The sequence below is a fragment of the Cryptomeria japonica genome, chromosome 11 (assembly GCF_030272615.1).
Source record: "Cryptomeria japonica chromosome 11, Sugi_1.0, whole genome shotgun sequence".
Taxonomy (NCBI): Eukaryota; Viridiplantae; Streptophyta; class Pinopsida; order Cupressales; family Cupressaceae; genus Cryptomeria; species Cryptomeria japonica.
In genome coordinates this window covers 81147012-81291190 of record NC_081415.1, presented here as the reverse complement: position 1 = coordinate 81291190, position 144179 = coordinate 81147012, and the positions used below count along the sequence as shown (strand labels likewise).

The 144179-nt window shown below is 37.5% G+C and overlaps 1 protein-coding gene across 3 annotated transcripts; it reads left to right on the top strand.

Moving 5' to 3' along the window:
- Positions 1–28244: 28244 nt before the first annotated feature.
- Positions 28245–115668, top strand: LOC131079339 (uncharacterized). 3 transcript variants are annotated; one of them, XM_058017251.2, is made up of 12 exons: positions 28247–28611; positions 31326–32211; positions 48197–48381; positions 48481–48561; positions 48684–48725; positions 49786–49872; positions 49965–50091; positions 83246–83329; positions 83705–83830; positions 115056–115120; positions 115230–115335; positions 115471–115668. In XM_058017251.2, exons 1-12 carry the CDS (start codon positions 28582–28584, stop codon positions 115575–115577), a joined length of 1926 nt encoding a protein of 641 aa, XP_057873234.2. In that variant the 5' UTR covers positions 28247–28581; the 3' UTR covers positions 115578–115668. The 3 variants fall into 3 exon arrangements, with proteins under 3 accessions (XP_057873236.2, XP_057873235.2, XP_057873234.2); XM_058017252.2 differs by lacking the exon at positions 83246–83329 and having other exon boundaries at positions 28246–28611; XM_058017253.2 differs by lacking the exons at positions 115056–115120; positions 115230–115335 and having other exon boundaries at positions 28245–28611.
- The last annotated feature ends 28511 nt before the right edge of the window (positions 115669–144179 follow it).

The window sequence follows — 144179 nt, the reverse complement described above, 5'->3', positions numbered from 1 at the left end:
ACATGACACCAATATTTGTACGTGGAAACCCTGTAATGGAAAAAGCACGGTGGGAAACCTTACCCACAATCAGATGATACTACTGTAGATAGTAAGTGTACAAGAGGGGTCTGCACATGCAGAAAGCCCAACAGCCTAGAGCTCACTGCTCAATCACAAATGGGAGTCACACTGACTACAGTTGGATGGTTAAATCCAATAAGAATGTAGTACACAAAACTGCATCTTCATATGTTGATTTCAGTACCGGTGTAATGTTGATATGCTTCTACAAAAACCTAACTTCACCTTCAAATGATGTATTCGTGTATGCCTCTGCTTTATCTTGCATATGCTTTCACTTGAATCTTTTTCGCATTCCACACTTGATCTTACAAATAAGATCTTACATTTATACCATACCCTAAGACCAATTTTAGTAGGTCGGCTCTACAAGATATTACAATAAAAACATTTTACAAACAATACAATATTCGATGCAATAACCAATTGAACATGTCAACTTAATTCATTTACAACAATAATAAATCATCTCCATAGCGTGCCATGCTGATCTGGAAAAGATAAACCTACCGGTGTAACCCTAGATAACTTGGACCTATTTACCGATAAAAGCAAATATGCAAATAAGAATATACCAATGATTATTCCTTCAAAATAAAGTGTCCACATGATGTCTTCGACATTACCAAGTATCTTCCATGTCATTCCAGGTACCGGTGAACATTATATCCTGTCGGTTAATCATATACCGGTAACTGTTGCATAGTTTACTGTTTGCCGATGAATGTTGTTGGATCTCCAAAGTAGGTGTATTTAGTAGGTGTTGACATCAATGACAAAACCATACCAAAATACCAACATTTTATTATTTCTTATTCTTTTCACTATCATTTACCGGCAGTGGAACATTTTATGTATGTACCGGTGGCTCTTCAGAGCTCTTGACTTCTTCATATTTCTTCTCTTCATGTCCCTATTGTTGTTTAGACATTTGCACATCATCAACCTGCACATTTACATTATCAGCTGCATCAACATCATTAATATTGGTGTCATCATCAATAATGACAACTGTCTTTGTTTGTGTATTGATTGGTTGATCATCTACCGGTTGGTCTCCCATTACAATTTCATCAGGTTGAAAGTCACTGATATCAACATTGTCTAGAACATCTCATGTCTTAAACTTCTCTGGTTGCTCTTCCTCCTCAAGAATCAAACCTAGTAACTTCTTCAATATCAACTCAATTTCCATGTGAATTGATTGGGTCTCACCAATTAACATTCTTACCAACCTTTCCTTAGATCTAAAAGATGATTTTACCTTTGCAAGAATTCCATCTATCTCCTCCCTTGTAGCTTCAAGTTGCAGATTTTTAAGAATGTATTCAATAGATTCCCTGTCTTGTTTCAAAGTTGCTTGCCATCTTGCACCAATCTTATTATATAAAGAATTTGAAATTATCCCTTGCAATTCAATTAGGGCTTTGCTGAATTTATTCATCATGAAAAAAAATGTGTCCTCTATCTATATTTGTTCATCCTTACCAAAACTATCGTAAAGTTTCTTCGCAGTAGTTAATAAACCATACTCCTTAACATGCATAATTAACTTTTCAAAAGATGTAAGTTTTGTTACTGGTTTCTTTACCGTCTTAATAGTGGAAGTTCCAACATCCTTTGATCTCTTACCACTAGCTCTTAAGGCTTTCTTTTCACCTTCTAATTCGGTTTCTTCTTCATCAACAACTACCGGTTTCTTTTCTTGTTCCTTTTCCCTTTTCCCTCTAGTTACTGATGCTTTAGGTGCAGGGGGCTCAACGATTTTGCCTTTTCTCTAGAATTGTATCTTGGAAGGTTTCTCCTTCTTAGCTTCAGCAAGTTCCTCTTTCTTAATATTTCCATCTTCACTTATTGTTTTCATATTGATGGAGGTACTAGTTGGGGCACTTGATGCACCTTCTTGTGTTTCATGTCTTGCTCTTGCTTCTACAATGGGTTCCTTTGTAAAACCTTGTTGTTCAACAAATGCCTCCACTTCCTTTTTTCCTTTCCTAGCAATTATTGGTTTATTTAGTTTAGATTGTACCTATAGAGATTTCTCCTTGTAGGTGCCAAATCTTTCTACAGCTGTATCTACTGGTTGAGTTAACAAGTGATCTACATATGCCACCAAAAGATTTGCCTCAACTTCATAACCCATAGGCATTACCCAAGTTGTCCTCGGATCAACTGCCTCCATCATACAGGTATCTGTATCAACCATGAAACAAATTGTATTCTAATATCTCTGGACAATACTCTCTGGTAACCTTTCTCTTGCATGCATCTTCTTTTGAAAATGTTTAAAATATCCCCATGCAATCTTATCAAAACAATTACCCAACAATGTAATGCTATTCTTCATTTGTAATAGTGCTGGTGTGTCCTTAGACCACTGAACATCATCGATACTAGGAAAATGGCTCTGAAAGTGGAAAAATAAACCAATGATCAACTGTCCAAATTTAAACTTCAATCTCTTATCCTTCTTGATGGAATCAAGATTCTATATCAGTTTACTTCGCAATGCCTTAGACAAATCATAATCAACATCTTCCTTTATCATCTGGTATGTGGTATGAATGGTTGCAGCAGGGATGTTGTTCATCCTGCTAGAATGATATATTTGGTAACCAATAACCATTAAAGCATATTTAACTACCGAATCATTAATATCATTCACTATCATTTCTCTTCCATCCCATCTTGAATTAGTCAGCTTTTCAACATCATTCTTAGGAATGGATCTCAATATTGGAACCTCACTGGTGGCACAAAGTATGGTGACTGCATGAATAGATTCTTTTGTAATCTTATGTGGTCTGTCGAGCCATATAAATTGGTCGTGAATCCTGCTAAGAACATATCTGACATTTTCACCATCAAAATCATCAATGGAGTTTAGTGCATGGTGAAAACCTTTCACGGTAACCTTCTTAAATTGTTCCTTTATCACTTTGTTCTTATCACACAACAATTTATATTGGTCAAAGATTGCAAAAATAAAAAGATCCTCAAATTTACAATGATAAAAAGATCTAACATCTTCTATATATAACACTCCATAGGGAACTCCGGATAGGGCTCCGACGGGATCAATTTCAACAGACTTAAACGGGTGCCTTTTAAATTCAGGATGAGGTCTATCTGTAACATCTACTAGATGTGGGGTATCCATTCTCAAAGATTCAAACTTTAGATACAGAAAATAGGTTTTGTCAGATAAATACCTTTTACCGCTTCCACAACTAGGTTTTCGACACCGACAATGTTCTCTCATTGATTGTCGATCGTGGATCACCTCAAATCTCCTCAAATCTTTGTCAATCCAATTAGATGCTGCAAACACAAACTTTTCTTTGCTCTTTTCACTCACCAAGTTCTCACAAGAATCAAAAGTGATAAATGACATACACAAAGTTCCTTTTATTTTCCCATTATTTATCGCATTAAATGCTATTATCGGTTGTAGAAACAAATAAACCCTAAAACACCAATAAGCATACTACTGGTTCTCATATCATATCAAACCTACCGGTTTGATCATAAAATCACTTCTTCATATCATAATGCATCAAAGTATGTAGATTTAACATACCTCATGGTCCTTCAGGGGGTTCTGAAATAGATCTAACATTAAGCTCCTCCTAAGATTTTTAACAACTTAGTTTGCCGGTGAAGGGTTCTCCACACTAGGTGGAGAAATTGGATCTTCAGATGGATTGTCTTTAATTTTCTCATCTTCCTTCTTTCTCCAGATTTTGTTCATTTTAGCTCTGGTCTCCTCCATATCAATTTTCATCTTCCCTTTCCGGTCAGCAGGTTGATTTACTGATTGATTCATTTTAGCTCTGCAAAACTTTGCAATATGTCTCAATTTATCACAATGATAACAAGCCATACCAGATGCTCTCCAAGGTACAACATTACCCCTACCAGCCTTTCTTCTGCAGTTAATAGCTACACGACCATAGTTTTAACAGAATGTGCAAACCACATTCATCCTCTTTCCCATCTCATAGGGGCTAGACCGGTTAGCATAGGGTCTCTACCAGTTAGGACTTCTCCGGTCATTAAAGGTTCTTTGCCAACCACCACCAGACCTCTGACTCATGTGAGGTGTTGGATTATTTGCTCCATACCTGCACTCAACAACTCTATGTCCATGCATGTTGCAAGTGTAACAATATCCTTTAAAGGTTCTAGGCTTATATCCTTGATATGTATTAGGTCTATAACCATTAGTAGCATTAGATTTGCTTTTACAAACATTAGCCGCATGTCCTAACTTGTGACAATTGAAACATATAGGTTTATAAGGTTTCTTACCAGTGGATTTCTAAATTTTGCGTGCAGATTTACCTTCTTCCATGTTGTCCTTTGTACCAGAAGGATCACCTTTATCAAATGTAGTATAACCTAATCCAGTTGTTTCACCTTTCATCAATTGTGATTGAATTTGTTCATCGAGCATGTTAGAACTTTTGTTAAACTTAGCAAGTTCTTGTGTAAAGTCTTCATTCCTTTTCATAAGAGTCTCTCTAAGAGACATTGCCATATCCAGATATTCTTTTATTTCTGCTTTTTCTTCTTTTTCCTCATGCCAATGAGCATACAGGGTACCGACTTCTTGATTCAACTTAAAGATCTCACAATCTTTCTCTTTGATCTTGTCTTCTGTTGTTCTTCTTCTTGACTCATTCTGATGGTTAGGGCTTCTAGCTCTCTCTCCTCAAGTTAGCCTTCTCATCATTTAGTTTCTCCACTTCATCAACCAATGCATCTATGTTTGCTTCATCAGACGAAATGCTCTTAGAAACCTCCAACAGTTATTCAGTTAGCTCTCTTCTCTTAGCAAGTGAGGCTTTATACTTGCCTCTCAATGTTTCTAGGGCTTCCTTAGTTTCTACAAGTTTATTAGACATCTCTCTATAACTCATATCCCCCATGTCTGACTTAAGGATCCTTCCCAAGCGGTTAAGCCTCAAGGAAGTTTGGCTCTGATACCAATTGATAAAATTATAAGGCACCGAGTGGGGAGGTTGAATCAGTGCAAGCAAAAACTTTAAGAATCTAATTACAATTTTTAATAGACATCAACTTAGTCGGCTAACAACCTTGTAACAATTTACTAGGTTCAATGAATCTTGCAATACATGCTTTACTTATGTTAGCCATCGACATAACAACTTAAAAATAAAACATAAACTATACTGATTTACCAATCTTAGTGACTTTATCACTACTAGTTAAGTGTTCTTCCAGACAGCCTGCTCTGTACATCAAATCTCGATCATCATGTTGAATCTGCTAATGCGGTCATGATCATAGCACCAAATACCTGTCTTCATCACTCTTGTAAAACTGCATCATCCAACTCTTCATCAATCGCATGTACCGGTTGCTTGAATGTAACTCTATTCCTGTTTATCGGTTGAGGACCTATTCATCAGTTCACTGTTGAATTGTCTTCTCTACCGGTTAAGCTTTACCAATTTTCCTAATAGACTTAGATGACTATAAAAACATAGTTTCCATCAATGAAAACATAAAACAAGTCACCAAACAACTCTTTACAACAAAACATCAACATCAAGAAAACAACTTCAACATTCCTACATAAATGAACAACCTCCCTACTACAAGGCAAGTCATTTCACATATATTGTTGGATCAAAGACCTTAGTTGTCCTGATAGAATGAAGAATATTTATGTATGACTATGTGATGACATGGTTGGTAGAGATCACTCAAGGATGATAATTGGGCTCTCTCAGAGAGTATGGTATTTATGAGGCAAGGTGGATGTTCAAGTGAAGCAGCTTAAAATTCCCCTCATCTATCATTCCTTTAACTCACTCTTGAAGATCTCAGTTGTGTGGTTTGGGATTATTGTATTGAGTAGGGTGGTGTGAGTTAGGCAATGACATTACATGGATAACCCCATTAGGCTTAAGAGAAAGAAACATCATATTGCCTTCATGGGTTTAGTTTTAGACCTTATGATAAAATGCATAAGGAAATGACATTGCATTCTACTCATTCATAAATTGAAGGTGGAGGCCATAAAAATGTTGTTGGGAAGCAATTTTCTAGTTGACCAAAATTGTTACAAAGTTAACTCTAACATCTCCTCATGATTTTTGGCTTCGCTTCTAGACCTAGGTAGTAGAAAGGTTGGCATACTATTGCTATTGTAGGAGGTTTTTAGCGTTGACATTTTGGTCAATGATCTTGACAATGTTGTATTGGTAGAGATTAGTATTAGGATTACATGGGCTAACGACATCTGCAAGTTATATGAAGGGAAGGGGCTGACAATATGACAATCCTTCATTATAGGTCTAAACGATAAAGCCCTTGGGTGTCACCAACATTAGGCTACTATCGATAGAGATTTCCTCTACAAGATGAAGGAACTTGATGTAATGGACAACTTCAAATGGCTCTTTCATTTTGTAGATCTTGTGAGGGACGACGTCTTCTTCACTAGAGAGTAATTATCTCCATCTTTCTACTATGGGTTTTTGGGCTCTTCTCAAGTCTACCACTATGATCATTAAACCTTTTGAAGGCATTTTGAGTGTATGGGCTCCATTTTGGTTTCTTTTGGGATTTGGGTGTAGTCTCGGTCTCTTATATTTTGAGTCATACGAGTGGCAATGGTTGTATCTCCTCTACTTAGTTTTGCCCTAGAAATTTTGTGATTCTTTGCTTGGGGATCACTCTGTTTTGACTGCAATAGCTTGCAAATAATGTAAACACTATGTAAATTTTGTGTATTTTTTCAAATAATCTACCCACTATGTAGTTTACAAAGCAAATAAAAAAAGAAAAAGAAAACAACCACAATCTTTGAGCTTTTGTGCAGTCACACTATTGAACAAAGTACAATTATGAGAGGCAAATCCATAAAACGCAAAAGTGAGAAGGATAATGGAGGCTACATGTAGGGATGCTATTTAAATTTTCTTTTCATGTTGATTTCATTTGAATTCCTTCATTGATGCAATTAGTTTTGTTTGTGATAGAATATGGGTTTTGTGGTTTCTCTTACACTCAATTCACAAAATTGCTAGTTGTGCAGATACCACTTCTAAATATCAAGTTTCTCCTTCCCCACCTATAGAGACAATTGTTGTACCTTCATTTATTGATACTCATATTCCTATTACGTATTCTAATTCATCTCTTATTGTTGATTCATTGAGTACTACTAGCACAAGTCATTAAAATGGGTATCTATTTATCTTCCTAATTGGGATTTTTTATTTGACAAAAATTGCTTCACTATTTCTGGCATATCACATTTTAGATTTGGAGGAAACATTTGAGGGTTTAACTCTACTATTAAATAATAGTCATGCCACAACTATTGTTACATCATGTTTATCTTTAGAGATTGTTAAAAATCAATTTATATCAGTTCCTTGTTTGTAACCTTCTATTGTGATTGGGCATGTACCCGGTTGGTTTGTGGCATCTTCACTATCAAAGGACTTGGCAACACGAGCATTTTTTAATGACATCATCATACATTCAGATTTCACTTCCTACCAATTCCTATCCATAGTGGGAAGAATTAATGCATTTATACTTGGTTTATATATTCCCAAGGGGAGAAATGTTGTTTGCAACCATTGGACTATGTTTCTTCTTCAAGCACTCACAATTTATGTAGGACAATATACATTATGGGTGTAAAAAATTTGGCTTCATGGTTAGATATATAAGTTGTGTTTTCATTCATACCAAACTTGGTGGTCCGGTTGGAGCCCGATCTGCAAATGATCTTGTACTATTGCAGGTTTGTTTAATTGGTGTTGCTATTGAGTTTGATGCATGTTTCTCTGTATGGTGTTATTATTGAATTTGTGATGGTGGAGTTGATTTGAAAAGTTATACTTATGGCTAGTTCAATATGTAGGAAACAATATTTAATCTCCTAGTGAAAGAATGCTTTACATTCCTCCAGATGATGAAGATTATATTTTATGTTCCTAGATATATTGTATGTGTTCTGAGAATGTTGTAGCATCTGATTTTTTGGTTCACGGATTGCAAAAGTGTATTGTTGTTATTTTCTAATCGTAAGGGCGTCTGTTAGATTGGTCCAAAAATTGTTTGATGGCCTTTGGATTTGTAGAATCTTGTGTTACAGTTTGGTGGACATGTTTATTTGGTTTGTGTAGTATTTTAGTTCAATTCTCTGGTGGTGTTTCTATTTCGCAAGTTATGTTGGTTTGTACTTGGTATATTTAACTATAATCCATTTTTCAGTATTTCAATTGGATTATATTGATTTGATCATACTTTTTTATCAGAATATGCATTGGAGATTGAGTTATAACATTGTTATGGGTCTCATCCTAGTATGTGGAGATTTGCATTAGGTAATTTCTATTGGAAGAAGCTTTTTTTTGTCGATTGGTTGTTGTGTTTTATTACTTATCTACACATTACATTTAGTATAGACTTTAAAGGATGTACGAGTGTGTGAAATTAATTGGATTCAACTTGGAAGGATATATTGTGATGGATTTGGGTCCCCTATTTCTCCCAGAGTGGATTGCTTTGGGTATTTTTGGTCTGGGTGGCTAATTTTTTGCAATATTGTTTACTCGGTCTATGGTCGATCTTCAACTAAGTTTTTGATGATATAACTTGTATTTAAGAAGTAGGGATGTTTGATTTATATATGGGATAGAATGTGAATTGATGTGAAGTAAATGAAAATGATGTGCAAGTAGATTCGATATTGCAGATGTGTGAAAGTGAGTTTGTAAAGAGCTTTGAAGATGATATATTCAATGTGATAGTATTTTGAGGTAAGGGTAGATGTTAGATGTGTTTGAAATGATATTGGTTGCTTGACATAGAGGTTCAAGAACAATCTCATGATCAGGAGATTCTTTTCATATCGATTTTGCTATTATTTTTGTTGCTGAAAGATAATGGGTCTCTAGGCAATCCTTTGTATCTTGCCCTGAAGTAGTATACCTCAATTATGCAATTCCGTGTATCTTACACTAAGGTAGTGCACCTTATTTTTTCAAGTTCATCAAGTGCATGAAACCCCTTAGCAATGAGCCTAATATTTTTTAATCAATTCTATTTATATTGTGAGCATAATTCTCACTGTGGGTTTTCCTTGTTGGGTTTTCCATGTAAATCTAGTGTTCATGTGTTAATGGTTGATGTTTAAATATTGCTTATAATTTTATTGATTAGTTTTAAAGTGATTTGGGCTAATTCACCCCCGCTAGGCTCTTAGTCTTGTCATAGGTTAAATAATTGGTATCAGAGAAAGGTTCCTCTTAAAAGAGCTTAATTGCTTGAGGTAGATCTGCAATGGCATAAGAACTTAATTTCAAAGCATCTAGGTTTGATGACACAAATATTTCTTACTAGAAGAAAGGATGGAATCTTATTTGGAAACTTTTCCAAGTGGAATCTGGGAAATTGTCAAAATTGGTTATACGCCTTCATCGAACAAAACTCGGACTTTGGATGAACTTAAGAATCGTGAGAATAATGCAAAGACTAGAACAATAATTCTTAGTTACTTAAGTGATGTAGTATTTGGTACGATAAGAGGATTAAAATAAACAAAAGAAGTCTAGAACAAGTTAAGTCAAGCATATGAAGGAGATCCTAAGATAAAGCAAGTTAAGCTAATGAATCTAAAACAAAAATATGAATATCTAAACATGGTTGATGATGAAGATGCTGAAAATTACATACATAGAGTAAATAAGATTGTGAATGCTATCAAAGGTGTTGGTGGAAAGATAAAATAAGGTGATGTTGTGAGAAAGATCTTTCTTATTCTGTCTAAACCTTACAAGCCTAAGAAGTGTGTTTTTGAAGAATGTCATGATTTAGATAAGTATACATTTGATTAACTCCTTGGAACATTATCTACATACGAAATATCAGAGATGGAAGATATCAAAAGGGAAAGAAAATAAGTTGCATTCAATTTTTCAAAGGTAGCTGAAGATGAACTGGAAGCAAGTAAAAATATGGATGAGATCGAAGCAAACTTTGTGAGAAGACTGAAGAGAGGAAGTAGAAAATAAAAAGGTAAGTTACCTTTGAAATGTTTGTGGAATAATTGGTCATCATGCTTCTAAATGTATGCATAAGGAAGACTACAAAAGATATAATGATGATGATAAGAAGAGTAGATACAAAAGATATGACTCAAAGAAAAGGACAAATGATAAAGATAAAGGAAAAATGAGATTGTGCTCTATGGAGACACATTCATCTGAAGATGAAGATGGTGATGAGTCGAATGAAGAATATTTGTTTCCAACTATAGAAGAAAAGAAGCAAATGTTTAGGAGACTAGAAGGAGTAAAGAACAACAAAAACTCAGTAAGTGAAAAGACTACATTGCATGCCAAAGTAGAACTAAAAATTTGGATCATTGACTCTAGATGCTCAAATTATATGATTGGTGATAAAGAGAAGTTCATTAATATTGAGAAGTATGATGGAAAGTTCATTAATCTTGAGAAGTATGATGGAAAATTATTGAAATTTGTTGGAGAGGAAGATGCACCCATTTATGGGATAGAAAATATTACAATTGAGGATAAGCATAAAATTGATGATGTTTATTGTGTTGAAGGTTTGAGATATAAGATATTGAGTGTTAGTCAGACATGCAATAAAGGTTATCAAGTCTTATTTAGTAAGTTTGTCTGTGTAATTATAAAATTAAAGTTTGGAAGATTGGTTGCACAAGGTATTAGAATAAATGGAAATGTCTACTATATAAAGGATAAGAGTGGGAGCAAATGTTTGTTGGAATAGAGTAGTGAATATTGGTTGTGGCATAAAAGGATGGGACATGTTAATTTTGATAACATTATAAATATTAGTAACACTAAATAAATGAGATATTTACCAAGAATTATCAAGCCTACTAATGTTGTGTGCAGGGAATGTCAACTAGGAAAACAAACGAAGAGGAGATCCCAAAACAAGGAATATTCTACTACTAAACCTTTGGAGCTAATTCACACAAATATTTGTAGACCTATAAGGATAAAAAGACTCAACAAAGAAAGGTACTTTATGTTACTTATTGATGATTACTCTAGGATGACATGAGTTACATTCTTGAAAGAAAAATTTGAAGCTTTTGAAAAGTTTAAAGTGTTCAAGTCAATGGTTGAAAATCAAGTGTTTAAGATCTGATAGAGTGGTGCAGGGGCACAGTTGGGTCCATGGGACCTATTCAGAATGTTGTTTTTGGTTTCATGTTATGTTGTTCATTTTGGATGTAATAAGGTCTCTAGGACCATCTTCAAACCTTTGGAGTCCTTTTGTCTCATTTTGTAATGTCTTGGTGCCAATTTGTTGAATGTACTCAAATAGGGATATCTTGGTCAAACTCGATCATAACTCCCAAAGTGTGGTATGGAGGTATCTCTGATGCAATTGGTGTCTATACACCATATTTGAGGTGTCTTAAAAGTTCTTATTGGTCATTAGTGTCAAAAATGCAAATTGTGCAATTTTTTGTAAAAGTTGCTTGACAACTTTTCAAAGTTGTCAAGACACTTAGCACTCAAAAGGTGGTTGTATGGCTAACCAATTCAAATGGTGGTTATAGAAATTAATTATAGAGTATTTATAGACCCCTCATATGTTTGTAAGGGGTTGGTTGATGATTTTGTGCGGAGAACTCCAAGTTTGAAGGCAATTCACGAACATTTTCTTTGCAATTTCCATAAAACACTGCACTTTGTCTCATAACTCTAAATTTAGGATGAATTAGAACTCAAGATTGGAATTGTTGGAAATTTATCTGAGTTACCTTTCATTTGGCACCAGTTTTGATTAATTTCATTGGTTTTTGTGCATTCTACAAGTGATTTTGTCCAGACTTGTCTAAAACCCTAGGTTTGGAGGGTTTTATCAAGAATTATGCATATCCACTCATTCCACTAATAGATTGACTCAATATTTGGTGGAATGATAGGTATGAGGGTGATACAAGTGGGTTTTGAACCATTTTTTAAGAGGAGTTCGAGTTGTGTTTTGAGCAATTGAAGGCCTAATATCTCCATGTATTAGGTCGATTTGACAAGGTTGAGTGACTTGTTGTTGGTTTGGGTATCAAAACAGCCAAGGATACCTTGGAAAATATGAAATAAATTCATTTTTCACATTCCCTTACCTTCCAAATTGGTTGTGCAGGGTAGTGTAGAGTCTAAGAGGTGGTTCTAGTGTTGTTGGAGGCCTAATTAGGCTTTTGTAGGACTGTAACAATCTGATTTTGAGCACCTTGGTCCAAAGTACCCCACCTTGTTTTTCATATATGTTGAAAAAATTCCAAAAGGGTATCTAAAAATGTTTCCATTTCATCCCTTGTGTCATTGAAACAAAACATATGATGGAATTTGTCTTGGAACACGACTATTAGAGTCTAGGCCCATAGGGTGCATTTGGTGTTGGATGGTCTAGCAAGGATTCATACCAAGGGTGAGATTCATGTTTTTGATTCCAAATAGGTCAAAGGACATTTTGGAACTCCTTCCCCAACTCTTGCTTGTGCCCTATGCTATGATATCTCATTAGGCCTATGTGAAGTGTTGTCTAGGCTATAGTCCTAGTCGAGCACTCAATGATCAAATTGAAGTGGGGTTTAAAATCTAATCCCTAATTGTTGTAAGACCTCTTAGAACCTCTGCATCATAGAGGAAGAGAGTTTACTTCAAATGAATTTGATAGTGTTTGTGAAAAGCATGTAATCATAAGGCATTTTTTTGCGCCAAGAACCCCTCAGTAGAATGGTGTTGTAGAAAGAAAGAATAGGATAGTTATTGAGATGGCTAGAACTATGTTGAAAAATGTTAACTTGGCTAATGTGTATTGGAAATAAGTTGTGCATACTACTATCTATATTCTTAATAGGGTATAAATAAGAGTAAATCATACTAAGACACCCAATGAACTTTGGAATGGAAGACAGTCTATTGTAAAATATTTTAAAATTTTTGTAAGTAAGTGCTACATTAAGATAGATGAAGATGATCTAGGAAAGTTTGATGCTAGATCAGATGAAAGGATATTTTTGGGATATGCTACAAATAGTAAGGCCTATCGATATTACAATAAGGGACTAAACAAGATAGTAGAAAGTAGAAATATAAAAAAAATTGAAGAATGGGGTCAGATTGCCTCTGAACCTAGACTAGAGACTAAATTTGAGATTATTCCAGTTGCTTCTAAAGAGAAGATTGATCCAAAAGACAACAGTGGAAAAGAGACAAATGAAGAAGAAGAAAAAGAATTTGAGCAAGTGTCCAAGGCTCTAGCAAAATATGTGCAAATGAACCATTTAGAAGATTAGATTATTGGAGATAAAAATAAAGTTGTTCAGACAAGAAGAAAAGTTGTGGAGGCTAATGAGAAAGCCAATTATTATTATTTTTCACTAAAATCTTATGAGAACACTAGTAGAGAAGAAAGTTGGGTAAAGGAAATGAAAGAAGAACTAAATCATATTCAAAAAAATTAAACATGGGAACTAGTACCCAAACCAGATGAAAAGAATATGATAGGAACTAAGTGAGTGTCAGAACAAGTCACAAGGAACAAGGAAAGATTGGTATGTAAAGGCTATTCATGGGTTGAAGGTATTTATTTTGAGGAAACTTTGGATCCAGTAGCTAGGATGGAAGCTATTAGAATGTTTCTTCATTTTTATCCTTATAAGAACTTTAAGGTATATCAAATGGATGTTAAGTCAACTTTTCAAAACAAAGAAATTGAAGAAGAGGTATATATTGAACAACTGGATGGATTCAAATTGTTAGAAGATTCATATATGGTTTGCAGATTGAAGAAGACTTTATATGGACTCAAACAAGCACCTATGGCTTGGTATGTTAGATTAGATAGATATCTATAGTGTCCTAAAATTGCACCCCTTGTAGTTTTGACTGCATTTGGGGCCTTCACTTTAGTGTTCTCATCCCCATGCTTAATTGGGACCCATTTATGCTTGCACCATGCAAAATTGGCATCAATATCATATTCCACCTTGTATTGCACCTTAACCCTGGCCCGAATATGGGGTAGGACTAGGGCATAGAGTCCTGGTCCTCACTAGGACCATGGCAACATGCCACGATCCTCCCTAATTGGGGCCCAATTCAAACCATTTTCCCCATCTCAAATTTGGGTACAAATTCCCTCTTTGTGTCGAACTATGTCAAAAAATTAATATGTTTGATGATTGACATGTATATAAGGAGGTCTTCCCCTCTCATTTTGATATACATTCATGATAGGTGAAAATTGGGAGCACAAACATTCAAGCAATCAAGAATTCAAGCATTGAAGTATTCATCATCAAGCATTTCTTGAGGTCTTCAAGGTTGCATATTCTTCATTTACCCATTGTGGAGCAACATTACATCATTCATTTGCAAGCATGTATGTGATTAGGGTTTTGTCATGTTCATGCCATTTTCATACAACACACATGACTACATTTAAGAAGCAAAGCATCATTATCAATAATTACAGATTTGAGGTATACCTTTCTATTATTTTATTTCAAGTATTTTCAAGGTTGAATCCAAATTGGGGTTTGAATTAGGCAAACCCCTATTCCCAACCTTTTTCCCCTTCTTTCTGTGTGCAGGAAGCAAGTACATAGCTATACTCTTTAGAATAATCTTTATCCACAAAGACAAATCATCCCCCTTTAGCATGCAAAAAATTTGGAGGACCGTTGTGATGCGCCATGGTCCCAACTTTTTAGGAGCTTTTTTGAGGGTCAGATTCGACTCGTCTTATACTGCTCAAATCCAGGTGCACACAAAAATCCTGCATTTGTAACTCAAAGTTTTCTCAATTTTATCTTCATTTTTTAGCACTTTACCCTTTTTAGCATTTCAAATTACAAAAGAGTAGATCAAAATCGATTCAATCCACTTAGTATTCAGTTCTTATATAATTTGTGACTGAATCTAGTGGATTCTCTTCCCTCTTTTGAATGTAAAGGTTTTAAGCGAAATTGATTTGGTGATTTCTCCCTTCTACATTGCAAATTGCTAAATCAAATTACATTTTGGTGAATCCGACTCCTTACACCTTTCATTTTGATTTATGTTTTTCAGATCTGAGTGTTTATGCAATTTAAAATTCAAATTTTCATTTACAAGTTTGATTTCCTTGCAAATTTAAAAAATTCAGAGGTTAATTTCACTAGATCCCTGATTTTTTAAATTCAAAATTGAGCTTGTGAATTGCATAATTTGGATTAATTATTTCAGATCTGGGTATTATTCAATTTCAAAATTCAAATTTTCATCTACAAATCAATTTTTACTATTAAATTTTAAGACTAAGTGGTTAATTTCAAAAACCCTAAGTTAAAAAAAAAATTAAAAAAAACATTGTTCTTGGGGGTAGTTTAAATTTTCAATTTATCATTTTGGAGCTCCCTCAAATTCAAAATTGCAATATTGGATCAAATTTCAATTTTAAATTTTAAAATTAAGTGGTTAATTAAAAAGACCATAATTTTTAAATTTAAATTAACCTTGTGCATTTCCCAATTTTGCATTAATTATTTCAATTTCCAAATTTTAACCTAAGATCTAAATTTTAATTTTAAAATTAAGAGGTTCTTTTTGCAAGGCTGTAATTTTAAATTTAAATTTCTTGTGGATAAATTTAAATTTAAATTTTAAAATGAAGAGGTTCTTTTCACAAGGGCCTAGTTTTTTTAATTTAAATTTATTTGTGGGTTGCATAATTTTTCACAATTATTTTCTAATTTTTCAAATAAATTTGCTTGATTAATTGAATATTCATTTTTCTAAAATTGGCATTATTCAATTATTTTGCAAGTTCCAAATTTCAAATTCTCATTTCCAAAACAAAAATCAATCAAATTTATGAATCTTATCAATTCTCATAAATTAAGAGGTTTTATTTATAAAATACTAATTTATTTTCATTAATTTGTTTAGATTTAAATTCAAATATTCATCATGACAATTAATGGATTTGATTTATTTTCTATTTCACATATTATTACATTGCTTTTTACATACATTTAGCCGGATAATGGTTTCTTTCACTTCATGTTACTTATTTTCATTCATAGCACTTGGACATAATGTGTTTTAAAGATTTCCAAGTTGCTTCCTTTTCATCAATTAGATCTCAAAGCTTTAATCTCTCATCTATGTTGTTTCATGGTGATGTTTTTAGGAAAGTGCATTTTATATATAGATTGCCTCAAAGCTTTTGTAGATCCCAATCCTAAAGATGTTAATGGAAAACCTAACATTTGTACCTCTCTTAGGGTATCTAATGTGAATGAAGAAAGAGATAATATTCCTATCAATGATCTCTCTAATGAAGAGCAAGCATTGAAGAGAATCATGGCCCCATCCTCTTCTCACACACATACCCTTGTGCAAGGGGGTCAAAATCAAAATATTGGTGTTTCCATCTCTCTAGGCCCTCATTATTCTCCTAGTGCCTATCTCAAACATCAAAACATTTGTAGAGAAGATGATATTATGCATTTCATTCATGATATCTCTCCTCACATAATATTAAGTAAAGATGAGGCCTTAGATGATAAGGATCTTCCTTACCAATCTACCAAAGAGGATATGCATGATGAAAGCAAGGAAAATACTCCCCCACAAGATATTCCTTCTTCATCTACTAACCCCTTCATTCCTTCCAAACATCCTTACATTACAAAATTCAAAGAAATTTATTACAATTTTTCTCTACCTTATCAATTAAAGGATTCTTACAGGAGTGACTTTAACATAATATCAAAACAAGGTTTTAGAAGACACGGACTTGGAAAATTTGAACAAGGAATTCGAGTCCCTATAAATCCTCCTACACAAATTACAACAGGAGGCCTAGGAAATGATAATAAATCTCCTATGGATGACCTCCTTAGGGTTAAAGATTTCAAAGATCATCTTGCAAGACAACGAGCCATTCATTCTCGTAAAAGTGTTTCTTCTTCAAAAACTCCTTTTTGCTCATTTCATCAAACTCATGACCATCATGCTAATGATTGTCCTGATTTTCAAAATGAAATTAAATAACTTATTGATAGTGGAAAAGTTAAAATCATTAATGGAAATCCTCCTTCTTCTAAAAAATAACTTTTGTTGTCGATCTCAAAAGAATAACCCTACAACTATTGATGATCAAGAAAAACTGGCTACTAGAATCTTTTAGAAATTGAAGTATGACAAGAATGTTGTTTTTTCCTTTTGTGAACTTTAGAACTAAGAATAAAGAAGGAAGTGAATATTACCTTTTTTATCATGGTGGTTCTCATTCTCTTAGAAAATGTAAAGCATTTAAGGATTTTTTTCGAGAACAATATGATCGTGCTCGTATATGTCTTTCAATAGATCTTGCTCTCTTTCTAAGTGAAAAGGTAGTGCCTCAACACTCCTTTCCCCCTCATGTTGCTCCTCACCCTATGACACAATTAGTTAACTTAACTGGGGGATCTTTGTCATTAGAGGCAGTGCTTTTTCAATTTCAAACATCTTGGGGTAGCAACATGATTCCCCTCCATCCTATCTCTTATATTTAGAGTCTCACCATTTCCTCTATGGATTGCATTGTTCATAACTTGATGTCCTTTATTGTACTGAATTATCCTTCATGTGAATACATATGTGTCCCTTGTTAGGACATATTCTTTGTTTGAAACTGCATGTCTCTTATGAATAATCTCTCCTAAGGAAATGTGTGATTCTTCCCCCAAATTTATCTTTGTCTTCTTGATTGGGGGACAAGGATAGCTTCTTCCCTTTCTCTCTTTCTATCTAAAATATCATAATTCCCTCTAGGTGCTTGCATTATTTATAATTTGATGTCCTTTCTTGCATGGAATTATCCTTCATGTGAGCACATGTTTTTTCCTTGGTTAGGATCTATTCTTTGTTTGAAACGGTTCTTCTCTTATGAATAATCTCTCCTTAGAGGGGTTTGTGATCCTTCTTCTCTCTCTTTCTATTTTAATATTGCATCTTCTTTTGATTTGCATTTTTTATAACATGATTTCCTTTCTTCCAAAGAATTATCCTTCATGCGAGTACATGTACATCCCTTGTTAGGACCTATTCTTTATTTGAAATGGTACGTCTATTATGAATAATCTCTCTTTGGAATTTGTGTAATTATTCTCATTATCCTTACACTTGGGGGGCAATGATTTCTTTCTCTCCCTCTTTCCCTTCTAAGGATCTACTTTTCCTTTGTCGAGTGGTGTTTGTTCATGATTTGATGTCATTCCTTGTGTGAAGTTGTTGTTTGCTTAAGGAATCTCTCTTATGCAAGAGGTGTAAATCCTTGGCTAAAACCTCTTTTTTCACTTGGTGATGTACACCTATCATAAATTTACCCCCTCACATTGGTTCAAAAGTGTGTCATCCTTCATCAAGAATCTCTTTCACCTCACAATAGGGGTAATATATGCATTCTTGTTCTTCTTCCCTTCTTTTGATAGAATATGTTATTTTTGTTTAAGAAACTCCTCTTGGAGGTAGATGTCTTTTGAGAAAAGATCTATTCTCCTCCAAGGATCTCATTTACACTTATGGCAAGATATATTTTTCAACTATCTTATCCTTGCTTGAAGAGTATTCCATCTCTATCTTGGATTTATGACATTATTGCCTAAAGGATACCTCCTTGGTGTTGAAGGTTGGTATCTTTGTTTCTAGCTTCCTTAAGACATAAACATAGGGCTATGTTGACATCTTAAGGGGGGCACCCATTTTACTCCCTTTGTACCATATTGTACTATATTTTTACATATCACTTTTTGCATGTCTTAGACAAGGTATTCATTCACGAAACCAAAGGAAACAAACTCTTACACTAGATGCTTCACACTCGAAACTAGATGCAACATTTTATATATGTCTTAGATAGGGTAACACATCACCGAAACTAGAGCAAAAATCTTACATGGGATGTCCTCGAAACCAAACATGTATCCATTTCAATCAAGATTACACATTATCCAAACTAGAGAAAAACTCTTAAATGAGATATTCCTGAAGTTGCACATTCACCCCTTGGCATTCACACAGTCACCCCTTGGCATTTGCATTTACATTACATGTCTTAAAAAAGTCAAAGCACACTCAAAACTAGAGGAAACAAACTCTTATATGGGATGTTATACACTTGAAACTAGACATCACTTGCACACATGCACATGGATGAGTGGAACTAGTAAAATAGAGCTAGGCCATTCCTACTCTCCTCCCCAACATGGATCACCTAGATGCAAACATCCAGGGGTGAGGTATCTATGTCCCCTTTCTCTCTCTCATCATTATTCTCATGGGTCACTTGGATAAACACATCTAGGGTGTATTCATGCTCTCTTTATCCTTCTTCTCATGAACTCGTAGCTTTCTTATTCATAGTTCATGGATGATGCTTTCTTTTCTCTTTTATGTGATCGCTTGTGTTCATGAGATGGCATTTTTCAAGAATGATACTGGTTGTTGAGCATTTTATTATTGAGGTCTCTTCAACTAGTTGACTTGATTTCTTGTTTTGGTCTTTATCTTTTGTTGTGTATATTTTTGTGTCTTTTGTCTTTTTTTCTTTTTTGTCTTGTTCTTTGTGTGCCCTTGCATATGTTTGAGTGAGTTAAGATCCTAAGATTGGGGGCTTTGTTCCTCGAGATTAGTGATGTCTTATTGTAATCTTGCTCTACATTCCTCTCTTTGTCATTCCTCTTTCTTCTACTTTATCATGAGTATTTACGTAAGCTCATACTCTCGCTAAAGTGGGGACTAAATGTAGCATCCTAAAATTGCACCCCTTGCAATTTTGACCACATTTGGGGCCTTCACCTTAGTGTTATTATCCTCATGCTTAACCAGAACCCATTTATGCTTGTACCATGCAAAATTGGCACCAATATCATATTCCACCTTGCATTTCACCTTAACCCTAGCCCAGATATGGGGTAGGACTAGGGTGTAGCGCCTTGGTCCTCATTAAGACCATGGCACCACGCCATGGTCCTCCCTAGTTGGGGCCCAATTCAAACCCTTTTCCCCATATCAAATTTGGGTAGGAATCCCCTCTCCATGTCAACCTATGTCAAAAATTTAATATGTTTGATGATGGTCATGCATATAAGGAGGTTTTCCCCTCATACTTTCATGATAGGTGAAAATTGGGAGCACAAACATTCAAGCATTGGACTATTCATCATCAAGCATTTCTTGAGGTCTTCAGGATTGCATATTATTCATCCATCCATTGTGGAGCAACATTACATCATTAATTTTAAATCATGTGTGTGTGATTAGGGTTTTGTCATGTTCATGACATTTTCATACAACATAGGTGACTACAATCAAGAAGTAAAGCATCGTTATCAATAATTGCAAATCTGAGGTATATCTTTCCATCATTTTATTTCAATTATTTGTAATATCTCATTAAAATTTGATTCCAAACCAGAGTTTGAATTAGGCTAACACCTATTCCCAACCTTTTTCCCCTTTCTTTCTATGTGTAGGAAACATGTACAAAGTTGTACTCTTCAGAATAAGCTTTATTCACAGAGACGAACCATCCTCATTTAGTGTGTGAAAAGTTCAAAGGACCATAGTGATGCGCCATGGTTCCAACTTTTTAGGAGATTTTTCGAGTGTAAAATCCGACTCGACTTATACTACTCAAATCCAAGTGCACACAAAAATCTCGCATTTGTAGCTCACTATTTTCTTAGTTTTATCCTCATTTTTCAGCACTTTACCTTTTTTAATCTTTCAACTTATAAAAGAGGAGATAAAAATAAATTCAATCCACTTAATATTTGGTCCTTATTTGATTTGTGACTAAATCTAGTGGATTCCCTTCCCTCTTTTGAATGTAAAGGTTTTAAGCAAAATTGATTTGGTAATTTCTCCTTTCTATGTTGCAAATTGCTAAATCAAAATTTTCACTTTACAATATCTATTAAAACAAAAATTTAGAAATGGTACGACTAACACCAATATTTACTTTAAAGTTGAAGGTAACAAGCTGTTGATTGTTGTTGTTTATGTTGATGATATTACATTTGGAGGAAATGATGATTTATGCAAAGAGTTTGCAAAAGAGATGCACGAGGAATTTCAAATGTCAATGATTGGTGAGTTGTCATTCTTTCTTGGTTTACAAGTTATATAGTTAGAAGATGTAATTTTTATTTCTCAAGCCAAATATGTCAAAGAGATGCTAAAGAAGTTTGAAATGGAGAATTGTAAATTGGTTGCAACCCCTTTGGTCGTTGGTTGTAAGTTAAGAAAAGATGATAAATCTCTAGAAGTTGATTAGAAAAATTACAAATCCATGATAGAAGGACTATGATATTTAACCGCCTCTAAACCAAATATTATGGAGGCCATTTATTTAGTTGCAATATTTTGGGCTAATTCAAAGCAATCATGTGATCAAGCAGTGAAGAGGATTTTTTCAGGTACTTAAAAGGAACCACAAATTTTGATCTTTGGTATAAGAAGAATGGAGATTTCATGCTAAAAGAATACACATATGTTGATTGGGTTAGAAGTATTGATGATAGGGAAAGCACAAGTGAAGGTGCATTTTTCTTGGGAGACAAGTTGATTTCTTGATTAAGAAGCAAGATTTAGTATCTCTATCTACTGCAGAAGGAAAATACATTGTTGTAGCATCTTGTTGCACTCAAGTTATGTGGATGAAACAAACACTTAAGGATATCATAATAATTTATGATGAAGCTATTCCCATAAACAAACACTTAAGGATATCATAATAATTTATGATGAAGCTATTCCCATCAAGTGTGATAATAAAAGTTCTATAAACATTTCAAATAATTTGGTAATGCATCCAAGAACTAAACATATCTCAATTTGGTATCATTTCTTAAGAGAGAAGGTTGTAGAAAAGGAAGTTAGATTGGAGCATATTTGTACAGAAGCATAGGTGACAAACATTTTTATTAAATCTTTGGTAAAGGATACCTTTGATTATCTTAAGTTGAAATTAGGGGTCATTTCCCCCCCTTTCTCTAACTAGAAGCATAAATGAGGTGCATCTTTTTCAAAGGGAAATTCAGAGCTTATTCTTTATCTCCTTGATTGATGTTGTTGTTGCTATTAGGGGGACCAATGGAGTATGTAATTTATTTTGTTGGAGAGTAGTGTTAGATGGATTGATGTAGAGATCAATATGTCATGTTGTTACCTTTGTCTTTGATGTCCAAAGGGGAGAGAAATCTTGATGTTTGGGAGAGAATTTTTGGTGTTTTTATGCTTGTTTCTTAAGTATTTCCATCAACGAGAAAGGGGGAGATTGATGGAAATTTGAGTGAATAGTTAGATATTTGATTTGTATTGTCATTAATGCTAAACTTGGTGGTCCAAATGAAGTATGGTCCACATATGATATTGTACTATTATAGGTTTCTTTAATTGGTGTTGTTGTTGAGTTTGATGCATGTTTCTTTGTTTAGTGTTGCTATTGAATTTGTGTTGGTAGAGTTTATTTGGAAAGTTACAGTTGTGGCTAGTTCAATATGTAGGAAAAAATATTTAATGCCCTAGTGGAAAAATTCTTTGCATTCCTCCAGATGATGAAGATTATGTTTTATGTTCCTAGATAAATTGTGTGTTTTAAGGTTGTTGTATCATCTAGTTTTCTAGTTCATGGATTGTAGGAGTGTATTGTTGTTATTTTTTGTTAGTAAGGGTGTTTGTTGGATTGGTCCTAAAAATGCTTGATGGCCTCCACAGGTGTAAAATATTGTGTTGGAGTTTGGTGGACATGTTTATTTGGTTTGTGCAATACTTTAGTTTAATTCTTTTGTGGTGTTTTTGTTCCACAAGTGAGTTATGTTAGTTTGTACTTGGTATATGTAGCTGTGATCTATTTCCAGTGTGTCGATTGGATTATATTGATTGGATCATACATTTTGGCCCAGATAATGCATTGGAGATTTAGTTAGAACATTTTTATGGGTTTCATTGTAGTACATGGAGATTCAAGTTAAGTAATTAGCATTGGAAGATGTTTTTTTTAGCTGACTGGTTGCTGAGTTTTATTGCTTATCTACACCTTACATTTGGCACTGAATTTGGAGGATGTGTTAGCATGTGTGGTTCATTGGATTCAACTTGGAAGGATGTATTGTGATGGGTTTGGGTCCCCTCTTTCTTTTGAAGTGGATCTATTTGGGTATTTTTGGTCCGAGTGGCTAATTTTGTGCATATTGTGTATTTTGTCTGTGGCCAACCCTCGACTAGGTTTTTGATGATCTAACTTGTATTTAAGAAGTGAAGATGTATGAGTTACATATGGGATATAATATGAATTAATGTGACGTGAATTAAAATGACGTGCAAGTAGATTTGATACTACAAATGTGTGAAAGTGAGTTTGTAAAGAGCTTTGAAGGTGAAAATTTCAATGCGACAATATTATGAGACAACGGTGGATCTCAGATGTGTTTGCCATGATATTTTTTGCTTGACATAGAGGTTCAAAAACCATCTCATGATTGGGAGATTCTTTTTATATCACTTCTACTATTCTTTCTATTGCTGAAAGATAATGGGTCTCTAGGCAATCCTTTAAATCTTGCTATGAAGCAGTGTGCCTCAGTTGTAGAATTCCATGTATCTTGCTCTAAGTTAGTGTGCCTTAGTTTTGAAAGTCCATCAGGTGCATGATGCCCCTTGGTAGTGAGCCTAAAACAATGTAATCAATCTATTTATATTGTGAGCATGATTCTCCCCATGCTTTTTCCTTGTTGGGTTTTCCATGTAAATTTGGTGTTCATGTGTTGATTGTTGATGGTTTTTTAGTATCATTATAGAATGTTTATTTCTTAAATTTTGATTGATCAGTTTTAAAGTGTTCCATATTGATTCACCCCTCCCCTCTTAGTCCTATCACGGGTTAAAAAATGGGGGGCTATGTAGTCTCTCTATTTCCTTCTTATATGGGAATACCTAATTGTATATACATGATGCATGTATTCCTTTAGGGGTATTATTGATTCCTCCATGCATCATCATTTCTTTCTTATTTTCTTTCTTTTGGAGCTCAGAGTTTTCTCCCATTGGGGTTTTCTCCTTTTCTCTATTTGGGAGAGTTGAATTGGTTTGTACATGGGTACCTAATTAGGCCTTTGTTGCCATGACCCATTCATGCCTTGAATCATGCATTCATCATTATATCTTCATCTTATCCCTAAGTTAACATTAAAGGGTGTGTTGGAGTAATAAGGACACTTTATCTAATTATTTAATTAATCAGGTCCTCTAATTACTTTATTCACTTAAGCTAAACGTAGGTGATTTTTTCTTTTATTAAATCAGGCTTATAATAACATAAATTATCTCATTCATTATGATTGTGACACTTGGTGCTAGGTAATTTAATCTACCATTAGAGTTTTTCATATAGGATTTCATTCATCCTTTTATAAGGATTAAATCATTCATTGTAAGATATAATCTTTTGTGCAATCAATACCAAAGTTTTAGGTTGTGTTGAGAAAACTATTCTTAATGCTTGATTTCTCTATGTGACAAGTGGTGTGCTTGCAGATTACTCTTGGCTTATGAGGTTAAATCATCAGCTTCTACAACATATTTCTAATAAAGGGATCACCTTGTCTTTGGAGTGCCTTAATGGGCATGATCAAAATATTTCTATATAGTTCATAAGTTCCTAGAAAAATTGCTAGGTGAGGATGGGAGAAATTTCCTTTGCAGTTTGTTGAAGAGGTTATTTCTCATGCCACATGGATGTTGTGTAAGGGATGGAAGCTAAAGAAACACCACAAGGTCCTTGATAATGGAAGTATGACTCTTTTATTCAAAGATGGTGAGGCTCATATGAATGTTCAGGGTGGGTTTGATAGAGAGGCTTCAAAAGCCTGACATAAGGGGTGAGTTCTACTAATGCAATACTTTATGCTAGAGATAAAATTTAAATATTTCTACTTATATCACTTCCACTTGTTAAACCATTTTAGACATAAAAACTACCATTACTTTCCCTTTATCCCTTCTCTACTCTTTGGTGTCCTTGGTCAAGGAAGCCAACAATTTGATTGCTATGAACCTAGAGAAGCCCCCATTTTGCTTCACCAATGACTCATTCACTACCATTACCATTTCCACCTTGCTCTCTCTGCTCCCCCAAACCCATTATGGCTTGCCTAATTGAGGACTCCTCACCATCTAATACTCCTACTCCTCTTGTGGCAGATTTTGCTTGCAAAAATGAGGGATGTGATATAAACCTTGGAAAGGAAAAACTTACCTCCCCATAAGTTACTCAAGTCCTCTTTGACCACTAAAGAAAAGAAAAAAATTACCACCCCACATGATACCCCTAAGTTTTCTCTTGATGCTACTACCAACCCTAGTCGCCCCTTGGTTTTGTGATGACAAAGTCCCCTAAAATCCCTTACTCCTCTTTCTAAAAAATAATTGCTAAAAGACTTTCCAACCTGAAGAACAATCCTTTAAGGACCCTTGTTACTTGCAAGTGGGGCCATTCAAGGAAAACCAAAAATCGCAAAGCCAAAAAGCTTAAAAGATCCTTCGTCTAGTTTTATGTCAAGGAAGCTAATTTTGAAGGGGAGGCAAAGTCTGTTAAGTCTTCGAATGATAGGGATGAGGTGGATAAAATTATCACTATTTTTGACACTGTGAATGAAACTGAGAATTCTAGGCCATAATGATCCAATAGGCTTGTTAATCATTTGATCCCCAACCTTAGCATCATTGACACTTTTGTTGACTCAAGGGCTACAAAAAATAAAGATAATGAAGGAAAAAATAAGAGTACTGAGGATGATGATGAATATTTTGATAAGGAAGGTCCTAGCCTTTTTTTAGAGATGAATGCTCCCCCCACAAACTTGGAGAGCTCTTGCACTGCCCCCATTATTCAATCTACTTAAAACAAATATTATAAGTGTGACCAAATTGTTGTAGAGGTTGCTTCCCTCAAGGAAAAAGTTGATGATCTCAAAGGAAAATTGGGAACCCTCTCTAAGTTTAGTTTGAAATTCATGCATATGTTTGCGACTACTCTTTGTTTGTTGTAGGAGATGCAACTCAAAAAACATGGAGGAGATATGAGAGCTAGCTTGAGTAACCATGAGGGACTTTTCAAATTCCTTACTAAGGATTGGGGGTAGTTATTTGGTTAACTTTGTGTTTTTCTATTTTTCTTATGTTTTTGATAAAAACTCTTCTAAAAAAATTGATACTTATGTGTTGTTAGTGTTCTATTAATGGCCTATCAGGTGTTCTATGTGCCCTCGGGGCCTTTTGTGTTTAAAGGATAATCACTCTAGTTTGTTGCTCAATATTATGAAAAACATATTTTGGGATCATGAAGTGGATCAAAACATATTCAAACATATTAAAATATTAACGTCCTTTCTCCTTTCCCACAAAGCATTCCCACATCAAGCTAGAAAATGTTCAATCCATTTGTTATAAGTTACCTTGTGGAACCTTGATGGACATAACCTTGATGGACATTTGGATTCTTGTCTCATTGAGTGGAATCCTAACCTCTTTAGAGTTCCTATAAATCCCTTTGGGATCTTGGTATAACTATCTTTGTAGAGTTTCAATCTCAAAATTGACTATTTTTTTTGCCATCCATATATGGTTCTAGTTTTCAACCCCTTAAAAGATACCTTCACTTGTAACCTTCATAGTTTGCGAACTTTTGATCTAGAGGTAGAGCTTTTGCCTTGTGCTTGATATCCTTAAGTCGTTGATATCCCCACAATCATCAAGAGAGAATGAAATTGATGAAACATTGCCAGTGAATTTTATGAAGAGGTTTTACTTGTGGGATTTCAATTAGGATGTGACATTAAGTCATCCATTGTCATGTCCAAACCTCTCAATCTCTTGGTTTTCCCTAAAAGTTTGAGTGGGGAAAAATCCTTAAAATTATCAAGTTTCAAAGTTTTGGAGTTTCTCATTTTGGCATGCCTTTCTTTTACCCCTCGATTCTCATTACTTAATCATTTTCTACCATTATTTGAGTACTTTGGGATAAATTCTCTAGTTTTCTTCATCCTTGACTCTTGAGGCCTCTCTTCATATTATCCTTCATCATCCTTCAAAGTTAAGAGTTTTAGGCTTATCCTTATTATTTGTCTTGTAATATGACTTTCTTGGTATCCATGATCCCCTATTCTTGATTCTTTTCATTGATGTCCTCCAAAATTGGAGATGTGGGAATACCTTAAATGTGACACCTTTTGGGATGAAATATGTAGTACTCTTGATCCCCAAATCCTAACCTTTTGCCATATATATTCTTTTGGAGTTGGACTTACACAATTTGCTTTGCCACCTTCCTTTTAGTAATTGTTAAGAGTTCTTTCCAGCCCTCAACTCTTGATCCTTTTCCTTATCACCTTTTGGAGTTGAAGTTTCACATGATTACATTATAAATATGACAAAAACCTTTAAAAATACACATTAATAATAGCTACATGAGTAACTTGTAACAACTAACACACCTATCCAACAATTAATCACCATCTTTACACAATACATTAATATTAAATATTCTTTTATAACATCAACATATGAGTATAGAATAACATCAAACAATACAAAATGTAACTTTTGGACCAAGGAGATCACAAAAATTGACATATATGATTGCATTTGTCAATTTGAAATATTAATGACGCGATAACAACTTATTTTATAGAAGAGTTCACTTTAAAATATAAAAAAATTAAATTAATTTCTTTGCTAGACTAGACCTCGTTATTAAAAACCTTTCACGATATACATTGTAATCTCAAATACTAAAAAATTGTAAAATATATTGTTATGAAGATTAATTATTATTATTTTAATATATACATTAATATTTTTTTAAATGATATTGTAGACATTATTCATTAAAAAAATTAAAGTGAATTGTCGTGAAATACTAGACAGTTTTTTTTTTGGTTGCAAAGTAATATTATTTAATATATTGTAAACTCTCACAAAGTTTAGTATGGTCCTCGGCCACATTTTATTGGGCAGCCGACGTTTCGCTTCAGTTTTTTAAATCAATCGAAATCCCGCTTTCAAAAATAAGAAAAAACAAAACATATTCAAAACGTTCGTCGATGGAAGAAAAGCGGGCGTACAACTTTCATCAGGCTGTCTTCTGCTGTTCGACCGTTACCTATTTTGTATTGAGCCCGAATATTTTTGGGCATATCTCATTCTTCGTATTAACAAGGCCAAAAACAAGACGGGAAAATGGTTCTGTTCATAAGAGAACAGGAAAATAATATTTTCTTTCTTTCTATCGGATGAAACAAGGCAGGGCGTCGAAAATGACGATGATCCACAGTGGTTTAAATGGGATTCGTATTCCTCTCACTATTCCCACCATTTTCCTTCGTTTCTTGCTGCTGAGATTGGTGGGTTTTTTTAGCATCTGTCCAGGATGAATAAGATTTTCAGCTCGAAGTCGAAGGTATTTCTGCAATTAAATTCTTCAGTAAATGTTTGCATCGGTATTTCTCCAATCAATTTCTTTAATATATGTTCGAATTGACTATGGAATTCGCTATGAATTCATCATTCTTTATAAATTTTTGCTTCAATTATGAAATTTGCTATTAATTCATTCGTTTAATGGTCTATCTAGGGTGATAGCATGAAAGTATAAAAAAAGACTCCAACAATCAGACAAGGGCAATCTTCACTGAATTTTTATGAACTGGTTTACATGTATAAATATCATTAGGCTGATAGCAGCATAAGGACGCGAGGGCATGCTTAGCCTGATAGCCTGATAGCGTTAGCATTGTTCAAATGCTTGGGCTTACCAACTTTTTATGGCCCAGGCGGTTTGTTATTTTCCATGAACCTGCCCACCAAGCTTCTATGTGACTGGGCTTTTCGGGAGGCTGCTTACGGAGGCGTGGCTTATTTTTCCAGCAAACCTCCATGAGACATACTTTGGTGGTCTGTCTTTCTGATACTGCGCTATTTTACATGGACTTGCTAAGACTTAAACCTAGGACCTCCCATGTACATGCCGAGTTGCTATATAATTGATCTATCGCCCACTTTGTAGCTCACTATCTCCAATATCCGCTTTCGAGTGGAGCCTACCGAACAGATTTCGTCACAAAGAGAGCCAGTAGTTCAGTTGGCACTGTTCGATAACAACACTTAATCATCTTTTTAAATAATAATTGGGCCCAAATTACAAATTATTTCCTTTATCATGCCCCCTAACTTAGGAGAAATAGAGATAGGTTATGGGTCTTCAATCAATGTCTTCAATCTTGAGAAGGGGACATGGCAGTCCACCCTACCCAAAATTGATCATCCTCAAGTAGTTGCGAATTTGGATGCTTAAGTATTCACACACCTTCCCATGTAGTGTTTTTCCATTGTGCTAAGTAGTTGATGATGATCTTGTTCACAACTTCTTTTCTAGGATGCCAATGATGGCTTCAGAAATCAAGACTAACTTTCCCTCATCATCCAAGGGAGGCAACTCTGCTAAAGGGCCGATGTGCTGTCCAAGTGCCCTTTAGAGGCATGCAACATGGAAAATATTTCGCTTTTTCCCTCCAAGTGAAATTAACAAAATATGAATTTAAATAAATAAATTCATATGCCTGATAATGTTGGACAGTCTTTAATAACTACACTTAAGTCCACCTTTTAAAATAATAATTAGGCCCAAATTATAATTATTTCCTTTATAGGTTATGAGCCTTTACCAATTTCTTCAATATTGAGAAGGGGACATGACAGTTCACCCTCCCCAAAATTGATTGTCCTCATGTGGTTGCGGATTTGGATGCATAAGTATTCCCACACCTTCCCATGTAGTGTTTTCTATAGGAAGATTCTTCCATTGTGCTAAGTAGTTGATGATGATCTTGTTTTCATCTTCTTCTTTAGGATGTCAATGATGGCTTCTGAATCAAGACTAACTTTCACTTATCATCCAAGGAGGCAACTTTGCGAAAGGGCTGATGTGCTGTCCAAGTGCCCTTTAGAGGCATGCAACATGGAAAGCATTGTGAACTCTGATGTCTCTAGTAGTGCTAACTTGTAAGTGACCTCTCCAACTCTCCTCACATTCAAGTATGGTCTATAGAATTGGGCTTGAGTTTCTTAGACCCCTTCTTCTTGATGGAAGGTTGCTTGTATGATTGCAACCTTAGCAACACCAATTCTCCGACTTGAATGTCCTCTCTTCGTGATTGTGATTGGCATAGCGCTTCTACATGTTTTGCGCTTGTTGAAGATGCTTCTTGAGTGACCTTAATATGTCTTGACTATGCTTGATCAAGTCATTAGCAGCCGGTACCCTGCTATCTGCAAACACCAAATCCACAAAAAAATAGGGCCTCATATCCATGAAGTGCAATAAATGGAGACATACTTGTTGACATGTGGTAGGATGTGTTGTAGCAATATTCTCCGAAGTGCAACCATTCTACCCATGCTTTTTGTTGATCTGAAATGTAGTTCCTCAAATATCCTTTGATCCATTTGTTCATAGTCTCTGTTTGTCCATTGGTTTAAGTGTGGTAGCTTGTGCTTGGAGCAAGTTTTGTACTTGTCAATTGAAAATAATTTTGCCACAAAACACTAAGAAATCTACTATCCCTGTCACTCAATGTTTTTAGGAAATATGTACAATCTAAACGCTTAATAAAAAAATAGGTTTGACATTTGGTGAGCCATAAACTCCAAATGAATAGCAAAGGAATGCCCATATATGGTTAGTCTATCACAACAACATAAATACAATCTTTGTCTTGTACCTTAGGAAGACTATGATGAAATCTAGGGATGTTTTTTTCACATTTTTGATTTGGGATAGTGTCATGCCCAGTTAAGGCTAGGGTTATGTAAATACAAACCGCAGCACTAAAAGCATGAGCAACCAAAGTTTATAATGTGTGTCATTTGAATTTTTTTTGTTGCAGGTTTAGTCCCCTTTGATTTCATCCCCCTTGTTAGCAAGGCTTATTCATTAGTCATGGTATCTAGAAAGCCACATATGGCATGCGGTATTAGTCATATATGCAGGTTTTTGTGTGGGGATAATAAAGAAGTGCTTCAATGGCAATGCCAGATGATCTACAATGTTTTTGGAATTAGGCGTTTTATTACTGTTCTATCCTAATAGGCGAACTATTGTCTTTGTTTTTTCAGGGCTCTAGGAGACCAGACTTTTCCTGTTATGGTGGTATTGTAAGTAAGCCATCAAGAGCTTTCAGTCAAAATTCAAAAAATAGCAGTGTGCAGAGTAATAGTACCGTTTCTAAAAGTCAGACTAATGGTACCTTTTCTAAAAGTCAATTATCTCCTTATTCAAGTGAGAATCAAGAATTCTACCTCAATAACAGTGTTGTACCAACTACCAGGCATGGATATATGGGAGCGAAAAATTCTCTTGTTGACCCTGAATTGTCATCTGTTAGTGGAACAAGAGGAGAAAATTCATTAAGAGAAAGATTTGATCAGGAAAAATCAGGTTTTAAAGGAAGCAATACTTCAAATTCAGCTGCTTCATGTGCTGTATCAGAAATCTGTGAAAGCCATTTATCCTTAGCAGATTCAGGATCACCTGTGTTACTGCCCGTTATAAATGATGCTTCATCCTTAACGGCTGAAAATCATTTGACACTTCAAAGCAATAGTTTAGATACAAAAGCAGCTTCTGATCCTTTTTATGTACATGAAACCTTTGAGGCTGTAACAGATTCTGACAAATTCCAGGAGGATGAAATAGAAGAAAATGATGTAACTGAAGATACATATCTAATCAACATAAATGAAGGATTGATAGGAACTTCTGTATTAACAAGAAAGGCCCATTCAACTAGCGTTCAGGCTACATATAAGAGAGGGCTGCATAATATATTACTTGCACACTCTGCTGCCTTTTTTTATAAGCCAGAATCACTTCAGTCAGGAGACAGTATGATTTGTGACAGTATTATACAACTTAACAAGTATTTACGAGATAGCAAAACTGAAGTTGAAGCTGGAGTCCCTGGAAAATTTCTCAGCATTGTCATTGGAAAGGAATTGCCAGGTATACAGTAAACTATATCTGATCTAATTTTCTAACTTATGTAGAAGTTATTTTTGCTTCTATTGCTTTCCAGTCCTTGACCTAATCTACTCTCTTCTTTTTAAATTTTTTTAAATTTTATGCTGTTTTCTTATTTATTAGTAGAATTAGGCCCTTACTTGGGCTTATGTTGTACTTGGATCTTTCTACAATCCCATTGACCCATTTCAAGTCATTTAAAGACATTATTATAATTTGATTTCTTGTAATTTAGGTTATTTCTTGCAACTTTCGTTTGCGTAATGAAATAGTATCAATCATTATCTCCTATCATAGCAAGATTGTGATAGACTAGTTGTTGTTGTGTTAGTGAGATCCTTTATGCTTGTCGAGCCAAAATGAGTTCATACTTCCCAAAAGCTTATGTCATCCGTAACATCGATTGAATCCCTTAGAAGTTATCTTGGAAGAATATATGTGAATGACCTCACTTAAAACCCTAGCAGCTATAACTGGGGACATTAGCATTGAAGACTTAAATTATCAGTGTGTATATTATTGTGTCACACAGGTCATTTATGGAAGCTCAATTTCTCATATTCATTTAAATTCAATAGCTATAGTTCATCATGAAATTCAATCAACTATTAACATGAGTCAAATCGATAAACAGTCAACATACCGAGAGCAGAGTTTTCGGTCAACACAAGTATAGCAATCAAACTGTAAGTATAATAAATTGCAGCAGTCAAATCTGTCAACATAGTAAAGTACAGCAGTTAAACTGGTCAACATTGTAGATTGCTATGGCAAACACGACAGAATCGAGTCAAACTGCAGTTGATCTTGCAAATGCAGAAAAAACTGAATCAAAGAAAGTTCAATGAGGTCATAACTTCCTTGGAAATGGTTTAGTTTTTGTTGATATCATTATTAATATCAATCCTACAATATACCTCCTTCAGGAGGCTAGTGTAGGTCAAAGGTGAAAGGAAATTACTTAATTGCATTTAATGCGCTAGGTGAAAATATTTTTAAGATTTCCAATCAATAGTTGATGCTGACTTGGTTACCAAGTTGACCTGACCAACAATGTCTCTTCAACAATGAAATTCAATGCCAGGTGTGCTCTATAGTCAGGGATAATTAATACAATAATTAACAATTTCCTTTAGTTAATTAATAAAATAGTGAACAATTGTCATGTTTAGGGTTTTACTGGATATAGACATGCATTATATATTGCAATGCATGCTTTCACATGGAATAGTTTGATTCTTGATTTTTTAATGGGATTTTAGTTATATAAAGTGTCTACTTTCATATTGTACATATGTGATGCTGCAATGGTATGGATGTTTTCTTTACAAAACCCTTTATGATGTTAGTGTAGGTTTTCAATCGATATTTGTTCTCAATTGTCTAAATTATTTTCTGAGTTTGAGACACTCAATGTGGTGTAGGCCTAACTAGGACGATAATAGAATGCCTTTGAGATGTGTTACTCTTTATGAGTTTGCTTTTAGAATTTTCAATTTTGTGAAGGCTGAAGTTGTCTATCATTTGTAATTTAATTTGGTCCTTTTCCTATAAAGGTTTAATGTTTTCTCAATATTCAAATACATCTTCTAGAGGCTTCTTATGTACTTGGGGCCCCTATTACTGACAAAACAATTTTGCCACCAAGTGCCTTCCTCTTGCCTAAAACTTAGGTCATAGAGGCAAACAACACATGTTAATATTTTTTCTCTACCACTATAGGTTTAACAACCTTGGGTATGATGAGATGTTCTTGGGGAGTGTTGACGTGTTTTTTAGGACAGCGTCTAACATAGAATAAAGTCACCAACGGTCACCTTATCCTCTCTTGATCAAGATTAGTCCATATGCTAGGATTGCTTAAAGTTCAAATGGCTAATTCCAAGGTTCTTTCAGTGCGTGGACATGACTCAGATGTTTGATGGGTTTGCTGATAACCCAAGGGGCCTTACGTGTGTTCAATTGGAGAGGACTCATGCAAGCTCAAAGATTTTTGCACGAATGATTTGCAATAAAAGTTCTGGTTTTGGATCTTTTAGATTTTTGAATTATGCAGAAAGTAAATAGGAGCAGGGTAGAGAAGATTATGCTAAAGCTAAATTAATCCTAAGAACAGGAGACAGGATCACTCATGCAAAATCAAACCACGCTTCGTTTCGCCAGCAGAGCACAACTACACGAAGGCAGTGCAATTTTCAAAGGGTGCGTAAAGGTTTTTCAGATCATCAGCATGGACCATCGGATTGAACAATCTCTACTGTTGATCGAAGTTAAGCATGTACAGATCAAAAGGGCTCAGACTAACTTTGCACGGTGTACAACAATCAGCTGCACACCAAAAGTATGAGCTCAGATTCTGCAACAAGCACTCATATCAAATCCAGTTCTTCTAACAACATATAAGCAAATTTGATTTAATTGAAGAGAGCAAGACCATGCAGATTGCCAAAGTAGAACAAGAATACACCATCAAAATTGAACAATGTATTAAGTTGGCTACTTCACAATCTTGATGCAACAATCTTAGACAATAATCTCTCCTTCCTTTACAAATGAGGGGGGTCACCCCTTTATATAGGCCTCAGGGCATGCAAACCCTAATTAGGGTTTCACCCCATAAGATTCTCCACTCAAGGTGGGAATCAGTAATTAATAACCCATTATGCCCATATACAATTAATTCAAAGAGCCTAAAATAGCACCCGCTAGCACATTAAATGTGCCTCATGATGTTGATTATGCTCAGAATATAGCAAACACCTTCATAAATGCCCATCATTCTCTTGTCGACAGCGACATGCACTTAGAATCTATCATAAAATCATAATGAGAAGGTGGCATGCAAGAAGATTCCTTATCTGATGATGACATGCATTGACTGGACCCACGCCTAGTCAAAATACCTTCAGCAATAAGTACGCCACTACTATTCAGGCAAAAGACTTTCGTCCAAAAATGGACGACCATCATCCCGCTCATTAATGGCGTATGCAATGAATCTGTAGACGACAGCTTCCAGCTCTCCGATGGAAACACTTGGCACATTTTCAATGTCAAATTCCATCAAGGCAATTTCTTCCTCGCTCTTGGAAAAGAAGCTCTCCCACTCCATCATGACTTCCTGTGTCTTCTTCATTATACGGGAGAATGAAGAAACATTTGCAAAATGTTCCTTAGGGAATGAACCTACAAAGAAGAAATCGTGCAAGTGAGATTTCAGGGAGTTCACCATTATTCCTCCATCATTGAGTTTCTTCGCAAACAATGCTTCTATTGCACTAATGATTTCCTCCTGTATCCCTCTGATGGAATCCTTCAAGGTAAAAGAGTAAACGCTGAATTTGTCAAAAGTGTTCTTTCCTAAGCAGATGGCGTAGAACCATCGGGGAAAGTCATAAGCTTCATTTTCTTGAATCACTTTCTCGTCAACCAGAATATTCCGAGGAACCTTCGTCAGAGTCCTGAGTCAAAGAATGATTAAGTCCTGGTAAATGTGCACATCCTCCCATAGTCCTTCTGTTGTCTCTAGTCTGTTCAGGAGGGTCACGAACTTTGAATGAAGCAGAGCTAGGTCTTCAATGAATTTTCCTGCTTCGGTATAAACATCCTCTATCCATTCCCTGGAATTTTGTGCCATCGCTCTAATAACCTTTGCATCATCAACCACTTCCTTAGGAAGGGAGGAAGGAGGAGTGAATGAAGGACCTGCTTCCCTGAGGGTCTTTTGAAACTCCTGATGTAGTCGCATAGGACTCTATTTTCTTCCCTTAGCCGCTTACATTTCGCCTTTGATTTCAGCAGTTTCTCCTTCATGGCCAAGGAAGATTCTTCGAAGTCTCCCATTACTTGACCTGTGGAAGCATGGCCAAGATCAATTTGTTTGATGACATAAACCTCCTGCCTGATTTCATTTCTATCTTCATCGATTGCAGGCTCAGCAATGTGCAAGGTCCAGGATCCAGTTTCTTCCCTGACAACCTTGGAAATTTTTCGGGGAGCCTTTCTTTCCGTTGGCCGATCCATCCTCTTCAACAATTCTTCCAACTCTTGAGCAGGATCGGTTTCCCTTTTTGCTTCCCTCCTCAGTCGGCCTATCAACCAGTCTGGAGCGGGGATGGAGTGGCTATGATCCTCTATGTGCTCCTGTTCCTAAGATTCTTCCTCCATTTCACCAAGGATGGCTTCCACGAAGCTATCCTGGCGAGCTTCTTCCTGGTGTGCGGGACTTTCTTGCCTTTGACTTCTTGGTCGATGATGTCCTTATGAAGCATTGATGCTGAGTATATCGGGTGTTGGAACGCTCCCTGGAAGTGGACCTGTGGTATGTGGAAACATCTCTACTTTTTGCACACTCGAGGAACTTACTGGTGAATGCTCCCTTTCTGTCCTTGCTCTCTTTTGTGGAGGTTCCTCTTGCTAGACTTCCTGTTGAACCTCTTGTGGGATTTCCTGTTGGATATCCTTCTTCTTTGTTGTCCTTGGTCTCTTTGGGGCATTTTTTCCTTTATCCATTCGAGCTTCCCTTCCTGCCTGGACCTGCGAAGAGCTTTCAGTTGCCTCGCTGTGGGAATCCAGATTTCCCATTAGCAGATATGTTAGATGAACATTTTCTTCCACCAACTTCCTTATCTGCCTGTCAATCCAGTTCTTAGTGAATTTCAACACTGGTCTAGCTAAGATACTCAAATCATCCATCTCGGGCTCTGATCAATCTGGCAACTGAATAGGCTGATCCTTTACTTTTTCGAATTTAGGCTGTGTCAAATCTGCATCTTCCTTCACCTGATCTAGCTCTAATAAATTTCACTTATCCTGATAGTGTTGAGGGGCAATCTTGAATGCATTCTCTTCCGGACCTCAAGGTCATCCTCGGCACTTGCCCAGTAATCCTCTAAGTAAAACTTGTGTATGAATTTGACGCCAACAACCTTTTTGATTTGGCTGTAAGGATCATATTGGGCCTTGGTGTATAAAATGGCAGGCGATAGAATGCCAATTCCCCTGCTGCACTTTCAGCGGCTTCCAAGCATGGGCATATTTCCATGAAGTCATCCAAGACAACTGGAAATTCAATTGATTGCTTCTTCTTCTTTTGTAGCTGATCATAGGCAGTTAACTGTCTCATGAGCTCCAACAATACAAGCTTGTCTGATGGATATTTGGGCAACTTGTATGATTGGAATGAGAATCCTTGCGTCTTGATGTAGGTGAATTTAGGAAATTGTAAGAACGCAACTCCATATTTCTGGATCAAGGCACTTGCTTGCGATGACACCCTTACGTGCAACTTCTTCTACATAAGCCGTGTCAAGTACATGGTGAAGGTGTCATTCACCAACCTGTAAGAATTAACATTGTGGAGATGCGGTTGGGGATAACATTCATGTACTTTTAACTGAGTTGGTCCGCAACCCATGATTCCTCTTGCTGACAGCGCATCGAATCCTCCTCTTCGCGCAAGCATATAGAACAGGTAGGAGCTCATGAAAAAGGATTGGGACCTTTTTTCTTTTAAGTTCTTCAATTGCTCATGCAAGTAGTGACTAATCAATCTAGCCTAGTCTATTAGCCAATTTGAGTTCATGATTTCGCCTATGTAGAAGAACATCCAGGTCTCGAAGTTCACAGAATGTGAACACCCCATTACTCTGCTCAACATTTTTATTAGGTCCACATACTCCTGCTTGAACTCAAAGATGGTGAGAGTTTTTGGCATCTTGGAAGCGTGCACTCTGGGCTTCAACAACCACTGTTTATCAATCAAATCAGCACACCTGGTAGGACCCGCTTCATATACTGCCTGAGCTCTGCTGCTGGTCCTAGACGTCATGGAATAGTGTGAAGGAATTCCGAAAACCTCACCAATTGACTTCGGAGTCAATGTTGCCAGCAGCTTGCCATCTGGCATTGAGATTGTCTTTCGCTCCAGATTGTAATGTGTTGCACATTCCAAGACCAGGTCTGGGCACTGAATAGCAGGAGGAAAACCAGCTGCTGCAACAATTCCACTTTTCACAATTCTGACAGCTGTCGGATATGGATTGTGCCTTGCTGTTCCTAACATTTGGATCTTGAATGCAGCCAAGTTGAATGTGCCCAGATTAGTATTGCTGATTTCATCCCATCTTGAATTCAACCGGGAATGAGGAAGAAAACTTTTCATTTCTGCCTTTATCAATGCCTGCCTAGAGAGAGTAGCTGCCTTGCTTGATTCCACCATCCTGGAAACACCTTGGAAATGATAAAAATAGAGACTAAGTATGACTACTCTTCACTTCTCCACTTATTCTTTCTTGAATTATGCACGTGAGAAATGAAATGCCTTTCCAAACTTATATAGAATTCTTAAGAGACATTAAATTAGCAATTGCATTCATGACTCGTCATACTTTCCTTAATAACTACGCCATGCAAAAGCAATTTCCCATGCGAATGAGTTTGAATTTAGAAATTTCCTTAAATGCTCCAAGTCATGCATCATACTTGGAAGGTTCTTTTCGCCAACTTGTTGATTTTCACTCTTTCCAATTTTGGAGGGAATTTGAAGGATTATCTCAGGAATTGCTTGATTCCATTTTAACTTGTCATCTTCTACTTTCGAAGGAATTTCCATGTCTCTTTTCAACATCCCTATTTTTTAGGGATCCTCCTAAAATTTAGGAGCCAGGTTCATTGGATGGAGAATTTCACCCCGATTTCGAATGTATAAAATTTTCCACACTCTGTCGAGATTTGGTGTCTAAAAATAGCAAATTCAAAAATTCGCTCGAGGGGAATTTTACTTTTTGTTCCTCCTTGACCTCTTGGATTCCATGCCTTAGGCAAAATTTCAATTTTTTTAGCTTGGGCGTTAAATTCACTGTGTCTTGGAATTTTTTTATTTTCCACGCCTTCCATGGAATGTCTATTTTGGCGCTACATCACTTCCTTGGGCGTGATTTGGACTAAGGCAAGGAATTCTCCACTCTTCATGTTTTCCATGTTGACCTCCATATGGCACCTTTCTTCTCCATTGGGCGCTAAAACCCACTAGGCAAGGAATTTCAACATTTTCATGTTGTCCATGCACCCACCACTTTGGCGCCTTCCATCAAGCTAGGGTGCATTTCACCCTTGGAGAGGGAATTCCTTAAATTGCTTCTTGTCCATGGGTATACCATTTTGGCACCCTCTTCAATGCCTAGGCAAAATTCTGCATAAGTCATGGAATTCATTGATTTCCATGCCATCCATGACCTCCTCTGTTTAGCGCCCAACTCCTTTTTAGGGTAGAATTTTGACTAGGAGAAGGATTCTTGCAATTTTCCTCTACATGCACTCTCCATTTTGGCGCCCTCCACAAGTTTGGGGGGGAAATTTACCTAGGAGAGGGAATTCCTTGATTTGTGAAATATCCATGGGAATCCTAGTTTGGCGCCCTACGCAAGGTTGGGGTGGCATTTTGCTTTGGTCATGGAATTCATTGATTTCCATGCCATCCATGACCTCCTCTGTTTAGCGCCCAACTCCTTTCTAGGGCGGAATTTTGACTAGGGGAAGGATTCTTCACCTTTTCCACCTCTCCTTGCTTTCCCCATTCTGGTGCCCATCCTTGGTCTAGGGCGGAATTTTCACCGTGTGAAGGAATTCACAACTTTTTGTGAATCCTTGAGACCCTCTTTTTAGTGCCCAAGTCCATAGCTGGGCAGAATTTCACCATTGTGAAGGATTCATGAATTTCTAAAACATTTCCTGCCTTGTCTCATCTAGCGCTTAATCATTTCCTTGGGTGGATTTTTCATTTTGGCATGGATTTTTTTTTTCATTCAATCTTCCAGACTTAGAACATTTTGACCTCCTTGTGATTTTGAACTGTGTTCCTGAACCTGGGTGAATTTATGAGTTTTCCATTCCTGAACAGATTCCCATACTTAGCCAAATTTTGACCATTGTCTGTTTGATTTCAACTTTCCAGATTTAGAAGTGATTGTGCATGTTGATTCTTCGTGGTCGGCTAGCCTGATCCTGCCACAAATAGACTTTCCCGAAATAGAAACTTTCCAAAATGTTAGAGTTAGAGCCCAAAATAAGACGCAGGATGACTTACTAAAAATAGAAATTACTAAAAATAGTAAGTTTGATTTTTGGCAAAATGACGACATTCCGAAACTCGGAAAAATCCCTAAAAAATAGGAACTTTCTAAAAATAGAAAGTTGCTCCATTTTGGCTCAAATTTTACTGGGAGGTTCCTTGAAGGGTCCTGATTCCAGTTGTATGTTCAGTTTTCCAAAAACCCTAACAAAAAACCCCTAAAATCTAGGACAGAAGGCAGAAACCCTAAAAAAAGGGGACAAAACAAGCCCTAGACTTCATAGAACTCGCTTGACAGAGAAGCAGATCAACTCTAACTGACCCCCAAACATCCGCAAAGCGGAGAGATTGACAAGATTGCCACCAAAACACACAAAAAAAACCAAGACCAAACGACCGAAAGGGCCTAAAAGTTAAGGGGGTCCCTATCTGAGATGGGGTGATGTGTGATTAGGTCACAACAGGGAGGAGCTAACTTCCTCGTAGGATTGGCCAGCCAATTCTTATAGCTACAAGCCCCTTTAGTTATATAATACTTTCTAATTGTAGGTGTTTTGCAATCTCGAATCATGTAGACCTCCTTAAGGTCTACCGTTACCCTTTGTCCTAGGAATAGATGTTCTAGATCTTCAAATTTCATTCTCAAAGAAGTCTTATTTACATGGCTTAACATATAGTGCATGATATCTAACATTTTTTAGATTAGTTCTAGGTTCTTCTTGTACATTTTGTTTCAAAAAATAAATACATCAGTCAAGAATATGGCAATTTGGTATCTTTGTCGAGCTAGAACCTCCCTTGCAACTGTAGGTTTATGTCGATGGTTGTGGTTTGTTGAATAGGACTTGTTGGCACCTCAAATTCTTGTGTCTATGCCTTTGCTTGTGGTCCATCAGTGATAACCTATCGGAGAAATCTTATATGGCTCACATGTCCTCCATACCTTGGTTAAGTTTCACCTATTGCAAAAATCCTAAAATTTGGCTAAGTATGGTACTTTTGGTGCATTGGGTTGTTGCTTCATTCCTCCCTTCATTCTTTCCTTTCCATCCTTGATCCCCAATGGGCGTAGTGTTTTCAAGAGGGTTTTGATGTTGTCCTCTTTGACATGATAGAATGTCTAGCCTCAAAACCTCGTTGGTTTGTCGATGGTGCATTTTTTGTCTTGACGATTACCAATAATGCTTATCTACTTCCCCAACCGACTGATTGTGATTCCTCAGGGTAGTGAAAGGAATTTAAATGTTGTTAGAACTCCCCATGAGGAAAGTTGAGCCCATTCTACATTTATTGATTGCAGGCACCTTTCTGTCTGATTTATTCCCCATGTCGCTGATTTTGCAAGTGATTTCCTCTTGCAGTGTACTCAAACTCAGGAAACATCAATGCTAGATGTGATTGGTTTGTAGAGGCATCTCTTCATGCCTTTTGTGATTGACCAAATTTGATTTTGTTGGTCCAATAGTCTTCATGTGAATTGTGATGACATAGGCTAGGGCTCCTTGATGTTTGACATGTCCTAATTCCTCCTGATGCCAATCACAAAGATAAAAGATAGAATAGTAAACTGTATTGTATGGGTGGATGAAAAAAAGAGAGACTAAAGAAAAAAGTTGAATTGCCAATAGAGGAAGAGTATTCACCTGCGGCCTTAGGGTTTTGGTTTCTTGTTTTGGGTAAATGTATTATGAAATTGTAATGATCTGGGTGTTACCCAAAATTTGTAATAAGCACTTGTAACCATTGTAGTTTGTTTAATTAAGGGAAGAATCAACCATAGTTGAATGCCTCCTTGAATGTTCAGTTGCAATTTTGATGATTGTTGTTTAGTTTCTTAGCTAGATGTTTGTAAAATCCCTATAATGATATTTTAATGGCATCTTTTCAATGTAATAAGGAATTGTAGTTGAATATTCGAGGATTACTAAATAGATTCACTTAATATTTGCAAATATCCATTATTTTTTTGAATGTTTATGTAGAGCCTAGCTTGCTTATGCATTTTGCTGTGGTATCTTGATTAAGGTATTATCGTGGTTCTGGTTATTGTATGTTTTGTGTAAATCCATAGAATCTGTTGTCGAATTGGATATAGGCACCAATCTATTACATGTTTTCTTTCTTTCATAGTCCTCAGCATACTCAAAATCAATCAAAACATCTTTCTAGTTTTATCAGTTCAATGTGTTTGCTGTCATTTCTTGAGTTTGCATAACATCATAAGGGGTTATCAAAATGCATTCTTAGATGCTTAAATGGCAGACTATCTATTTGTAAGATGCTTACCCTTACATGTCCAAACGAGCACATAGGTATATTGTGACACCAGTATTGGCACACACTGTGCTCTAGGTATAGTTTGCATTAAGGGAGTCTTTAATCTGTTTATCATTAACCTAGCATCTTAGGGAGAGCGCCCCCCCCCCCCCCCCCTTGGTCTTGCAGAGCTAGATGTGAAGGTCTTACCCACCTTAATCATTGGTCCTTAGCTGCCTAGCTTGAAGACAGGTTTGTGGTGATCTTCTAAGGTTTGACACCCATAGCACCTGAGAGATCACTAGGCCTTAGGGATTTTGGACATACAGTTTAGATAACCAACAAATTGGTGTCGTTGCTGAGGATACGAATTTGTAAGTTTGTTTTGAGAACCTTGGTGGCTTACAAAAGTTTGTAGCTGTGTATTTTGTTTGGGTAAGTTTGGCACACTATCAACTTATGCCAACAAATTGGTGCCATTGCTGAGGATAACAATATTCTTGTTTGGTATATGATGCATTTGCTGTTGTAAAGTATCATTGTCTTTTCCAAGTGAAAAGTGGCGACTCAATTTCAATCAACCCAAAAATCAGTTAATAAATCAATAGACTATGTGATGGAGAGAAGGAGGCAGCCCACGTATTGGCAAGAAGAATATGAAGCTTCCACAAGTGCACGAAGATATCCATCAGAAATAGCTCAAAATAATTAAGTCATTCAGACCTATCTATTCAATCTCAGAAGTTAGTTCTACAAATAGAAATGATCCATGTATGGATGTTAGAGATCAGAACTTGTACACTTCTAATGATTCATGTAGCAACATAATAAAAAAATATAGACAAATTTATAGGTCTGATTATGAAGAAAGGAACAATATGACTATTGGTAGAAGGGATAGTGATACATATTGCAATGCATATTATGATTACAAGTTCTCTCCTTCCAGCATTTCATATGATGGTAATGATGAACTAGATATATAGATAGGTAGATTGTTAGGTAGATAAATAGATAGAGAAGGTAGACAAATAGGTAGATAGATAGATAGATAGATAGAGACGTATGTATTGTTGTGGTTGTCGAAAGAGAACTCTACAAGAGATAGCATCCAATGCATCCCTAGAACCACATCATTGTCCCCAATGTTAACCGCATAGAACTTATCCTTCAACCCATAATCCTCCAACTGTATGCTCAGATTATAAATCTTACAAGTACAAGAAAGTTTGTTCCCATTAGCTACCATGACCTTAAATCCATAATGGTTTTCTGTTTGTAAGTCTCAGCTACAAATCCCCCATCAATGAAGTTATGAGTGGCACATGTATCAACAAGAGTTATGATTTGCTGCCCATGTAGCACACCTCTCACTTTAAAAGTAACTGCCTTCTAGATGCTAGAGAGTTGGGCAATGGTACCTGTTGACATGTTTTTTATGACTACGTCTAACACAGAATAAAGTTACCAACGGTCACCTTACTCTCTCTTGAACAAAGTTAAACCGTATGCTAAGATTTCAATAAGATCAAATGGCTAACTCCAAGGTTCCTTCAATGCATGGATATGACTCAGTTGGCGGATGTGTTGTCATGTCCCCTTTCTTATATGTGCTTTGTACCCTACATATATTTGTGTATTGTTTCATGTCTTACTTGTCTTCTGTGCATACCTTGTGCCTCAGTATATTGGTATATTACTTTATATTTTACATGAATACTGCATCTATGCTCCATGCCTTATTTATATTACTTCATGTTTACATGTGTGCTATTTCATACTTCGTATTCTATCCTCTCTCGAACAAAATCCTCTTGAATGTTGAATGAACTATGTGATCATATGAGGTGACTCCAAGGTTCTGATAGTCAGGTCTTGACTTAATACGTGGATAGACTTAGTGTGTTTGATGTGATATTGCTGGAATCACAAGAGGGACTTACGTTGAACATGACCGTTGCTGGAACATGAAGACTTACTTAACTTGGAAAACAAATAGCAAAAGGAATTAGGGTTCAAAAAGCTAATCTAATCCTCAGAATGTAGGAATTAATTGTTGATTAGGTGTGACCAAACCAAGTTTTGTTTTGCCATCAAAGAACAACTACACAAAACTGGTGCAATCTCCTAATGATAAACGAATGATTTTCATATCACCAATGCACATCAACCATATGAACAATGAGCATGAAATAATGGAAGTTAAGCTTTCATACAAGTTCAGTCAACTATGCATTGCCATTTGCAATCAACAAATTACAAGTAATATGAACATTGGGTACACCATTCATCTAACCAATTTTAAAGCAAATGAGAAGTAGACCTTTTGGGAATTAGTGTTCACACAGGAGCTTAGGTTAGCTATAAAGTTGTTAACAAACAACTTTATATTATTGTTAGGAGATATGATATTATTTATTAATTTTGTTTTATAGGTTATTGTGTTAGTGGTACGTATGTGTTGAGTTGTTAAAACAACTCAAATATATTTAGGATAAAACGTCAACAAGGAGAGAATGAAATGATTACATCATGATGGACACATGTCCATTTTTATTTCTAACCAATGAGAAAATAGGTTAGGTATGTGAATTAATATTTGGCAAATTGCCATGTGTCACTTGCTGCTTTCTTGGATGAATCAGGTTCAACGAACTTGGACAAGTTGACGTGGCATTTACTGATAGGTTGATGATGACTAGGATGCCACCTCAGCTTGCCTTGTAGACTTAATCAACTTGCCTTGCTCCACTGAATCTTTCACCTTGAAGTCGTTGAGTTTCACTCTCGTGTTTGGGAATCTTAAACTAAATCTCTCCTTGGTGATGTTTGATCTTGGAATTTCCTTATCTTGGACTTGGAGCACTTCAACTATTCCCTTGGACCCTCTTCATAATACTTGGAATTCCACCCGATCCTTTGGATTTCATCTCCATCTTAAGGAATATTGTTTGGAATTCCTTATAATTCTTTGCATTTATCTTGGACATCCTGACTCCTTCCTCTTGGTAGACCTTGATTCCTTGATTTCCTTGGGTAGAGCAATCTCCTTGTCATAGAGTCCTTGTGTTGAACATGGGATATCTTGATGTTGTCTTGAAATGTGAATGCTTCTCTTGAATTTGATCTTCTTGACTTCTCCATGTGATTGGTCCTTTGTGCTTCCTTGAATGCTCATCTTTCCCAGCCCCCCATTTTTGTACCAAAACTGAAAGACAAAGAAAACACTTCGATAAAAAACATGAACAAAAACCTTAGGTTAAGGAAATGCTAGATGATTCACAAAATTCACTTCATGAAACCCTTCAACATCTGTAAATGACACTCAGGAGTTCTGGACATGATAATTCAAATCTGGAAATGCACTTTGCTGTGTGGAAACTCACTCAATTCGAGGTGATTCACCTTTAATCTCCTTCATTTCGTAATTGAATTATTTTCCTGACATCTGAACTGTGTTTAGGGCTTCTTGAATCTGATCGTTATGTTTCTGTTTTTCAAAATCTGCTCCTGATAAGAATTTGTTTACAAACTTCATCTTGAAATCTGATTCAAATTCCCCTCTTTACTGGGAATCAGACCTAACCTGCTACAGTTCACATATTCTCTGATCTCAATTTGCCTTGAACCTGCTTTAATTTCCCTCTTATTCACTTTTTCACCAAGCTTTATATGAAAAATGAACCTTTGTTTTTTAGGGGTCTGAAACTATCTTGAATTCTCTGGAAATAACACTTTCAGACCTGCATGACATCATTTCTGGACCTGCACAAAAATTAGTGAGGAAAACACCCAGATTTGAATATGAACTTGTTTGTCCTCACAAATTGCTTCCTTTCTGCTCTGATTTGGTTGGAATTGAATGGAACTATGGGTGTAAATTAGCTTTCTTTATTTCTGATTTGAATCGAATTCACCTGGAATTGTGTGCCATTGTCCAATATTCTAATGTGATCACTTTGACAAAAGAAATCTAATCACTGCTGCGATCCACAACCAAAATTTGAAAAAATGTGCAGTAATTGGTTAAGGGTCAAAATATTAGGGTTATATGGAACCTATTATGTTGTGAATTGCGATTGCTTTGTCAAGACAAATCTGCCTATTGCCTCGTGCGAAGAAAATGAACAAAAGAAACTTAAATTTTCCCTCAATCTAAGCTGGATATTTGGACCCTAGGTTTTCCCTTTTCAGCTATTGTAAACCTGCACATTGTAGTGGTTTCCTAATTGAATTGTAAAAGATCTAGGAAAGACAGTTTTTTTTTTGGCAAGAATTATTTATTCTGAGATTATTTTGATTTTTGCTTGCCTTTGTAGTTACCCTGTAAGAAAAATTGCTTCCCAAATCTTAGTTTTGACAGCACATCTAATGGAATTTCTTCAATTTATGAATGGAATAATAAAATAGTAAAGAGAAGAATATAACATACCTGCACAATAAGTGAAATGAATGACAATATGCTAAATATCGACTTTGAAAACATAAACAGTTTGAGGCAGCTACCTGTCAAAACAATTGAAGGTGAATATAATTCCCAAGTATGATGCCAATTAATAAACCACTACTTCCTATTTTTTCCAATTTTGTTAGGCTGACACCTATATTGTCAAATAGGTCGACTATAACTACAACTTACAAATCTAGAAATTGTCAAATGGCCCAGTCAAAGGTTCTGTGCACCTCAAGTTTGCCACTCAATAGCTCAATCCAAATAATGGACTAAGTTGTGACAAGATCAAATTGATGCATTTACAACAATGTTATGTTAAGTTTGGGAGGAGAGTTTATATGATATTTTTGTTCAATAATCAAAGAGTTTTCTTCAGGGTTTTATTGTTGGTTTTCCATAATTATCCTGCATTTATTCTACATGAAATTATTCTGTGAAAAGTAAATCAGTTGATTAGAACTATTAATTCAAGAAGATAGGAAGAAATCAATCCAGCTTCAATTACCTAATTTCACAAAATTTGGACTGCCACAAGCAAAACAACCCAACCTTAAGCACACACAAACAGATATCAGTTTTCAAATGGATGACCTTTTAGGCGGGCTGTCGTGTTAATGATGGATATCTCTTTAGGTTTGTATATCCCAACTTGTTTAAATAAATATTAAATAGATAACCTATGCTTTTTGGAAACTGGTTTCTGTTTCATTTATGTATCCTATCAAAGTAAAACTTAGTTGCGCACACCCCATAATTTGTATTTTGTTCCTAGGGATCTCTGTTATGACTTTATTTTAAAATATTGAATATTTACTTGACAAAATATTATCTATTATTTGATATGTTTAGACTTAAAGATGATGTCGTACTTCGCTCACAGTATGAAATTTGTTGATACATAGGCAAGTGAATTGTACATTCATTTTATTAAAGCAGCAAAATAAATATCTATTCAGTAATGATTTATTTGACTTGATAAATAACTTAAACCATATTCTTTTGTATTGTTAATTTTTGTTTCCCAGGTGTATCCTCGTCTCCAAATAGACTGACAGTCTGAGTAATAGAAGGAATATGTAATAAAAATGCTAAGTGCCATTAAAGAAAGAATATCATATTTGACTAATTATGACATTAGTATTCTGACTTATATTTCCAGTAAGTAAAACATGCTTTCTTGTTTACAGATCTGGGATCCATTGTTTCAGTGATCACATATGCTTATTATTTAAAAACGATGACTAAGTGCAATCAGATGTGCCCGGTTCCAATCATCAACATGAAACGAGGTGACCTACCATTGTTTCCAGAGGTTAAATGGTTGTTTGAGTCATGTTGCATTGAACAAGCCTCTTTGATATTCATTGATGAGGTATTGCTCTTGAATAATATGTAATTAAAGTGCAATTAATATTTTAGTTTTACATTGCAATTCTCTTAGAATGATCAAACTGATAAAATCATGCTTCAGATCAATCTTTCTTACTATAATCAGTTTGGAAGCCTAAAAATGGTGCTGGTCAACACTCAGACAGTGTCACTCACTCAGGAGGTAATCTGCCAGTTGCATTACTTATAAGTCAGCCGACAAATAACTGGGAATTTTCCCTAAAAAGCTGGCTTTTTCATGATGCTACCTCATTAATAAGTGAGACCGTAATTGTAACATTGCAGATGTTTAAGGATGCTATTGTTGAAGTTCTCAACTGCAAGCAGGTTCTATATTCTATAACTACTGTTACTTTTTATATTACATGGACCTTTTGAATAAAGTTATTTAAAACGAAATAGACAAAACTGTTAATCCTGTGAAGAAAAACATGAAACTTATAGATGCCAGGAGATGCGCTTCTGATCCCCTGGGATACGTTTCCGGTGGCAGAGACATCCCCGGAGATGCACCCAAATGCAGGAATCTTGGCAAAAAGAATCCAGAAATCTCCTCCCATCTCCCACGGAAAATGAGATGCCTCCCTCTGGAAAAAGAAAAAATGACAATTTATTTTAGCAAAAATGTGGCAGTTAAAACCCCAAAACGGTCAATTGTTGTCGTTTTGATGCAAAAAAAGACCAATTTTTATCTAGAGTGGGATGCATGTTAATTTTTTCCTGAGCATTTTATTTTCCTTGCCATCATGTGGTCTCCTTTTGTAGGCGTGGGAAGTCTTTTAGTACAGATCGATTGGATTTATTAAATTATATTGAAAAAAATAGCGTCTCTAAGTGCCCCCGTCTCCTATTTTGAAAAATAGCCGTACCAGTACTGGTACCAGTCTCCCATATCAGTACCAGTACTGGGTGTCTCCTGGCAACTATGATGAAACCTTTTAATGAAAATGAGTATTCATACATATTATGATTTATAAATCAGGATGCTTATATGTCTTTGGTAGATCTATTGTATCTATCCTTGGGTAAGCATTATTAACATTGAATAGGTACAAACACTATGCTGAAAATGTTTTGTTGTAAAATTTTATTATTATTTGGCAAGAAGTATTTTGATGGATAACATTTCCTCATTTTTTCTAAAGCATAAAAAACGAAGCCTTTTCTATTTTCTTTTATTGTTGTATACCAAGAAGTAATAACAATAATGAAAAATTATACCTACTGTTAATTCACGTGCAATGCTGCTGTGAAATTATAAGTTTACAAACCATGCAAAAGGCAAGTTCAAGATATGTTTCAATTTTGTTTCTCTCTCATACCATTGATCAGGTACAGAATTGTTTTCCAGTTAATGATTGCAAGTAACAGTGCTTTATTCTAACAGATGGCTTCATGCTGTACATTTCTAGCCGAAAATTTTGTGTTGTCTTCACCAACTACTTTGGCTGGGCATGGCCTTAGTCGACTTCTGGTATTTATTTATCCTACTTGTATCAAATAATTCTTTGTTCACTACTCTGGTGTACAGAAGTTCATATTGATTGAATCAAGTGACCTCTGCAGCTGGGAGGAATACTGCTGGATACAGCAAATTTGACTAGTCCTCAATGTACAGATAAGGACAAATGCATGGCAACATTATTGATCAAAGGAGCTCGCCAAACTGGTTGCAATGGGTTTTTCCTACTATGTGTGTATGGCAACTCTACGTTTGTTAACATTAGGAATTAACATAGAATGGGATCCTGAAAAGTGTTTTGTATTTATATTTATCTTATTATTCATTAATCATTAAAATTGGTAGTTGGTTAATAAAATAGTACGTAGTATGGTATATTATTATATACTATATAGATATACTACATATTATCTGGAGACGTTGTTTTACCATGTCTTACACAGTTGCACTCTTTCCATTGGTCTAATCTAGTTGCAGTCTGAACAAATGAATGCACCAACTTGTTTAGTCAAGAATTTTAGTACTAAATGATACAGATATATCCAATGTTTTGCCAAAATTAGTGTTGCAACAACTTGGAGATCATAGAAGTTAAAATCTCATGCATAATGAGAATAAAGCATGTTGTCTCTGACATTTATATTGTTGTTGGGGATAGGGAGGGTTGGATTCTTTAATTAAAAGTTTTATTTTTATTTTTATTTTTTCGGTAATTGGCCAAAGCCTGAATAGCTTTTGACTAGAGCTATAAACCAGTGGGGACACAGTAGGGGGCCCCATCCCCATTACATATCTTGAATTATTATTATTATTATGCTTGATTAGATTGACCTCAAGACCTTCCCCTCCTATGGAAGGCCAAGAGTCATAACTTAGAGTTCCATTAGATTGACCCCAAGACCTTCCCCATCCTATGGAAGGCCAAGAGTCACAGCTTAGATTTCCACTTCAGATGTCCCTATTGGGAGTTGAACTTGGGTCTCCACAGTGAGAACCAAGTGTTTTAGCCAGTTAAGCTCAACCCCTTGGACAATTAAAAGTTTTATTTGAAGCAAATCAACTTGAGCAATTATTTCTCTTTCAAGTTTTAAATAGCAGTCGATAATCTAGTAGGAATTTATGTGTTGAGATAATGAATAACTGTTAGATACATAAGTTCTCTGATTAACCTTTCCCTTCTATCACTAATTGGGAGATTCCATACTGTGCTAAACAACTAAGAATTTATTTTTGTCTTATTAGGTCCAGGGATAGGTAGCCACTATTTTTTTAGTCACGCTTGTGCAACATGGTTCTTTTTGTGTTGTTAAGAGTTTTCCTTCTAAACTTGTTGGAAAGAGATCCAAAATTGTCTTGGATATTCCAATATGCAATTCATTGGCACATTTTAATAACATATGACTGAAATTAAGCAAACTATGCTTTTATTCTAAGTTATATGCTTCAGAAATCAGATTTTTTATGGAGTTGTGATTAATTACCATCGTGTTAGAAATGAAATTAAACATGTAGGATGACCAAGAAAAAAATGAAAGGAAATAATTATAGTAAACAATTATTATAATACCAGAAGTTAATCTAGGGAAACCTCTTGTGAATAGAAATTCCAGCAAAAGATGTGCTGTTCCTCTCTTCAAATCTAATCGCAAATTTACAGTAAAACGAGTCAACCATGGAGCAGCATGGTACCATTGTAGAAAAAGAATTCTTAGGCTATACGATGATCACCTTTTTGCTCTGCAAAACTTACTTTTCAGATTGAGAAATTTGATGCACGCTTTTTATGATGATTGTTAAAACTTTTGATGCCATCTACATACACAAATTTCTGCTTACATTTCCATAGAAAGTCATTAATACCACACTTTGGGAAGACAAGAATTCAACAGCTAGGCTAATGAACTGATCAGCTTTCCATCTGGCAGGTTTTTTTTTTAGTTTGGTGTGAATTTGTCATCTGCTGATATGACTAGCTTGGAGAATCCAAGTAGACAAGGAATCTTCCTTAGCTGCAACATGATTTTTTTTCTTTATTCAAATAATTTTTGCAAGTCGTGAATACATATTTGGAATGTTCTGAATATGTCACTTTTTTTAATGAACAATGTGATAAAATTGTCAGAGGTCAAATTCATCTAATACACCCAACTTACCCTCCATGGGGTTTGTACTGATGTTGATATTTCCCAAATGCTTTTTAATAGTCCAACTCATCTTCTATGTATGGCTATTGCAAACTTGTAACTGCTTTGTCTTGTTGTGTTGGTTTTAAAATGAATCTGTCAGTTTTGAGAGGTATCTATAATTTATCATAGTTTGGTTGCACGCTCGAGTAAATATACAAACAATTTTCCTTGCTAAATTTCTATTTGATATACATCTGTCTAATGTTTTGTATATTGCTCATAGTAGTGTTATCCATAGTTGGACTACTCGCGACTCAGCTCGACTCGCCAAGCCCCTGGGAAAAAAACTCGGCAACTTAAAAACACGCTTAAATTTAAATAAAAATGCATTTTTTTTGCAAAATTTAATGAGAAGTTGCATCCAATGAGTCAATAAATGATAACACAAAAGAAACAAGCTGATTCTAGATATATTTAAATGCAAAGTGACTGCAAAATCGCATCCTCATGAGGAATGCTGATGGCTGAAGCCTGAAAGCAATATAGTAAATAGTTTTTGTAAAACCAAAAGTAAATACATCATTACAAATTACAATTACAACTTCCTCTTCCTAGCTCTAGCAAAAATTCGGGGAGAGGTAGAATTAGAGGGTCTAGTCGTATGAGTCTGCTGTGGGCGTGACTGTGCCTCCTCGCTCAGTATGGCTGGCTCATCCTCCATCCTGGATGAAGCTATGTCTCCACCTGCTTCTAGCACTAGCAATGAATCCTCATCCTCATCCTCTTCCTCCTCAACGGTATCCAGCGTGAAACCAAATCCACCCCCTCCTCCTCCATAGCCTGCCTCTCCAAATCAATGATGTCAGTGTCAGAAAACAATGGAGGCTGCTCCCGTGATGTCCAATCACTGTAAGGATCTATATCATCCAAGTCAATTGAACCACCTTCCTTACGCGCAATTGAAGATTATATTGCACGTAGACAAGGTCATTGAGTCGTTTCTGCGCTAACTTGCTCCTCTTCTTCATGTGGATTGCTTCAAACAAGCTCCAATTGTGCTCACAATTGGATGAACTGCAAGGCTGACATAAGACTCTGTGGGCAAATTTTTTGAGATGTGGGGTGTTTCCACCCCAATTTTGCCACCAAGCATCTGCAAAATAAATAAAATGGAAAAGTTAGAAAGCAAAGAGAAAAGAGAAAACATAATTTATCAATCATTTTAGATCCCAAAATCCAAATGGCAAATGTTATACCTGGGGTTTGAGTGGTTCTTCCTCTCCTAGCTAGCTCTGAAGAGAATAGCTTACCCCTTCCTCCCTCATAATTTTGGAGCTCACTCACAATGAGGTCTCTCTCCTCAACATTGGGTACCATCCTCTCAATGCATGTACTGAGGCCCTCCATGACCTCTCCATTTGGATCTGAGTAAGAACCCCCGAACCTAAAACGAGGGTTGAGGAAGTACCCTGCTGCATGAATGGGTTGGTGGAGCTGATTGTTCCACCTCCTATCAACAATCTCCCAAATGGGATCAAATTTGAGTCTATCCCCCTTGTAGTAATTTTTGATAGACTCCTTGGCCCTATCCATGGCCTTATAAAGATATCCCATTGGGGTTTTATCCCCATCCACCAAGCGAAGAACTCGAACCAAGGGCTTTGACACCTACAATTGAAAAATACAAATTACAAAAAGATTAAATAATGAAGTTACAAATTAGTAATGAGAGACTTGAATCAAGAATAATTAAAATTTAAAAATTAAAGTTTTGAAGTAGCAACCTTCACAATCTCTGCAACCCTTTGTGCAAATTGGCTATCGAAGACTATGCATGCGACAACCTCTCCTTCAGAATTCTTTGAATAAGGTGAGTTAGGCCATTCTCCACTCACAAACATTTGTTTCAAAGAAGCCAATGCAGCAAGAAGGCTTTGCAATGTCAAGAAAATCGTTGCAAACCTTGTGACACCAGCTCTCACCAAATCTTTCCCTTAGGTGTGCTTGTTGTGAAATATGGATCGAAGAATAATGACAGCGATTCTGGAAGACTGATTGCCGTGAGTTATTGATCGTCTCCATCATTGAATCCGGTTTAAATACAAGAGGAAAGGTTGCCTACGTAGGGACATGCCCATACGTGGTAGTTGCCACGTATGGACATGTCCCTACGGAGGCAACTGTTCATAACAATTAGTTTGTTTATGTTTAATTTCCAAACTGTATGCTCTGTTAATATATCACTCTCCAGATAATAACCGATTTACCATTAGTTAGATTCATGAGGGCTATATCTTAACACTCCCTCTTAGCAGGAGTGGATCTAAGTAATTTTCTTGGGAGGAATATCTCTTATTTTGTCATGACTTCCAACACAATTCGGGACAACATTTAATATAGTCTTGTCATGACAATAAACTCAATATCATGATATCCGGCTCAGTCCGAGACAATCACTTAAGAAGTCCATCATGAGATGATCACATACTTTAGGATCAAGATATCCGGCATAGTCCGGGACAACAACTTAATGTAGTCAATCTTGACACTTGGTCAACTATTGTCAAGATCGTCACCTTGAAATAGTAACCTTAAACAGAAGAAGATCATCATCTTCTTGAACACAGTTAGAATATTGCAATATACATTTTATTTATTTATTCATGAACAAATTACACATGGTAGGAATTTCATCCTAATAATCTCAATTATAATCTAGTCATACCAAGTTTACTTCTGAAGTATTCTATCTTCAATCTTGCAAGTGGCTTGGTGAAGATATCAGCATTTTGTTCTTCAGTACTGATGTACACTAGTTTTATGACGTTTCGATCTAGTTTTATTTCCAGTTTGATTGCTCCAGCTCAGCATAGCTATCCTAGATCATTACGAATGATGAAACCAACTCTAGAGGCACCCGAGTTACAATGCCTAGGAGCCTTTTAATTGCTCATAGAACTAATTCAATCTTTTATCTCATCAATAGAAATATCTTTTTACAGAACAACATTCGTGCTATCAAGTTTACAGTGGATAACGTTAGCAACAATGTCTCTAGCTTTGAATGTATCCTACCTAGATTTGTAGAAGAGGAAGGATTATTATAGATTGGTTGAAAAGCTCTCTTGATCTTAGGTTCCTCTTCCACTAACATCCCTCCAATATCAAATAGCTGATATTTTTTTTCTCTACCATGCTTTGCCTTTAAAAAAATAAAGAAGATTGTAGTACTATTATCCTCCAACTGTAGCCAATTCATTCTTTATTTCAATTTAGCATCACTGACTTTATAGAATTGGCCACATCTAAGCTTATGTTTTACCACCTGTTGTGACCTTTCTTTTTTTTTTTTCGCACATCACCCTATTGAGAATGGGGACCCTCTCCTTTCCTGCTTTCTAGGGTTTTTGGTAGTGCCCTGTGGCCTTCTGCTTCAATTCTGCTTGGTTCTGTCAAGTTTTGAACGATTTGAGTCTTAAGGATTGAAAGTCAGTTTTTGAAAGCCAAGTGATAACAGAGTCTAGATACCGTCAGAGTGCCTAGAAAGGCCAAAGGACGAAGAACGCAATTGATTTGAACAAATTCGAACAACTTTCTATTTTTAGAAAGTTTTCTTTTTGCTTTTTCCTATTTTTTAGGAAGTTTCGTTTCTGGCATTTTTAGCCTGATCCCCGGCATGGCTATTTATCAAAAAGTTTTCCCTATTTTTTAGGGATGTTTGCTTTTTGCTTTTTCGGAGTGGGGACCTAGGGTTTACACTGGTACCATCGACCTGCATGGATTGCGATCAATTTTTTTTTCCAAGTTTTGACCCAAAAAGCTAAGTTCCTACATTGTAGGGGTCATGACGCTTCAGATGGGTTACTTGAGTATGGAATTCAAATACCATTCTAAACTGGCGAAAATTGATGAAGTTATCAAATTTTGAAGTTTTTCAAGTATTTGTTAGACACAACGTACCACTGAGAGGGGGGTGAATTAGTGGTTCTCAATCTTTTCCCTTTTACTATCTTATGAGAGTATACCGGTTCACAGATCTACCTCAATGCAGTCATACAGGTTAGTGGGGAGACTAACACAAATGCAATCACACACAAAGGGACTTCTCATAACACCAGCATGTACGAGGAAAACCCAAGATGGGAAAAATCTCGGTGAGCAATGCTGCTGTAGTCTACTGCTCCAATCCAACCTCACAATGAAATCTATTACAAAGTTTAGGGCACCAACCCAAGGAGCTACAACCCTTGATTTAGGGCACTGTTGACGTGTATTTTATACACCATCATACACAGAATAAAATACCAATAGGCATCTTATCCTCTCTTGAGAAAAAGCCTCTAACTGCTGAAGATTCGCATAAAGGATCAGTTAGGAAGACTCCAAGGTTCTGTTAGTAGGGTCTCTACGTGTGGACAAGCTTCCAGCGGTATGATGTGATTTGCTGTTTCCTTCAAGGGGTCTTGCGCATTCCGAAAGTTCAAGATTTTACTAAACTAAAGAAACTTTCAAAAAAAAAACAACAAAAGAGTAGGGTTTTAAGAGATCTAATCTAGTCTAACCCTAAGAATGACTTAGTATGGACGAGACTTGGCAAGATTCAACCAACTTCAATTTTGCCATAAGATAACAACTCGATTGAAATTGATGCGATCTTCTAAGGTAATAAAATGATCTTCAATGCATCAAAGATCAAAGACACTACCACGAAGGTACATATCCAAGATACAGTAATGATTGAAGATTAAGGGATTCAAAGTATTCTCCAGTCGACCACGCAAGGCGTTCCTACAATCAGCAAGAAGCTAGTGGTTTGGATTATGAATCCTACCAAAGATCAAGTCTCACACTATGTCCTTCAAACTAATACACTACTTTGATTGAGCATGATTCAAGTAGATTAAACAACCATGAAGACAACTTAAGAAAGTTGCAACAAAACACCATAACTTCAATATTTCATTGATTTCCAAGTTATCAAGTACAACAATTGCTTGAATTCCTCTCTTCAAACTCAATCTTGCTACAAAGTAAAATTGCTTCTAACTCTAAAATCTCTAATCTCTTCACTCTCTGAAATCTAACTATTACAAATGAAATGAAAAATGAGGGTATATATAGCATCCTCAATTACAATGAAAGGTCCAGATTGAAAATAGATCAACGGTCAAGATCATGACACCTAAACCCTAATTAGGGTTTGTTACAAATGGCCTCCTTTTTACTGAACAATATTAAATACATAGCCAAATATTAAATTTGGCACAAAAACCTAGGAGACATAAACCAATGACAAATAAGATGCCATTTCATCTATAACAACCTATCATCTAGAATCTTATTCCCTTTCCAATGTTCCTTTTTGGCATATGCAATGAATCTTGAAACGATTCCTTCGATTTCTGCAATTGGAATCTCGGGAAGATTCTTCATACTCTCTTCCAAGTGGATGACTTGATCGAATGCATCTAGAAGAGCTGCGTCCCATGAAGCTTCAAGTTCCTTCGTTCTTTCAATCAGGAGCATGGTGGCAAACATCTGATCATATTGCTCATCTGTAACATGTGCGTCCTTACAAAAGATGATCTTGATTCTATCCTCGAATTCTTTCATATCCACATCTGTCTCGACCTCGATCCTTCTGCCAAGAATGGTACGAAGTACCTCAAATACTCTGTCCTGGATCAGATTGATCACCTCCTCAACTTGGCCACATCTAGTACTGATGTCCTCAAAGAAAACACTCTTCATATGGAGTAAGGTTGACCAATGAAGCAAACTGTGAGGTCCTCCATCCATGATCTTTTCTTGCGCTAAGACCCCCCTTGATGTATGTCTAATTACTTTCAAGACAGGAATGATAACATCTTTGGTATGAGCAAATGCGGCTACTGTTATCATCAAATTGTGGATTATCTCAAGAACCTGGATAGCTCGATGAATAGTCTTCATCATCCTTGTTACAAACTCTATGGCCACTGTATGAGATCTATCCATCCAATTACTTGTACGTTGGACCATGTTCCTGAATCTTTCTGCCTCATTAATTGATTGTAGCGGAAGTGCTTGCACTGGTGATCTAACTGGATCCTGACGTCCCAAAGGTTCATTGATATGACTGAAATATGTCCTCCATGCACCTCTCTCTCTCTCAAGCTTTCTATTCTTCTCCATTTCTTTTCTAAGCTTGTCTTTCAATGCTTCAAATGAATCGGTGGCATCATCTAGTGTCTGCTCTGCTGTGGATGGTCCTAACTCAAAAGTTTGTATATCGTATTCCTCTGCTAGGATCTCACCTTCATATTTGTCTACTGCCGGTGTAGCTATCTGCAGTTTTCTGGATCCAGTCTCATCTCGAACCATCTTGGACATTTTGGTAGCCTTCCTTTTCTCTGCTACTTCGTGTGAGCGTCCAACAAGGCTCTCTAAATCAATTGCATTGTCCTCGTCCTCTACTACGATCACCTTGGTTAATCTTTCCTTCAACCAATCTGGGATAGCTGATCTTGTCTCTTGACTTGAATTTCTTTATGTACTACTTCTTCTTCTCTGGGAGGAGATGTCATTTCGTTGTCTTCTTCTAACTCATAATCCTGGAGAGATCCATCTGGTGACCCTTGCTGTGCTTGTCCTTCTTCCTGCCTGTCGTTCTGTACCATAGACTCCATAGATTCTTCCACTTGAAGTGTCCTTGTCTCTGGCCTAGAAGAAGTACCGGATGATCGATCTCTGTTAGCCCCTTGCTTCTTCTTGGAAGATTCCTTCTTTTCTGACCTTTCTTTCCTCTTCGAACCTCTTGGATGGAGATTGCCCTCACTGGCACATCGAAGGTTACCTTCACCTGAACTTCTAGGATTAGGATTGCCTTCACTCACACTAGCTCCACCTTCGGCTGGTTTCTCTTCCAAAGTGAAAGTCATAGCAATGCCTTGTTCTCTCAATTTCTGATGCTGTATGTCAACCCATCTGCGAGTACAAGACAAGACTGGTGCCATCAAAGTATCTAAATCCACAACCTCTGGCTCATTCCAATCCAACCTTATTGATTTGCTTTCTCGATCATAGGATGACTGGATGTGTCTGCCACTGTCCTGAGCTTGGTCGGCCACTCTGTAAATCCTGCATTTCCTAATGAAATCCAAAGGCAATCTAGAATGCATCTTTCGTTTCACTTCAAGATCATCTAATAGATTCATCATAAAATCTTCAATTTGGTACTCATGCTTAAACCTTCTACCGACCGTCTCCTCTAAATGTCCATGTGGATCAAAGCTTTCTCTCAAAGCAAAAGATGAAAAAGAATACAAGGCCAACTCCTTCTCTGCGTCATCCATAGCTAAAGCATTAGGACATACCTCAACTGAATTGCCCAAAATAATAGGTACTGGAACTCCATTCTGATGTCTGTGTCTGAATGCCTTCGCATATGCTGCCAACTGTCTTGTTACTTCAAGTAACACAATTCTGTCTGTCGGATATCTCGGCAACATGTATGGAGGTAAAGGACATCCATGCACTCTAATATAAGTGAACTTGGGAAACTGAATGAACCAAGCACCGTACCTCTTGACTAATTCCTGGGCATCCTGAGATAATCTGTTGTGAATTCCACCTTGCAACGTCCTTGTGATGTTCATCGTGAAAGTATCATTAACTAACTTGTAGTTACTTCCTGGCGGATGATGCAAGTAGGCATAGGAATCACAAGCTCTAACCTCGCCGGGTCCTCTTCCAATCACTCCTCTGTGAGGTAGTCCTGTGTACTCAACACTCCTAATCAAAGCATAGATGACGTATGAACTCATATGGAAGGACTTGGTAGCCTTGAGTCTCCTCAACTGTACGTCTAAGCAATGGCTAATCATCCTAGCCCAATGTATCGTACCTTTTCCTTGAACGATCACCTGGATGAAGTAAAACATCCACTTCTCAAAATAGAAGGCATGAGGGGCTCCTGTAACTCGGTTGAGCATGGTAATCAAATCTCTGTACTCCTCCTGGAAATCAATCCTGTGCGGTGTGTTCGGGATCTTGCTCAGACGGGGACGGCTCTTGAGTAGCCAGTTCTTGTTGATAATGCTTAGACAAGCATCTGGATCATCATCGTACATTGATCTGGCTCCTTCTATGCTCTTGTATATCATGTCCCTGTGCTCTGGAAGATGGAAAGCTTCACTTATAGCTTCCTCTGAAAGGTACGCCAAAGTGTTTCCCTCATTGGACACGATCGTTCTGGACTGTGGATCATAGTGACGAGCACACTCGATCATCAACTCATGGCACTGAACAGCTGGAGGAAAGCCGGCCGCCTTAATGATGCCACTCTCGATTATTCTCCGAGCGACAGGTGATGGCTTGCCAATGTAAGGGACCTCTTGAAACTTCTTTGTGCTGAAGTTGCCTAAGTTTGTATCTCCAATGTTACTCCACTTTGATACGATCTTCGTCTCCACCTCTTCAGTCTTCTGATCTTCTTTCATGAGAGCTGAACGACTGGTGGATGCTCCCGCCTTCGGGGTCGCCATACCTACACAACATTTCATAATGAGAAACTAAATTTTGCAATAAATAACATAGATTAGAGAGCAAATTTTAGGAAACATCATGATAAGTCATTAAGTTATCATTTCCTAAAATGAACGAGCTAGGAATTCAAAATTCAAAATTTCAAAATCTAAGCTATGACAATCTACGATTGAAAATTAAAACCATAAAGCAATATCGTCATACCTCAATGGAGAGCTAACTCTAGAATGCAAAATGAATAAAATCGCCTAGGCAAAATTGAAATTCGATAGTCTTGATGTGATCTTCAAAAGAACGTTCCTCTTATCAACTTCGCCACCCTTCAAGTCTTGGACGTGATCTCTAATGCCTTGGCAAATTCGCTCAAATGGAAACTTTAAGTTTGCACCACCTTGCTTTGAAATAAAATTCGCTCCTTTGAATACAACTTCGCACTTCTCCCTTTGATCGCATTTGAATGATAAAATGGTGATGTAAAAATGAAATCTTTCACCCTCCTGTTGTGACCATTTCACACATCGCCCCATCGCAAATGGGGACCCCCTCTTTTTGCTCGTTTTTCCCTTGCCTTTTGCTTTCGTTTTTAGGATTTTGTTAGTCGGTTAGTCGTCTGGATTTAGGGTCAAGCCTTAGGGTTTTAAATTTTGTCTTTTCAGGCCAAAATCCAGTCGTTTTTGAGAGCTTTTGAGCTTCCTTTTCTAGGATGCAAATTTTGAATGCAATGAATTCGCCAAAATGGTCTAATTTCCAATTGGAATGTTAGTGCAGAGCTTAAATTTGTCTAAGTATTGAAAGTGAAATGTGAATTTTTGTCCGATTGAATATTTTGACCAAATTTTGACTTTTTTGATTTTGATCCTGGGCATTGGAATTGATTTGTTTTCGCCTCGTGAAGTGTTAAAATGAGAAAAATCATGTTATTTTGGCCTGTAGGAGCAAAATCGCTCCTGTCCCTCAGTGAAGGACGGGAGCTCATTTTCAAATATCTCATCATCCCTGCAGAGTCCAGACAAATTTCAAGTTGGAAGTGATGGAGAACGGCGATATCTTTCCATTGAATATAAATTGAAGATTTTCATGAGCACAGAAATGCCTCCAGGAGGAAAATCGCTCCTGTCCCTCAGTGAAGGACCGGAGCTACAAATTCAATTTCGCCTTGTCCTTGCAAGATTTTGATGACTTAATGATTTGAGGACGTCCAAAGGAAGATGCTTTGCCAAATGAATATAATTTGAGATGCAGAAACGAAGGAGAATGACCTATATTGACCAAATCGCTCCTGTCCCTCTCCAAGGGACCAGGGCGAGGTACCTTGTCGCTCTCATCCCTCTCCCAGGGACTAGAGCGATTTCCTTCATTATGCAAAATCCAGACAAAGGTCAAGGCAAGTTTACGTTCAAAAACAAGGAAAAACATGAGATAAATGCGTTGAATATAAATTGAAGATTTTTTGGGACGTCCATAACAGTGCTAAATGCCTAGTTCGCTCCTGTCCCTCAGGAAGGGACCAGAGCGATTTTTGATATAATTGATTTTCTTGCAAAGTTACAAACAATGTCAAGGCATGAACGAATAGAGTGAAGAAGGACGAGTCCGTTGAATATAAACGTGGAACTTGGCAAAGTGAGATAAAGGCTACAAAAGGAGGATCGCTCCTGTCCCTCTCCAAGGGACAAGGGCGATGCAAGGATGATGTTGCTTCCTACGCAAGTTCAAAGACGATCCAAGTCAAGACAAGGTGGCGAGGGACATTTCAAGGCGTCTTTAGCAAGCACAAACATTCAAAGGTCGTCACAATGATGAAATTCGCACCCTATAGCCTAGATCGCTCCTGTCCCTCAGGAAGGGACCAGGGCGATGTTGAATGCATTGGCCATTTCATGCAAAATTTACGTAAGGACAAGACTTCGCAATGTTTTAGAGGGTCCAAGGCATCGTATGAAGATAATTCGCAAGGGTTTTCAACGTCCAAACATCGCCAAACAATGTAAAAGCCTCACATCGCTCCTGTCCTTTGGACAAGGACCAGGGCGATCTTATCAAAACACTTACGTTCCTTCAAGATCAAAGCAAAGCGAAGTTAGGTAAGGTGAAGGACGACGTTTGAAGGACATCACAACGAAGATCAAGGTTTAAAGTTGACAAGGTCAAGGAGAAAACATGGATCGCTCCTGTCCCTCTCCAAGGGACAAGGGCGATGATCCCTTTAATACGCCCAAACACTTCATGCGAGCAAATGGAATAAGCGCAAAAGACACGAACAAAGGATGTTATTCGCCAACAATAAAAGATCGAAGTTAAAAGATGCAAGATGAACGTGGAAACAAGAGGATCGCTCCTGTCCTTTGGACAAGGACCAGGGCGATGTACACTCAAAAGGCACTTAAGCACACGTGCAAGATGATCAAATGCGAAGAACCTATCAAGATGGTCGACTTTTAACGTGGAGATGAAGGAGTTGATCGTGAAAAAATGCAAAATCAGGACAAAAATGTTGAATCGCTCCTGTCCCTCTCCAAGGGACCAGAGCGATGAGGTACGTCCCTTCCTTTTTCATATTTTGGCGCCAAAAAAAAAACAAATTTAAATTTCCTTAAATGCTAAATCGATTAAAAAATTGAAAATCCATTTTTATTTAGCATTTAATATGGCGTTATCTTTTATTAATTATTTTTGCCTTAATTAAAAAATCGAAATTTGCAAACGTAAGGCATTAATAATTAATTAATTAATTAATATAAAAATCGATTTGGAGCGCTCAATTAAGCAAGTCGGCCTTGTTATTTTATTGAAAATCATTTAAAAAATGGTTTTTTTATTCAAGTCGGCCAAAGTGGGTAAAAGGTGTGAAGCGCTATATAAGGGGAGTGGAAATTTTCATTTTCACATAATCGTTTTTACCTTTCTTCATGCAAATTGAGGAGAGGCGAATATAGTGCGAAGTGTGTTCAAAGGTGGTGCGAATTCAAACCAAGGGTGGCGCTTAGTTATCAAAGGGTGGTGCGAATTTGAAGACCACACCAAATGCGAACTTGAGGATACATTAAGGCGAATTTGCTAAAGACTTGGAGGATTTGTTTGAGCGATTTGTCAAGGGCAAATTTGAAGATCATTTAAGACCACGCCAAAGGCGATACTTGAAGATCACATTGAAATCCAAAGGGGGCGAAGTCGATTTTGAGGAGATCATATTGAAGATTATTTTATACCTCAATTTTGCCTAGGCGAATTTTCTTTTTGCATTCTAGAGTTAGCTCTCTATCGAGGTATGGCGATTTTAATTATTATTGCTTTATTCATTCATCGTCGTATTTCAAATTTTGAAATTTTGAATTTTGAATCTCTTAGCTCAATCGTTGTTTTTTAGGAAATGATAACTCTAAAGACTTATCATGAGGTTTCCTAAAAACTTTATCTCTCTAATCAACGTTATTTATTGCAAAATCTAGTTCTTATAATGAAATGTTGTGTAGGTATGGCGACCCCAAAGGCGGGAGCATCCACCAGCCGCTCAGCTCTCATGAAAGAAGATCAGAAGACCGAAGAAGTGGAGACCAAGATCGTGTCTAAATGGAGCAACATTGGAGATACAAACCTGGGGAACTTTAGCACGAAGAAGTTTCGAGAGGTCCCTTACATCGGCAAGCCATCACCTGTCGCCCGGAGAATAATAGAGAGTGGCATCATCAAGGCGGCCGGTTTTCCTCCAGCTATTCAGTGCCACGAGTTGATGATCGAGTGTGCCCGTCACTACAATCCACAGTCCAGGACAATTGTGTCCAATGAGGGAAACACTTTGGCGTACCTTTCAGAGGAAGCCATAAGTGAAGCCTTCCATCTTCCAGAGCACAGGGACATGATATACAAGAGCATTGAAGGAGCCAGATCAGTGTACGATGATGATCCAGATGCTTGCCTAAGCATAATCAACAAGAACTGGCTACTTAAGAGTCGTCCCCGTCTGAGCAAAGTACCGAACACACCGCATCGGATTGATTTCCAGGAGGAGTACAGAGATTTGATTACCATGCTCAACAGAGTTACAGGAGCACCTCATGCCTTCTATTTTGAGAAGTGGATGTTTTACTTCATCCAGGTGATTGTTCAAGGAAAGGGTACGATACATTGGGCTAGGATAATTAGCCATTGCTTAGACGTACAGTTGAGAAGACTCAGGGCTACTAAGTCCTTCCACATGAGTTCGTACGTCATCTATGCCTTAATCAGGAGCGTTGAGTACGCAGGACTACCTCACAGAGGAGTGATTGGAAGAGGACCCGGCGAGGTCAGAGCTTGTGAATCCTATACCTACTTGCATCATCCGCCAGGGAAGAACTACAAGTTAGTCAACGATACTTTCACGATGAACATCACAAGGACGTTGCAAGGAGGGATTCACAACAGATTATCTCAGGATGCCCAGGAGTTCATCAAGAGGTACGGTGCTTGGTTCATTCAGTTTCCCAAGTTCACTTACATTAGAGTACATGGATGTCCTTTACCTCCATACATGTTGCCGAGGTACCCGACAGACAGAATTGTGTTACTTGAAGTAACAAGGCAGTTGGCAGCATATGTGAAGGCATTCAGACACAGACATCAGAATGGAGTTCAGGTACCTGTTATTTTGGGTAATTCAGTTGAGGTATGTCCTAATGTCTTAGCCATGGATGACGCAGAGAAGGAGTTAGCCTTGTATTCTTTTTCATCTTTTGCTTGGAGAGAGAGCTTTGATCCACATGGACATTTAGAGGAGACGGTCGGTAGAAGATTTAGACATGAGCATCAAATTGAAGATTTTATGATGAATCTCCTAGATGATCTCGAAGTGAAACGAAAGATACATTCTAGATTGCCTTTGGATTTCATCAGGAAATGCAGGATTTACAGAGTGGCCGACCAAGCTCAAGACAATGGCAGGCACATTTAGTCTTCATATGATAGAGAAAGCAAAACAATTAGTTTGAATTGGAATGAGCCCGAGGTCGTGGATTTAGATGATTTGATGGCACCAGTCTTGTCTTGTACTCGCAGATGGGTAGACGTTCAGCATCAGAAGTTGAGAGAACAAGGCGTAGCTATGTCTTTTACTTTGGAAGAGAAACCAGCCGAAGGTGGAGCCAGTGTTAGTGAAGGCAATCCTAATCCTAGGAATTCAGGTGAAGGTAACCTTCGATGTGCCAGTGAGGGCAATCTCCATTCGAGAGGTTCGAAGAGAAAGGAAAGATCAGAAAAGAAAGAGTCTTCCAAGAAAAAACAAGGTGCCAACAAGGATCAAACACCAGGTACTTCTTCCAGACCGGAAAATAAAACAGTTCGAGTGGAAGAGTCCATGGAGTCGATGGTACAAAATGACAGACAGGAGGAAGGACAGACACAGCATGTTTCGTCAGATGGATCTCTCCAAGACTATGATTTAGAAGAAGATAATGAAGTAACATCTCCTCCCAGACAAGAAGAAATAGTACATAAAGAAATTCAAGTTCAAGAGACAAGATCGAATATCCCAGATTGGTTGAAGGAAAGATTGACCAAGGTGATCGTAATTGAGGACGAGGACAATGCAATTGATTTAGAGAACCTTGTTGGACGTTCACATGTGATAACAGAGAAGAAGAAGGCTACAAAGATGTCCAAGATGATTCGAGATGAGACTGGATCTAGAAAACTGCAGATAGCTACACCGGCAGCAGATAAATATGAGGGTGAGATCCTAGCAGAGGATTATGATGTACAGACTTTTGAGTTAGGACCATCCACAGCAGAGCAGACTTTAGATGATGCCACCGACACATTTGAGGCATTGAAGGACAAGTTTAGAGAAGAAGTGGAAAAGAATAGAAAGCTTGAGAGAGAGGTCGGTGCATGGAGGACATATTTCAGTCACATCAATGAACCTTTGGGACGTCAGGATCCAGTTAGGTCACCAGTGCAGGCATTGCCCCTTCAATCGATCAATGAAGCAGAAAGATTCAGGAACCTGGTCCAGCGTACATGTAGTTGGATGGATAGATCTCACACAGTGGCCATAGAATTTGTTTCAAGAATGTCGAAGATCACCCATCAGGCTATCCAAGTTCTTGAGATAATCCACAGATTGATGGCAACAGTAGCTGCATTTGCCCATACCAAGGACGTTGTCATCCCTGTCTTGAAAGTAATAAGACATACATCCAGAAGAATTTTAACGCAGGAGAGGATCTTAGAAGGTGATTCTCACAGTTTGTTCCAGTGGTCAACCTTACTCCATATAAAGAATGTTCTCTTCGAGGACATCAGTGTTAGATGTGGTCAAGTTGAGGAGGTGATCAATCCGATCCAGGACAGAGTATTTGAGGTACTTCGTACCATTCTTGGCAGAAGGATCGAGGTCGAGACAGATGTGGATATCCAGGAATTTGAGGATAGAATCAAGATCATCTTTCGCAAGGACGGAGATGTTACAGATGAGCAGTATGATCAGATGTATGCCACCATGCTCCTGATTGATAGAATGAAGGAACTTGAACCTACTTGGGACGCAGCTCTTCTAGATGCATTCGATCAGGTCATCCACTTAGAAGAGAGTATCAAGAATCTTTCCGAGATTCCAATCACAGAAATCGAAGGAATCGTGACAAAATTCATTGCATATGCTAAGAAAGAGAATTGGAAAGGGAATAAGATTCTAGATGAAAGGTTGTTGCAGATGACATGACATCTTATTTCTCATTGGTTGATACCTCCTAGATTTTTGTGCCAAATTTAATATTTGGTTATGTATTTAATATTGTTCAGTAAAAAGGAGGTCATTTGTAACAAACCCTAATTAGGGTTTAGGTGTCATGATCTTGTCCGTTGATTTACTTTCAATCTGGACCTTTCATTGTAACTGGGGATGCTATTTATACCCCCATTTTTCATTTCATTTGGTAATAGTTAATAGTCGAATAGTCAGATAAGAGTGAAATAGAGAGATTAGAGTTAGAAGCAATTCTTATTTTGTAGCAAGATTGAGTCTTGAAGAGAGAAATTCAAGCAATTGTTGTATATGATGACTTGGAAATCAATAAAATATTGAAGTTATGGTGTTTTGTTGCAAATTTTTTAAGTTATCTTCATGGTTGTTGGATGTACTTGAATCACGCTCAATCAAAGTAGTTTGTTAATTTGAAAGACTAAGTGTGAGATTTGATATTTGGTGGGATTCGCAATCCAAACCACTAGCTTCTTGTTGATTGTAGGAACGCCTTGCGTGGTCGATTGGAGAACATTTTGAGTCCTTAACCTTCAAGCATTTTTGTATCTAGGATATGTACCTTCGTAGTAGTGTCCTTGGTCTTTGATGCATTGAACATCATTATTACCTTAGAAGATCGCACTAATTTCAATTGAGTTGTTATCTTATGGCAAAATTGAAGTTGGTTGAGTCTTGCCAAATCTCATTCATGCTAAGTCGTTCATAGGGTTAGGCTAGATTAGACTTCCTTAAACTCTGTCCTTTTGCTTTTTTTTTTGAAAGCTCTTTTTAGTTTAGTAGAATCTTCGAGCCTTTGGAATCCGTAAGACGCCTTGGAGGAAACAGCAAATCACATCATACCATTAAAAAGCTTGTCCACACGTGGAGACCCCACTAAAAGAACCTTGGAGTCCATCTAACTGATCCTTTTTGCAGATCTTCAGCAGTTAGAGACTATTTTCTCAAGAGAGGATAAGATACCTATTGGTATTTTATTCTGTGTATGATTGTGTATAAAATACACGTCAACACCTCCTTATATAAGCGCTTACACCATCAATTCATTGAGGCCGACTTGGGTAAAATTAAGCAATTAAAAACGATTTTTTACATTAATAACAAGGGCCGACCTCCATATCTTAGCGCTCCTTTTGATTTTTTAATGAATTAATTAATAATTAATTAAATGCCTTTGTTATTTAAATTATCAAATTCGATTTTTTTAAAGGCAAAATAATTAATAAATATTAAGCGCAATATTTAAATGCTAATTTAATAGGATTTTCAAAAATTATCGATTTTAGCATTTAAAATAAATTCAAAGAAATTTGCTTGAGCGCCAAATTTTGAAAATGGAAAATACGTACCTCATCGCCCTGGTCCCTGACTGAGGGACAGGAGCGATCCATCAATTTGGTCATAATTCTTGCAATTTTTTACGTCCAAGGTCTTCATCCTTACGTTGAATTTGCTATTTTTGCTAGGATTTTCAAACTCGAATGTCTTGCATGTGCGAACGAATGCCTTTTAATGTGACATCGCCCTGGTCCCTTGGAGAGGGACAGGAGCGATCTTAATTGTTTCTTCTTGATCTTGCATCTTTGTTCTCAAATTCCCATCATAAGGCGAACATTAGTGTTATTTCTTCATTCCATGCTTGTTTCGCTTGAATTCTACAAGGCGTTTTTTGATGTTTAGAGGATCATCGCCCTTGTCCCTTGGAGAGGGACAGGAGCGATCCATGTGTTTTCTCCATTTCAAGCTTAAATTAGTAAAATCTTAACGTTCACCTCCTTTGTATCGCCTTCCAAATGGTGTTTAAAACCTTGTGCGACTTTGCCTTGACGTGGTCTTCAAAGGATAACGAGTGCTTTAACCAATATCGCCCTGGTCCCTTGGAGAGGGACAGGAGCGATCCTTGTGTCCTGGCTCAAATTTGCAAACTTTTGATCTTCGTTCTTCGTTCATTGTCTTTCAAATAACGTCCTTGACCTTGGCCATCCTTGCTTTGTCTTGGTTTTGTCGGAACATGAGTGTTTTAGTAAAAATCGCTTTGGTCCTTGTCCAAAGGACAGGGGCGATATAAGTCCTTTAGCTCAATTGATAACATTTTGACGTTAAAAACCTTTGAATATCACCATGTTAAGACGCCTTAGACCTTGTATGACCTTGCAAAACATTGACTTAACGTGATTTTTGCATGAATTAGCCAATATATTCAATATCGCTCTGGTCCCTTGGAGAGGGACAGGAGCGAACTTCATGATTTTGAGCTTGTCATTGCCTTGTTCAACTTGTCATCGCTATCATCGTGCAAAATAAAGTTCCTTGATCCTTCGTGATCACTTGATGCTTGATAAACTTTCAAATTTTATGCCTTTATGCAAATTTCGCTCTGGTCCCTTCCTGAGGGACAGGAGCGAATTAGGTGTCTTGGTATGGTTCCTTCAATATTGGCGACTTTGGATACTTCGTGCTTGATTGAGATGCCTTAAGACATCCTTGCCACCTTGTTCTTCGCCTTGGAGTGTCTTAAATTTAGAGGAACGACAATATAATCATCATATCGCCCTGGTCCCTTGGAGAGGGACAGGAGCGAACTAGGTCCTGTAGGCTTCATTTCACTTCATCACCTTCAAAAATTATCTTCAACGGATTCGTCATGTATCTTTCCACTCATCCATGCCTTGGGATCGATTGTAACTTAGCAAGAAATTTGTCTAAAACAAAAATCGCTCTGGTCCCTTCCTGAGGGACAGGAGCGAACCTGAGCATTTAGGTCCCTTGTTGACGTTTGGCAATCTTCAATTTATCTTCAATAGGTTCAACTCGCCTTCTTTCTTGCCTTCAAACTTATAACTTGCTTGATTTGTGCCTGAATTTTGCCTTATGAAGAACTTCGCTCTGGTCCCTTGGAGAGGGACAGGAGCTACAATGGATTTCGCCCTGGTCCTTTGGAAAGGGACAGGAGCGATTTTGGCATTCTGGACCATTCTCCTTCACGACGGCACTTCAAGTTATATTCATTTGATAAAACATCTCTCCTTGAGCATCTTCAAATTGTCAAGTCATCAAACTCCTGCAAGGACAAAGCAATATTTGATTTTTAGCTCCGGTCCTTCACTAAGGGACAGGAGCGATTTTACTCCTGGAGGCATTTCCGTGTTTGTGAAAAATCTTCAATTTATATTCAACGGAAAGATCTCGCCTTTCTCTACCACTTCCAATTCAAAATTCATCTTGACTCTGCAAGGACAGTAAGATATTTGAAAACGAGCTCCGGTCCTTCACTGAGGGACAGGAGCGATTTTGCTCCTACAGGCCAAAATATCAAGATTTCACACATTTAATCACTTCAGAAGGCGAAAACAAATCAGCCTCAATGCCCAGGATCAAAAATCAAAAAGGTCAAAATTTGGTCAAAATTACTCAATTGGACAAAATTCATATTTCATCATCAACACTTAGACAAATTTATACTCTGCACTTCAAATTCCAATTGAAAATAGACCATCATAGCGAATTCATTTCATTCAAAATTGCATCCTACAAAAGGAAGCTCAAAAAGCTCTCAAAACTAACTGGATTCTGGCCTGAAAAGACGGTAATTAAAACCCTAAGGCTTGACCCTAAATCCAGACAACTGACAAACTAACAAAACCCTAAAAACGAAAGCGAAAAACGAGTGAAAAACGAGCAAAAAGAGGGGGTCCCCATTTGCAATGGGGCGATGTGTGAAATGGTCACAACAGGCACCAACCCAAGGAGCACCAACACCTAACTAATTTATGGGCTACAACCGAAAGGAGCGACAACCCTTGCATCGAGCTACAACTCAGTGATCACTAAGATAGTATCAAATAGAAAAGTAGTTATTCTATTACAAGTGAATCTTGTAAGCATTTCATATACCGTACTCTGTCGGTGAGACACCTTCTCTGCTACACCGGTACAACTCTCTCTACTACTGCTGCTGCTGCTTTACTGGTTCACTTCTCTCTGCCGGTTCTCACTTCTTTCAGTTGTTGTGCTCCTTTCCATTGGTACTACACTCAGCCGGTTCTATCCTTGCCTTCTCTGCAATTACCTTTTCTTCTTCTCTGCCGGTATGGACACTACCTGTTCTGCACTTCTACAGGTTGAACACTTCAACTTTGCTCTCCCTCACTCTCAGGCTTTTCTCTATCTCCTTGATGAGCACTTGACTAATCTGCTCTCATATGCAGTAGCTATATCTTCTTCTGTTCAACAACACTTAACAATATCTTTAGCTTGCATATTTATAGCCCAGTCTTCCCGCCAAAAGCCAATTCAAATCATAGGTAGTTATGGTTTTCTCCACTGATCACGAGGCACATCGAATCCAATCAAATCTGATCGGATCACAAATTAGAGATGACTGCTTGCACATATCTTCCATTTTCGTGCCTTCCAGAACACGCCTTCCAATTTCAGCAACCTGCAATCAATCTGTCGACACACCCCTTGGTCAATCACCATTAATGGCTCGATGGATTGCTTCAACAACTTTGATCTTCATCGAGACAATCTGCATCGACCAGTGCATGCCATGGATATGGTCTGATTTTGTCCTGCCTCGAGTCACAACCCCTTTGCAAACATCCCTCGAGCTTCGTAGTCACCATAAATGTTGGCCCAAATGCCAACTACCTCATTGTCACTCTACATCGACTTGTGCAAGTTCTCCACTTCACTTCCACGTGGCATTACTGTCGGTATCCACCTTGGCACACTGCTCTGTCGGTTCAGCTTAATCACCGACCACCCACATAACCAGCACACACATACCGATTCACTGACCCTACCGACACAAATCACCTTGTCGGTTATCCTTCCTGCCATCACCTTTTCTATACTACCGGTGTAACCCTTATGTCTGCACTTCACTGCTCTGCCGGTGAAACACCTCTGTGAATATGCTCACTTGCCGACACCATAGCAACTACCAATAACTCTCCTTATCCTCAGTTCGCTGCACTCCTTTATCAAGTAAGAACCTTATCTTCCTTGTCTCTTCTCTGATGGTTCACCAGTTGACATAACATGTCAACTATCACCAATGCAGATTCTGGTAGATGTATCTGCCCGTGGACAACATACTTTCCTTCTTGCCGGTGAGACACATTGATGACACCAAGTCATCACACTCCAACTGTTCTGCATCAACCTTCCTTTAGCATCTCGGTATCACCATGTATATTCCCGCAGACTCACTAGCATCCTCCTTCATCAAACCGGTTCTCCTCTCAGCTGGTTTGTTAAGATGACAAAAGCACCATCTCAACATCTCATTCTTCCTTCAATGTCCCGGTAGCACACCTTGTTTTCACTTGCTTATCCGGTGTGCATTTCTGATCTCATGCTCTGGAGGCTTCCTCATCTTCCAGTTGTACATCCTGTCTCTACATTCAATCACCTGTCTATCTCAGGGAATCATTTTGCCGGTACAAGTGTGACATTACCGAGGGGAGGATACATCTTCAACATGACATATGTCTCGATGGTTTTCCATATGTCATCCTGCACACAGAGGCAATATACTCTGTCAACCTATCACCTAGCTTGTGACAACTTCTTCATCCGGTGGGAGTCCTACTAGTTAACCTTACACTAGCAATCCGGTGGCCTGCACAAAGTTCACCTCCGGTGTTGATATCATGTAGTCTTTTCTTTCCGATTGTATGCACCACCATATCAACAACCCTTTTATTAAGTGATCACATACTGCATCTCTAGCATACCGGTACTTGCCGGTTCTTCCTTCAGCATGAAGATGGTCACTTGGTAGTCACCAATGACATCACATCATTTCTTTTCCCATGCCGGTCCATCTTCCATTTCGGTTGACATCAAACTCTAATGCCAACAACCTCTTGTTCACTAGTTGACATCAATGTCATTGATTCCGGTAACATCCTATACCGGTTGACATCAATGACAACACAATACGAACAACATTTCTCCTAGTCTGGCTAATCAATGTTGGGTGGTGAATGTATATCAGGAACTCAAAAAGTCTGCCCTCAAGGTACAAAAGCATGGTCATGGTCATTACGAAGTCCACCCTGCTTTGCAATCAGCAACACGTAAGTAAGATGAAGTCCGCCAAATGCAAGAAGGCGAACTCCAAAAGTTTGCCCTCCAAAGGATCAAGCCCTATAAACTCCGCCCTATGGATGATGGAGAGGGTCATGAACTTGAAAAAGTTCGCCCAAGGTGATGGAAAGGGAGTCCAAAAAAGTTCGCCTTGTCAAAGTTGAAGCATGGTCATGGTCATCTCAAAGTCCGCCCTCCTAAGATCATGGGTCAAGTAAAATCCGCCATATGCAAGAGAGAGACTCCAAAGTCCGCCATGTAGGAGAGATGAAAAGTCCTCACAAGGTGAGGTGTAAGTGGTGCCTAAGACTCAAAGTCCACCCAAGCAAGTGTTATGAACTCCAAAAAGTCCGCCTAAGGAGATGGTGAATGGTAAGTGGTCATGAGAAAGTCCGCCCTCCCACTTGAGAAGAGAATAAGTCATTCAAAGTCCGCCATCAGTGGAGAGTTAAAGTGTGAAGAAGTGAGAAAGTCCACCCTTAGGTGAGACAAGGTGTAAAGGCAATGGTGCAAAGTGGCATGAACATAGAAAAGTCCGCCCAAGGTGATAAGTCATGAACTCTACAAACTCTGCCCTGTGGAGAAGGAGCCCAAGAAAGTCAGCCTTGTCAAAGTTAAAAGGTGTTTGGAGTAAGAAAAGTCCGCCCTACTCTTGATTGCCTTGGAGATAAAGTCTCACAAAGTCCGCCACATGCAAGATGTTGTGAACTCCAAAGTCCGCCCCAAGGTGAGATAGGAAGTAAGTTAAGGGTGCTATAGACTCACAAAGTCCGCCTTGAGAAAGGTTTGATGGTGCAAGGAAGACATGAAAAGTCTGCCATCCATGGTTCCTAGAAAGTCCGCCCTCCAAAGTCCGCCTTGAAGTTGAGTGCATAAAGTTTATGAAGTCCGCCTTGAAGTTGAACTCCAAAAAGTCCGCCCTATGAAGAAGTTTTTAAGGTGCACAATGATTAAAAAGTCCGCCCTTGGAGAGTATGTTGGTACATGCAATTAACAAAGTCTGCCTTAAGACATAAGGAATGGTTCCTAAGTTTGTCCAAGTCTGCCATAACAAGGAGAATCAAAACAATAAACTCCACCTCATGAGAAAACATGCTAAGTTTGAAAACAAAGGAATATTCCAAGGTGAGGTCAGCGAGATTTCAAGATAGGATCCGAACTAGGAATCAAATTAGAAAGTTTTGAAAAGAGATATTTGCAGATCAAGTTCGAATATGAACTGAAAACCAAATTAGAAACTTGCATTTGTGAAGTGAGACGAAAGGTTTGAACTAGATAATGATGACTATACAACTTCAAGCTGAATTAGAAACTTTCTTCATGAACGTTTAAGACTGAAATCAAAATGGAAACAGATTTTTAGAGAGGATCTGCATATTTCTAATTATGAAATTCGACTTCAATACAAATAAGACATTCTCTCCTTCATTCTTCACACAAGAGTTCGAACTTTCAAGTGTTGAGAGCAAAGTTAAGAGACTTTCTTGCAGGTTGAAGGGTATTCGAAGAATATTTCTGCAGATTGAATGTATTTTGGAGAAGTTAAGAGCATTAAGTATCATTTCCAACCTTATGCTCCCACAACATACAGATTTTGGAGATAAACCACCTGATAGGAGGCAGATCTATCGAAGTTTCTGAGTTTTTTTGAAAGTTCCTTCTATCCTCTTGCCTCTCTCTTCTCATTCCATTGGAGGTGAAGTTGGCTTTTGTTGGCAGATTCTAAAGGTTTTATCCAAATTTTCAAATAAGAAAGATCATGCTAGATAGACTATTCATTTCTTCTTTCTTATTTCTGCCTAGCTAAGCAAGGTTGAATGAGGTTTTTCTAAGTTATAATCTGAGTTCAAGTTTAAAATCAGAATTTGATATTCTTCAGAATTCTCAAAATACCTACATGTGAAACCGTTTTTTTAGTGTTGAGAAGAAAGTGAAAATACCAACCACTTAGCCACCAAACTCACAAATTACACTTACGAGTATAGATTTTAACTTAAGTTGGTTTGATTATTTTGCAGATCTTGCAGCCAGGATGAAATTTTTGGTGGATAAGGATTCCCCACCAGAGTCCAAGATGAGGCCTAAGTGGAAGCTGGTCGAAGACACGAACCTGGGACATATCAACTTGAGGGAGTTCAAGAAGCGAATGTATAGCCTTGACAACTTGATGCCTACAACAACTGCCAGAAAGATGATGAGAAATGGAATTGTACAAGCTGCTGGTTTCCTTCCAGCGATGCAGTGTGTTGAATTAGTGGTAGAATGCTCTAAACACTATAATTCTATAAGCCGAGAGATCATGGCACCTGGCAGGAGAGTCTTGGCGAATGTCAACAATGTTGCTATCAGGAAAGCTTTCCGCATCCCTGTGTATCATAACCCTATTTACATGACCAAGGAAGAAGCAACACGACTGTACCAGGATAATATTGAAGAATATGAGGCCAACATCAACCATCAGTGGTTGGAAAAACCAAGGAAAGGTGCTTGCAAGCTACCTAAGGATCTTATAAGAGCATATTTCAAGGAAGATATTGGAGATTTGATAGTTTTGCTAAACAGGGTCATGGGTAGTCCACAAGGCGCGCCATTTGAGCCTTGGATGTACTACTTCATCAACGAGATAAATACCGAAGTGAAGATGATTGATTGGGCAAAGATTGTAAGTGATAATCTTGATGACCAATTGAAGAATTTAGAGAAAAACGGGACATTCTTTATGAGTTCCTATTTGGTGTACTCTCTTGCTCGAACCTACACATACAAAGGACACACCTATAGAGGGGAAGTGGGAAATAAAGAAAATCAGTTTGCTGTCTACGATTGCTACCCACAGTTGTACTTAGAGGAAAAATTCACTTCAAAAGAGTCAACGATGCATTCTTAATGCACATTACTAGGACATTCCAAGGTGGTCTGCATCACATGCTCTCTCTAGAATCTAAAGATTTTATTAGCAGATTCAGGCATTGGTACATCCAATATCCTAAGTTTACTCATCTGAGAATTCAAGGATTCTTCGGATCTCCTTATAAGTTACCTATGTATCCCACCAACAGGGTAGTATTGCTTGAAGTTGTTAGGCAACTGGAAAATTATATGATCATTCAGAGAGAGAATCAGAAGAAGGCAGGGACATCTTCTCTCCCTATTGGGAATGGATTGGAGACATGTCCATCGTCACAGGCTGCTGCTAGTGTTGAAAAGGAGCTTGCTTGGTACCCATTCTTCCAGTATAAGGCTAGAGCACATTTTGACCCTTTTCGCCAGATGAAAAGGGTCGATGGTGAAATATTCGAGCATAAACCGGATCTCGAAAGACTATTGGGCTGATGCAGCTGACAATTTTGAAATCAGAGAGAGATTGTGGTTCAGACTTACTTGAATTTGATTAGAGCAACATAAGTATTTAGAGTAGCAGATCAACTTGAAGAGGATCCCGAGTTTGAGCAGCCTCACATTGACAAACTGAGAAATGAGTCCCTTGCCTTGGTTAATTGGTCAGATTCTGAAAGGTCGGACTTAAGTGACCTTATGAGACCAATAATTGAATATTCGAAATGGTGGGCAAGTGAGAAGGCAAAGGATCTTAAATCCGAAGGTACCAATCTCACATATGATCTCATGGGGACCAATGAATCAATGTCTTCAATCCATGGTGTTTCGTCAAGTGTTGGGTCCAAAAAAAGGAAAGAACCCACTAAAAATTCTCTAAGGGGTAAAGGAAAGAAAGTAGTTGAAGATGCAAGCAGAAAATATAAATCTGATGAGGGTCATTCGACCTTAAGTGCTGCATCCGCTACTCCAGTCAAGGCTACAACTGGTGAATAGAGGATGAATATTGATATAGGAGGAAGAGCTCCTTCCCCTTCAGTAGAAGAGGTAATGGAAGAACTAGCCCAAGACCCAAATTCTGCTAAGAACGTAGAGATTAAAGAGCCTGAGTTTCTAAGGGAGTTCCTAGATGGTATAGTTACATGACCAAAGGAAACAAAGAATAAGTTTGATGAAAGTGGCATGGAGCAGTCAACCATTCCAGATTGGCTAAAGGAAAGAATAAAGGCTCAGGCTTCTAAAGAGGATCATTTAGAGGAGAACACAATAGCATTCTTGGCTAGGGTGAGTAAACTGATTGAGATAAGACCGCCCAAACCAGCCAAGAGATTCTCTTTAGTTCAAAGAGATAGTGCAGGATTCAGAACAGTGCAGGTAGCTGTACTTAAAGAAGGTAAAACTCGAGACAATGTTGCTTCGGAAGATTATAAGATCACTACAGTAGAGTTGGGTAAGCCCACTCAGGCTCAAGAGATTCAGTATTTTGATGATTCTTGCAACACCCTCAAGGCAAGACTAGCCAAGGAGAAGGAAAAAAGAATGAAGGTTGAGGAAGAGAATCAGCAATGGAAGAAATATGTTCAACATTTGACGAAACCTCTAGATTGGGAGGAGGTACCTGTTACTCCACCCATACCTCTTTCGCAAGAGTCGTTAAAGGATTATGAAGACATGAAGGCAACCTTCAAAGAAGTGAAGGAATGGATTGCGGATGCTTCAGAACGTGCCAACATACTCATTGAGAACCTGATAGCAACACATGAGTCCACATCTTCCTTATTGAGCAGAATTCGAGACATGGCTGAAGCTTGGGAAGATAGTGAAGATATTTAGAAGAGGATTATTCCATATCTAAAGGAAATCAGAGGACTTTCTCAGCAAGATCTTGTAAACAGAAAAGTCATCCAGCTTGGTGACCTGTATGATTTCAGCACTTGGTACTTTGCCTTGGTTACAAGAGTTGAATCTATGGGAAAATCCGAGGCTAAGTTTGTGGAAATTGAAAAAACCGTCAGAGATATTCAAGACAAGGTTTTCCTTGTGGCAGTTGAGATATTGCAACAAGATGAGGTGCGAGAGAAGCATCTGCGTGCGGAGAATTTGAGGGCCAAAGTTCAAGGAAACTTCTTCAAAGTTACATGGCCAGTTCTCAAGGAAAATCTCTCCAGAGTCTCTAGCTTCATGCACATAGACGAAGATTTCCTAACACAAGCACTCGGTTGGGAAGATACTCTCGCCACCTGTACTGATGATATGGATATGGTTAATTTCCAAATCAGCAATTTGCCAAGTGTGACCGTAGAGGAGGTGCGTCTTATTGTGTCCAAATACATTGAATCTGCAAAAGGGGAAACTGGACACTCACCTCAGTAAGAATAGCAGCTGTGCCACTTGTCTTCTTCTTGTTCATTCTAATTGATAGAGTCTTGGGAAACCCTAATTAGAGTTTATAACTTTCAATCCGGGCCCTTGATCACTGTTTGATCTCGATCGTTCATTATTTTTTGAGAAACTATATAAGGCTACCTCCTCTCATTTGGAGGGTATGAGGTTTTTGATATATTGTTGCGTGTGTTTTCTCTTAAGGCTTTGTAACCTCTGTTATTTGAGTGATTGGCATGGTTTCAATTTCCTCAACACATTAATTAGAAGTTAATTTAGATTTGCTTTCAAAGTAGTTAGAATTGAATGAAGGATTTGATAAGTTTTAATTAGCGGTGTATCTTTGCTCATACTTTTGGTGAATGAATGATTTCCATTTCACTATGCAAAGTTAGTCTGAGCCTATCCCTTGTGTATGCCAAAACTTCGATCACAAGCACAACCCGTTGAAGATTGCACCCGCTTTGTGTAGTCATCCTTAGTGTGGCGAAGCAAAGTGTGGTTTCCCGAGAACACCCAGTTAATACCATCTCTAGAATTCGTAGGTTTAGATCAGCTTTCTTAACCCTATCCCCTGTTCCCCTTTTTGAATGTCTAAATCTCAAAAATCCAAAAAAGAGAGAGCCTGAAATTGATAAATCTACCTAAGTCTAAAAGCTTGAAAGACATTCGTAAACGTAAGTCCCCCTTGAGATTTTCAGCATACACTACCCAAGTAGCTATCCCACTAAAGTTGCTTTCCCGCACACATAGACCTTGGAATCAGCAGTGATTTTTCAGGAGAGGATAGAATACCTTTGGGTATCTTATTCTAATGTTTGGTAGATGATAAAACAAACACCAACACCACCATGGCATGCTTTTGGAGGTCTTCATTTAAAGGAGGTGTATGAAGTTTTCATACAACTCCTATGAGGTCTTCTTGCATCCTTCTGCACCTTTGAGCCCTCTTAGCGTTATCTCTACTAAATTTTCTCATAAATTTATGAGAAGCAAACATAGCCCTATTCCACTTAGAGATCTTAGTCACTTAAGAGAACTTGCTAAAATTCAAGGTCCAAATATGAAACGAAGTATTATTGCAAGAAGTATCTTTTTTTTCTTTTTTTGATGGAAGATTTTCATCCACAGAGTCATTTTAGCCAATACAGTAGCACAGGCCTTACCGTGAACCTCTTCGGCTAAGAGCCAAGGACTAAGGGGTATCCATTCTGCCAAATTCGCTCGAGGCACAATCTCGGCCTCATCCCTTATGATGTTGGAGCCTTGTACTCAGCAAGACTTGATCCCTAGTAGGCTCATTAAGAACCATTCAACTTCACCAGCAGATTGAGGGCCCATTGATGCAAGAATCATCTTTTAAATGAACAACATTAAGCTTATAAAGACCTTTAAAAGCTGAAGGCTTACGATGGGAGCATAAAGGATAAAATTTCATCTCAATAGGGTGATAGTCAGACAATTAGATGTCAAGCCTTGAGAAGATGCTTTTTAACCCTTTTTGGAAGTTTGACCATGTATACCATGTACCTATGCTATCTTGTTTGCTACTAGTTTCATCTGCTTTTGAATTTAGATCAAAACAAGTATTCATTGCTCTTTCAATCAACTTTACACCACCAACCTTATCCTTTCTGGTTTCCACCATATCAAAATCCTCATCAACAACCCAAGAAATATCCTTAGGGATTGCCATCCAGTTGCACAGTTCCATCCTTTATCTGTAGCCATTTGAGGCATACACCAAACAAATACCAATTATCCATCGTGGCCATCAATACTAACAACTTCATTAAATGGTGAGACTATAACTTAATACATTGGAGGCAAGTTGAGGGTTAAGAAGTGTAAAAATAACCCATTTTCCTTTCTCATATTTTGATGAAAAATGCAGTTACTGAGCCATATTACTCTACAAGCACAATCCAGATTAAACCCAATATATATCACTTCCTGCAATAGTAGACGTTCTAATCCTGGCCTGAATTTACACAGATTTTAAATAATATTTTCTATCTGGGCTTCCAGTCCTCTCCCTTTCCAATTAATAATCTTCATCAAAACATAAAAGAGTACAATTCTTACTGAATAGAGGGAGAGTTCCTTTTCCCTTTACACTATCTTTCAAAATAGTAGGGGAAAGTACGGTTTTTGCTAACCCCTCACTATTCCCTACATTACTAGTCTTATCATCACATCCAAAGCCATTACCAATATTGCCATGCCTTAAAAAAATAGAACCCATTCCCAACCCTTTAATCTGAGGAATATTTTTTTGCCTTACAAAGGATCCCTTCATTGGGCATTTAGAACAAGGTTTTGAAACTTGATAAACAATTACCTTTTCAAAATTTTGTATGGAAGACCTAGGATTAGTTGCCTTTACGACCAACCATTAGGTAAATCAAGGCAACCAAGGATTCTCTTATTATTATCATTTAACTCCGTTGCCTTGACTATTTGGCAAAGGACAGATTCATTGGAACACTTGTATTCAACCCAGAAAGGTCTACTCCTTTATAACCGTATGCACATATAATCACATTTTCAACCTGATCCACATTGCTTTTTTGGGGAGCAGTATTACATACAGAATCCGAGCCTACCAATGTTTTTCATCAATATCAGTATCCATATTACCAATAGAGTTACATTTACCAACATGAGTAATACTTCCATTTTTCTTTGAATCTTTATACACTAGAGGGCAATTCATCCTTAAACGACTATAACTTTTGCAGAAAAACCAATCTCTTAAGCTACTAACCCTTTAACTTTACAAGTATAGACAAAACCATGAATGGGTATGTAAATATATTGAGGAAATTAAGTGATTTCTAAGATTTTTGGAATGTGGATCACTCTATGTTCAAAGGCTTTGCATGGGGCTCCATTATGAATCTAGAGGATGCTATGTTGCAATCATCTCCAGAGTGGATTGAAATCTGTAATGTCCCTCTTCATTTATGGTTTTTCGTACCACAAATTTTAAAACATTTACATCAAATCATTAAAATGGACAATACTAGGTCCTCTTTATCTTATGAATGCAAGGCTGTTAATTTTACTAAGGCTAGCATATTTATTGTGTTCTTATTTGTTGCTTATATTTTTTAAGAATATTGTAGGTTAGGTTATGAATGCAAAGCTTGAATTGATATTTCCCTAGAGTTTCCAAATGTATCTGTATCTTTGCTTTCTCTCAATTTGTTCATTTGACAATAGAGGTTTTAAAATTAATTTTGTAGCAATATTGATTGAATTAAATTTGGAGGGTTAAATGTAGGTTTCAATGCCGCTTCATTCTGACCAATGAAAATAACCAGCATGTGTGTTTAGCTGATAAACTCAGTTCTAAAGTGCTATTTCTCTCAGCACCACAAGAGAAATCAACTTTTTGAGTATATGATATATACATATGTTTTTTGGAGAAAACAATAAGTTATTAAGACTGAGTTGGCTTATTTAGAACATCTTTACAAAGGTTTTATAAATATCCAAAATTTAAAACTATTGTGTTTACAAACTATTGGTCTGGGTAAACTAGTGGATAGGCTTGCGGAGAAAACTGCTTGTGTATATTTGAGTTTCATGCAAAACATTTTTTGAGTTTTATTCTTCACTTTTTCCCCTTTCCAGAACATATTGAACTTAATAGAAATATTCACTATGGAATGATGATCCTTTGATCGATCCAATTCTGTTATTTCAAAGGTAGATTCATAATGGAACCCCATGCAAAGGCTTTGAACATAGAGTGATCCACATTCCAAAAATTCTTAGAAGTGACTCACTTCTACATATTGTTGTTTTTAAATCAAACAAAAAAGCCCTTTTGCATCATTCTGCAAAATGTAACATAAATACCAAGTTCCTTTGTCCACATAGAGGCAAACCAATCATCAGAAAATTTCCATGAGGGCAAGGCCTTTGGAATAAGGAATACAAGAGAACAGCCAACTTGACTTAGGAGTCAAGGATAACATGGACGGATGCTCACCTTGGCTGCCTTTTGCTTGCGTCTGTGTTTGATTGGTCCCCCCATTGAGTGCTGCCACAAAATTTGCACTTTCTGTAACTTCAATCTTCTCCTCGCTAAGTAGAGCTTACTTGAAGGTTTTAGAACCACTATTGCCACCCTAATGTACATTCCTTTCACTTCCAACCTCCGTTTTTGATGGAATTGAGTTTGTGCTGCTTCCACACCTCAAAATCTCTCTTGAATTTTTTGTGAGGGTGTACTGATTGGCAAAGTCTGGGCAAAGAAAGATTAATTGGTGAATAGATGCTCAACAAACAGGGAACAGACTTTGAGAACTGAGCCCAAGCAATCTTTTAAAATAACATTTGCACACTTGGAAATCATCACCAATCACCCAAAACCAATAACACGAAACAGAACTAGAATGATAAAGAACATAAAGAGAAGTAAAACCAAGGAGTGGAAAGGAGAACAATGGAGGATGACCTTTCATCTCCCACATCAAAACTTCACCCTCTTGTTCCTATTCTGAATCAAAAACCTATTCTATTTGAATTCAAGTAAAGCATTTATTTATATCATGTGCAAGATTGAAATGTTTTAGATGGTAAACGTACTACCATGAATTAACAAATTTCTTTCTTAAGCTATACATTATAAGTGTGTACTTGATTAATTCTGTTTGGTCGTCTATTGTAGTGAAGCATAAGATGTTTGACATTTCAAACATGAAAACCAGGGATATTTTGCGTAAGAATTTCAAGAATTGGCCCATAAAACTTGGTAAGATGTTTTTGTTTTTATTTTTATTTTTTTGTTTATGACATTACCAGACAATGATATATGGACATTTACCGAACATATTAAGCCATATGCTAATGCCTTAAATGAATAGTAGTAGCCCTCACCTTTATTTGGATTTTGTTTATTCATATTTCCATTTTTCTAATTTTTGAGCAAAAAGATATTAAAATCTGCTCAACATACCGCACATTTGGATTTCTATCAAGAATTGCCGATTCCATTTATGATTTATTTTTTGTTGATATTTTGAAATCATGGGATTTTTACTTTCATCTATATTAATATATTACCTTAACTTATATAACATTTACATTTTATCATGTAGAGTGAAATTCATTTTACTTTTCAAATTAGGTGGACCCAGTGGTTCCAGCTTCAAGGGAGAAATGGTTTCTGCTGGTATGAGCTCCGTTGGAGTGTCCATAAGCGAGCTTCTAAGCCGAGGAGATTCTGTGATTGAAGAAATCGTTAATTTTATGAGTAATTATCACACTCCAAAATTTGCAATCTCATTTTCCTTATATTAGTTTTTTTGTCATTTCGTTCCATCAAGTATAGAGAATACTCCATTCTTTGATAACAGTTTGCAAAATTATTGTGTAAAATTGACAAAGTCAAACTACTCTTGAAATTTTCCTTTTCCTTTTGTTAGTAAAGTTGGTGAAAATTGATTGCTCTTTTTTATTGAAGTAGGAAATCACACTATTTGGAGAATTGTTAGAAATTGATTCTAACTATTTTTTTGAGTTTTTTATTTTGTTGTTGTTGTTGTTATCACTTAGGATAGCTATTCTTGGCAATTTATTTGAACTGCTTAAAGCACTGTGTGACATTTTTTAAAACTATGCATTTTATATTTCAACAAGAAAAGTGGGTTAGCGATTCTTTTCATTGTCTCCTCTTTCTTCTAGCTTATATAAGTTACTGTCTTTGGGGCACAAATAACTCTAGAGATCTCAAGCCTTGAAGATAAGATAATATTGATGACTTTTAATAATATTGACTTTTGGAGAGAATCTTCTTTCATGATGATACATCCTTAGTGCACTAGTAGAGATAAATGAGTTACATATCCTTTATGTTGTACCTAATTGGATTGTTATTTTGGTTTCTTTGTCATTTTGGTGTTTCTTCTTTTATTTATTTGTTTATTTATGTTATTTTTATTTTGTCCTTTCTTGTCCTAGGTAGTTGTGCATCTCATCTACCCTCCCCTTTTTAAGCTATCTGGTCTGCAATTTATCCATTTTCTCTCATTTTCTCTCTCTCATCCTGATGATGGATCATGGAGTGTGATCCGAAACGTTGATGCTAACAAAATATACACAGTTGAATCCAAAAACTCCAAGCATAATTGTCACATGTTTAATCTTCCATATAAATATGACCCTTATAGGCCTTTATTAGATAGTCAATGTGATAGTCCGTTTTTTGCCAAGCCCACACATTTTATATCTTTAGAACCTAACTGTATCTTTGGTTGTTTACAACATAGTTCGTAGAATTGGACTCAGCCAAAAAAAAGTTGAACTGGAAAAAACTCGGCAACTGAAAAAAAACATGAATTTTATGCAAAATACAGCTGCAAAATGTATCACGAGTTTGGTGGGGGTTTGGGACAAAGCAAACCTTCAAAACCACACAGACCTTCATGGTGCATACCAGTTTCATAATTTTTTTGAAGGCAAAAAACATTGCTTATAAGCCCAAAAATAAAGTTTTTGGAGTGTTTAACCCATTTTTGACATTTTGTTGGTGCAGTGAGTCAAGTCTTCAAACTTGCCAAAAAACTTGATGTGAATTCTTGGTGAGTTTATCTTGCAAATATTGGGGATGTTGGAAATATTGTCATTGATGTCAAAGGAATGAGAGACAAGGTTTGATAGATTGAAAGAAGAGGCAGTGAAAAGTGCAGCAATCATCTTACATCACTTTGCAAGGAAAGTTTATACAAGTTTATGATACAAATGCTGTATACAAGGTTGACCGATTTCATTCAAGTATAGCAACTAGCATGGACCAAGAAGGAGAGAGAAATTTGATTGAGGAAGTAAAGAATGGATCGAGCCTTAGCACAGTAGAAGTTGAATCACATTAGTATGTTTTTCACTTGATAGATATACAGAAGTTGAACGCATATTAGAAATGGAAAAGAATGTCATAGTCACATTTATAATAATCAAATTCAGATATTTGAAATTTAATGGTAGCACTCAAGTTCAAATCTGTATTAAAACACCCAAGAACAACAATTAAAGTGAAGCAAGGAGTAATTAATGTAAAACAGAAACTCATAGTAAATAAAACAAAAGAAGAACAAGACAAAAAGAGAATAAAACAAAAAAAGAATAAGACAAATGAAATAGGACAAGAAAAGAATTAAACAAAAATGCATAAGACAGAAATAAAGGTGCGATTCTTTTAAGTGTTATTATGTGCAAGGAACTTAGTTTGCAAAGGATGCGATTATGAAGAATAATAATTAAAAGATGCATTTCATTAGCAGCAACTTTATTAAGAAAAGATAAAGATGGCGATTAGTAAATTGGAAGACATGTCTCTTCCAAAAAGTATCTATGCCAAGGAGTATGACTCTTAGAAGTTAAAGGCATAAATAGAGATAGAAAGTAAGGAAGAGAAGTGTGTGTGGATGAGGAATAAAATAAAATATCATTCTGATTTGAAACAGATTTATATGGAAGATAAAAGCAGATCTTAGAGTAGATTCATGGACCATATTGAAGAAATTTATTAAAAGAAGAAAAGTGTAGTGAGAAAATGGAATATCATCAAGAAGAGCAGAATTATTAAGTAGAATTAATAAATGGCAGGAGATCATTGTGAAGAAGAATAAATATTATATTTAGAGAAGAGCAGACTTGATTGCAATCAGATTTTCTCATGAAATAAAAGGCAATTCATATGAAGATCATTCAGTTTTAAGATGTAAAGAAGAGTCTAGGAAGGAGATAGAAGCATTAAATCATGAAGGTGTGAATAAATGAAAATAAAACAGAAGAATGTATGAAGATTTGGTAGCAAGAATATAGGATTATTTGTAAGGGGATTGTAATTGGTTTTATGGGAGTTTTGTGATCAGTTTATAGAAGATATGAATAGAGGAAATTGAAGAAGAGAGTTATAGCTCTTGTGAAGAAAATTTGAATGAGGGGTTGGTGCCTCTAGTGGGCAAGCGCTCATGAATTGAATGAGGGGTTGGTGGCTCTAGTAGGTTGAACCTACAAAAGTTGAAAGAGATTATTATATAAGCAAGTAATTTGCCGTGGTTTTCTCTTGTAAGGGTTTCCACATAAATATCATGTGTTATTATGTTTTTCTCGTGTCCATGATTATTGATGTTGAGTAAATGATGCTATATTATTGATCAAGTTTTAAATATGGTATTAAGTTTGTAAAAAGTAAAGATTTTTGTTATATAGATTCAACCCCCCCCAGTATAACCGTGTGCTCATCAATTGGTATTAGAGCTGGTTCCTTCGAAAAAGTCTTAACCACTTGAAGGTAGATCAAGAGAGCACATATGGCAAAGAGAAAAGGAAATACCAGGCAGGGTATTGATGACAAAGTACCAAATACAAGTAATAATGTGATGAATAGAACACCCTTGGCAATAGACGATGATTTTTTTGAAAGAGAGCCATCTTGTGAGTAAAGAAGAGATGAACTTTGAAGAGGAGTCAAGAGAATATGATGAGAATATTGATATGAATAATGAAGATGATGATGAAGAGAGTTTTGATGAAGAACTTTATCATGCTATAGATGAGATTGAAAAACTTATAAAGAAGAACTAGAAACTTGAGCTACAATTTGGAGATTCACATGAATCTAATGTGGAGTTATACAAAGCCTTGAAAAATCTTAGAAGATAATTGTCTAACTAGAAACACTATTTCAAGAAGAGTGTAGATCAAAGGCCAAAATTCATGAAAAATCCAAAGAAGTGGTCATAGATTTAAAACTCAAATTGAAGAAATCAAAACGAGTGAAGAAGAGTTAAAAATCCAATTGAAAGCAAAGGAAAAAAATTGTGAAAGGCTATAGTATGAAATTGTCTCTCTAATGAAGGAAATAGAGAAAACAAACACCAAGTTGAACAAAAGCCTTAAGTTTGGAAACAGCTCCGAAATACTAGATAACATTAATGGGCAAAGATCACCATCAAGTAAAACAACTATAAAGAAAATCAAACATTCAAGGAAAATACTTGGCCACATTGTGTGCAAGGAGGGATTGAAGACAAATCCTGACTTGGTAAGGGTCATCATCCAGATGGAAGCTTCAGAAGACATCATAGGAGTAAAATCGTTCCTCGGGCACGTGGGCTACTACCAAAGGTTCATAAAGAATTTTGCACAAATCTCATACCCATTGGATATGCTTACACAAAAAGGCGAATCGTTCACTTGGGGAGATGAATAGACGAAGGCATTCGAAGAATTAAAGTCAAGGTTGGTAAGTGCACCAATACTGGCGTTACCCGGAATGGAACAAGGAGTTCCATGTGCACGTGGATGCCTCTACATTCCAACTATGCCATCGGGGCCACGTTAGCACAGGTGTGTGTACAAGGATTGGACCATCTAGTGTTTTCTGCCAATCGATTAGTCTCGAAGGTAGAAAGGAATTATAGTATGACTGAGAAGGAGGCAATAGGGATGGTGTACTTCGTACAAAAGTTTCAACACTATCTCTGGGCAACACCATTTACATTCTACGTGGATCATCAAGCCCTCATGTATTTGGTCAATAAACCAATTATCCAAGGAAGTGTGAGTAGGTGGTTGCTCTTGCTACAGGAGTTCACCTTCACCATTATCATACAACCTGGGAAGAGTCACGTCATTGCGGATCAATTGTCAAGGATTAAGTTCGGAGAGCCCTTGGAGGGGTGAACAAAGATTTTCCCGATGCCCACCTATTTCACATTGCTACATTGCCGCCTTGGTATGATAACATCGAGGAGTACTTGTCCACCTCCAAATTCTCTAGGGACATGCCGCCAAGTGAACAAAGAAAGCTAGCCCTAAAGAGTAAGATGTTCCAACTCATCAACGAACTGCTGTACAAGATGGGGTTGGATCAGGTCCTACAAAGATGTGTGATGTAGGAAGAGATTTCGAGAGTATTGAGGGAGTCACGCAAAGGGTTAGTTGGAGGCCATATGGGAATGAACTGCACCACACAGAAAGTGCTAGTCGTAGGGTTGTGGTGGCCAACTCTACATACAGATGTCCGAGAGTGGTTACTGGGATGCGATATGTGTTAGAGGGTGGGTAAGCCACTAAAGAGGGATTTCATGCCTTGTTCCCTTCACAAGTGCATGAGCTGTTTGAAAGGTGGGGACTCGACTTCGTCAGGCCATTGAAGGTGAGTAGTGTGCACTAGTGTTTGTACATCGTAGTGGCAACGAAGTACCTTACGAAATGGGTAGAGGCGAGTGCACTTCTGGATAATACCATCATCAACACAACAAGGTTTCTCTATGAGCAAATTCTGACGTGGTTTGGCATCCCCATTTAGATCACGAGTGACCAAGGGGTATATTTTGTAAACCATGTCATTCAGGCAATGAGGACTGAGTTCAAAATATTTCACAACCTTTCTAGCCCATACTATCCCCGAGTCAACAGACATGCGGAGTCCACAAACAATGTTCTGGTCTCAATAATCCTATGGGGTGGAATGAGAGGACTGTGAAGAAAGACTTCTTATAATATTCACTTAAATTTAAATATTTAAAAAAAAAGCGAGTGTCCCTCAAGTGGACCCAAGGAAAGATAACTGAGGGCCTTTACACATGAAATATTTTTAATATTTCAAAGAGGTCATTTTGAGTGTGAAAATTTCTTTTTTAGGAAAAATAAAAAAAAACAAAAAGTGTTTTTCGGAAAAGCAGCAAAAAGAACAAAAGTGTTTTTTTGAAAAAGCAGCAAAAAACACTTTTTTTTGAAAAAATAACCAAAAAAATGCTTTTAAGAAAGAGAAAAAGCAAAAAAATTATTTTTCCAAAAATAGCTCTAGAAAGGTTATGAAAGGGAGATTAAGGCTCTCATTTGGATTATTCAGAGTTTGCACACATGAGGGGATGTTAAAATGAATAGAGGAGTTGGTGAGCTGATCTGGTATTTTCACTCAGGAAATGCATTAATTTTCATGAGGTTTTGGTGAGTTGGGGTTTCAAAAAAGTTAAGGTTTATATGGTTTTTTTTTTCTTTTTTTTTGGAGATTGTGTTGATGTTGAATACAGGGATTTTTTAAAGTGTTTTGCAAGGGTTTTTATGTGTTTTCAGATCAGATCGTACACTCTCCTGCATGATAGCTGAACCCTTCTAAATGAACGAGGGTTTAGGATAAAATCTTGTGGGTCTCTTCAAATTGATTTCAAGTACTAGGTGACTAGTTTTAAGGTGTTTATTCAAGTGTTTGGTCAGATATTGATTTTTCCTTGAGAGTTACCTAGTTTGTAGGCTGCCACTTGTCATTGAAATTCGTGTATGGTCAATCTGATGCAACTACAGTGTCGTTGGAGCCTTGGAGGTGCTTATTGGGTGGCAGTGAGGTTTATGGGTGTGGTTAGCTGTTGTAGTCTTTCCTGAGTTGGTTTGGGACAGGTTTTTATTGAGTTCCAAGCAGATTTGGACTCCACTGCCCCTACTTTTGGTGTTTGTAACATTTCTAGAGTTGGCTGGTGCAATTTTAGAGCTTCTAAAACTCTTTATTCAGACTTAATGGTTTTTTTTGTTGAGTTAGAAGTCTGTTCATCTTCTGTCCTCTTCAAATCTTTGATTTCAGACCTTAATTCAGGCTTTGGTGCCCCTGTTTGGGTGTTTAGAACAGATCTGGTGTTGCTGATAACAGTTACAGACCTGCAATTTCATTGTTAAGACCTGTTTTTGGGTGTTTAAGCTGCTGGAAGTACCTTTATCTATGTAGGTGGTACTTGGTTGATGCTGGGTTTGGCATTGGAGGTGATCAATGGATGTTTCTTAGCTGTAACCCTGATGGTTTAATGCATTTTCAAACCAGTCCATTTCATTTTCAGTGATTGCAGACTTACTGTGTTGTCTATATTCCATATCGAGGTACTACATGTCTTGTATTTGACTAACTCAATGTTATGTAAGGGTTATGTTGCGACCTTTTCAGACATCACCCCATTGCAAATGGGGATCCCCTCTTTTGCCAGCAGTCCTAGGTCTCAGGCAGTTTAGTAGCAGTCTGATGATGATCCTTTAGTTGAATGGAATTGAGTTAGTTTAGCTCTCAATGCCTTGGTGATGAATGATTTATGATGATCATTTTATTTGATCATCATCATGTGACTTTCAATTTCAGGGACAGGAATGTTGAGCTTAAGTGTGGAAAACAGTCAAAGGAAGTGAGATGCTTGATGAATGCCAATCAAGGTATTATAAATGATGAAGAAGCCTTGTTGATGATGAGGTTACTTTTATGAGATGAATGGAGAACTCTTGAAGTGGATGAAGTAAGTGATACAATCATCAAAATGAGACAAGTCAAGTCACTTCCAGTGATCCCCCAAATCCATGAACTTGCTACATCTTCACTTCCAGTTGATGCTTGAATCCCTGGCCACCCTTGGAGTTACTTCCAGTCTATTAAAAGCCTGGCTAGGATGAGCATGTCCTTCTACTTGATGAGATCAACACTTGTTGAGATGTGTAATGTCCCCATTTTCATGAGGATCAATCCGCAGAGGGGTTTGGCCTATTTCTTGACCGTCATAGGCCAAGGAGTTGATAAGAGGGGCACTTGGGCAGTTGCTTATGGCTTCATATTTTAATTTTATATGATTTTTCGTGAGATAATGAATTCTCACGTATGATGTCATGTGTGTTGCACTTTATATTCATAATAATATTTTAATTATCTAAAGTGCAAATTAAATAATAAAGTCACTTAAATAATATTATTATTTTAAGGGGAATCTTCTAGAAGTTCAATTAAACATTATTTTATTTCTTCTAGGAGAAGGGCGACCTCTTGAAGGAAAAGAATAAATAGAGGAGGCAGCCTCATTGTTGGGAATCGGTTATTTTACATCTTTTCTTGTGTTAAGAATTGTGGAGCCAAGGGTTTCTGCAGATTATTGGTCATTGGGAACGATACATCCCTTTGATTCGCATAACTGAGGTGGTGAGAGATTCTTCGAAGGGTTGCAATTGAGAGTGAAGGATACCTCAGTCCTTCATACTGAGTTTATTGAGGTTGGGCATCGGCATTCATGGTGGACGATTTTGCAGAAGACTTTAGCTCTTGGGTGAATTAATAGCCATGCTTACATCTACACCATAAGAAAGGATAGGCGATTCCTAAGAAAGCATTTGGAGGTGAAATTGGGACGGATTCAATCATATATCAGGTCTGATACAAGTTTGACCAGACTGGCCATATCCCACGATTTTGTTCATATCATCACTTAGGTGCATCGAATCACTCCTAGATTGGAGCGCCCACCTTGGAGGAGGACATTGTTGATATTTGATGCTTGAAAGGAGGCGTTGGAGCTGTTATTTATTTATTATTTCCATCAACATCAGAACAGGGGCAAGTTTGCAAAAGGGCTCGATTTGACAAGAGGAGAGCTCAAAGTGCAGTGATATTGCTTGCTTTTTCATTCACATACCTAGCCGCTTCATTCCAGGTTCTCTTGGCATTGTTCTCATTAAGTTTTCAGTTATGTATGCATAAGTTAATGGCTGCCATTAGTACTCAGAAACTCCGAGTCATACTTGATTTGTAAGCCAAGAGTCTTTGCTATTGTTTTGACATTTTGTAATCAGTCTATTATCTTGAATAATAAGGAGGAATAAGGTTGCATATAGTTGCTTCAATCTTCTAGTTGCATGCCAACTGTTTGTAAAAATATCAGTCTGCTGTAGGTATGCATTTCTGTAATGTCCCCATTTTTTGGAGAAGAATTGATTAATTAATTTAATTAGTTAAGTTGTCCAAATAATAATTATTTTTCATGGATAGCTTAATTAATTACTTTAATTAATAATATTAAGTTAATTATTTATAAAGTTATCAAATAAATTAAAAATTAAAAGACGACTTTATATTTAATTAATTTAATAAAGTGACTAATTAAATATTATTTCATAAAGTCACCTTTAGAAGCTTCTGGATGTTGGGGTGAAAAAGTATTAAAGGAGATCAAGTTGAGCTTCAAGGCAGCCAAGAGTTGATAATTGAATTGATTTGGGTTTTGTGGAGCCGAGAGGTGTCTACAAACTTAGTCTTTCGGAACGAAAACTCCCATAGATTGCATAACTGAGGGAGTGGAACATCTCTCGAGGGTTGCATTGAGGAGGTGATACCTCAGCCATCTCAATTGTGCTTGAATTGTGGCCAAAGGCCAACTCAAGTTAAGTCCGATTTGTGAATGTTATGGAAGGATTTCATTTTGTTATTGAAGACATATTTTTGATGCTATAAGGAGCTGATTTTATCTATCAAAAGTACTGAAGCATTGTTTCAGATATTGCCATGATTGAAGATGGACCATTATTTTGACAGATTAAGCCCAAGGTAGCCACGATTTCATTCCCTGATTGAAGCGCTTCCTTTCTAAGGTCTGAACAATGGTTTTAGTGTGTGGAAGGAGGTCTATAACAGTTGCTGTTCGATTCATTGTAGTCTGAAACAAATTGGATGCCTTAGTGTATCGATTTGCATTGAAGAAGGGAGGCAAATTTATTGAAGAACGAACGGTGGTGGAGACTAGGAGTTAGCTGTTGCATATTGTAGGTCTGAGGCAAATCGGGTTTTTCGCCTTCAAACCACGATTTTGTTCACATTGCATCATTGAGGCCACATAACTTTCTTTGGAGGACAGCGATAGCACTGTGGGTATTAGGCGGTTCATCTAATTACATTTGGAAGGAGAAACAAGTATGATTTGATGACTAACCAGCATAGAAATGAGACTCGGACGACGCGGACCCGACAAGGCTGATCCGACTTGGGACTCGGCAAGGCTGATAGTAAACTCGACAGGATTTTGGCAAAAACTCGGCAGAACTCGGCAAAAAAACCAATTTCTAGTGATTTTTGCCTAGAGCAAGTCCTGGAGAGTCACGAGTCCCTGAGCCTCGGCTAGGGTCACTCGTCTCGAGACTCGCCAAGAGTCGGCGATTCCTGGAACTATGCTAACCAGTTCTGAAGTAAGTTGCAACGGACCCCTCCATACCCACGACTTTGCTTCTAGAGACTCATTTTTACATCAAACCTAACTTTTGAAGACAACATTTACTTCCTCAAAGTAGTTCGATGGTTTTGGCATGATAGGAGGACTGTAGCAGCTACCATTTAATTGTCATTCTCTGAGGACTCCAAGAACAAGGGCGATTTTGGATGGAGGATTGATTTGGCATGGTGGAGGCTCCAACCAACATAATATTGCTTGCTTCTTCAATTGAAGGTTAGGCAATTTTTATCAGATTCTATTGGCACCATTATCTCCTTGTATTTCTCAGTTAGAAGTTGATGTCCATGGCTGTCAAGTACTTTTAGACTTGCTAAGAAAACTTTATTTAATTGCTAAGTGACTGAGCATTGATTGGATCATTGTAAAAAGCTCATTTGATTTAGAAATAAGGAGAAATAAGTTTGCCTACCATTTGCTCATTGTTCATTGGTTTCATGATAACTGTTTGATGAAATTACAGTTTGCTATTAAAGTGTGATTTTGTTTCTAAATTGGTGTCATCACTTTGAGCACTAGTTGCACTATTCATCCTAGGGGATTATGCCCTCAATGGAAGCTGTTTGTTAATCATTCGTTGAAGAATATTTATGGTTAACATCTGTTAGCATAACACGCAAACACAAAATTTCGAAGTTCCCTCCTAGCCCTTCCTTCTTTTTCTTCGGAACTCCGAAACCCCGAGGTTCTGAAGCTCCTTCCTGTTGTGACGTTTTCACACATCGCCCCATTGCAAATGGGGACCCCTACTTTTTTGGCTTTCTGGGGTTTGCTTTCTAGGTTTTTAGGGTTTTTCTGTTAGCCTTTGCATTTTGAGTGCCGCTAGGGGGATCTCTAGGGTGGTAGGCTTTGCTTGAGCCAGGATGAGTCCACGGGGCCCCAAAATTAGGGTTTCTTTGATAGTCTTCCTTAGGGCTTGGTTTTGCTCTCATTGCTAATTGTGTCTTGTTTGAGTTCAAGGAGGCCAATGAAGCTTGGTGAGTGAATATCCTCTTTGAAGGTTCGAGTTAGGTCAAGTTGGTGAGTGATGAAGTCTGGAATGTCATCTTGATCTTCAAATGCCCTGAAATTTGGCTAAGTCTGGAATGTCCTGATCCTGAAATTTGACTAAGTTTGGAAAACTGAAGAATCCTCCAAAAACTAGATTTTGCAATATAACTCCTGGAGGTCCGAAACCACTCTCAAACATCCTGACAGTATATATGGTATATAACTTAAACTAAAAGTTTCTTATACTTAAATGTTATATTCCATAAAATGATCCTGACAGAGAGACCAAAATGTCAAATTTCGCTCCTGACCTTTTGTTGACGTGTATTTTGTACACAGCCTAACACAGAATAAAATACCCAAGGGTACCTTATCCTCTCTTGAATAAAGTTTCCGAATGCTGAAGATATCGCGAAAAGGATCAATCGGAGAAACTTCAAGGTTCTTATATGTAGGATCTCTACGTGTGGATAAGCTCTCTGTGGTATGATGTGATTTGCTGGAATCACAAGGGGACTTACATTTGATGATTGAACTTCTGATCTGCTTTGAATATTGCTGGAACATAGGCTCTTACTAGCTTTGATTTGAAAAAATGAAAAAAAGATGAGGGCGAAGAGAGGATCTAATCCTAATACTAAGAATGTAGGAGCAATGATTGATCTTTGATGAAACTCTAACTAGGTCTTGTTTTGACATCGCAGGACCATCTCCACAAGGCTAGTGCGATCTTCGAAGGGAAGCTTTATGATGTTCAAATCATCACTGCAGGCATAGACACCATCAGGTTGATGCATATCAATGAAGAAGCGACAATTGAAGTTAAGCTTAAGCTGAACGATTCCAGTTGACTACATAAGGCAAGTCTGCAATCAACAAACTGCTAGTAGTATGGATATGCGAATTTCACCATCAATCAAGCGTATTTCTTCCACTCATCTAATAACATGAAATCAAATATGAGAAGTATAAAGACCATGCAAATTGTCGAATCGACCCATAAATTTCACCATTTCTTCAATGAAGTTACAAGTCTTTTACAACAACATCTTGGCAACAATCTTTGCCTTCTCTCTCTACTCTACTCTAATTACTATTCTATCAACTAGCTAACTACTCTCTATTTGTCTTCTAACCGCTTTCCAACTCCTTCCTAACTGCCTAATGCCTTTACAAAATGAAATGCCAGGGCTTATATAGTGCCCACAATACAATTCGATGGCTTAGATCAATTCGAGATCAATGGCCAAGATTCAACAATGAAAACCCTAATTAGGGTTTGTTACAACCATTACATAACATTTAATGCTAGACCAATGATAAAATTGCATTGCTTGGACACATGTCCTCTCTAGAAAATTCCACCAATGGATAGCTAGGGTAGGTACATCGGAGTTTGTGCCACCTTCCATGAGTTAGGTACATTGAATCTGGAAATGCTGAGGTGGACCACACTGATTGGAGAAGTGATGACTAGGATGCCACCTCGTCTGACACTTGTAACTTGGTAAATATTCAACTTGGTGTTGTTGAGAAGCTAGCTTTAATTAATTCATCTGGAACTATCTGCTTCTTCAACGAACCCTTGTTCTAACTTCTTGTGTCCTTGATTTGTAGGATGATTGATGTACCTCGCCTTGGAATACTGGATTGTAGAAGTCGCCCTTGATGATGTTAGTCCAAAGAAGGTCGTCCTTGTCGATGCTAGGCTGGAGCGAAGAAGGTCGTCCTTGTCCTTGCTTGATTGTTCTTGATCTGGCTTGATTTTCCTTGAGGAGAGTCTTCCGACTTGTAGATCTTTCGAGCTTGGAGTCGCCATCTTGATACCTACACAACATTTCAAAATTAGTAATATATCTTGAAATCTAAAAATTAAACTTTAAAAGGAAGATTCAAGATTTTAATTTAGGAAACTTTATGATAAATCTTGAGTTATCATTTCCTAATTTAGGATTTTCAAAGCAAAATTTAAATCTTCAAAAATGGTGCCAAGGTGATTATGCCATACCTCCACTTGGGAATTAATTCTAAAAAATGATGCAAAAATAGGAGAATTCGCTAGGCAAAATGTAGATCAAGACTCCCTTTAGCAAAATGCGCCTCCTTTAGCTTGGAAAAGAACTCCACCTTCCTCTTCAAAAATCTGGAAATTCGCCTTCAAATGTAGCAAGAAATTCGCCTCTCCCATAGCCTTCAATATGAATTTCGCCCTTCTTAGTCTCCACTCCTGGTAGAAATTCGCTCCTCAAATTGCTCTTCCAAATCGCACTTGAAATGATGAGTGAATGATTTGAATAATGAAAACATGCCTCAAATATATAGAGCGCTCACCATTTTATTTCCATGGGCCGACTTGGTGAAATAGGCCCCAAAATAGATAAAATTAATAAAAAGAAAGAGGCCGACTTTGCAAAAAATAATAGATAATACCCCAAGCGCCCTCTTTTTTGATTTTAAATTAATAATAATTAATTTAAATGCCTTTAAAATTAAAATTTCGATTTTTTTTAAAAGGCTAAATTAATTATTAAATACCTTACGCCTTTATTAAATGCCAATTTTAATTAAAAATATTCCAAAGCTTAGCGAATTTGGCATTTTAATGCAATTCAAAAAATATTGTCGCCTAAGCATGGGAGGACTAAGGGACATCAACAACATCACTCTGGTCCCTGGGTGAGGGACAAGAGCGCCTATACCTTTTGGACCTCACACTTCTTGTTTTACGTTTGAAACTTCATCCTTTACATCCAAAATGGGATTCTCGCTTGGCATTTTGAGTTTATCCTATTCCATCTTTGGAATGGATGCCTTTTAAACCATTTTCGCCCTGGTCCCTTGGTGAGGGACAGGAGCGATTTCATCTTTTGTCCTTGGTCTTTGTCTTTCAAATTGCCACTTCAAGTTTGGAGGCAAACAATGATCTTCGTTCGTCCTTTAATGCATGTTCAACTCCATTTTGCAAGGCAAACTTTGACCTTCTTAAGACTTTCGCCCTGGTCCTCCAGTGAAGGACAGGAGCGATTTTTACATTTTGGCTTAAGATTGTTGACTCTTTGGGTTATTTCTTTGTTCACCATCTTTCAAAAGACATTTCTCACTTTGCATCTCTTTGTCTTGGCATGATTTTGGAAGGAAATGATTGATTTGAAGAATATCGCCTTGGTCCTTGAGTGAAGGACAGGAGCGCCATTTAGTTGATTGTGCAAATTCTTGATCTCCTCGTCCTTGAATTACCTTTAAGGCACAAAACATGCTTTCTCCATTTTATCTAAAGTCGTGAAAATGAGAAATGGTATTTCAATCGTTAGGCACTTAGGCGTTTTGAAGATTTCGCTCTAGTCCCTTGGAGAGGGACAGGAGCGCCCTAGCCAATTTTCATTGATTTGGTGGTCTTTGCAATTTCGTACCCTCTTGAAGCACTTTAAATATCATTTTGACCTTGTGTCTTGGCTTGGATTCGTCCAAATTTGGAGAGGAAGGACTGGATATTAAGTTTTTCGCCTTGGTCCCTTGGAGAGGGACAGGAGCTATTTTGCAAATCCAAGCTTATCCGTCCTTTGTTAGCCTTCCAAATTATATTCAATGGATAAATCATGTTTTCCTTGGTCTCTTCAAATCATAAAATTGTCTTGATCCTGCAAGAACAGTGCAAATTTGAAATTCAAGCTCCGGTCCTTCAATGAGGGACGGGAGCACTTTTGCAATTACAAGCCAATTCGTCCTTTGCTAGCTTCGAAAATTATCTTCAACGGATCGATTGTCTTCCTCCACCCACCTCAAACGCGAAACTTGCTTTCCTTTTGCCAAAAACTTACCTTGAGGGAAAATCGCTCTGGTCCCTTGGAGAGGGACAGGAGCTTCATTTGAAAATCGCCCTGGTCCCTTGGTGAGGGACAGGAGCGAACTTGTCATTTAGGTTGATTTTCTCCTTTGTGGCCCACTTAAATTATATTCAACAGACAGAGCACACTCCCCTTGGCCTCTTCCAATCGCAAAATTATTTAAGTCTTGTGAGGATAATGCAAATTTGGGATTCAAGCTCCGGTCCTTCAGTGAGGGACAGGAGCGAATTTTGCTCTCTAGGCCAAATCGTTACAATTTTCATCAAAAAATGTCTTGGCTAAGGAAGATATCATCTTACTTCATGCTATGAATAAAAGTTAATGTCCAAAAAAGGTCTAAAATTGTGCATATAAAGAAAAGCGCTCTGGTCCTTCAGTGAGGGACAGGAGCGAATTTGACCTTCTAGGCAAAAACTTCATCATTTCATTGTTTTTGATCAAGTCTGGATGCTCTATCATGCTCATTTCGTCCTTCACCATGCTTTTGATGTCTCAATTTAACCAAACAAGGCCAAGAATGGCTCAAATAAGTATTTTCGCCCTGGTCCCTTGGTGAGGGACAGGAGCGCTTTGCCTTGGTCCCTTGGAGAAGGACAGGAGCGAAATTCGCTCTAGATCCTCAATGAAGGACAGGAGCGAAATTTGACTTTTTGAACTCTCTATTAGGATAATTTTATGGAATATAACATTTAAGTATAAGTTTATACTTTAAGTTATATTCCATATATACTTTCAGGATGTTTGAGAGTGGTTTCAGACCTCCAGGAGTTATATTGCAAAATCTAGTTTTTTGAGGTTTTTCAGTTTCCTGACTTAGTCAAATTTCAGGATCAGGACATTCCAGACTTAGCCAAATTTCAGGACATTCCAAACTTAGCCAAATTTCAGGATCAGGACCTCACTCAAGCCGGACTTGCTTATCCATGTGATCCCCCGGGCGACACTCAAAATGCAAAGGCTAACTGACAAAACCCTAAAAAACCTAAAAAGACAAACCCTAAAAAGCAAAAAAAAGCAGGGGTCCCCATTTGCAATGGGGCGATGTGTGAAAACGTCAAAACATCTTTCCAAAGGGTCCAGAGTGAAATTCTCCATAAGACATTCTACTTTGACCAAAACCTAGAACTAACGCATTCCTAGGCTTGAATGAAGGTAAAAACGCTTGTTTGAATGAGGAAATGTGAAAATGAAGTCAAGATTTGAGCCCAAGGATGATTTTCGCTCCTGACCCTTTCAAAGGGTCCAGAGCGAAATTCACTATAAACCTCTTTTGCTACCTTGTTTGCGATCCAATCATTGTTCCTTAGGTGGAAAATGATCTAAGTTTGCTTCTTGAGGTAGTTTGGAGTTGGAAAAGTGAGTGATCAAGCATAAACTAAGATTTTCGCTCCTGACCCTTCCAAAGGGTCCAAAGCGAAAATCTTCCTAGACCTCATTCCCTTCCTTGTTTGACCAAATTTTGACATTCAAGACATGATGAAAGGGAGATTGGACATGTTTTTTGCCTTTGAGAATGTTTGAAGCGTTGAAGAGAGAGGATTTTGTCCAGGAGGGTGAATTTCGCTCCTGACCCTTCCAAAGGGTCTAGAGCAAAATTCCTTACAAGCTTACTTTTTGACCTTTCTTAGGCTTAAAACCTTGTTCCTAGGGCGAAGAGAGATGAGATTTTACCTTGCAATGAAGTTTCAAGTTGAAAGAATGATGATTTTTGGTCAAGAATGAGATTTTCGCTCCTGACCCTTCCAAAGGGTCCAGAGTGAATTTTCTCAAAACCTATCTTTTCCCTCAAATTTATGCCAAGTCTAGTGTGGGTCAAGATTAGAGGTGTCTTTAGGCATGTCCTTGAATGGTCAATAATTATCAAGTTTGAAGGAATTGAGCTAAATGATGAAAATCGCTCCTGACCCTTCCAAAGGGTCCAGGGCGAAAATTCTTCAACCACCTATTTCCCCTTGCAAAATCATGTCAAACTTGGGTTGGATGTGAGAGGAGAAGTGTTTTCTGGCCTTTTGAGGTGAATTCAACTTGAAATGATGGAGGAATAAGCCTAAATTAAGAAATTCGCTCTTGACCCTTCCAAAGGGTCCAGAGCGAATTTTCTCTAAATCACCTTTTTTCCCAATTTTGTGCCAAGCCAAGTGTTGACTAGGGCGAGTTTTGATGGGAGAGGTCCTCGGGAATGACTTTGACTTATCAATGATTATCAAACTTGAAGGAATTGAGCCAAAAAGTGATTTTCGCTCCTGACCCTTCCAAAGGGTCCAGAGTGAAAATCTTAAAACCTTCTATTTTCCTTGCAAGTCTAGTCAAACGTTAGGTTTTCATGGCTTGGATGGGTGTGAGGAGACATGTTCTTGCCTTTTGAAGTTAATTGGTGTTGTAAAATGATGGAAATTAGCCCAAACCAAGGATTTCGCTTCTGACCCTTCCAAAGGGTCCACAGCGAAAATCTTAGGATCACCTACTTTCTTTGTAAGACAAGTCAAAATTTTGATTTTTATGGCCTAGTTAGGAGTGAGGCAATGTGTCTTTAGTCTTGGAGGTGAATTCAAGTTGAAATGATGGAGGAATGAGCCTAAAACAAGATTTTTGTTCCTGACCCTTCCAAAGGGTCCAGAGCGAAAATCCTAAAACCCATCATTTTCTCAAAAATTTGTGCCAAGCCAAGCCTAGACCTAGGTAAGATAAGCCCTTAAGATTGCCCTTGAATGGATTTTGGCCCCCAAAAATGTAGATTTTGAGCTAAGACAAGGATTTCGCTCCTGACCCTTCCAAAGGGTCCAGAGCGAAATCCTAGAGAGGTCCTGTCCCTGGCCATGATTTTGAGCGTATTTTCCCTTTTAGGCCTTCTGGGGATCAAGCAAATGTTGTCAAGTTGAGAGATAGATCCAATTGAGGGATTCAAGGGGAGACAAAGTGAGAAGAAAGGAATTGAGTGAGGGAAGACAAGCCAAGAATGAATTTCGCTCCTGACCCTTCCAAAGGGTCTAGAGCGAAATTCTTCAAATCAACTATTTTTTTCCCTTGTATGAGGCCAAGACTTTGATTCTTAGGGTGTGGTTGAGGATGGAAGGATGCTATTTAGCCTTGCAAGATAGATTGGAATGAAGAAGATGAAGGATCAAGCTTAAAACTTGAATTTCGCTCCTAACCCTTCCAAAGGGTCCAGGGCGAAATTCATAAAATGTCCTTTTCCTTCAAGATTGAGCTAAGCCAAGATGGTGATCAAGGCAAATTGGACCTAAAGATGGCCATAGGCATGTGTTTCAATAGGTTTTGAGTCCAAGAGGTAAGGATTTTGAGCTAAAGAGTGGATTTTGCTCCTGACCCTTCCAAAGGGTCCAGAGCGAAATTCCTAAAATCACCTAGTTTGCCCATGAGGAAGGTCAAGTTGTGGATTCCTAGCCTTTGGTGAGGAGAAGGATAGCGTATGCTTGCCTTGGAAGGCATTTTGGAGTAGAGACATGGTGGAATTTGTCCAAAAATGCAAAATTCGCTCTTGACCCTTCCATAGAGTCCAAGGCGAAATTCTTATAGGGCCTGTCCCTGGAAAGAGTCTTGAACTAACTTCATTTTAATATCTTTTGTTGATGATTTAAGGTGTGAAATACTATGTTGAAATGAATTTATTATGTGTCCTTAATCATCTTTTGATTTGTTTTTGTAGATGAAAGAAGATCAAGCCAAGACAAGAACGACCTTCTCCAGTCCAGCATCAACAAGGACGACCTTCTCCGGTCCAGCATCATCAAAGATGACCTTCTCCGATCTAGCATCATCAAGGACGACCTCTTCCAGTCTAGCATTTCAAGGAAAGGTACACCATCCATCCTGCACATCAAAGACAAAGGAGGTCATAGCAAGGGTCCATTGGAGAAGCAGATAGTTTCAGAAGAGTTAATTAAAGTTAGCTTCTCAACATCATCAAATTGAACATCAACCAAGTTACAGGTGTCAGATAAGGTGGCATCCCAGTCATCACTCCTCCAGTCGGATTGGTCCACCTTAGCATGTCCAGATTCAATGTACCTGACTCATGGGAGATGACACAAACTTCAATGTACCTGCCCCGGTTATCCATTGGTCGAATATTCCAGAGAAGACATGTGTCCAAATAATGCAATTATTTCATTGGCCAGAATTGAGTTTGTTGTAACAAACCCTAATTAGGGTTTTCATTGTAAAATCTCGGCCATTGATCTCAAGTTGATCTGAGCCATCGAATTGTATTGAGGGCACTATATAAGCCCTCGCTCCTCATTTGTAAAGGCTAATAGTTAGTCAGGAGTTAGAAGGTGAATAGTTAGAAATAGTGAATAAGTCAATTAATAGTATAGCAATTAGAGCAGAATAGAAAGAGAAGGCAAAGATTGTTGCCAAGATGTTGTTGTAAAAGGCTTGTAAAACTTCATTGAAGAAATGGTGAAATCTATGGGTCGATTCAACAATTTGCATGGTCTCTATACTTCTCATATTTGATTTCATGTTATTAGATGAGTGGAAGAAATGTGTTTGATTGATGGTGAAATTTGTATATCCATACTACTAGCAGTTTGTTGATTGCAAACTTGCCTTGTGTAGTCAACTGGAATCATTCAGCTTAAGCTTAACTTCAATTGTCACTTCTTCATTGATATGCATCAGCCTGATGGTGTCTATGCCTGTAGCAATGATTTGAACATCATAAAGCTTTTCTCCGAAGATCGCACTAATCTTGTGGAGATGGTCCTGAGATGTCAAAACAAGACTTAGTTAGAATTTCATCAAAGATCATTCATTGCTCCTACATTCTTAGTGTTAGAATTAGATCCTTCCCTCGCCCTCATCCTTTTTTCCTTTTTTTCAAAAAATCTAGGCAAGTGAAATCCTATATTCCAACAATATTCAAAGCAAATCAGACGTTTAGTCATCAAGTGTTAGTCCCCTTGTGATTCCAGCAAAATCACATCATACCACAAAGAGCTTATCCACGAGTAGAGAACCTACATACAAGAACCTTGGAGTTGCCTCGACTGATCCTTCGGTGAGATCTTCAGCAGTCGGGAAACTTTGCTCAAGAGAGGATAAGGTACCTTTAGGTATTTTATTCTGTGTTCGCATGTGCATAAAAAACACATCAACACTTCCCCTTTTGCCTTCTCTCTCTAGTTCCTCCGGAACTTCGAAACCTCGAGATTCCAAAGTTCCTTTTCTTCTCTTCCTCTCTCTATCCCGAAACTCCGGAACCCCAAGGTTCCAAAGTTTTTTCCTTAGCCTTTTGAAGTTCTCTGGAACCCCGAGGTTCCAAAGTTCCTTGCTCCTTCCCTTGTCTTCCTCACTTCGAGAGTTCGAGCTTTCGTAGTCTCCGGACTTCCTTCTGACTGGCGACACTTTCGGATGGCGTGATCGACACTCAAGGCTTTTAATGTTTCGACAGTTTTGGTGACTTGTGCACTTTCTTTTGTGGAGCCACAAGGGTGCATTAAATGTTTTTGGTAGGATTTCCATGAAGGGAGGTACGTGGCCATGATTGGTGACTTATGTTATGTCTGACTTTGGAAGGTTAGTCAATCCACCTTCTCAGAATTGCCCCTTGTGGGTATGGCTAGGTTGCTAGCATGTACAAGTCAAGTGCATGCACTTCCCTGCATTTCCAGATTGACATGCAGGGGTCATGATCACCCTTGTAACCATTTTTTCTATATAAAGGCTGTTAAGCCTCATTGTAAAGGGTTCTCTCCCTGCAAGCTTGAGCTATTCTATGCTCTCCCACTTCTCTTGTATTTATCTTGCATTTATGCAACTGTAAGTTTGGCCATTGGCCTTATAATTAATTGAAAATCACCATTCTTGCCTTCTTTCAACCTATGTTTGTTTCCTTACCTTCATTATAGGTGTATGTCTTGTGGCTTTGCTCTCCATATATGCTGTGTTAACTTGTTTTCTGAGTTTGACTTGTGGGAATCCTTCTCCCCTCTTGACACATAGCGAATTCTAATCTCCATACATGTATTGGAGTTACTCATGCAACTGAATTTTGTGCATCTCCTGGGTGTTTCAGTTAATTCTTTGTGTCATCTCGGTGGGGAGAGGAACAATCTCTTCTTGTTGCATCACCTCCTTCTATTTCCAGCATTCTCTCTTCCTTTTACCTTTGCAAGTTGTTTAGGTAGGATTAGGAATTAGTTTTAAAGTGTTGAGTTGGTTCAACACCTACACCTAATTGGATAAGGAAGCCGGCCTTCTCTAGAGATTCAACCCCTTGCGCAAGGTCCCACACTTCGGGGTTGTTTCCATGTTTCACAAGGTTGCTGAGTTGATAGCTTCGCAAGGGTGCAAGCTTTTGTGATAACAGATACTTCACCCATAATAGGCAGAAATTTATATGATGACTTTGTTAGACATGCTGATTCAACTCTAGAGGATATGAGGACAGCCATGGGAAATGAGTTGTCTACATCATCTTTGCAAGAAGATACACTTGAGACTTCTACATTGGAGGCTAGCATAGAGCATGCTAATGATATGGGTAGCAACGGTATGGACTTTGTGGATGATCATATTGCTTCTTCACCTTCACACGAAGAAAAATCAGACTATGGTAGCCAAGGACAGTTGGAACAAAAGCTCTTGGTTTGGGAAGATTTGCAAGTTCAAATAAAGGAAGATGGAATAACTCATGCATTGACAAGGATGGACAACACTCACAAACATCCAAAGGATCTCATTTGGACAGCTCAAAGAGAGGAAAGACAAAAAGGAATGGGACGCGGCATGCCTCATACACATTTGCATCATTTCAAAGAGGCTTTGGAGTTGATAAAAGAGGACTATCTACAAATGATTAGAGATAGGGATAGGGCTGTCCAATTGGTAAAAGATCAAGATAGAGAGATTGCTGACCTTTGTATACTTTTGAGTGGGCATGGTCACTCCTCTCATAATCCTGAAAATTAGTCCCTTGTAGCAGCTACTCCTAGAGAAGAAGATGAGACAAATCAAGACTTGATAGTAATTGATGACTACAATGAAAAAGAAGATTCCAAAGATCTGAATTGGGACAGTGATATTCCTCCTCATTCTTATGAGATTGCTGCCCTTATACGTGGGAGAACTTGTGAAGACAAGATTCCAAGTATTGGTTCACAAAGTGCAAGTGTTGAGGGTGAAAATTCCAATAGAAATGCACTTGTGAAACTTGAAGAATATGACAGGTATACTGATGACAACAGACACATTTCTTCACTTCATCATGAGAATGATGATACCTTGGAATTATCTCTAGATGGCACTCAAGAATTAGGTAACACTTTGCAATGGCGGGATATCATCACTAATTTGTTTGAGGACAACAACATTATGTTCCATATTTCTCATGAGATTGCAGTCCTCACACATGAAAAAATTTGTGAAGTTGAGTCTACAAGTGTGGGGCATGAAGCTTGCATTGAAGAGGTGCTTGAAAAGGTTGAAGACACTACACAATGGTATGACAGCTATTTTGATTTTGATAACAGCAGTCATACTTCTTTACATCAACATGAGGTAACCACATGGTCACATGAGGAATTCAAAGGCAAGGACAAACAAGTTGAAACCAGTCTCTATTTTCTGTGCATGAACAGCAGCGGTATGTCTTCACTTTCTCATGATATGGCAACCTTTAATTATGGAAAAGGAAGTGACATAAGTGTTACTATGGTTGGTACACATGATGCAAATAGAGAACATGTAAATTTTGATATTGCATCTCATTTCAGGATAAGTTTCAGGCACTTTGGAGCAGCTGATATGGAGCTGTCCCAAAGATTGATTGATGGATGGCTAGAAAGGGCAAAGCAAGCCAAGTTGCTGGTTCAACAAACCAAGCTCCATCTTCAACACATTCATGACATTCAACACTCCATAGAAAATGATAGGCAAAGTTTGTCTAATTCTGAAAATTTTGTTGAGGTTGAATATTCTTTTGAGCGTGAAGATAATTTTTGTGATGACACTCATAATGGATCAGCCACTCAAGAGTTGTATCCATCTTTGAATTTGTAAAATATTTCATATGATATGGCAGCTATCTACTTGTTGGTTGGTGATTTCATCTTCTTAGATTCATCATTGATCGATGGCTGTCTTACTTGGGTTCCCATTGCACATCTTTCTTTGGCGTGGTTCACATCAGCTATTGAGTTGATGCAACAGATTCAGTTGGTGGTATTAGTGGTGGTGTTACAGGAGCTCTTTGGTGATAGTAGGGACATTACACATATCTTCCCTTGGGATCCAGGTGGAGTAGAGTTTTTTCTTTGTAGTTGAGATTGCTTGGGGACAAGCAATTTCAGGGAGGGCGGATTGTAATGTCCCAATTTTCATGAGGATCAGTCTGCAGAGGGGTTTGGCCTATTTCTTGACCCTCATAGGCCAAAGAGTTGATAAGAGGGGCGCTTGGGTAGTTCCTTATGGCTTCACATTTTAATTTTATATGATTTTGTGTGAGATAATGAATTCTCATGTATGATGTCATTTGTGTTGCACTTTGTATTCATAATGATATTTTAATTATCTAAAGTGCAAATTAAATAATTGTCACTTAAATAATATTATTATTTTAAGGGGAATCTTCTAGAAGTTCAATTAAACCTTATTTTATTTCTTCTAGGAGGAGGCAAGCATCAGTTATTTGACATCTTTTCTTGTGTTAAGAATTGTGGAGCCAAGGGTTTCTGCAGATTATTGGTCATTGGGAATGATACCTTCCTTTGATTTGCATAACTGAGTTGCTGAGAGATCCTCCAAAGGGTTGCAATTGAGAGTGAAAGATACCTCAGTCCTTCATACAAAGTTTATTGAGGTTCCGTATCAGCATTCATGGTGGACAATTTTGGAGAAGACTTTATCTCTTGGGTGAATTAATAGCCATGCTTGCATCTACACCATAAGAAGGGATAGGCGATTCCTAAGAAAGCATTTGGAGGTGAAATTGGGACGGATTCAATCATATATCAGGTTTGATACAAGTTCGACCAAACTGGTCATATCCCACGATTTTGTTCACATCTTCACAAAAGTGCATCAAATCACTCCTAGATTGGAGCACCCACCTTGGAGGAGGACATTCTTGATATTTGATGCTTGAAAGGAGCCGTTGGAGCTGTTATTTCTTTATTATTGCCATCAACATCAAAACAGGGGCGAATTTGCAAAAGGGGTCGATTTGACAAGAGGAGAGCTCAAAGTGGAGTGATATTGCTTGCTTCTTCATTCACATACCTAGGCGCTTCATTCTAGGTTCTCTTGGCATTGTTCTCATTAAGTTTTCAGTTATGTATGCATAAGTTAATGGCTGCCATTAGTACTCAGAAATTCTGAGTCATACTTGATTTGTAAGCTAAGAGTCTTGGCCATTGTTTTGACATTTGGTAATCAGTCTATTATCTTGAATAATAAGGACGAATAAGGTTGCATATAGTTGCTTCAATCTTCTAGTTGCATGCCAACTCTTTAGTCTACTGCAGGTGTGCATTTCTCACATTAGATTCATGTATTTGCATCAGAAAAACACAAAAACTGTAAGAACCTTAAAAGACCCTCAACTGAGATAACTGACGTTTAACTGAACCTGTTGCGTTTCAAGTGTGTTATTTGCAAATTTGTAACAGCAAATATAATTTTGACAATCTTAAGCACAAAAAAGGCAAGTATGGGTATTGGCTGGAAATCAATTTATAACTCAACAATACTAATCAAACCCTTATTACATCTGTTCATCATTTATTAATATTCAATACATAAACAAACAAAGCTAGAGAAGAACTGATAAATACCAGGACATTCTGTTAAAACCCTTATTTCCTTATTGCTGGTCATACACAGTTTTTATGACAGCAAGCTATACTTTACTCCCAATTGACCCGAAACACTTGCATGTTAGCCCGATGGAGAGACATAAGCAAGGCGTCCCTTCCTCCAATATGAAAATCGTAGCCCCTCTGGTGTTTGGCGCTACTTCCCAGGCAGCCGTACAACCACTAATAGAAATCTCCCATGGATGCCTCTGTTTCCCTTTTGCTGCCGCAGCCTAATATTGGAGAAAAGACGGTGCCTCTCTGATTAATAAGCACAAACTTGGCTCCTGAATGAAACCAACTGGAAGAACAAGATCAGCTGATATTTCACAACTTCTGATGCTGTTGCACAAGAATCCCACGTTTTCTTGTACTGATACCTCTGATCACTACAGAAGAATCTTCTGCTGAAACCCTTGGCCAAAACTCCTCCTAGAGCTACAAATCAAATTATCAAAACTTAGCATAATGAAAAGAAGACCAAAAATCTTCTTTTTATCTCCTCTTAGGGTTTGGCGCGATTTTCAAGAAAGGTACGATTTTGGCATTAAATGAAATTCTTAACTTTTGTTATTTATTTTTGATTATTAAAATATAAAAAATAAATCACTTTCAATTTAATATAGAAGTTGGCCCCATCTGATGAGAAATAGACCCTCACTTAAGTTATAACTTAAAGTGACTTTTAAAACATTAAAACATTAAAGTTCGCCATTTAATATTTAATTAAAGTAATTAAATATTAATCTCTCTAAGTATCCATCAGAATTGTCTGCCATCAGAACTGGAGACTGCCAAACCATACTCTACCCTTGCTGAACTCATTGGCTATAAATAGCAGGATTGCTAAAAATAGAAAGTATCTCAACTGGAGTCCTGGAGACCCCAAATGAAAGCCAGTCCTGGAGTGCTTACTTTGAAGATGAAGAACAAACTTTGAAGGACCCTTTAACCAACCTCATCAGCCGATGAGGGTCAGTGATAGGCTAATCTACTCAACTGACAGATGTCAACTAGAAGGGGACATCACAAAAACAGTTGCATATTCATCCTAGGAGGTTGTCTTGAAGATTTAGTAGCTTTTGCAAGCCATAATATCATTGCCAATTGAAGTTAATACTCTTAAAGTAAGTCTGAAGTTTTATATCAGTCATCATGTTAAAAATGCATAACACGCAAGATTATACAGCTGTCCAAAAACACATAACATGCAGGTTATACAGTCTGAAACTAGAACAACAGGTTGTTAGACAATTGTTTTTTAATATTCCCTACACTTTCAGTCATATAACAGCAGGGGATATTACAAGATGAATGCTTAATAATTTGAAGGATAATATTGCTTGAGATTGGTAAAGTCTGCCAAGCAAGAGTGGAAATGCCATGAATAATTCATCGAACAAGTTATGCTGATGTCTTGGAGTCGCTTCCAGTGACCCTCCAAAAGTCCAACTTCCTTGAGATTATTTCCACTTACCCTCAAAAACCATGACCAGCTGATGAACATTTCCAGTTGCTAGCAAAATGCATGACCAGCTTTAGCCCACTTCTACTTGGCACTCAAAAACGTGGCCCAAGGACATGAAGAGATTATTGTGCCGCTAGAGACGAGAACGTTTGCAATGTTTAAACAAGCAAGTGATAAAGAACGAAGAAGAGATAAAAATGATTGGGGAAGTTGTCACTTCCAGTAGAGGTCAAGAACCACGACCACCTTATTGTCTTTGTCAACGACACCTAAAAAGAACAACCATCTTATGGTTATTGCTAGTGACACCCCAAAACCATGACCTTCTTGATGTTACTTCTAGTTGGGGCCCAAAAGCATGCCCATTTAAGGTTATTGCCAATGACCCCTAAAATCCATGACATGGGAAGAAGATGTGCTTAGGGCTAAAGTAAGGAGGGCCCACACACACGCTAATAGACATTTTAATTCAAAAATTTAGAAGCAAATGACAAGTCAGCCTTGTACATGGGAAATCAAAATGCAAAAATTAAATAAAACAAAACAAGTCCGCCTTATTTGCCAAGAGATGTATCCTTGCAATGCTTGTAAAGGATGGTTGATCATTGCATTTGATCAACCATCACAAAGGAAATCGATTCATCTCCTAAAGAACAACTACGTAAGTCCCCTTGGAAGAGCGGCAATCACATCAACCATTGAAGCTATCCACACGTCAAGACCTTGGAGTCATCTCAAGTGATCCTACCATTCAGCATTTGAGAAGATTTTGTTCAAGAGATGAGTATTCAGTACTTTATTCTGTGTCTGAAGTGCCATAAAATACACATCAACAGGTTGCATTCTTAAAAAAATTATATTTTCCAATACAGAGTTGATGTAATCAGCATTTTCTTGATTTAAATGAAATATCAGTTGGTACAGCACGACCTATCATATTGCATGTTAATTGTTGCTAAGTTGTTGGCAAAAAATTTCAAAAAAAAATCAGGAGTGCGTGTTACACAAAGCTCATATTAAGTCTTATTCTTCATACACAGTATAAGGAGATTAGTACACAGTTTAGTTTCAAACTAAACCCTATGTCACATTATTCCATTTAAAATGTAAGAATATGAATCATCTTACACTTTTGTCTATAATAATTCCAAGCACCGAGGGAATAAAATAATTTAACCTTGAAGGATTAGCTTTTTATTATGCAAATTGCAAATATGACATGGTTAGGATAGATAGATGTCATGTCTCCACCATGACACCTATACTCGCACCATCTCTAATAAGAGGAAATTGTCTTGTTTCAAGACTTAACAATTTTCTTAACTTAAATCGAACCCGGACAGTGTTCTGACCCCACAAGGCAGGTGTATACACAGCATCCATGTAGCTGAATGATCAAGAAGGTATGATGAAGATTAGTTAATAAGTTGATGAAGCAACTTAACCATGATATGGTGTAATCTGTTTGGAAGAAAAAATGATAATTAAGGGCTGCGATCAAGACAAAGAAAGGGTGCACTTGTTAAAGAAAATAAGACAAGGGTTATAAGCAAAATGGGCACGATAAATTGGCTGAGTTCTTTCGTTCTAGGATCTTCCAAGAATACTCCTTTCACTATCATCAATGGCTTTGTATTCCATGTTCTTCAAAGCAAGTTGCACACCATAGTTTTAATAAACATTGATCAAGACAGTGATTTAAGTATTGATTAATTATTGTCTAAAGTCAGGAGTTAAAGGCAGTGATTAATAAGGAAATAATCAAGCATTCACGGAAGATATCATTAACAAAGAGACATCACCTTTGGTAAGAAGTCGTACCTCCTTTCATATAGAAACATGATAATATAAAATAAATAAGGAAAGTGTGCAAGAGGAGTTTCTGTAGCGATTTCCATATCTTAAAAGGGGGCAAGGAAATGGATCGAATGAATCAGATTTGGCTTTACATAATATATTGAAATACACAGCATTTCAATCCAATACTGTATGTGGGGTACAAGTACTCTATATATGACATAGTGAATATATATATATATATATCTGCATACTGTCATTAATGATGCATTGCTGTTTAGACTGCTCAACATAGTGTAGTGAATATTAATTGTATCTGCTCATTACTGTTTCATGATATGCTGTGGTTTATGTCTGTTTATTATATGTAGAATACATGCATAATACTGGAATTCTTTACATGTTCTGAATGATTATTAAAGTCAGCCATGGTAGAGGAATTGAGGGATTGCAAGTAGGGGAACGGTGTTGGGGTCATCTTCTAGGCACACCACCTCATGGTATAAGACCGGGGAGTCCCATGATGCCAGAGGGTGCTGCCTTTGGGTCTATAAGGATGGACTTCTTGGGCACCCTATCGTAAAGAGCCCTCATACTCTTTATCTTGGTAAATAGATGCATTAATCATAAGGAATAGGATAATGGTGGCAAAGTTGAGGAAAACGGTGATAGGATACCTCACTAGGTATTCCACCTCATTTGGATGGCAAAGGCCACATGAGGCCAAGGGGCTTAAGGTCTGCCCTTGGGCACCCCTCTTAGTCATCCTATCCTATGCCCTTCTATGATTGAATTCTCTCAAGCATAATGTAATCTTGTAATTAGGACTATGCTTTATATATGTATGATTGGTGATTTCTAATTAATAGATCTATTTAATAAATTATGATTTTGTGTATTTCCTAACTTACCTACAAGGTTTCAATCATAGTAACAGGTATCTCTAAACCCTACTCTACCTCAATTAGGGCAAGATTTGGGTACTTATAATTTGGGGACATTACAATAGAAAAAAACAATTCTAGGTCTATTTATAAAATACATTTTTATTGAGCATTCTTACACTCGCCCTTTAATAGGAATCCACTTGGTTTCAACACATATCAATTTATACTACAAATATCCCAAGATAATTCAACATATTATGAATACTGAGGAATTATAACCCATATATTTTGATGTCATAATGACATTCTCACCACTGACTCAAATAAACATGCAACAAACTAATGTGTGTGGGTGTGTATATCCCCTTATAGTAAATGATGATATCTTACCCAACATGAAATGGATTTCCTATACAGTTCCTACCTAAAAACAAAATATCATTCTTTAGTGAATCTAATAAATAGTTAACTAATCAAGAATGTGAACTGATAATAGATTACCAATGAGCCTAACGGAGGTAGCCAGAAAGAAAAACATAAATATTGTGGCCCCTTTAGAAGTATCTTACTACAAATTGGGTGTACTTTTTAATTAAATAATTAATATTGTGACAACAAAACAATTTATGATTACATATCTTTCCACTGAATTTACCTAAATATTCCCTTATAAATATCATGACGCATTCAACATGTAATCTATTATTCTAAAACATACATTTTTAGCATTTATTGCTATCCACTTATAATGTTGTCCAAGTTCAGTTCATCACATGACACAATATTTACAAGCCAAAGAAAATATTGTACCTACCAAGCTCACAGAGAATTTGGACGAAGTGCATTGCTATGGTGATAGGAAGTTTCTCATATGTACATATCGGGTGCTTGCAAAGAGGCTTTGCCAACCACTAAGGCATTTTACATATTGTCATCAGGTTGCTTGAGAGCTACTTGCATAATATTATCGTCTCCTCATGTTTGCCCTTTGACATCACCTCCATTGTTAACTTGGATGCACTGTTGCTCTTCTAAAATACCTCCTTTACTGAACCTTTCACATTGAGACTGCATTTTTTTGAGCTTTTTGTTGAAATGTTGTCTACACATTTAGCACCATCCGTTATCACTGTCTAACTATAGGGCAAGAGGCTTTGCAATGGGTGAATCATGGGGCATAGAAATCCATCAGAACATAATTGAACTGGGAAAGGCAGAATTGAAGCTAGAGCTGTCCAGCTCCATCCCTCTTCCCTTTGCCCTAAATTGCTCTTCCCCACCGGACGTACCATTCGTGCTAATGCAAGCAACACTTCTCTCCTCCATGGATCCCCTTGTCTAATGAAATTCCTCCATGCTTTAAGCTTTGATGGATGTCCGTGGCCTGTTTTAAAGCTCTCATTCTGGCGCAAGCAAGGAATATGTCTACAAAGGTTGTGAAGTTTGGCTTTAAACTTGCCAATTGCATTCGCTTGAAATTTTCTAAAGCTGTTTCAACAAATTGGTTTGTGCATACTGCATATCCTTGCACTAACTGCAGATGAGATAAAGAAGGCTACAGAGACAGCTGAGGGGAGTAACTTTCTCCTTTCCTACATATTATAATGGGGAGACACAGAGACAGCTGAGTGCAGTAACTTTCTCCTTTCCTGCACATTATAATGAGGAGACAGGGATGCCATTCCTCATAACGACTGGTGAATGGACCTCAATTTTTCCTTCTTCAGGTGCCCATAACCACTTTAATGGGTTTGCAGAATGTCATTCCTTCCCATCCTCCTACATTTTTTTATTTTTTAAAATTGTTTTTGTCCTGAATACCCCATGTGCAAGCTTGCTCCCATGGGGGATGTGACAATTTGAAAGGGGTTTCAAGTCCAAAGTGGTGCATTTCTAATTATCAGTGTTCCTCCCGTAGTTGAACTAATGCTAAAAGGTTTCTAGTGTGCTTTGTGGGGCCCCCTTGTTATTATTATCAACATGTATTTGGATCTCTTACATTGTGAGTTTCGCCAACACTTATGAGGATCCCTTACCTTGTGATTATTACCCACCTATATGAGGAAAATTCATTTAAGCACCACTCATGGAAATATGCCATTGTAGAGATGAATTAAATGTACACAGGTCTTAAATTAGAATTCCAATCTTCTTGCTGTCTTCTCACTCCATGAAGTTTGAATCACTAACTCTAACTAACAATAGGATACATGGTAAAAATACATTAGACAGAGAACCTCCCTGTCCAAACCAAACTTTGTTATGAATGCCTTCTTGCTCAAAAAATAAATGAAATAGCAAGACAAGTGATAACTTGCTCTTAGGGGCTCATCAAATCCCACTTCAGCATATATATCCTCAGTTGGATATAAAAGTGTGTTAGAAGTGAAAATCCATGTATATTAAATTTGATGGTTAAATCAAGTTTGATTACACCCCTTGTTTGCACTTAATTTTTCTACTGTAGCAGTAATGTAGGCAAAGCATAGAAAGCATATGTAGAAAGTGGCTTTGTATGGTTGCACTTTAGTATTGTAGAATCACATTTTATAATGTTTGAATTATTTAGAAATATTTTGGTGAACATTTCAAGGAGAGAAAGAAAGCCTTCAAAACCTCTTACAGAATGGCTTGTGTTAAAGCAGAAACCCAGAAACTATTCTTTATGGTGATTGTTACTGGATACTATGACAATCTGCAAAAATTCAAGGTACAACATAAGTTCCCTCCTTTTCATCTGTCATGAAACATGTTGAGGATTAGTTGCAGGCATTCCATGGTAAACCCACGGGCTAAAGATCTGTAATAAAATGTTGCAGAGGGAGCTTGTCATTGCTGGAGAGAATGTTGACAATATTAACAGTCTAGTCCATTTTTTCAGTACACATGCCTTAAGATTGAAACCAAAGAGAATACTTCAATCTGGTCTGTGGATTCTACCGATAAAACTTTAGTATTTTGTATCTTCATGACTTTTCTATTTCGTCAACTTAGAATTTTTTTTTTCTTTCTATATTGCTATCAATTGAAATAACTTTATATATTTCTTCACATGTGCAGACTTCCAGGATTTTATTAAGGCATTCACCATTGGGAATGCAATAGTATCAAGGAACAGAATCGAAATCTTGCTTGATGAATTTATTTGCAGGACAGTGCTCCAATAGCTGATAAATATGTGATCATTAACAGTTTATGTATATAAACTCTATATTTTCTCATGAGATTTATCCAAATTAAGTTCTTTTATTTTTTAAACCATTTTTCACTATTCTTGTTTCCTTTTGGAAGTTCACTGCAAGATATGGTGCATGTGTAATATAATCAAACTGCCGAACACATTAAATTCATGTAGCTTGTGTTGGTAGCAAACTATTTTGTATTTAGATGGTAAATTCTGTCAGATATAATCCCTTTTTTGATGTTGTCATATAGAATGTCCTTTCTGTTTAGTATAGTATAATCAAAAGGCATTTTACCAATAGTAGCTATATTCAGTCATAGTAGCTATGAGTAGTTTCTCGGTTATGTTAATTTTACATACACCAGAATATCTAATACTTCTAGCCGCCTAGTGTTATTTCTTAAACCTGCTAACATTTTCTACTAGCCTTCTAGGAGGGAGATAATCTAGGGCATACCAGATACGTGAGGCTTTGCATACAAAGTTAGCTAGTGCATAGATAGCAAGCCTTTGCCCCTAAATAGTGCAATCAACATGAAATAAACCTCAATTGTGAGGAATTAAAAGCCAAATATAGGGTTTTTAATTTTAAATTCACAAGAAGTGAGAATGGATGTACCCCAAGGTAGAGAGAAAGCTTAATAACTAGAATAGTAACTTCCTATCTCTGGGTGGTAAGGTACATTTCCTATAAAACATCTTGTCATTCTACACTTTGTAATATTCCTTTGTCTGGTTTTTTGCAAGTTACCAAGTAGACAAAATCCAAAAAATTATCAAGCAGTTTCTTTGGTTAGATGGTAGAGGTGCCAAAAAATGGTATGTTGTTAAGTGGGAATGGTGTTGCCTTAGTAAGGATTCAAGGGGCCTAGGGCTGAAAGATTGAAAAAACAATGCATTGCCTTGGCTACTAACTGGATTGTCAAAGCTTTAGAAGGATTTGAACATTGGAAAATGTTTATCAGATATAACATTCAAAATGCTACCCTTAGGAGAGCTTAAAAATGGAAGAATCTTCATTGGCATGACTTTCTTTTTGGCTCCTTTAGTGTTTCACCTTCATTATCTCATGTGTTTAGAAGCATTTGGAGGGCCTAGGAGTTGCACAGAGGGGAAATTCAAGGTACCATGGCTATCAATGCTAATGAATAAAAAAATTACAGTTTTAGATCTCTTTGGTGGAACAGAGACTACAATGGTAATTTTTTGGCTCAAATGCTAAGCTATTTTAGCCATAAGTGGAACCAAAAAAGGTATAACCCAGTTGAATAACTTGTTCCATAATGATGTTAAGAGCTAGGATTGCCTCAAAACTAAATACAATCTTGAAGTTAAAAATAAAAGGTCCTACAATTTGATGGTCAAGCTTATAAACAAACTAGATCAGCCTATCGCAATTGAAAATAGTGACGATCTAATACAATTTAAATGGAAAGATGGAACACCTCTTGTAAATATGAAAGAAATGGGGTCTGTGACCATGTTTTGGATTAAAGCAAAAACAGGTTTTGAAGGGGCCTCGAAACCCTTTACAAAAAGATTCTAAGAGAATTAGAATCAAAGACTAACATAAATCCAAAACAAAACAGGTTGCAAAAGAAAGACATTACAAACGACAACCATAGAGATAGCAAAAGACCAGATGAGCAGCAAAAACCAACAAAGAGAGTAAAACACAAAACCAACAAAACAAAGACAACAACAACCACAGACAACAGAAACACAGACACAATTACATGAAGTTCTTGAGGGTCTCAACCAACTCAGCCTCAAGGACACTCATATTTTCAGCAGCAACTTTTATTTCTTTGTAGTTCACCTTTTGAATGACTGCCTTCTTCTTTATGTTGCCATGGGTCCTTTTGTTGGATCCTTTTTCAACCTGAGTCACATCAATTTCATCTCCAATGGTGACAATAACCCTTTCCTGTTGCTTCCAACTATGCACCATAACAACCATAACATCAGCAGTATGCTTCACAATCTTGTGGTTGTTCGACGTGATAGTGTTAAGCATAGCTTGGGTCTTATTGTATCCCTCTTCAACATTTGAGATGCGGTCTTCAAACTTTTTCTTTATCTGATCAACCCCTTCACCTATACTTTTAATGCATTCCAACATTGACCTCTTCTCCTCAGCTGTCCATTGCCCCACATCCATCTGATTACTTTGATCATTCCCAACAGGGATGACCTCCATTTTACTACCTAGAGCTCTCTGATTGAGTCTAACCTCCTTTAATTCATGAAACAACCATTTAAACATGTTGAACGTGTCAATTGCATGCTCTCAAGCCATATCCAATACATTCTCATAATATTCCTTTTTATCACTAAGCTCTGCGCATTTTGGGTGAAGGTCCTCATGAACCACCACACCCACATTACCAGAATCATGGGGTGGGGAAGGAGGGGTTTGAAGATTATGGTTGTTCGGCTCCTTGCTATCTTTTTTCTTCCTCATAGAATCCTCAGGATTAGCTTTGGTGCCATTGGAAGTAAGGGAGTCATTTCCAACCGAAGTGGAAGAGGAAGATACCACAATTTTCTTTTGACCTTTTTAACCCTTGCCCCCTGGGGGATTGGTATTCACAGATTTATCAAGTTTAACTTTTTTCAAAGGGGGATGGGACTTACCTTTAGAATCAGACCCAAACATCTTCACCCGAGGGTCTATGACCATGTTAACAAAACTTGGAACCTTAGTATAAATAGTACAAAGTGGCTCAAATTTTTTAAGTGTCATTTGGTCTAACGAAATTGAACCCAAAAAATAGTGTTAGGTTGTAAATACTGCTTCAAAAATTGCTCTTTTATAGAAACCCTATGAACTGTTCTTTCTGTGGCTCGATGGAAACTTGTCTCCATCTGTTTTTCCAATGTAAATATGTTGTTCATGTGTGGTCTCTTTTCATGGGTAATATTGCTGATTTGAATGTTACTAATAAAACTTATTGGTCCAAGATTCTTGTTTGTTGATAATATCAATGGTCTATGCAAAAAGGCTATCCAGTTTTGACTTGTTTTATCTATTGAAATTCTTTGGTTCTCTTGGAGAAAAAGGAATGAATATGTATTTGAAGGCAAGCAAAGGATTTTTACTAAGTCTATTTATAGACTCATAATTTTTTCTATCATGGAACAAGTTACATTCACCCTCGAGTTGTCCAAGGACAATTTTATGAAGATAATGGATCGAGGCACCTCTTCCATCCATAAAGAGGACATCCAAGATGCATAGGTTTGACTAGTGGATCTTAGAAATATTGATAACAAGTTTCAGAATGAATACAAAGACTTTGAAAACAAGTATTCCAAAGAACACCGGCTCCAAAAAAGAAGAGATGATGAAGCAAGGATGATGGGGATGACCCATCAAAACTTTTGACTGCTCTGAATGGGACAAACGTCTCCTCCACTAGGACAGCCATATGGCACATATGAAGCCAACATATATGTGCCAAAGGACAAAGGAAAGAAAAAGGCAACTGATCAAGGAGTGGAAGAAGTTGAAGATAATGATGAGGAGCCACAGGGTGAGGGAATAGTTGAGGACTAGAATGAAGACAATGTAGAAGAACAAGAATACGAGTATTTATTATATCTACTGCAATTTAATAATACTATCATTTGACACTGATTCTTATTCTGGATGTATTAAAAGTCTCTATATAGCTGGATGAACCTAATGTTGTCTCTAACATGTTGATATTTTTGATAGAAGTATCTGTATGGGTTTTAATGATGCGATCACCTTGATCACTATGATGTAACAAAGTCTTGTGTGTACTTTTTTTTGACTTTGTAATACACCATCAATTCAAAAATAAAATAAAATCACTGATTGTATCATAATATGATAGGCACCTACTCAACCATGAAATATAAGTCCATACTTTACATGAACATGTCACATCCAACATAGTCAAAGCCAATGGGACAAAAGGCAAGGAAGTAAGGTGCAAGTGTGGGTGCTTCATGTCATGCTATTAATGAGAAATGGCAACCCCCACTCCGCCTTAATCATCTTTAGGAGGGACAAGAGAGATGACAACATGTGAAGGAATGGGTACCTTGCCCAACTATTAAGACTCTGTAACCTTTATCAACGTCCTTGAGGATATGTTGGGTTTTCTTGTCCTCATGAAGGAGGCCTTCGATTTTATGAAAAAGAAGGGAGAAAAGAGAAATTGTAAGAGAGAAAATGTAGTAGAGAAGGGTAGCAAAAATCATGTGGGAGGGAAAAAAATGCAAAGAAATAATGTGAGGAGAAAAGAGTGAGAATGGCATGAGGAGAGGGCAGAGAAGAATAGATGCCACTACAAGTGTGAAAGGAGAGAAACAACATAGGAACATAGAGATATCTGTTAACAAGAAATGAGATGAAGCCAAAAGCTTAAGGAATATGAGATTAAAAACATGGTATTGCCAATGCAGAGAAAAGGAGCGATTTTGGATAAATAGAGATATATTATCCTCTTGATGGGTGTTGTAAATATGGATAGGAGGTGAACAGAGAAAGAGGGCATCTGAGAGGGTTGAGGTAGATTGGAGACATGTAGATAAGAAGGGCATGAAGTGATGAATGGAATGAGTGATCACATGCTCTGCACAAAATTGATTTGTTAAGATGGCGGCAAAAGCAATATCACAAAAGTCTAGGTGTGTGCAAGACGTTGAGTCCACTTTTTGGCAGTGTTTCCCTAATTGTCAAATTTTACCACATTTGACCTAAAAATTTGAAGCACTTAGAGATTGAATCTTGAAAAAAAGTCAGTAATATGAAAAGTAGCACTTGGAGTCTAGTTTCCTAACATGTAATTTATTTTAACACCCAGATAATCAAAATTGACATAAGGGATTTCTAAAAGCCATTATTTAAAAATGCCTATATCAAGACCATACCATGCACATGTATGGGCACCACTTTTTGATGTAAATAAAAGTTTTTTCCAAACCCTTTTGGAAAAAGATCTATAAGACATTGAAGATTGATGAGGATATTTTTTTGTAATTTTTTAATTATTTTTTATTGGCCCTAATTGATATTTTAGAAACCCCTTGTGTACAACCACCATAATTTGACCTATACTTATTAATTGCTCAAATATTTTTTCTTTTTCTTTTTTCATTTAGAAAATAATTCTATGTAGATTAACGTCATAATTTATTTTTTAGAAAATGTAAAAAATAAAAAGTTATTAAATAAATAAGAAAACTTGATATCTCAAGTTTATGGGCTAGATCCAGTACAAACTAATTCAAAAATAGAAAGAACAATTAACTTTTTAAAAATATATATATTTGGAATCTACACAACATAATCCATAATGGGTTTTAATTTTGTCTAATAAATGTGTAAAAAATGAAATCAAACATATGCCAAAAGTCAGTATTTTGTTACCCACATAGTCTAACTTTGTACTTGCAAGTTCGAACATTCTAGGCCTTACCCAACCCAAATCCCGAGGCACATGGCAGGGTTGGTTTTTAAATTTTAAATAATGGGGCCCCATTTTAGAATGGGTCCCCTGTTGGATATTGCTTGATATGTTGTCATTGATGTCAACATATGTGAAGTCAATATGTGTTTTTGTATTGCAGTCTAATTGGTTGAGTTGGTTGAGCCTATGTGTTGCAAATGAGTTGATGCGGTTTAATGGGTTTTGAGATACTTATATCTAGTTGATTCAGCAGAAGTTTCAGCGGCCCGCATGATGAGATCTAGTATTGTGGCTGGTTATTTAGTTGTTTAATATTGGCAGTTTTGGTGAATCCGTTTGTTGTGCTCTGGAATTGTAATATCCTTAGTTGTGGATGTGTGGGATGTATTCTGGACGTTGATGTGTGTCCTCAGTTCAATTAGTTCATGATTTGGATATCCATACGCAAATCTTTTAGTTTAACAGTTAGTTATGTTGATGTTCTTGAGCTCCGGTAGAGAGATGATGATGTTTCTTGTAATGTGAGTTGTTGCGGTGCGAGATGTTTCTAGATTGTGTGTTATGCGTATTGGTGGTCCGCATTGATTATTGTGCACGTTATTGAAGATTTTTTTAATCCGGTGATGTTCTTCGTGTTATGCGACATTCACGGTGATGTAGCATGTTGCAAAAGATTGAGGCATAATTTTTGGAGGTGTTTCATATTTGTGGTGGTTGTTTAGGTTCATACTATGTCTTAGCCGACATTGTTTTGGTCGGTATGCATTAGTGAAGCATGTGTGATTATATTTTTGTAATATGTAGTGTGTGGTGAGTCGAAGTCCTTCATAGGTTGATGTCTTGTATAAATATATGTAATAGTCATTAAGAATAGTATGGCTGTGTGAATATTGTATCAATCATTCAATAGCTGGGATATTGTGCAAATTTGTAAGACGTGCAACAGAGCAGAATTGACAGTGAGCTTAACTAGAATTGTACTTAGGCATGTGAAGATGCTATTTCATCGGTTCATGATTCTTCGGATGTAATCTGAATGTTTTTGTAAGTCAGTGAGACTTCCTCTAAGGTAGTGAACCTTCCTTAAAGGTTGTAGCCTTTTTGGGTTTCTTGTTTTGAGCAATGAACTCTAGGTAGTGTGCTTGAATGCATGTGCATTCCCCATTGTAATATTTCACTTACTCCTAACAGGGTATTATGTCATTGTGGGTAGGTTCCTACTACGGTTTTTCCCTTAACCAGATTTTCCAGGTCAAAATTTTTCATGTTATGTGTGTTGTGGTGTTGTTTTATGCTTTAACAGTTAATTATCAAATCAGAATTGTGGTTTAAGTTCCAGAAGTTTTTGGGGCAAATTGATTCACCTTGTAATGGAGGGAATTTGTCACCTTGTAATGATGGGAATTTATTACTTCTGTGAATTGGCGCTAAGATGAGTCAGGGGATAACAAATTTATACAGGGAGCATTAGTCACCCGAGAAATGTCTCTGGACGACTCTGCAGAGCCTTTGTCCACAGGACGAGCGCGCGAAACTAAGACACTAGCGCGACACATCGTCATCCTGTACGAATAGAGTGCAGAGTCCGGACAGAAAGTCTTGGACATGTTGATGGAACTTACGAAACAACTAAATGATACTGAAAACGATGAAAACATGGATTATGAAACAAAATAAGGAAAGTAGTAGAGAATAAAGAAATCTCACAATCGGTCCACGTTGTAAAGCCTCCCACAAGATAATTCCCTCTTCGCAAAGCTATGCCTACACACATGCAAGAGCGAAAATGTTGGGGGTTGTGTTTTGGAGTCCGCCTAAGTCAGACCCCCGTTTTGGTGTTTCCACCTCCATGGACAACCCATAAAGCGACGAGAAAGGAAGATGATGAAGAAAATGATAAAATAGAATGTAAGAGAAAATACAAAGACAATGCTATGCTATTTGGTAATTGGAAAATAAACAAGATATTGGAAATGTAAGATAGAGTTAGATTAATCCCCTAGAGCTTGGCAAGTGTTGGTATGCTTGGTAAACTTGGTAGCTTGATGATGTTGCAACAATGGTGATGGTGTCTCCAAGAGCTTCAATCTCTAAGAGAAAGTCTCCAATCTACCAAAAGATCCTTTAGAAATGTCCCAAAACCAAGGATATAGGCTAAGGGACGAGTTTGGATGTCAGTGGCCGCTCAGGGAGGCGTTACGATTCCTTCCTGGTGAGGGTCATAACGTCGCAACGACTGCTTGTTGGCTGGCAGGTTGGCAAGACAGTAGTGTGTCGCGTAGATGTCTCTGTGTTGTGCTTGCTTCCACGAATCTGTCAAGCTGGCAGAATTTGTAATGTCTCTAGGAAAGCTTACATGGATTTCTTCGGTGGACAAAAGGACAAGTTGGCGGACCTTTCCTCCAAGCAGCATGGGGAGGCACCATATGTCGCAATTGCCACTAAAGGTGACGAGGGTGATATTTTTGACTCTACATTTTTCCCCCACTTTAGCAAGCATAAATCCATTAAGAGATGCGAAGATAAAGTAGGAAAGATAGAAAAGGTGAAGAGGAGAAAATATTGCGAGAGGGAAGCAGATGCTCGTTGATCAAATAAAGTTGCCCCCGACGATATGATGCTAGAATTTTGGAATGGAAATCGATACTTGGAACATCAACAACACGCTAGCTACAATCTAGCCCGATGGATAATAAGATATGATAAATATATTGGAACGAAGTGCAACAAGAACAAGCCTTGTCGTGGAGGAAAGTCCTTGATGACGAAAAGATACAAGATAGGGCAGCTGCCATTGGTAAAAGATACGTCGATATGGTTAGCATGATGTGCCATGCCGGGAGCCATGTGATAGGGTGTGATAAGCCGGTATGGATGACCATACGATAGGGCAAATTTGAATGCCGATATGGATAACCATATGACAGGGAAAATTGGGACGCCAATATGGATAACCATATGATAGGGCAAATTGGAACACCGATATGGATAACCATATGATAGGGCAGAATGATGTGCCGACATGGGTAGCGAGGTGTTGGATCACCATGCAATAGGGCAAAGAAAATAGCCGACATGGGTAGCGACATGCTCAATTGTCATGTGATAGGGCAATTGGAATTGGAACATAGTAGATTGGCCTCTACCAAGGCAAGAAAGACATGATGCAGATTGGAAAGATGGTTTAGCCCCCATGTAGGTGATCTTTGGAACAGATCAAGTGGTTTGGCCCCCACCTAGGCGCACATGAGAAAGAAAATGCATGAAAAAATAAAGACACAAATGAAGAAATGATGATATAATGGCCCCCCTTTAGAATGATATGCATGGAAGACATGTCATTCTAAGGAGAAGAAGAGTTGTGACACGTCAACATAACGAGATGTTTCTGTGGAATGCCACCAAGAGATAGTGACACATAAATGTCCACAACATCAAAAGATGCAATGAAAGAAGATAGGGGGATCTAATAGTTTGACATCAGAACCTAGAGCAGTGTCAAAAGACATATAGTATCACTGCGAGATGGGTGTATCGTCATAGTGCCAAATTTCTTAGATTTGAAGAAGAGCACAAGAAAACAAAGATAAAATAAAATAAAAATTCAAGTCAACATGGAAGAAAGAAAAGAATGCCCCCAAGGCTTTGCATCATCCTCGAATGTTGAAAAGCAAGATACGACAAATAGGAGGTAAACAAATAGAGGAATGTGTACGACTGAAAATCCCTTGTATCCGAGCACCTACAAAATAACTCGGGTCCTGCAGGAGAGAACAACAGATAAAGACAGTCAACCTCCCATATCCAAGTACCTACGGGGTGACCTAGGTCCCACGGGAAGGAACAAACAGATAATGCAAGCACACACATACATGCAAGTAGATGGAGATAAAGAAGAAAAGTCATAACAACCAGCCCCGAGGAGGGGATCGTATTGCAAGAGATCATTGTCCTCAAGAAGAGCCTCGTCCTCCCAATCTAGGTCATAGGGAGAGGGGAACGAGTGCAGAGAGGGACTATTGCAAGGGTTGCATCGGGTGCCTCACCAGTAGCGAGGGAAAGAGACGGAGCAACAACAACATCTTCGTCTTCAACGATTGTGTGAAAATCATAGACAAGGGCAAAATGTCCTCCAAGGAGCAGAACATGTAGGCATCCAGGGAGGAAGCAGGTGACTCACTTGGAGAAGATGGAACAAGAACATGGTTGTCGACCTCTGGAAGAGAGGCAATGAAAAACTCAGGAGGAAAGGTCTTCTCGATCATGCAAATAGAAACAGGCAAACCAACAGGCACAAAGACAGACAAAGGAAGGGATGAAGATCAAGCCTGTGCTGGCCGAAGACATCTGAAATTTGGGACAAGGCCCTACTCGAACTTGCGTTTACATGGGATAGGAGTGCTAGGCCTCCTATCGACTGTAGCAGGTTGAAGGATCTTAGGAAAGTTGCGATGGTGAAGTGGCGGCAAAACAGGCGGAAAAACGAAAGATGCGCTGGAGACCACCTGCGTGTGTGACGTATCCAAAGGAATGGACAAGGGCAGAGTGTCCGACAGAGAATTGATAAGTGGAAGCTCCAAGGAAGGAGCAATGAAGACCCGCACCCTCTTAGGGGGAGGGTCATCAAAGGTCCCTGGAGCAGCACGAAGCAAAACTGCAACTGACATAGAAGCGGGATCCATCGAAGGAACAAGCTCCAAAACAAGAGTGTTGAAGGATGCACCAACGGACTATAAGGAGGCATCAAGCTCTCAAGCCTGGGCCTATCAAAAGCATTTGCGCTCGCATGCATGTTGGTTCTAACAGAGGTGGGGACCACCAAACATAGGCTGTGAGAAATTAGGAGCATCATGCTCCATAGGAGAGGCCTTCGGGATCGGCTTAGGGACAGAAGGAGGCATAACCGATGAGGCAGGAGGGACATCCTGAACGGGCAGCACATCCATAGTGACGGGTACTCGACCTCGCTTCAATCGAGGAGTCGGTGGAGGGATATGAGGCGTTGACGTGGTCTATGATGTAGATGCAAGCAGAGACGAAGGAACCCAAAATGAGTGCTTCCCCTTCGCATAGCGAGATGGCCTAGGGATATTGGCCATGATGGGAAGCTCAAAGGGTGCGCGGACCATGGACTTCTACACTGAAGGTGCCTTTCCGTTGGTTGCACTAGGTGCAGTCATAGGATCAGAGGACACCACTGGGGTCTGCATGATCCTAGGCGGACGAGGAAGTCTTGGTGCAGGAGCGGGTTTAGCCTTGGCCCCCTAGGATGGAAGGACATGTGACACAACTCGTTCCAAGATGGGGATCTCGGGTGTAGAAGTTGATGCAGGAAGCGGAAAAGGTGTGGTAGGATGTGCCAACGTAGAAGTTGACTCCCCCATCTTATATTTATAATATGCATGGTATAAAAGGTCACTGCAGGGAAGAATGGGCCCAATTGGGGCAGGCCAGAAGTGATCCAGAGAGAAGTCCCCACGGGCAATTAACGGTTGATAGCCAGTGTCCTGGACGACATACACTGTGCCCTCATGAGGAAACTTTAAGCACTTATGAACCATGGAAGGAACCACCTCCATGACAATCAACCATGGGATCCCGAGTCATGGATCCCGAGTCTGACTCAGAAGAGATCAGACTCAGGGATGATAGTGAAAACCAAGGACACCTCCTTGGGGCCTACCATGACCGTCAGGTTGATGCTGCCCAATGGGCTAATAGAGAATCCATGGTGGGTTCGCAAGGTAGTGCGACACTCGTCATAGACTGACCTATGCCATCCATTCACGAAGAGTGTCTCTTCTATGATGACATCGGCTCTATTGGAGGGGTCAACCATCACATCTATCACAGTTTGACCATTCAATTGAGAAGGGATATAGAGAGGAGTGGGTGCTCCACAATATGGGGCATCGAGCGGTTTGAATGAGATAAGAATGTCAAACACCTTCCCCTTCTGGGTGGGGGGAGACGATAGGGGTGACGATTACCATGTTGACATATGGACCACCCTCCAAGGCCGGATCAAATGTAGAAATCACATTTGTCGAGTGTGAAGGAAACAGGTTGGTATAGATCTACAAGTCACTATTGGTTTTATCCACGAACTTGTTTGACTTGTGTTTCCTTGTGTCAACTTTGATAGCCCCACTGTCGATGTGGTCTTCAACAATGTGTCGAAGACAATAACATCTCTCACTATCATGACTAGGCACACGATGGTAATGACAATACTTGGACCCATCAAACCAGCGGGGGTAGGGTCAACTATCTGACATAGGTTTAGGCTCAGGTAGGGTGATCAGGTTGTCTTGCAACAACCGTTGCATGATACTCAAATAGGAGTCATTCAATTTTGTGAAGACTTGGTTTTGGAAAGATTGAGAGGCAACTATTAGAGTAGTAGCTACTACATTAGCCACGACTTTATTCCTCCGAGACCCATCTAAGGACGTGCTAGGAAAGGACCCACCATGAGGGTTTGAAGAAGAGTCTTTGAATTGCGTCACATTTTGTTGATAATCGGTCAAGGCAGAGCACATGCTGGCAAAGTTTTGATAACTATTCGAGGGCAAGTTCTCCCTCAATGTCGACTGTAGGTTGCCTATGAACATACGTTGCAAATCGTTATCTAACAGGGCAAAGGGGATATTAGTTGAGATCGCCTGATATCGTGAGATAAAATTCGTCACCTTCTCATTTGGTTTCCGCTTACAATAAACAAGGTCAGATATAGTGACCTTACTGCCTATTTTAGCCTGAAACCTCTTGAGAAAGAGATCCATCAGCTGGTCAAAGGTGCGGATGGAGTGGTTAGGTAGAGAATTGTACCATTCCAATGTAGTTCCTTTGAGGGAACGAACAAACAACTTAAGGAGAACAAAGTCCAGATTGTGATAGTCACTACACATGGTCATAAATGAATCGATGTGAGTGTTCGGGTCACCATCACCACTGAACCTATCAAACTTTAACAACTCGATGACCGTTGGAATGAAGGTATCCAGGATAGTGATGTCTAAAGAGCTCTTCCTATAGTACGCGGGTATAGATGTTTGGTTGGTAGAAGCCAGAGAAGTGAGCTGCAATTGAACCTAGGCCATGTTCTGCAGTATAGTATTCAGAACTGGGTTCGTAAGCAGAGGAGGAGGTGGTGGAGCTACATCGCCTCCCTCACCAGACAACATGCCAACTAACGTGGTATTGGCAGAGACAACCACAATATGGGCAACAACAAATATAGCAGTTGAGTCACTAGCCATACCCGTGTAACCTAAAGGAACAGAGGGCACTGATACTTGGGATGGTGGAATCCACCATGCAGGCCCTCAACCTTGGGATGCTAACACCAACTTGGGACCCGAATAGATCAACTGGGTGTCCACAGGGGGTACCTTGGCTAGGGGCACATGGTTTTTAACAATCATGGATAGGGCCCTCAACATCTCCAGGCCTCTCCTATCGGATATCAATAGGTATCTAAACATGGTGATGACATTCCCAACCTGGGTGAGGACGTTCTCTTGGTTCAGGAATCCCTCAAAATCTCTTAGAATATGCTCTAAAGAATTGATCAACTCAAAATAAATAGAGACAACAGAATCGTGATCGATAGCAAGAGGGGAAGATGAGGTAGAACTCCTAGGAGAGTTGGGTTGTGAATTAGAAGGAGAAGGCCCCCTAGTCAATCCAGATCACAGAGCATGGGAACCTATGTAAGTCTTTCAAAAAAGATGTAGTACAGTTTTGTTTTGATATGTTTAAGATAAAAACGTAAAAGGAAAAAAGATGTTTGCTATTTTTTGGTTTTTGTTTTGTGTTTTTCCTTTTTTTTAAAAATAATTTTTTAAGTTTTTGAAATGAGTGTGATGAAAATTAAAACAACTATGCTAAAATTGGAAAAGGAAATGAAATAAAGCAACTAAGCTATACTAGAAGAAACAATCACACGCGAATCCCCTTTCACGTCAGGTTCACCAAAATGTAATGGAGGGACTTTGTCACCTCAAGGATGATGAATCCTCAAGGACAAATTGTCCTTCTGATTACCTCTATAAACTAGTGCTAAGATGAGCCAGGGGATAAAAAATTTATATAGGGAGCGTCAGCCACCCGAGAAACGTCTCTAGATGACTCAGAGCCTTTGTCCACAGGATGAGCACGTGGAACTAAGACACCAGTGTGACACATTGTCATCCTGTATGGACGAAGTGCAGAGTCCAGATAAAAAGTCCTAGACGCATTGACAAAACTTATGAAATAGCTAAACAATACTGAAAACTATGAAAAACACGAATTACAAAACATAATAGGGAAAGTAGTAGAGAATAAAGAAATCTCACAACCCGTCAACGCTGTGAAGCCTCCCGCAAGGTAATCCCCTCTTCATGAAGTTGTGCATACACATGCAAGAGAGAAAATGTTGAGGGTTGTGTTTTGGAGTCTGCCTAAGTTAGACCCCCATTTCGGTGTTTCCACCTCCATGGACAACCCAAAAAGCCACGGGAAAGGAAGATGATGAAGAAGATGATAAAGAAGAATGTAAGTGCAAATACAAAGACAATGCTATGCTATTTGGTAATTAGAAAATAAACAAGATATTGGAAATGCAAGATAGATTTAGATTACTCCCCTAGAGCTTGGCAAGTGTTGGTATGCTTGGTAAACTTGGTAGCTTGATGATGGTGCAACAATGGTGATGGTGTCTCCAAGAGCTTCAATCTCTAAGAGCAAGTCTCCAATCTGCCAAAAGGTCCTTTGGAAATGTCCCAAAACCAAGGATATAGGCCAAGGGATGAGTTTGGATGTCGATGGTCGCGCAGGGAGGCGTTAGGATTCCTTCTTAGCACGAGTCATAATGTCCCAACGATCACTTGTTGAATAGAAGGTTGGTAGGACAATAGCATGTCGTGCAGACATCTCTGCGCCATGCCTACATCCGTGAATCTATTAGGCTGACAAAATTGATAACGTCTCCAGGAAAGATGACATGGACTTCTTTGGTCGACAAAAGGAAAAGTTAGCAGACTTGTCCTCCAAGCAGCGCAGGGGAGGCACCACATGTCACAATTGCCACTAAAGGTGATGAGGGTAATATTTTTGACTCTACACCCATCCCCCCCCCCCTCTCAGTTTGTTGCATTGTTGCCAAAAATTGGTATCAAAGCTAGATCCTTCAGAAGAAGCTTGACCACTTGAGGAGATACGAGATGACAACCTTTTCTTTCAAGAAGGATAGCGTTGAAGAGCTGGATGCAATGTCATTTGAGATGCATTGGAGAGGAGTACTGAAATACTATTTCTCATAATTCTCCTACTACTTCGGATGAGATTAAGGAAACATAATTTAATATTAGAGCCAAGAAAGAATTGTTGAGTGCCTTGACAGATTTTGAGATGAGTAATGTGATGGATCTTGAGACCGCTCATGATATCTGGGTAAAGTTGGAGACCTTGCATGAAGGTGACAGTCATGTGAAAGTTGCTAAGTTGTAGATCTTGAAAGGAAAATATGAAAACTTGAAGATGAGTGAAGATGAGAATATAACTTTTTTTATGTAAAAAGTGAATGATCTTGTGTGCAAAATCAGGTGTGTCTGTGGATTCCTTCAAGTATATGTGATTGTTGCTAAAGCATTGAGATCCTTGCCTCATTCTTATAAACATAAAGTTGATGTTATTGATGAAGTCCACACTGTGAAAAATGTGATAAGATACATTCTGGTTGGCAAGCTTTCTACTTTTGAGTTGAGTGACTTTAGTGACTCTCTTCCTAAAATGAATCTGCATTCAAAGCTACTATTTATGGGAAGCAGAGATATGTTCCGGGAGAAAGTTCTACAAGAGCATTTGATATAAGAAAGAGGTGGAAAATGAAGAGAAAGAGCTTGAGGAGCTTGAAGCACTTATTTCCAAAAGATTACTTAAAGGTGCCAGTAAGTATGAAGGAAAGTTACCTCTTAAATGGTTTTCATGATAATAAGATAGGACTTTTTGAATCAAGGTGCCTGGAAAGAGATATAAATCCTAAGAAGTCATTAAGCCTTATAAGTCTAAGTAGAAGAATTTTTATTATGCTTCTAATGAAGGTGTGACAGATGATGAGTCTAATAAAGGAAATTCTAGAGATGAATTTGTGTTCATTGCTATCAAGGAAGATGATCCGGTTACTACAAATTCTACAAGTTGCATTAATGAAGAAAAAGCCCTAGCTGCTCAAGTTGAAGATAAAGATGAATGGGTTATTGACAATGGTTGCTCTCATCATATGACAAGTGATAAGAATAAGTTTGTGAACATGGAAAAGTATGATGACGGTGTGGTAAGATTTGGTGATAACAAAGCTTGTGTAATCCGTGGTAGAGGTTCTATTTCTGTTGATGTTAAGCATAATACTGATGATGTCTTATATGTTGAAGGTCTAAAGCATAATGGTTTCAGTGTTGGTTAGATAGTTGATAAGGGATATAACTTGCAATTCAATAATGGCAAATGTAAAATAGTGAGTAGCTTCGGAACTGAGATTGCATCAGGTACTAAGAGTAAAGGTAATATCTTTCACTTGAATGCTAGTAGTAAAAGTTGTTTGATTGCTCAGATTGATGAAAGTTGGCTATGGCATAAAAGAATGTGTCATGTAAATTTTGATAGTATGGTTAAGCTAAGTTCCACTCAAGCACTGAGAGATCTGTTGAAGTTAGTAAAGCCCTCTAAATCGATATGTAAGGAATGTCAATTAGGGAAGCAGACAAGAGTTACATATAAGAGAGAACAATACTATAATGGACTATTGGATCTTGTGCATAATGATTTTTGTGGTCCCTCTAGAGTGAGAAACTTGCAGGGTGATACGTATTTCATGTTGTTGATTGATGACTATTTTAGGATGATGTGGGTTACATTCTTAAGGGAGAAGCCTGAAGCATTGGAGAAGTTCAAAATTTTCAAAGCTATGGTTGAGACTAAGACCTGACTGAAGCTTAAATGTATGAGATCTAACAAAGGTGGTGAATTAACTTCCAGTGAGTTTAATGCATATTGTGAAGAGCATGGAGTAAGGAAACAATTATTTGCTCCTAGAACACCACAACACAATAGAGTTACAGAGAGGGAGAATAGAATAGTTCAAGAAGCTGATAGAATCGTTATGATTGAAGGAAATGTAAGCATGTGTATTAGAGAGAAGCTGTGAGTACTGCAATATACAATATTAACCAGGTAAATGTCAACGATGATACCGGTAAGACTCCTTATGAGTTATGGTTTTGTCATGCTCCTACTGTTAGATATTTCAGAATTTTTGGAAATAAATGTTACATTAAAAGAGATGAAGATCTTGGAAATTTTGATGCTAGATGTGATGAAGGAATTTTTCTTGGTTATTCTACTAGAAGTAAAGTCTACTAGTGTTATAACAAGAGATTGAGAAAGATGGTTGAAAGTACTAATGTGAAGGTTGATGAAGGTAATGTGAAATAGATAAGGTCTTGCGGATATGACTCTGATGATTAGGATGTCAGTTTAGGAAAAGGAAAGCAAGTGCAAATCCAGAACCAAGTTCAGATTGATCCAAAAAATATAGAAGTTCAAAGAGAAGGTGAAAGTGCTAATGCAGAAGGAAGAGTTCAAGAGCCTAAAATTCAAGAAAATCCTAAAACTTCGAGGTATGTAACATTGAATAATTTAGAGATTCAGATCATAGGAGATAAGAATAAAATTGTAATGACTAGAAGAAGACTTGCAAAAGAAATTTGTTTGATTTCTAAGATTGGGCCTAAAAATGTTGATGAAGCATGAATGAACAAGGTGAAGTTGTTAGAAACAAAGCTAGACTTGTTTGTAAGAGATATTCTCAAGAAGAAGGAATTGATTATGAGGAGACTTTTGCTCTTGTAGCTAGAATTGAAGTTGTTAGATTATTTCTTGCATATGCTTCTTACAAAGATTTCAAAGTCTATCAGATGGATATCAAATCAGTATTTCTTAATGGTGAGTTGGAAGAAGAAGTCTACATTGAGCAACTGGATGGATTTCAGCTGACAGATGAAAAGGACATGGTTTGTAGGTTGAAGAAAGAATTGTATGGATTCAAGCAAGCCCCTAGAGGCTGGTATGCCAGGTTGGATAAGTATTTGATGAAGATCAAATTCAATAAAGGTACTGGTGATGGTAATTTGTATTTCAAGATTGATCAGGATAACATTTTGATTGTTGAAGTTTTTTTTTATATTATTTTTGAGGAAATTATTGCTTGTGTAAGAAGTTTGTTGAAGATATGCAGAATGAATTTGAGATGTCTATGATTGGTGAAATGAAATTCTTTCTGGGATTGCAAATTACTCAGTTGGATAAAGGTATCTTCATATCTCAGAGCAAGTATGTGAAGGAATTGTTGAAGAAATTTGGCCTGGATGACTCAAAACCTGTTGGCACACCTATGGTGACTGGATGTAGGTTGACAAAGATGATGATTCTCTGAAAGCTAATCAGACCAGATATAGATCTATGATTGGTGGATTGTTGTACTTGACTTAGACTAGACCAAATATTATGATTGTTGTATGTCTTGTTTCTAGATTTCAAGTTGATCCTAAGGAATCTCATGAAACTGCTATGAAAAGGATATTCAGATATTTGAAAGAGACAGTTGACTTTGGTCTATGGTACCCTAAGCATGATGACTCTTCTTTGAGTGCTTTTACAGATGTTGATTGAGCAAGTGATGTTGATGACCGAAATAGTACATTTGTTGGTACATTCTTTTTGGGTAAGAAGTTGGTGTCATGGACAAGTAAGAAGTCGAATGCAATTTCCTTATCTACTGCAAAGGCTGAATATATTGCTATTACTAGCAATTGCACTCGGGTAATTTGGATGAAGCAAATATTTAAGGATATAGGAGTTATTTATAATGATCGTATTGCTATATATTGTGACAATTCAAGTGCTATCAATATCTCTAAGAATCCAATACTTCATTCTAAGATAAAGAGTATATCTATCAAGTATCATTTCTTGAGGGAGAAGGTGAATGAGGAAGAAGTCAGATTGAAGTATGTGTCTACAAAGGAAAAAATTGTAGATATCTTTACAAAACCCTTGCTTAAAGATACTTTTGAGTATCTCAGAGAAAAGTTGGGGGTAATTGCTCCTCTTGATGAAAACTGAGATGCATAGATTTGCATCGATCCATTGAACTTAACAAAGATATCTTGTAATCCAAATTGATGTGTGGTGGCTACCACTCAGGGGGGGTAGTTAGTGTGTTGTTATTCAACTGATTAGACTTGTGTGCTACTTCATAGAGAGAGAGAATTATGATTTCCCTACCTTTGTCATTCATGTCAAAGGGGGAGGAGAAGCATGTGAAAAACCCTGAAGAAATTTTAGGGGTGAGAAGTTATGTATAAGAGATTTGTGATTTAAGTTATTAGTCATAGGGGGAGCTAATCTTTTGCGTTGATTGTTTTCACATTCATATGTTGCCATCAATGCCAAAGGGGGAGATTGTTGGATATTGCTTGATATGTTGTCATTGATGTTAACATATGTGAAGTCAATATGTGTTTTTGTATTACAGTCAAATTGGTTGAGTTGGTTGAGCCTGTGTGTTGCAGATGAGTTAATGCCATTTAATGGGTTTTGAATACCTATATCTAGTTGATTCAGCAAAATTTTTAGTGGTCTGCATGAAGAATTTTAAGTGGTATTATCTCATTGTGGGTAGATTCCCATTGTGGTTTTTTCCTTAATTGAGTTTTCCACGTCAAAAATCTTGGTGTTATGTGTGTTATTGATGTGGTGTTGTTTTATGCTTTAACGGTTAATTATCATATCAGAATTGTGGTTTAAGTTGCAGAAGTTTTTGGGGAAAACTGATGCACCCCCCCTCTCAGTTTGTTGCATTGCTCCCAACATCCTTGTTGTAGACACATAAAAATTTCAATTAATTTATCCTCATTTAATTTCAAATTTCTTTGAACATCGGGCGAGTTCTTATTATTACATTATTATTTCTCCATAATTCATTATTCATAATCTCCATCTTTCATTATACTATTATTGATATATCATCATTTATCCATTAAATTTATTAAATAAAAATTTTATCATATTCATTTATATGCCTTCATGCATTCACCTTATACATATTTCTCTATTTATTTAATAAAACCCTTAAAAATCCCCTCCTACCACTTACAATTTCCCACTTACCATTTCCCATCTACCACTCATCTTCCCTATACCACTCATCTTCCATTATCCCATATTCATCCCACAACATGATCTCGCCCGGATAAATTCTATTTAAACAAGCCCCTCTCTCTTATTTGAGCATCTCATCTTTATGCGTCGAACTTATGTCAGTTTGCATTCCAATATCTTGACATCTTATCCACTATCTTTGCATTCTCAAATCTCCATTTCCTCATAGCTTTTTGCATAAGTGCCTTTGAGAGAAAATATATCAAATGTGAAATCTTGAAGAATAGGAGTGCAATGGAGTGAATTTTTGTTGCATGCATGTGTGTTTTAGCTTAGAGATTTGCATGTGTGTGTTTTGCATAAACTTCATTGTTGGATGTTGGAAGATTGAATCTTGTGTTCAATCCATTTCCTCCATCTACAATTGGCACGCCCAGTGGGACCTTTCCCTTGCTTTGCTTTGGATTGATAGAAGTTCTAGATTCCTTACTTGTTTTATTGCAGGATTTGCTTGAGGTTTTGAATATTTTTGGTTTCGTAAGTTTGTTTGCAAGGTTTTCCTACTTTCATTGTTCTTTGGCAGGCCTTGTTTGTTTCCTGCGAAATATTGTGTGTAACGTATGAGTCGTCATCTTTGTACCTGCAGATCACATTCCTTTGAGGCATCTATTTAAGACAATTCACACCTCTCACATCCTATGCCCATCCTTTCACTCACCCTCTTCACTATCAGCATGCATGTCACCTTTCGTTGATTGGTTGTTCATATACTGGTTTTATTGATTTGCTTCTCATTTATGCTTTTAAAACCTGCCTCATTTGTTCATGCATTGCTTTCTAAATAAATGATAACAGTTCACACCTTGCCTTCTGTACAAACGATTCATCCCTCATGTCCTAAGCATTCTGTCATATAATATTGGTGCTTTGTCAATGGTTTAACGTTCAACACAAAAGGTTTCATATGCATTTACAGTCTACAAAGAAAATCAATTTGCATGTCTTGCTTATGTTTGTGATACCTTGCATTAGTGAAAACGATTTTTTGCAGATCATAAAAAAAAATTCTAACACCTTGTATGTGCTGCATATTTTGCATGCATGTCTACTATAGCATTTCTTGCTATCATTGCATACTAAAAATTTTCAGAGGCATTTTTAAAACAGCTCCACACTGTCGTGCCTATCTATGCTTCCCATTTTTAGTTTTAAGACTACTAATTACATTACCTGGGAATTTCAGAAAAAAAAAACATCTTCAACAAATCAATTTTGGTGTTGCATCATTTTAAACGTCTTGCTGCATTTTCATCACAGAAAAAAAACCATAAAAAAAAATAGCCCCCACGTCTATTAATAGCTGTCATTTGTTTCAATGTAATAATTTTTGCAGGTCACTTTATTGCTTTGGATTCCCATGTTACTGTTTTGTGCCATGGATTTCCATGCATGTCTGGAGAGCATTTGATTTTTAAAACAGCCCATCTTATATTCATCTCCCCCTCCTTTTACCTCACGTAGCTTGTGAGTTTAGCTTAGAAGTTAGTTTTAATTTTAGAGTTTAGATTTTTAAATTAGTTTTAGTTTTCAGATTTTAATTTTGTTTTGTTTTTTTAGATTTAGTTTTAATTTCATTGGTTTTTTAGTTTATTTTAAATAGTTTTTTTTGTTAATATAGATTTAATTAGTTAGTTTCATTTTAATTAGATTAGTTTATTATTAGATTAGATTTGTTAATTGTTATTCAGATCAGTTTGTTTAGTTTTTAAATTAGAATTGATTAGATTTTGTTAATCTAATTTAGTTAGTTTTAATTAGATTTTAGTTTTAAATTTAGATTTTTTTATTATTAGATAGTTTTTTTTTAGCTATTTATTTGGATTAAGTTGTTTTTAATCTACATAATTTGTTTTTTATTTAGATTAAAATTTGTTTTTAGAATATAAAGTTTGTTTTTAAGTTAGACTAGTTCGTTTTTTTTTTGTTAGTCATGTGGTGGGATTGTTGGTTGTGTTTGGTTTGATTTTGGAAATTAATTTTGGGCTTTTCTTCTCATGCAGGATAGTCTCGCTTGTCAAAGATCACATCTTGAAACTACCAATGTCATTTGATGCAGGACGCATGACAAAGAAATGGTGATTTGAAACAGATTGTCTGATTTTTTAGCTTAGATCACATTTCAAATTGGTGCTTTAAAATTGAACCAGTGTCTTTTGTGTCTTGAGCAATAGGCTCTTTTTGTTTTACCTTTTAGAGGGCCTGCCTCTCGAGAAGCCCTTAAGGCTTGGTGAAAGGGAACGACCCAAGTGGTAAAGGGCTAAAGCCAAGCTCTTCCGAACCACTATAAATAAATGTGTTTGTGATGAAAGTTGCAAGCAACAAGCGCTGATTAGTTCATACTGACGACATGTCTCCCCATAAACCCTATACAGCGCAACCTCTATAGGCTGGGAGCCTTCCTTAACGGAGCATACGTCGCCACATGTATGGCCACTCGAACGAATGCCCTTACTAGACACCTTTTGTGTTAGAAGCCAAAAACCTTCTAGTTGTTGATGTAGGAGGTCGAACCTCTAAAGCGACTCACATTCTTATGGTTCTTAGTAGAGATACAAAGTTTGCCATGGGGAGTTTTCGTGGGGACTGATGCTTGCCTGCCCCGAAGAAGTGAGTGCTGAGGGTGGAGCCAGTGGGGTCAAGCATCTAAGTATCCACTCTGAATTGTGTAGCTCGGGGTAACCCCCCAAGTGAGATTCAACAACTATTGTCCTGGACAGCCTTAGGATTGTGCTTGAATGTTTTTTTATTGCAAAATCAAATAAACATTTTGTCTGCCATGTTTTCTGAGTGTGTGCACAAACGAACAAGAAAATTTCACAATCAACACCAAACTTGAAATTGAAACACTTTACAAAAACCTTGGTCTAAGCTTTCAAGTGTCCATCCACATTGTAAAACGAAAACATTGCAAAACAACATTGTCCTTGAAACATTGAACCTGTGTTCTCAAAAAAAAAAAATCATTTCAAATCTCCTTAGACATCACTTTTGGAGTTTTGATCTTTTAGGTCCTCATATAGTCACATCATTCTATCTTTCCATACCTTTTAGGTCCTTGCATAGTCTTCACCTAGTTTCACCTTTCATCCTTGCATATCTTATTTAATCATACCTAGCCTTTGCATATCCCCCCCTAGATCAAACCCATGCATAAGCCCCTTAGATCATACCCATAATCTTTGCATAGCCTTTCCATCATTCCTTTAGGATATAACCTTAGACCTTGCATAAGTGCCTTAGGTCATTTCATCATTGATCCTAGCATTTCATTATTATTTGCATACCAAAATCCAAAAAAAATTAAAAAAAAAAAAAATCCAAAACAAACCAAAAACATTGCTTGCACTTAGGATTTCTCGTCTTAGGTCTGACATCAACTTTTGATCATCAATCCCCCTTATCACTTGAGGTGCATCTTTCTTGAGTTAGGGAATCTATCAGTGTCTTTGATTTGGTATTCCACTTGGAGTTCATCGTCTCCTATCATATGCATGCGCTCTCTTCGATAACTTATCCTTGTGTCTATCCATCATAGCACAAGTCAAACCCCACATTGGAAATATTTTCAGACCTAGAGTATCCTTAGTCCTTGCATCAAACATCATTCATTCTCATATCCCATTTAGGGTTTAGCTGCACATCACTTTCATATCACATAGATTGCATTTTTACATTGATCCTTAGTTGCATCCCAATTTCACTAATATCATATAGTTCCCCCTTTGCATTTTAGGGTTTTCATTCCATCTAGAGTCTCATACATTGTCCTAGGTCAAAGATCAGAACAACCACTTATGTCTCCTAACTCTAGAATCAAAATATTTCAAAATCATCTATTTCAAGATGGAGATGACCTTATTAATTTTGATGAAGAAGAAGACACTAGCATTGCGACCAGTGAAACCAGTGAAACAAGTGAGGAAGAAATAACTCAATCCACTATTGACGAAGCGTTTCACGACCATACATTTACTAAACTCCTTAAAGAGGTGGTTAAACGTGATCCACAAGCATACTTCAAAGCCCTTGCTGACGAGGGAATTAAATTGCCGCTTGATTTTGATGTATCATTTCTCATAATTAAGGACAAACCGAGAGTTAGTGAATCTAGACTTGCAAGGACAAACAATGAGGAGAGGATAAAAGATCATAGACCTTTCTACTTGCAACCAGGATACAAGAGATCTATGAAAATATCGAGACCTATGCCTACCAATGATCCCATTTTGAGTGAATTGAAAGCATTGAGACAAGAAATAGACACTCTCAAGAATAAGAAGGCATCGTCACACAAGTTTTCTATTGATGACATATGTCCCTATCCTTTTGATCCAAGTATTCTGATGCCACCTTTTCCTATTCATTGGGAAATACCAAAGTTAGATAAGTATAGAGGAAATGGAGACCCTAGAGATCACTTGAGAGAATTTTGCACTGCTACCTTAGAATTTGCAGTAGATGAAACATACCTCATGAGACTCTTTTCTCGCAGTCTTGGAGGAAGTGCCATGGAATGGTTCTCCCAATTACCTCCGACTATCAAATATTTTCAATAATTGACCGATAAGTTTGTCTCACACTATGCTTACAACTGCGAACATGAGGTGACCACGATGGACCTCTTTAACACAAAACAAAGACAAGGAGAATCCTTCATATCACTTTTACAAAGATGGAGACATTTGACCAAAAGAACACCTTATGACATTCCCGATAATAAACTCATTGACCTCTTTTGTCATAATTTAAACAAAGAAATTAGAAGAGAACTTCGCCTCAAGTGTTTGGACACCTTTGATGAGGTCATAGACATGGGATTCCACATTGAACAAACACTTATTAATGATGGTACTATAAAGATAAACGATGATAAAGATTACAAAGGATCAAGTTCAAATCATAAAACACCCTTTTGGGCCAAGAACAAGAATGTGGTTAATGATGGAGTTGTTGATGTGAGGAATACTAAAACATCGTCACCTGTTTACAATCTTAAGGGTTCATCCTTAGACAAAAGAAAAGAAAAACAAAGAAGCTTCCCTAAATGAAATTTTACACCATTGGGACAACCGCTTGAATCAGCATTGAAAGAACTCCTTGAAAATAATCTTATAACATTTCCAGAGATATGGGAATACAACCCTCAAGTTAAGCCCCCATGGTGGAATGATGATCACTTTTGCAACTACCATAGACACAAGGGTCATAAGACTAACAGTTGTAATAAACTCCGACATATCATACAAGACCTTCTTGATGAGGGAAAAATTTCAGTTGATGGACATACTCCTAGTAACTCCAATCGTGAGATATTCAAAAAATCCTTTCCCTAAGCATTACCAAGATAAAGGGAAGGCCCCAAAATCTGGTGATGGTGTGAATTATACCAGTGCTAAATATGACTATACCATAAACAACATCAGCGAGGTCTATAATCTTGTGAGCACTTATATCATAAAGGGGAAATAAACTGATTGCAATTTTACCACCCGTAAAGGCACATTTATTCTTAAGGGATCTAATTCTAAACCTGCTACACCATCTTCACAATACAACCTTATAGAGCATTTAGGGAAGACGCATGCACAGATTTCTATACTTGAGTTGCTACACTTATCCCCTGAGCATAAATCCATCCTTGATAAAGCACTCGCTACCACTACTGTGGCTACATACCTACAGATTTCAAGCTATGGTAGGACATATTGCCTCTCCTCATCCCTCACTTTTACCAAGAATGATGACTTGTCCATGCAAAAACCCCATAATGCACCTTTACATATTGAAGTCCTTGTCCATAAAGTTAAGATCAAGCGAGTTCTGATAGACGAAGGATCAGGTCTAAATATTTGTACTCTGAAATTGATTAGAGAGCTTGGATTTGATGAAAATGCAGTTGATCCAAAGAAAAAGATTACAATAAAGACATATGATGAAGAGGAATGCTCATCTAAGGGATCAGTTACATTTCCTATCAAAGTGGGACTAGTGGTGAAGGATGTGGGTTTTCAAGTCCTTGATCTCCCGTTGACCTATAACATTCTCCTTGGAAGGCCTTGGATCCATGCAATGCAAGTTGTACCTTCTACCTACCATCAATGTATTAAATTTCCGTACAATGGTGTTGAAGTAACTATACCAGGAGATCCAAACCCTTTTATGTATTGCAAAAATTTGAGTTCTAAGACTGATATCAAACTTAAGATGAGAAATCCTAAGTGCAAGCAATATTTTTTGGTTTTTTTTTTTTTGATTTATTTTTATTTTTATTTTGGTATGCAAATAATAATGAAATGCTAGGATCAATTATGAAATGACCTAAGACACTATGCAAGGTCTAAGGTTATGTCCTAAACGAATGACGGAAGGCTATGCAAAGATTATGGGTATGATCTAAGGGGATTATGTAAGGGTACAACCTAATTGTGGTATGCAAAGGTTTGATCTAAGGATGGTATGCAAAGGACTAGGTATAATTAAATGAGATATGCAAGGATGAAAGGTGCAACTAGGTGAAGACTATGCAAGGACCTAAAAGGGTATGTGAAACTATAATGATGTGACTATGTGAGGACCTAAAAGACCAGAACTTCAAAAGTGATGTCTCAAGAGATTTGAAATGATTGTTTTGAGAACACAAGTTCAACATTTCAAGGAAAATGTTGTTTCATAATGTTTTTGTTTTACAATGTGGATGGATACTTGAAATCTTAAACCAAGGTTTTTTGTAAAGTGTTTCAATTTCAAGTGTGGTGTTGATTGTGAAATGTTCTTGTTTGTTTGTGCACACACTCAGAAAACATGGCAGACAAAATGTTTGTTTGATTTTTCAATGAAAAACACATTCAAGCACAATCCTAAGGCTGGCCAGGACAATAGTTGTTGAATCTCACTTGGGGGTTTACCCCGAGCTACGCAATTCAGAGCCGATACTTAGATGCTTGACCCCACTGGCTCCACCCTTGGCACTCACTTCTCTGGGGCAGCCAAGCATTGGTCCCCACGAAAACTCCCCATGGCAAACTTTGTATCTCTACTAAGAATCGTAAGAATGTGAGCCACTTCAGAGATCTGACCTCCTGCATCAACAACTAGAAGGTTTTTGGCTTCTAACACAAAAGGTGTCTAGTAAGGGCATCTGTTCGAGTGGCCATACATGTGGCAGCGTATGCTCCATTAAGGAAGGCTCCCATCCTATAGAGGTTGCGCTCTATAGGGTTTATGGGGAGACATGTTGTCGATATGAACTAATCAGCACTCATTGCTTGCAACTTTCATCACAAACACATTTATTTATAGTGGTTTGGAAGAGCTTGGCTTTAGCCCATTACCACTTGGGTCATTCCCTTTCACCGAGCCTTAAGGGCTTCTCGAGAGGTAGACCCTCTAAAAGGTAAAATGAAAAGAGCCTATTGTTCAAGACACAAAAGATACTAGTTAATTTTAAAGCACTGATTCGAAATGTGATCTAAGCTAAAAAATCAGACAATCTGTTTCATATCACCATTTCTTCAACATGCGTCCTACATCAAAATAATATTAGTAGTTTCAAGAGTTTATCTTCGACACATGAGAATGGATGCCACATGACAAAACCTGCACAAGTACACAAAACCACAAAGATTAGTTCATATAAAGAAATCAAAACAAATTGACACAAAACTAAACATTAGTCTAGTTAACAAAAAAAAAAAAAAAACATTGCTTGCACTTAGGATTTCTCATCTTAGGTTTGATATCAAATTTTGATCATCAATCCCCCTTATCACTTGAGGTGCATATTCCTTGAGTGAAAGAATCTATCAGTGTCTTTGAATTGGTATTCCACTTGGAGTTCATCATCTCCTATCATAGCATGCCCTCTCTTTGATAACTTATCCTTGTGTTTATCCATCATAGCACAAGTCAAACCCCACATTGGAAATATTTTCAAACCTAGAGTATCCTTAGTCCTTTCATAAAACATCATTCATTCTCATATCCCATTTAGTGTTTAGCTGCACAACACTTTCCTATCATATAGATTGCTTTCGCATCAACTTTTTAGCACATTACCATCTCAATCATGTCACATAGATTGCATTTTTTCATTGATCCTTACCACATCCTAATCTCACTCATATCATATAGTTCACCATTTGCACTTTAGGGTTTGTGTCATACCTAGAGTCTCATACATTGTCCTAGGTCAAAGATCAGAACTATCATAAATATCCATGGCTACTTTGGCCTAACAAATTCAAGATCTCAAGAGAGAAATATATGACATTCAAGTTCAACAAAATGAATCATTGACCCCTGAAGAGAGAGTAGAGCATATCCAGTTTTACAAGGAAAGACAAGTTAATTTTGCATGGTCCTATGCAGACATGCCCGGACTTGACCCTGATTTAGTTATGCATCACTTGTCTTTACCACGGGGGGTAAAACCTATCAAACAAAAATTGAGAAAAATGCATCCTCATGTGGTACTATTGGTAAATACAGAATTACAAAAGTTGCTAGATGCTAGATTTATAAGACCTATTGACTATGCTGAATGGATTTCAAACTTGGTACCAGTTTCAAAACCTGATGGAAGTGTCTGTGTTTGCACAAATTTAAAGGATTTAAATAAATCTTGTCCTAAAGATGACTTCCCACTTCCAAATATTGACATGATAGTGGATTCCACAATAGGACACGAGATGTTATCCCTCATGGATGGGTTCTCGAGCTATAATCAAATCAAAATTTCTCCTAAAGACCAGATCAAAACAACATTCACTTGTCCTTGGGGAACTTTTTGTTGGAATGTCATGCCCTTCGGATTGAAGAATTCTAGAGCTACTTATCAATGTGCAATGACCACCATCTTTCATGACATGATGCATATA

Excerpts from the sequence above, each read along its gene's own strand:
- LOC131079339 (XM_058017251.2), top strand. The coding sequence starts at position 28,582 with ATGAATAAGATTTTCAGCTCGAAGTCGAAG. Across the intron at positions 49,873-49,964 it reads ATGGCCTTAGTCGACTTCTG|CTGGGAGGAATACTGCTGGA; the intron begins GTATTTATTTAT and ends TGACCTCTGCAG. Across the intron at positions 50,092-83,245 it reads CAATGGGTTTTTCCTACTAT|TGAAGCATAAGATGTTTGAC; the intron begins GTGTGTATGGCA and ends CGTCTATTGTAG.